Source organism: Salminus brasiliensis, chromosome 13 (genome assembly GCF_030463535.1).
Source record: "Salminus brasiliensis chromosome 13, fSalBra1.hap2, whole genome shotgun sequence".
Lineage (NCBI taxonomy): Eukaryota > Metazoa > Chordata > Actinopteri > Characiformes > Bryconidae > Salminus > Salminus brasiliensis.
In genome coordinates this window covers 24,245,667-24,389,845 of record NC_132890.1, presented here as the reverse complement: position 1 = coordinate 24,389,845, position 144,179 = coordinate 24,245,667, and the positions used below count along the sequence as shown (strand labels likewise).

The following is a 144,179-nucleotide window of genomic DNA, read 5'->3' as shown; positions in this document are numbered from 1 at the left end:
TCATTTTTAAGTTTTATGATGTATTCCCCGTTCTTCAGGTACGGCAGAGTTCAAACCAGGTTACTGGGTTGGTGTGAAATATGATGAGCCACTTGGGAAAAATGATGGCAGGTCAGTAACACTTTTTATTATTATTATTATTATTTTTATTATTATAATTTTTTCCAGCCTGCTTCAGGAAACAGAATAGTTAATACCAACATTGGTGTCTTGCAACAACATTTAGTTTTAGTTTTAGAAGTACTTATAACACCATTAACTGTCTGTTTTCCATTGTATGTCATGTAAATTTTTCAAGCCCCATTTCAAATTAGGTTTGTTGGCAAAATGTACAAACGTTCAGCTGTTTGCAATAAACCAAACAAACAAGACCAGTTTAAGCTCTATACATCTAATATAACAAGTGCTTTCTCCACATTAAACACACAGTGCCACTTGTAATAATGACTGCAGTCTCAGAATCATTTTACCCTTTCATGACGAGCGTCTTTAGTTCTCAGTAGAGCCCCTTTTACTGTTATGACCGGCTACAAATGTGATGCGTGATTGCAGCGTTTCTGAGAAATCTTAGCCCGTTCCTCATGGACAGTGGCCTCCAGTTTACTAATCTTCATGGCTTTGTGTGCTGTGACCTTCTATAATAAATCCCACCAAAGATTTTCAATGTGGATAATTATGCTTGGGATAATTGTCCTGCTGAAAGGTTTAATGATGCCCAGAACACTTTACTTATTATTTCCATGGTTTTGAGCAAATTGGACACACTGACTTGTCTTGTCCTTTTGGGTCAGTAGAAGTTTAATATGCTTAATATTAATATGCCTAATATTCGCCTTACTGTGCAAATTAAAACTTCAGTGCTGCCACCAAATCTTTATCCAGGTCTTTTGCAGCAACTCAAGGGTGTTTCACCACCTGCTTCCTCAGGAATCTCATGGCAGCTGGTGATGACTTCCTTTTTTTTTTTTTTTTTTTTGACCTGTCCAGGTAGCGCAGGGTAGTGTTCCTTTAACCTTGAACTTGTGAACTATGCTTCCAGCTGTATCTCTTCAGTCATCATTCAGTGCTTTTCTAAGATTTTCCTTGTTTGTTCTAGGCAGTGATCTTCTCTGAACCTTTTGGACAATTTTCTTGACTTAGCCATAATGCGATTGAACATAAGTCAATAACCTCCTATCCAGTCGCCACCTGATTTGGAAAGATGTGATCTTTTATGATGGACTCCTTTTAATGAGTGCAGTTGTCATTAAAAGTAAAAGTTGGATTTTGTGTTGAATGTGGAGAAATCGCTTGTTATAAGAAGTTGTGTTAAGCTGTTTACATTATTCTTGTTTGATCGGTTTATTGCAAACAGCCAACATCCTTTTACACTGTGTGACATTTCTTCATGAATGTTCAGAAAAGACTTGGAATAAAATCTTATTCCGTTAAAATGAAGAACTTCTTACCTGCTCGTCTCACCATGCATACATCTTTGTTGTTTCAGTGTGAATGGGAAACGGTACTTTGAGTGCGAGGCAAAGTACGGCGCGTTTGTGAAGCCGCTCACCGTGACCGTAGGAGACTTTCCGGAGGAGGACTACGGTCTGGATGAGATATAGACTGGATTTTTGAAGAAATATCAGGCTGATCTAGAAACCAGCCACCGAAAAGGATGAACTTTGATTGTGGGCAGTTCAGTGCCGTAGCCTGGCGACAGAAAGGTTTTCATCCCCCCCCCCCCCCCCCCCCTCTGTTGTCACAACTAATCATAGTTTCGTTTTTGGCTGGTCTGGAACAGGCCAAAAATGTGGCCTTCACATCACAGCATAACAAGAAATGTTCAGTTACTTCACTGCAGTCAAACGGAAACAGTGATGTTCAGTGACATCTCTGTTGTGGCCACTGGCAGCGTTCAGTTTATGAAGTCAGGACGGAAGTAGGAGCCAATTTAGCCGACAGGCAGATCAGCAGAGCCTGAATTAGCAGGTCGGTTGTGTTCTTTGTGAAGTGTTTTGGTCTTTGCCACATGTTGATTTTCCTTGGTTCATTTTTCTGGAGTTGCACAGGACAAGTTTTTGTGATGTTACCTTCTCAGCTCCTCTAATTAAAGGGGAATTCATTTCATTCACAATTTCTTCATAAATTTCTATGTGATGAGGTGCTTGGAGGTTGATCGGAATTAGGGGTCGTGATGTCGAACACAAATAAAGTTCTTTTTTTTCTTCTTTCTAAAACCACCAGTGAACCTACCACACCACCATGGAAGGATTTTAGAAATATGCTTTAGGCCAAAATCTAACAATACCACTATCTTAACAATTTTACTTATCCCTGAGAACTGGGCTAAAAACTCATACTCCCCGTTTACACATGATCACTTCATGTAATTAGTATCTGCATTGTATCCTGATCAGATTTTACCCTCATGGCAATCAGATGCGTCTCCGGTTAGTCCGACTGAAGTCTGATTGCTGGGTGGGACACAATATGCAAATTCGCTCATTGCGCAGCAATTTTTACTGGTGTTTCACTAGAACTTGGAGTTTTGGTTGTCGAATGCATCCTGGATCCCGTTACCATCTGGTCACTTCATGCGTCTCGAGTATCTGCATTATATCCGGATATGCAAGTGTGAACACACCCAAGATCCATTTAAACCAGATACAAATCCCATCACTCAAACCACTTCAGGAGGTGGTCTGTGACGCTACTTAGCCACGTTATAGCAGCGTAAACACATCTGTCTGTCCAAGAAGCATCCAGATATAATCCTAATGCTCAGGACGCATAAAGTGACCCGGTATAAACGTGGTCCTAGAGAGGAAGCCTTTACAGACCTCTCTTTACAGAACTCTTCAGACCTCTTGTTTCCTTTTACCGCCACTCTATGGCTTTGTTTACATCTTAATTATGCAGAAATTCTCAAATTGCCATTAGAATTTCAACCACATTTAAACATTATTTTTCATATGTATATATGTAAAATATGTATAATCATTTTGGACATGTTAGGACAAACTGTTTAGACAAAGCGTAGTTGGAGTCCTCACTGATTTGCTTTCCATCTAGAAGAGTGTGTTGTGTTGTGGCTCCTCATATAAATATGATAACTACTGTCTCTGCCTTACAGTGAATACAGACACAGAACAGCAGTTCTGTCCCCATTCAGAATAAAGAGGTTTTGATGCACACCAGGTTCTGAACGGAGATGTTAAGAGGTTTGATGGATCTGTGCTGCTGTATCCGTTTACTAATTGCACTCTCGCATGAACCTGCCTTAACTTCAGCATGGAATAAGAGGTAATATGTTTTCAGCAGGACAGCAGACTGTCCACCATGCGATATTGAACTGTATATTATAGCTATGTTAGGTCCTAAAGCTCAAGCTCAATATCAGAAGTTCATGATTGTTAGCACTTTTAGTTTATCTATTTATTTTTATATACACACCTCCTCAAATGTATCATCATTCACCACATAGACTATAGATGAGCCCACACAGAACCAGTCTGTGGGCCTTAGTGGTTTGCGCTTTTTTTTTTTTTATTATTACACGAAATTTCAGCATCAAGTTTTCAGTGGTTAGTCACGGCATGAACATAAACAAACGACCACACACTAGCAGTGCTGTAATTAACCTGAATGTCTTCTACATGTTGGCACTTGAACGTTTGTGTTGAAAACTCCAGCTCATGACTAGTACTTAACCATAACTATGATCTTTGCTGTACGATTCTCTCTCCTGTAAATCTGTCCTCGATCACTCCACAGTTGAATGAATCTTTACTAAATGTGATTCTTAACATGAATTTAAAGCTTCCTTTTTCTCTTTGTTCAATTTGCTGTCACACAACTGACTGTAACTGTTAAATGCACTCACCGTGGTTCCAGTAGATTACATGCGTTTAAAAACTGTAAATAAAAAAAGCTGCTGTGTTTGGTATGGCAGAACGGGATCACGTCTTCTGCGCGAATAAATGGTTAACTTGTGAAGCTTGCAAGATGTTTGTGACCGTGATGCCCTTCTTCTGCAGGCAGTAGGTTGGAGACAGGACTGGGCATGCAACTATCAGAATTAATCAATTAAAAAAATCATTTTAAATGAAGTTCAGTGTTGATTTTTATACACCACCTCATTCATGCAGTTATCTGATTTGATAATTGTGTAGAAGCAGTGCAGTGCACAGTCAGGCCTGCAGCTTCAGGTAATGTTCACATTAAACTGCACAAAGGAAAATGTCACTGGTGGTTTGAGAATTTCTAGAACTGGTTTAAGTCTCTACAATTTCTTTGATGTAATAAAGAGAAAACATCCAATGTGTGGCTGATGGCAACGCCTCGATGAGACGACAGCAGCCAAGAACAGAAAGCTGAGGCTGCAGTGGGCACAAGCTCTACGACACTGGACAAGCTCACCCTGGTCTTATGAGTCTTGATTTCTGCTATTTCTGCTGAGGCACACAGGTGCTAGGGTCAGAATCTGGCAACAGCCTGAATCCATGGACCATCCTGCCCTATGTCAACAGGCCAGCCTTGTAGGGGTGGTGTGATGGTGTGGGGAAGGTTCTGAATCTTCTAATGGCTACGTCCAGCATAATGGTGCACCATGTCACAAAGCAAAAGTCAGGTTCTTCTGGGTATTTCTACCCCCATCTATCAGGGTTCTTCTGGGTTTTTCTACCAGTATCTATCGGGGTTCCTCTGGGTTCTTCTACCCCCATCTATCAGGGTTCTTCTGTTTTTTTCTATCAGGTCAGCTAAGCAAAAGTCGCCTCAAACTGGCTCCATGAACATGTTTATGAGTTCAGTGTTCTTCAGTGGCTTTCCCAGTCAGCAGAGAGTCCAGCAGACCACTATAGTAGTCTTCAGAACCTAACAGAAGCTGGTTCTTGCTGGTTCTTCTCAGCAGGGAGTATCAAACCTGGTCATTCTTCTGCCCTAAACAGTTAAGGAGGCGATTCTGTTCTGTCAGGTTTGACTTCTGAAGCAGGCTCTTCCTTCTCTTCTTTTTTCTTACTTCTCTACTCGCTTCCTCCCACTTCTGCAAACGTCATCAGACCGTGGTGAGAATGGAGGTCAGCGCTCATTTTATCTTCAGCTGCTGCTTCGTTTTCGTGCAGATGTGGGGTAGGTCTGTCTGTTACTCTCTGGGGTCGCTGGGATCACTTTAATGAACCCGTTCTTTTAACAACAGTGTTTAGCTGCTTTCTGTACGAGCCACGTTGCTCTTGTTTGTGTGGGGAAGTGTGTGTGTGTGTGTGTGTGTGTGGGTGGGTGGGTTGGAGAGCTAACGGAGTCTAAAACTACACCAGGAAATGTATTATTATTTACGAAGTAAACACAGCTACCAAAAACTAACCTGAGTGAAAAGAACCGCTGTAGAACTTCATCCACTCTTCTACCAGGATCTATCTGGGTTCCTCTGGGTTCTACTACCAGGATCTATCAGGGTTCTTCTGGGTTCTTCTACCAGGATCTGTCAGGGTTCTTCTTGGTTCTTCTACCAGGATATATCGGGATTCTTCTGGGTAGTTCTACCAGGATCTATCAGGGTTCTTCTGGGTTCTACTACCAGGATCTATCAGGGTTCTTCTGGGTTCTTCTACTAGGATATATCAGAGTTCTACTGGGTTCTTCTACCTGGATCTATCGAGGGTCTTCTGGGTTCTTCTACCAGGATCTGTCAGGGTTCTTCTGGGTTCTTCTACCAGGATCTATTGGGATTTTTCTGGGTAGTTCTACCAGGATCTATCAGGGTTCTTCTGGGTTCTTCTACCAGGATCTGTCAGGGTTCTTCTGGGTTCTTCTACCAGGATCTATCGGGATTTTTCTGGGTAGTTCTACCAGGATCTATCAGGGTTCTTCTGGGTTCTACTACCAGGATCTATCAGGGTTCTTCTGGGTTCTTCTACCAGGATCTGTCAGGGTTCTTCTGGGTAGTTCTACCAGGATCTATCTGGGTTCTTCTACCAGGATATATCAGAGTTCTACTGGGTTCTTCTACCTGGATCTATCGGGGGTCTTCTGGGTTCTTCTACCAGGATCTATCAGGGTTCTTATGGGTTCTTCTACCAGGATCTATTGGGATTTTTCTGGGTAGTTCTACCAGGATCTATCAGGGTTCTTATGGGTTCGTCTACCAGGACCTGTCAGGGTTCTTCTGGGTTCTACTACCAGGATCTATCAGGGTTCTTCTGGGTTCTTCTACCAGGATCTGTCAGGGTTCTTCTGGGTTCTACTACCAGGATCTATCAGGGTTCTTCTGGGTTCTACTACCAGGATCTATCGGGGGTCTTCTGGGTTCTTCTACCAGGATCTATCAGGGTTCTTCTGGGTTCTTCTACCTGGATCTATCGGGGGTCTTCTGGGTTCTTCTACCAGGATCTGTCAGGGTTCTTCTTGGTTCTTCTACCAGGATCTATCGGGATTCTTCTGGGTAGTTCTACCAGGATCTATCAGGGTTCTTCTGGGTTCTACTACCAGGATCTATCAGGGTTCTTCTGGGTTCTTCTACCAGGATCTGTCAGGGTTCTTCTGGGTTCTACTACCAGGATCTATCAGGGTTCTTCTGGGTAGTTCTACCAGTAACTGTCAGGGTTCTTCTGGGTTCCTCTGGGTTCTTGTACCACTATCTAGCAGGGTTCTTCTGAGTTTTCTACCAGTATCCATCAGGGTTCTTCTGGGTTCTTCTATCAGTATCCATCTGGGTTCTTTAGTGTTTTTCTACCAGGATCTGTCAGGGTTCTTCTTGGTTCTTCTACCAGGATCTATCGGGATTCTTCTGGGTAGTTCTACCAGGATCTATCAGGGTTCTTCTGGGTTCTACTACCAGGATCTATCAGGGTTCTTCTGGGTTCTTCTACCAGGATCTGTCAGGGTTCTTCTGGGTAGTTCTACCAGGATCTATCTGGGTTATTCTGGGTTCTACTACCAGGATCTATCAGGGTTCTTCTGGGTAGTTCTACCAGTAACTGTCAGGGTTCTTCTGGGTTCCTCTGGGTTCTTGTACCACTATCTAGCAGGGTTCTTCTGAGTTTTCTACCAGTATCCATCAGGGTTCTTCTGGGTTCTTCTATCAGTATCCATCTGGGTTCTTTAGGGTTTTTCTACCAGGATCTGTCAGGGTTCTTCTTGGTTCTTTTACCAGGATCTATCGGGATTCTTCTGGGTAGTTCTACCAGGATCTATCAGGGTTCTTCTGGGTTCTACTACCAGGATCTATCAGGGTTCTTCTGGGTTCTTCTACCAGGATCTATCAAGGTTCTTCTGGGTTCTTCTACCAGGATCTATCAAGGTTCTTCTGGGTTCTACCACCAGTATCTATCAAGGTTCTTCTGGGTTCTACCACCAGTATCTATCTGGGTTCTTCTGGGCTCTACTACCAGGATCTATCAGGGTTCTTCTGGGAAGTTCTACCAGTAACTGTCAGGGTCCTTCTGGGTTCCTCTGGGTTCTTGTACCACCATCCATCAGGGTTCTTCTTGGTTCTTCTACCTCCATCTATCAGGGTTCTTCAGGGTTCTTCTTGGTTCTTCTACCTCCATCTATTATTCTGTGTTATTTTATCAGTATGGCGATTTTTCTGGACGTATCTAATGGAAGATAGTGTAATAGTTTAAAAATACACAAATATCAAAAGTAATATCTGCATGGAAAAAAAACAACAAAAATGAATAATTTCATGAATAAACAAATAAGTAAGCAAAAAAATGAAATGAGAAAAACAGTAACTAAACTGGCAGTTCTTACTACTACTAGGCTCTTGCTGAGCCGTCACTAGGGGTGTTTCTTTACTAGGCGGCAGCTGTAGTATACAAGGTGGTTGCTGTGGGGTTGCTAGATAGTTCCTCTATGGTTACTATAGTGGTGTTAGGTGATGCTTAGGCTGTCGTAGGTGGTCACTGGGCAGTTGCTATTGTATCCAATGTGGTTGCTAGGGTACCAAGTCAAGTCAAGTGGGTTTTATTGTCATTTCAACTACATACAGAGTACACAGTGAAATGAAACAATGTTCCTCCAGGACCATGGTGCAACATAGACAGTGCATACAAAACACAAGTGCAACACAATACAAGTGCGGACAGACAACACAGTACAGACAGAGGATAATAAATAATGACGGTAGTGTGCAAATTGTGCAATGTGTAATAAATAGAGTCCAGTGAGGTAGTAAAGTTATTAGTGCAATGCTTTGTGCAAAAATGTTTCCCTTTTTTTCCTGGGGTAAATGGTTGGAGAGAGAGAGAGAGAGAGAGAGAGAGAGAGAGAGAGAGAGAGAGAGGGAGAGTGTACATGTACCAGAAAGATATCAGTTCAGAAGTTGAGTTGTGTTGAGGAGTCTGATGGCTTGGGGGAAGAAGCTGTTGCAGAGTCTGGTCGTGTTGGACCGGATGCTGCGGTACCTTCTTCCTGATGGCAGGAGGGAAAACAGTCTGTTTGAAGGGTGGGTGGAGTCATCCACAATGCTGGTTGCTTTGTGGATGCAGCGGGTGGTGTAAATGTCCATGACGGAGGGGAGAGAGACTCCGATGATCCTCTCAGCTGTCCTCACAATGCGTTGGAGGGACTTGCGGTCAGAGGCTGTGCAGGTCCCAAACCAGGCAGTGATGCAGCTGCTTAGGATGCTCTCTATGGTTCCCCTATAGAAGAGGGTGAGGATGGGTGGAGGGAGACGGGCCTTTCTCAGCTTCCGGAGGAAGTAGAGACCAAATGTGGTTGTTTGGGGGGTTACATTGTGTTTTGAACTAGCACATCCATACAGACGTCATTCATATTAATGGGTAACAGTATTGAGGCTGATATAAGATCAAAACTTCTGGAAGGGTTGTCCGAGGACAAAGTGTGATAGCCTACATTAAGATGTTTATCTCTAATGAATTTGTAAAGAATCATCAGATAAGTGTCAAGATTAATATTTATTCTTATGCATATATTAAAAATGATCAGTTAGCCTTTGATTAATTAGACTTTAATGGATCATTGATGGAAAATAAACTGGTCTTATGCCATTTTGTGATCTTCCAGATTCATCAACCTCTTTGCAGTCAAGTAACAGGACAGATTCAAATAGTACAGCATCAGCGGTCAGTCATTCGCTTCCAACAGGGCCTGAATTCACAACTAGCACTGTAGTCCTGAAGAGCGCTGGACCAAAAACAACCCAGGCTCCAGTTCACACATCAGGTATGAATGACTAAAAGTATTAAAAATGATCACCAACATTTACTGAACTCATTTCACCACAGATATTATACTGGTAGATGTTTACTAGAACCTCTGTCTTTATAGCACAAAATTACTACACTGTTAAATGATATGATCTGAACATGAAATAACACTGAGATTAATACCTGATCAGCACAGTGATTTATCAGTCTACTCAGGCTTTAGTAGAGTTCAGTAACACTGAGATAAATAACTGATCAGCACAGTGATTTATCAGTCTACTCAGGCTTTAGTAGAGCTCAGTATCACTGAGATAAATAACTGATCAGCACAGTGATTTATCAGTCTACTCAGGCTTTAGTAGAGTTCAGTAACACTGAGATAAATAACTGATCAGCACAGTGATTTATCAGTATACTCAGGCTTTAGTAGAGCTCAGTATCACTGAGATAAATAACTGATCAGCACAGTGATTTATCAGTCTACTCAGGCTTTAGTAGAGCTCAGTAACACTGAGATAAATAACTGATCAGCACAGTGATTTATCAGTCTACTCAGGCTTTAACAGAGCTCAGTAACACAGATAAATAACTGATCAGCACAGTGGTTTATCAGTCTACTCAGGCTTTAGTAGAGCTCAGTAACACTGAGATAAATAACTGATCAGCACAGTGATTTATCAGTCTACTCAGGCTTTAGTAGAGCTCAGTAACACTGAGATAAATAACTGATCAGCACAGTGATTTATCAGTCTACTCAGGCTTTAGTAGAGCTCAGTAACACTGAGATAAATAACTGATCAGCACAGTGATTTATCAGTCTACTCAGGCTTTAGTAGAGCTCAGTAACACTGAGATAAATAACTGATCAGCACAGTGATTTATCAGTATACTCAGGCTTTAGTAGAGCTCAGTAACACAGATAAATAACTGATCAGCACAGTGATTTATCAGTATACTCAGGCTTTAGTAGAGCTCAGTAACACTGAGATAAATAACTGATCAGCACAGTGATTTATCAGTCTACTCAGGCTTTAACAGAGCTCAGTAACACTGAGATAAATAACTGATCGGCACAGTGATTTATCAGTCTACTCAGGCTTTAGTAGAGCTCAGTAACACTGAGATAAATAACTGATCAGCACAGTGATTTATCAGTCTACTCAGGCTTTAGTAGAGCTCAGTAACACTGAGATAAATAACTGATCAGCACAGTGATTTATCAGTCTACTCAGGCTTTAGAACTTTTATCGTAACCCTGATACATCACTGACTGTGCTATAAAGAAAAACTTTTTTTTTATTAATTGCAGGTGTTACCCCTACCTGCCCAGCCCACTTTCCCACTGGGCCCCATTTCCATGCAGGCAGTTTTCTGGGTGGTATGATGTTGGCTTTTGTTATAACACTGGCCGCCTCCCTGGGCTACAGATTGGTCTGCTCTCGTCAGACGGTGCGCTACCGAGCAATGTAAGTAACTGTAAGTTCATCTTTGGGTAGCGTTGCTGTAGATGTTTTGGAGATGTTCTCACTCAGTCGTCTAGACATCGCCGTTTGGTTCTTGTCAAAGTGGCTCAGATTCTTACTTTTAACCATTTTTTCCTCATGAATACTCATGAGGATGAGATAATGAATAAATAATAAAACTCATGAATAAATAATTCTAATATACCCACCCCTTGAGAAGCACTATTGGAGCCAGATGATAAATGTTATTGGTATTTGAAAGCTTGCTCTGCCTCAGGCCTCAGTGGCCTAGCCTGCTAAAACGCTAAAAAGACTGTTGATGTATTTGTGTGAATGTTTGTGTGTTTTTGAACGTTAACTATTCCTCATATTTTCTGTGTTTCAGTGAAGAACACGATGCTGTGATATAGTAGTGAAACTGCTGGAGAAAACACTGGTTACAATAGTAAAGGACATGATGAACTGCTGTACTACTGCAGGCAATGTTCAGGTGGTTGATGCTAACTAATAGCATTTACAGAAAGGATATATTGTCTGTTTCTGGATTTTGTGTTGGTCTTTTTGTGTTATTTTAAGATAATTTGTGCAGTAGTGGAGGGAATGATGAGGGGGTCACACAGTTCATGACAGGAAATGTACTTTTATATGTTTAGCAGCCTGGCCTAAAGTAGTCTGTTTTATTTCAAATAAATGTTCACTTTTTAAATTGTATTTATTTATTTATTTTTTATTGTACTGGTTATTACATTTTTATTGTACTGGTTTTATTGCTGACTAAAGGGGATCAACCTGCTGTTAGGGTCAGCAGACCTGACGCACACCTGACCATTTAACTTATCAGCATCAGCACTTTACTGTAAGGGGATTTGGACACAAGTAAGAAAAGCACGAGACCTCCTTCTGCTCTGACAGACTGCTGACAGATTTCTGAGATGTAGTAGAGAGCTTACACCTGTTTTATATCATTCTTTTTCAGCTGAGACTGAAGTGAGATCTGGACAAAAAAGAGATTAGGCCACCTGTGAGACATTATTTCGATCAAAGTGAGAAAATCGGAGGGTTGTGTTTTTTTAGGAGCTGAATTTCAGTCTCTGAGAAATAATGATAGTGATAATCATGATCAGTTCACCCATATTATACAGTTAACTGAAGAGTTGTGATGTAACTGAAGGTTTTAGTCCAAGTTAGTTCGGGAGGTTTGCTCTGGCTTAAGTCAGTTAAGCTTGTTAACGGAGCGTTTTCTCTTTCGTTTTGGTGGGACGGGGGGAATTAGCGTGAGAACGTTCTCTTCTCTTATTGCTCAGACCTGTCTGGGGCAGGAGCAAGAAAGTAGCTAAATACAAGAAGAAGGCCCTGCGGTCTAGACTAGTGCATAATTCTGTGAAGTTTACCATGAAGCAGAGGCAAAGATGGCATTTGTTCACAGCTGCAGTAATTGCCCGGGCCACGTCCCAGGTTAGGCCACAGGGTCCGCACACGAGTGAGATTACTATATTAATGGCTGCCCAAACTAAACCAGGGTTTGATTTAACCAGACTAAAAGCTAGCTCGCTGTAGATCCTGTGATGACATTTTTGGATTGCATCTACAGCCTTCTATCTGAAGGCCTCAGAGAGCTCTTTGGATCCGGCCATGGTGCTCTTCACCACTCACTTCAACAATCAAGAGCAACCCGAAATAAACGACAGAGGTTTAAATAAGACCAGAAGTAGTAATAAACATGTTTTTATTCATTATATGTTACAAATGATTCAGTTTCATGTGTTTAGTTATTCTGTTTTATATTGTTCAAGTGAAGATCAAAGCTCCATACGGTAACTACATGAAAAGACTAAAGGTTCTAATGAGATGTCCTAACTTTTCACATGCTTGTATTCAATACTATGTTTACCGTTGTAGGAAAGTAAGCACTTAAGGTTGCGTGTTATTGTGAAATAACAGCACAGCTGTGCTTTATCTGCTTCATCCCAGCTGTGCTGTAATTTCACAATAACACACTCTCGTGTTCTGTTGCTTTATAATACACTCAAGGTTCGAGGCAAGACATTGGCACTGGTGTACCAGATCCCAGCCGCTACGCCCGCAGTACACCACCTACCCTCTGGTGTGTCACTGCCTTATTGTAAAAAGACTGTAACGGACACAAGCAGAACATGCAAGCAAGCAGGAGCAATAAGCCAGAACCAGTACAACAAAGTATATACTTTATTACAGGACCATTTGTTTTAAAGTATTATGCAATAAGAGATAGAATGTAACAGAACTTAAGGTTCTAGGATACATGCACATATATCTATTAAAACAAAACAAAAGAACAGATCATAATAAATGGATATAAATTCATTGTGTGTGCATTTAGCCATATCTAAATACCAATCCTTTAACTTGAGTGATTAGTACTAGCACTACGAAACAGTACAGTTATTATATATTCGGAGAGTCGCACACTAACTACGCATAAGATCACCTTTGAGTGACATACACATTTTCTGCAACGTGCAATACCAGCACTGTACCAACAATTTTAGCAAAATGCTGTTTCCTTTCTAGTCCTTTCATTTCATTGCTCTCTCCAACACTGTTTCATCCCGCTAGTGTCTGCCGTCAATACTATACGTTTGTATAAAACCAAAAACAAAAAACAGATACTACTCTAAAAGATAGCAATCCTCTCTCTTTTCAGAAGCTCTATTGCTTTGATCACCTGGTTTGCTCACTGTTCACATGCGTGGAGTGGTGTATAAAATCACATAAACCATAACATCCCCAACACCGTTTAAAGTGCTGGGTTACCACCGAGAGAACATTGTGTAGTGTGTGTTTGTGTGTGTGTGTGTGTGTGTGTGTGTGTGTGTGTGTGTGTATATATGGGTGTGTGGGGGGGAGGGGGGTACAATAACCTTGTAAACATCTGAAAATACACAATATTGTGTTACTGTATAAAGCAATCGCAACACCACCGTCGCTTCCAAATCCCTGTAGTGTTCTCTTGCTCTTCAATGTAAACGACGATCTGGCGAACAGGCCGTTCTAGATGACATGCTCGACAGGTGTCTGATGCTGACCTGCACGGACATTGGGACGAACTAATCTTCCATCTAAACGTCCGCCGACAAATCATAAGCTGGACTTCTTTATTTTTTGTTCTCATTAGCTTATGTCATAAGTGTAACTAAAAATAAGATATAAATTATTTTTTTGTTGACATTTTTTGATTTTTTTTTTTTAGCTTTTTTGTGTTTTTAAAGAAAAAGAAAAAGTAGCACAAAACACTCTTTGGAAGCCATGTGGAAAGAAAAACAAAAACAAACAAACAAACAAAAAACAAAACAATATCCTGACAGAAATCACAACTGATTGTTTCCATTAAAAGCCTACAGCGTCCATCTCTCATATTCAGTTCATAATTACCACATCAGGCACCAGCTAACCACTACTCTACACCGCTAACCCTCGGGACATGCTTATTTATCCAGCTGAAACATAGCAGAACCTTCGCGTCACAGCAGAACCCAATACTTTTCCACAGCGCTTTTAACCACCCCGTAACAGAGGCGTCTGTACCCCCCTGTAACAGAAGCTAAACTCTTCCTCAGCGCTTTTTAATAAAAAAACTAAAAGAAAACTGACTGGCACCACTTTTTATATTCAACACCGTAACGGCAGAGGAGGCATCCACTTTCCGCTTCACGCTTTAATTAAACAGTAGTTGATCCGAGCTCCTTATCTTTCTTGTTCATTTGCTTTTGGCTGAGAATTAGGAGGATACTGTCACTACATATGCACACACGCATAAAAAAAAAAGATATCAATAACAATAAAAACTAACAAAAACAGTTGATAGATGGTATACCAAAACGTTTCAATCTACAGAGACCATTTCTGCTGATTACTGTGTAAAATAGCAATGATCAGTTCCATCTATTCAATGATGCCATTATTACAATAGACATTAGAAATGTGCTGGAAGGCAAACCATGTTAGAACCAACAGAAATCAGCTATACGAGACCAAAGAGTCTCAGTTTGATCGGACATGAATGCCATAACCAAGCAAACAAAAAGGAGTGAAATCAGGCTTAAATAAGACTGTCATACAAAGAGGCTAGGGTTTATAAAAACAAAGAAAGAAAAAAAATCCTAATTCCCAACATAATACATTTTTATATAACCTTTGTTGGATTAATGAACATCGTAAAATAGAAAAGAGTGCGGTCGATTTTTGTTCTAAAATACAAAGTGTACTGCTTTAGGACATGAAAAAAAAAAAAAAAAAAAAAAAAAAAAAAAAAGACACAAACGTAGTGTTTTCACTTACTCCACTAAGAGATAAAACTGAAGGCACTTGATTAGACAAGGTTTCGTAACTTAGATACGCTGGCACAGCCAAGCAGGGTGATTGCCTTGCCAAAGCCAGGGCTTCATCTCGATCTTCAACTCCAGCTCGTACTCGCCCTGCCCTCCTGCTGCGTTTTTGGTTTTTGCCAGACTTGGTAGCACAGGAAGGAGGGAGAAGGCTGCAGGAGAGAAGATGCTGTAGCTCAGGCTGCGGTTAAGAAAAATGCAGTCATGGAGGAGCAGACGTAGGTTCAGTGCATTCCCCTGAACGTCTACGCCCTCAAAGCAACGCTCTGGGACGAGCTAAAGAAGAAGCGTACAGCACAGCTATGAGAGATATGTGGGTACTGGTGAATAATTGTCTGTTCATGGGCCAGCCTTGAGGATGCAGACATGATAAAAGACGAAGAAGGTAATGTAAAAGAAAAATCAAACAAACAAACAAAATAAAAACGTTGCTTTTAAAACCAATTCGGCCAAGGATGGTGAACGTGGAGGAAAAAAAGCAATTAAAAGTCCAGTCGAGTGAAATGTCTTTAAAAAGGAGAAGAAAAAACAAAACTCGAACACATCATCCTTCACAGATAGGCAGCAGTCAGTTCGGTGTGAAGGCGGCAGTGGAGTGGCGCTGGCCGCTGGGGATCTATAGCCAGGTCAGAAAGCTCTCCTTGTCGATCTTGGTAGCTGCCAGCACTGACTCCATGTCGTTCAGGATGTCGGAGCTGAGGGCCTCCTGCAGGCTGGGCATCAGCTCCTCGCCTTCCACGGCCATGCTCTCACTCTCCAGAGTGCCCAGGTCCACGTCGGTGCCCGGGATGGCATCCAGGTAGTCGGGGAAGCCTCTTGGCTGCGTCGCCATGGAAGCGGGGCCGAGGGAGTCGCCTGATGGGGAGAGGATGATGACGTTAATAGAAGAAGTAATAGGAAATAATAAGTAACAGAGGAGCTGGTCTCAAATATGGTGCTGTAATTTTTAGCTCACAAATATTATCTGATCACATATTTTCATCATTTTCCATCTGTAGTTATAATACTCATGACTCCAATGTTTTCCAGATGTTCCCAACAGTATATATGTGAGCCATTAAGGGCAATATTGATGAAAACTAAAAAGCCCTTTGCCCACCAGACGATTACAATGCACCTGTTGTGAAAACACTGCATGAAGCTCTTAGGAAGAGTCTTATTATTTAATTAAGAACATATTTTTAAACATCATACTTGTCTCCATCTCGTCCACACTGTTGAGGAAGTCGTCTGGGGTGCGGGGGACGCTGTAACTGCTCATACTCAGGCCGCTGTCTGTGCTCTCATCTCTGGAGTGATATGTCCCACTGAGAGAGAGCGAAAGAGAGAACCAATAGTTAACACTGCACTAAAACGGGTGAAAAATTAGTGTTCACTTTAAGCATGGCAAGCAAATTTCAGGTTCTGTAACAGCAGTGGAAAAACAACTTTGTTAAGATAATGAGATTTTATTAACCGAGATATTTAGCCTCGGGCCAGTCGGTCATTGCAAGTGCTATAAAAGGTGTTGCTTGGTGGGAACTTGGAGAATAACGCCTCTCCATAAATAGTGCTTTCGGCAGCCGAGTGGGTGCAGTGTGCCGGGATACAGTGAGAGGGGAAATACAGCAGGATTATACGAATGAAGAGAGTGAGAGAGATGCGGTGTATGAGTGTGCCACGATGAATGGGGTCTTTGTAAAAGCCTGAGTGGGAGGAGGGGTTGGAGAGACTGGCCTGTCTAAGGCTGAAACCACATGTTCTCACGGGCCGCTCTGCCTGTTCGCAACCCCCCACCTCACTCACAGGATGAAGGGCCCTAAATCACATGCAGTTCTCCGCTTAATGGCCACTGGATGGCACAATTCTGTTATGTGTGGTACAATGTTGCCAAAGTGGGCTGTATACTGTTAATGTTTGGGAGTGAGAAGTATTGAGTGTACTATTGGCTTCCAGACTGGTAGAACGTTCCAGATGATATAATAAATGCAGATTAATCAGTGGGATTGAATGTATTGCAATCACAGCCAGTAGCATGAATGGCTATACCAAATAACATATTGCTGTTTTATTGTATATAGTAAAAGCATATAGTACTTGTTTGTGCAATGAAGTTAAATGTCTGTCCACCAGGGGTCGGCACTGAGTAGCGCTGTACTAAGAGAGCAGATGTTCTGAAATAATCACACTGTGAAAGTATAACTCAGTTCCTTGGGAGCGTTTTCAACCATGAATTACTGCCATGTGTGTTAAGGTCTCTAAAGCTAAACCAGTCTCCTGTGTCTCCTTTCATAAGCCTCCCAAACACAGACAGAATCTTAAATGGCTCAAATGTAGTGCGCGGCATACGCAGAGAAATAGGGGCTTTCACATCAAAATACTGCCATATATGAAGGGCTATGGATTGCGTTAGTACTTGAGTAATTAGTCAATGCTGACTCATTGTAAAGATAATCAGCAATCATATTGATTAATAATGAGTTTATTTAGAAGCTGCTGTTTCTTGATACTGTATAAGGAATCAACAGGAGCCGTTTGAGATTCAGATGTATGAAATTATCCTGTCGAGTTACCTGTTAAGGAAGGGGTCAGAGCTGTTGGTGGTCATGCTGCGGGCGTCCTGTCCCATGCCCGGAGACGACACTGGGTTCTGGGTGCCTCCATCCTGCTCCATGCTCGTAGGCAGCTGGTTCCTCAAGGCCAGCTCCTACACAACATACAAAGACAAACACATCAAGGTTACTATGATGGGACTAAATGAATGGGAGATAACTTTTAATGTCCACTATATTATTGATAGCCATTCTAACGTACATAACGTTCAGAACAGCAACTTTACAGGAGAAGGAAAGAAAAAAAATGTAACTTTCAATGGAAGTCAAAGTTAAAAAAAAAAAAAAAAAAAAAAAAAATTCTGTTTATCATGAAATTTTGACACAATGCGCATATAAAATGTCAAAGTTAAACCAATAGAATTGACACTTTTTTTTTTTCACAAACATGGATCATAATATTTAAGCCAAAGGCAAATCCCCATCAAGTCACTGGCAAGGTTAGCAAGTTGCATTTGTTACATTTGTTCATGCTGTTGAGGACTGTGAAACCGATTCAAGCTTGTGTCTTAATCCAAACTGTACATTCTGTAAAGCACTGCAATCTGTGCAATCTGCTGTGCTCTTTCAACGAGAAAGAAAAAAAAACCTTTCTGTTTAGTCAAAAAACAAACAATACTGGTTTTACCATAGCAGACGTATAGACACAGAAGAGCTTGAGAAAACAACAGGTTTTTCTTCAGCCGTTTCCTCCATTACAGTGTTGAATGATATTACGATGCCCATCCCAGGCAATGTGTCACAAGCTACAGATCTGGTTCTCATTTGTCAAGAGATTGTGAAACTCATTCTCTGTAAATATCCTCTGTGATTTTATGGCCTTGGCCCAACTGGGTGGTTAACTGCACGCTGCTAAGCTCTGGTTAAGGTGTGGGTTTATTGCGTGTCATTAAAGGGTAGGGTAGGGCATGGGGGTCAGAGGCTTTTTTTGTTTTAATTACACACTTCCTCTGAATACAGAAACGCACGCAGTCCATGCTAACAAATGGACAGCACAAGAAATGTAAACTACAGGGCTCGAGGAGAGGTTTCCCAGAATTACTCATTTCACAAACAATCTGCTTTTGCAATAACGTCACAGGGTGGTTCATTCATCAAAGCTTGGACATCTGTGCTGGTACCTGCATTTGACGGTATTAGGCTGCGTCTGACTGGCCTAACTTCATTAGTCGGGTAAGTGGTCTACTTCCAGCTGAAAACTGTAAGATCATCCCCTAAAGGGCTTTGTTTGTTTAGTTTTGGTGGCAGGGGGCTTCACACGGCCGAGTCAACACACTGTTTACATTCCAAAGCAGAGGAGTGCCCCCCAACCCCCCGGCTCCGAGCCCCCTCCGCCCGTCTGCTTCACCACCCCCATAAACCCTCCTCTTCTTCCGATTCCTGACCTTTTTCAACCACCCTCAGCGATCACTCACTCTCTCTTTTTACACACACACACACACACACACACACACACACACACACTCCCATCAATCTACAAAAGAGAGTGTCATATACTCATATACACAAGACAAAGCATGTGAGTGTGGTTGATTTGACATTTTCAAGACCAACATGTCCTCTGTTTGTAGAAGAAAGTAGAGAAAAACAACCACAAAGCTACCCTGACTTTGTAAAAAGTGCTGTTGACAAAACTTTTACAAGTTTGTGATTGAATGTAAAGTTGATGTTTTGGAGATCAACCTTCAAATTTAAAATGTAAAAAAAAAAAAAAAACAAACAAACAAACAAAAAAACACTTTATTCCATGTCAGTAGTTTTGAGAATTTTTATCTGTCTGTTTGTGCGTTTGCGGCGGTGTCCTGTGAAAAATCTCCATTTTTGCCGCTTTTCAACTTTTTTGACAATGTGAATCTGGCAGTCCTTAACATTGTGTCAAATGATCATTCTGAATGTACCAATTAATTAATTCAAAGTAAAGTTAAGTTGACATTTTGGAGACCGGACAAGAGAGCGAGAGAGCCACGATATGTAGATAATCATATATACTGTTTATAACACCTATAGGACACACTCTATATATAGTCAGGTCCATATGTATTTGCACAGCTACAATTATCCTAATTTTGGGAGTGTACATGACTACAATGGATTTGAAATGACGCAATCAAGATGTGGTTGAGGATATGCTTTAATAGGTTAATGGAAACTCTCAATATGTGGTCCAAAGAGGCATCAATGCGAGTTAATGAGTCCAACACTAGGTTGAAAGAAAGAAAACAAACCCATCAGAGAGTGACCAAATCAACAGTTTGGCACTTTCTTAAAAAGAACAAATGCACTGGCCATCTCAGCAACACCAAAAGGGCTAGAAGACCCAAGTGAAGTCTAGGTGAAGAAAAACCCTTCCACAACACCTATTCGAGCCAAGAACACTCTCAAGGAGGTAGGTGTGTCAAGTCTACAATCAAGAGACACCTTCCTATATACAAACACAGGGAGTTTACTTCAAGATGCAAACCACTGATAACCCTCAAGAACAGAAAGTTCAGATAAGAAAATAGAAAACTGAAAAACTTCAAAGTCTGCACAGTTCTGGAACAAGATTCTTTGGACAGATGAAACCAGGTATGGTAAGGGAAAGGAAGGGCTTGAGATCCAAAGCATAGTAAATCATCTGTCAAACATGATGGAGGCAGTGTTATGGCATGGCATGAAACTGGGGCACTTGTGTTTACTGATGATGATTAAAAAAAATAATCCTTATATTTTAATTTGTTTGTCTAAATCCTGTGAAAATGGAGAGGCTACATCAGATGACATACAGCTGTTGTTCCTAAACAGTTTATGGAACGTTTTTGTTAAACCCCTTAAGTTGACTGCAATCACATCTTGATTGCTTCATTTCAAATCCATTGCGTCACTGTCCGAATTCTTACAGAACCGACTGTAGTTACATCTATTAGATATCCATCTAATACATATGGGAGATATGACAAAACTCCATGTCCTGACATTGTAGAAAAACAAGCATTTGTGTGTGAGTGTGTGCACCCAACTGAGATGATTAATTCTCATATGACCAGGGTCTTATCCTGAACATGATTCGGCCAACTCGCAAAGCTACAGCAAAGCTGCTTGTGAAATTAGAGCGAGCTGTCTCACCAAGGTTAAGTTGCAACAGGTTTCTAAAACGTGTGCAAGTTAATCAGACACTCTGTTTAAAATATCGATGTGAATAAGCAGCAAGTTACATTGACACATTAGTATTATGTGTATCATGCTGGTGTTGGGTGAAGTGTGTGTCCGACCTGGGGTCTCCGGAGTAGTTCCTGGTGTTTGAGCCTCAGTCTCTCTTTCTCCATCTGCAGCTGCTGCAGCCTCATCTGGCTGTTGCCCCCTATCACCCCTGCGTTCTGGGGGCTGGATGGCAGCTGGGCACCCTGCTTCCCCGGAGCACTCTGGGAAATGCGCTGCTGGTTCAGAGCTGCAAAGCAAAACAGGGTTCAAGTTATTTGCGCGACATATATGCGCAGAACATTCAGACATTTCTGGAGGAAGAGCAGTATATCCAGTTCCCATCCATCCCTATGGTTTCCATGTATCTAACTAGTCCTTCATTAAAGTTAACCCGGTGAACTGCTGGGTGGAACAGAACAAACCCATACAGTCTCTGGGGTTCACAGAGAAGATCAGCACCCAAACCTGTGATCTAATTGTGTTCTTCTAACCAACATAACTAATACTGAGCAACAGCACATTGATTCTAACATTAGAATAAGTACACCTGTAATAAGTAATAAGTACTACCTGTAAAACTCTCTATAACATTAGAATAAACTTAAGTAAACAAAGTCAGTGGTCAGTGAGTGTGTCTACCTTTAAAACTCTATATAACATTAAAATAAACCCAAAATTTTAAATAGTTTTAAAGGTTAAAACACTCAAGGACCAAAGACTAAAGAATAAATCCAAATAAAAATAAAGTGGTTAGTGAGTGCTGTCACCACTGTTCTACACAGGTTTAAACAATTGTCTTGAGTGGAGTTCTTTCCCAGTACTATACTTGCACATATCTATTATTTATCTTACATTACACTTTTTATTATTTCAAAATGCCTATTAAATAGTCATTTATCATAATCTAATTATTACATCTGTGCTGAGGAATAACAATAGCTATTAATGCTTTTGACACTTTGTCAAACGTGGCTTCAGCAAGTTTGATGGCTTCATGATCTACTGATTAGTAGTTATGCAGAAAGGGTCACACTGCTCCACTACGCATACTGGCAGACCACATCCGAGGCCGAATGACAAAAGGTCTCGATGCTTACTGAAAGCGTCTGGAGTCACTGTGGCCACAGTATCAGACAGGTGCTGGACAATGGTTTTAGTTTCTCCAGAACCAAGACGTAAACACTGGCAGACACTTCCATACAAGTGAATGAGGTCATGCATATCGCCAAGAGGGAAAATAAAAGAAACAAATGGGGTCGATCACGGGAGGTGTTACTGTAATCAAACCAGCGAGGAACCCTGTGTGCTTATGCGCCGGAGCCACCAATGAAAACAAAGCAGAGATGGTGCTGGCGTTGTCATGCGCCCCCCACCTCCGCCCTTTCCTCATCACCATTCAATCACTGTGTGTTTACACTCGCTCAGGCCTGAATGAGTCTCCGTCCTCCTCTCACCATGGGAATCAGATCGGAGTCTCATGCCACACACACATACACACACACACACACACACACAGTGACAGCCCTCCCCCACCTTGCCAGAGGCTCTGTATTAGTGTGTGGGAATTATGTGAGTACTAAATGCAGAGTGTGTGTGTGTGTGTGTGTGTGTGTGTGTTTGTGTGTTTACAGGGGTGATAAAGAGTGTGTGTGTGTGTGTGTCTCCTTTCATACTCTTATCTTGCAGAGATATGGGTCTATTGAAGCAGAACTGTGGCACCCTGGCAGTGTTGCACTAGCTATTCCCACAGCAAGAGTGAACACAGCTAATGAGCTGTTACACTCAAACCTGTTCAGTCTGGCCCGTTACCACAAAAAGAGCATGCAGTATTAGAAACTTACGCAAATCCCTGTGTAATGAAACCTCTTTCAAAAACGAGAATATAAACACAAGAAGCCGAAAATACCCGGATAGCTACCTTTGAGGAAACGCTTTAATCCTTTGAACCCTAAAGGTCTGTATGTGGGTCCATACATCAACCTCACCCAAGCAAAATAAGTGACACATTGGTTTCATAATAATTACAGAATAATCCATAGCGTTTTTTGAATAATTCATAGTGGATACCGAATATTTCATAGTAGATACAGACTAATTTGAAGTACATACTGACCGTATGTATCAGTATGTACGGAATAACTCACAGTAGTTACTGAATAATAGTAATTGTAAGATACTGACCAATGTGTAGTGGACAGTCAATAACGCTCAGTAAACAGTTTTTTTTTTTATTGTGGATACTGGATAATCCATTCCAGATGCCTAATAATTCATAGTGGATACTGAGTAATACATATTGAGAACGGAATAATCCATAGTAGATACTGACTAGATTGTACTAGACAGTCAGTAACATGCATAATGAAACATTCATAGTGAATACTGAATAATCTATAGTACACACCTAATAAATTCTACTACATGTGGAATTATTCATGGTGGATAATAAATAATTATATTAGATATTGAGTAATTCATAGCAGACAGTGAAAAAGCCATAGTGGTTACTGAATAATTAATAATGGTTACTGAATATTTCATAGTGGACACTAAATAATTTATTCTAAACCATGAATAATCAATAGTAGATACAGACCAATTCATAGTGGATAGTATAGTAATTTACTAGTAGATATGAAATAAGTTACAGTGGTTCATAAATAAATCGTTTTACCATTCAATCTCAAAAATAAGTCTATGTTTCAAGGGGTTAAGAATGTTAGAAGATTAAGAGAATCCACCAAGCGAAAGCAGACAGGAGGGTTTAGCCTAGGCAGTCTCAGAAAACCCACCTTCGGATAAGCCGGCAGCTTTACGCCGCGTCAATACAAGCAGAGACAGACTAAGCAAAAGAACAGGAAAGAAAGAAAGACGGACAGATAGAGATAAGACGAGGGTTAATGCTATCTGCCCTTTGTCTTCTTCACACTTGTGTGAAACATGATGAGGCAGCCACAGCAGCTCTTATCAGGCCGCCATCCTGCGGGCAGGTTAGCTAACACCAGGATCACCCGCATGGGTGGGTAAGGCCGTGAACACACTGGGAAAGAAATCTCCGGAAACGCTCTAGAGGACTTCTGCAAGGTGTGCGGCTTTTGAAGCCTCTGTAAATATTTGCCTGCCGTCTATTTAACACGCTGGTGCTTTTTAAAGCTTCGGGTCAGATAACCTGTGATGGCGAGCTCTACTAGAGTCTAAACTAGCGAAACCTCTTTAAATTTTAACATCTTGTAAAGCTGTGCTTTCAGGGAGAACTGTGGTCATGCTTTGCCAACCAGAGTATGAAAAATAAGAAAACCTAAAGACTGTTTCAAAAATGCATCATATTATGATGCCTCAACAACAGTTTGTCGTGTTTTATGAGATTGATGTCCCTACATCATTCCCAGCCCCTGTTTTAACCTGAGGTAAGTCAGTTGCGCTGGAGAGCCATTCTCTTTGCAATAGAGGGCAAAGCGGTTGAAAACAAGATGGCTTCCATATGCCCTATAAACATCCTCAAGTTAACCTAGTCCTGAAAGATTTACTGAAAACTGAATTTAGTGGAACACCGGAGGCCCAAAACGTTAGTAATTTACAAAAGATCATCATCATAAGAAAATCTTGCATCTTCAAAACTGTAACTGCATAAGAGAAGCCAAAAACAGTGTTAGATTTAATGCATGTTAATGTATACTGGCACAAAACAAAGTCCTGATCTGCCCACAATACAATGCAAGACCGCTAATCCAGAGGAAGTGGTATTGTGGAGCAAGGAAGTTCAGGTCATGTCATAGACACAATTGATAGATTTCATCCCCACTGAAAGCTTGAGGGTTTCTTGTGTGATTGTGCGGTTCATCAAGGTCAGAAGAGAACCTACACAATACTGATACACACTCTTACTTGTCTTTTTTGTGGTCCATATCCATAATCACTAAGTAATTGCAAGTGGTTCTGGACAATTTCTGCTGCTCTATCCATAATGAACAGTTCACCACGATCCCCAAACCCCTTCATCTTGTGTAACTCATAATTCATAATCAAAAGTTCTTACAATGCGAAGACCAGCTAGCTTTTCAAATGGTGTAATATGCATGTTTATCTCTCTCTGTTACCCAATAAGGTTAGGGCTCAGCTCTGTGTGTGTGTGTGTGTGTGTGTGTGTGTGACTCAGAGCTCACAGCAGAGCACTGGAAAAGATGAGAGCTCTATAAGTGAGTGACATCACCCAGCACCAGCCAACAAGGTGCCAACTCCTGCACTGAAGTGTGCAGATAGCCAAGCCGGAAAAACCACAGCACAGCGCCTGACCGATAACAAAAGTTAACGGTGGGCCATGTTGGAGGGGCAGAGAAACAGAGCAGGCGTGGCGGCCTGTGTCAGGAGTGTGTCCATGTGGTGTTTTCTTAGGGCTGCACGATTTAAGAGGAATTTCATATTGCGGTTTAATCGATGCATATCACAATTGGATAATCTACAGCAACAAAATGTCTTGTAACCCAGTTGAAAACTATATCGATTTAGACACACTTCATGTGTCTTCATTATCAGGTTTATATCAAGATAAGGCCAAGCCATGTAGTATGTCGCTGGCGCTGGATCAGTATCTGTGAGGAAGATAATCATGGAGGACTAAGGTGAGTCAAATCATGTGCGACAGCATATAAAACTGAGGATTTGGAGACAGCACCAACCTTTGGCACTGCACAAGAAGGGGACAAATGGATAAACAACTGGTTGCCGCGTCACAAGTGGATTTTCCGTTCCACACAACAATCGGATTTTAGTCTGACTAACTGGAGACGCATTTGAGTACTTTTTGCATGAGCGCTGGGTTACTGATCACAAGGTTGTGGGTTCGATAACTAATCTGCCACTGTTGGGCCCTGTGGGGCATGACCTTTTACCTTCCCTCCTCCAGGGGTGCTGTAGCATGGCTGACTCTGTGCTCCGATCCATACTTTCTAAGCTAGGATATGCAAAGAGAATTACTTCACTGCACTGCACAAGTGTTTTAGTATAATAACAATAATTAGACCTAAAGGCCTTAAACTTGGGCCTGCTATAAGCCCTACTGGAACCCCTGGAGAAACCCATCTATAGTTGGTCAGTAAAACGACACTGTGGCATCCAATGTCACGACATACTGCACGCTCCAAGTCTGCAGCTTTTCAGGCTTCATCTGTGCCACCTCTGCATTTGTGCTCTTTTGCAGACAGACTGTGAAAAACAACATGAAGGCTCCAGTCTGAAACAGCAGTCCACGCCTACTTTCCAAAGTCTCCGCCCCCCCCTCACCAACTCTCAGGAGCTTTCGGCTTGTCGGCCTTCTTCCTTTTTTCTTCTGTTCCTCCTTCTGTTTCTTTCTTTCTTTTCCCTCCCTTCCCCCTCTCTCCCTGTCAGTCCCTGCCTTAGCCTACCCCCCTACTACTCCTCCCTTTCCCTCTCTCTCTCTCTCTCTCTCTCTCTCTCTCTCTCTCTCCCTCCCTCTCTCTGACTGAAAAGGTCTGGAACAGATTAGGTGCAGGGCTGCAGTATAAAGAGGTCTGGCTCTGGCTCAAGTCTGTCTGCATGTGCAGCAGAAAAGCACTCTGCCTGCTCTGGGCCTCATGCAGGGAAGGAGGGAGAACGGGAGAGAGGGAGGGAGGGAGGAGGGAAGGCGAGAAAGAGTAAGAGTAAGAGTAATAGAGAGTGGGGGGGGGGGGGCTCTTAGCTGGGGGGGGTTGCATTTGTACTCAAAGTCCAAATTAGCTTTGCTTCAGACTGTGTGTGAGAATGGAGAATGTGTTCCACAGGTCAGATGGTGTAAAAAGGCCCTCAATTCCAGAGTATGACGATTACGCTAACCACCATTTTAACGTTTCTCTTTCCTGTCTGTGGTTTCTTCTCAGACTGGACAAAGTGGAAAAGCTGCTCTACAGTCGACCGGAAAGTCAACAACGATCAGCAACACTCAGCACAAGTCAGCAGACAGCACACACACTCCTTCATTTCGGGGGGGGGGGGATACAGTTCTCAACACGAGCAGTGCTACATAAAACCACAAGGGAACGCCCGGACAGCTGGGAGCTTGTGGTAAAGAACGAGTTAACCAGCAGCCCCCCCCCTTTCTCTTTCTCCCCAACTTGCTTTTCGCTCGTTCTTTGAGCTCTTCCATTCCTCTCCTCCTCTTTCCCTCTCTCTTTCTTCCTTCTTCCTTACTCTGCTCTCCCCTATTTCTCTCTCTGCTCTCTCATTCTCTTTTTCTTCTTGGCTCTTCCCACCCCACCCCCTCTCTCTCCCCTCTTCCTCTCTGCAGTTCCCACTCTCTCATTCTCTTGCCCTCTCTTCCACTCCGTCTCTCCGCTCTCCCCACTGTTCCCCTCTCCCCAGCTCTCTCTCTCTCTACCCCACCCCCTCTTTCTCCTTTCTCCCTGCTGTTCCCACTCTCTGTCTCTCTGCTCTCCCCACTATTTCTCTTTCGTCCTCTCCTTCACTCTCTACTCTGCTCTGCTCTCCTTACCCAACCCCCTTCCCTCTTCCTCTCTGCTTTTCTCTACCTCTCTCACTACTTTTCTTTGCTACTTATCATTTTCCCTCTACCCACTCTTTCTCCTCTCCCTTACTCTTTACTTTCTCTCCTTTACTTTCTCTCTTGTGCTCTTCTTACTCTCTTTCTCCCCTCTTTGTCTCTCCCTAGCTGTGTCTGAAATGGCATTTTCACTATATAGTGCACTACTTTGGGGTTTCACCACTTTGCAGTGCTGTCCGAAAACAGCGCACTACAACAATCCCAAAATGCACTGCAATAAGTAGTGTATGAACCCTAGCAAACACAGCTCCCGTCTCTCCTTCTCCCTCAGTCTCCTCTACGTTTTCTGTCTTTCCTCTCCCCCACTCACTCTCTCGGTGTTCTCCCCCTCACATTACGTCTGGGGCCCACCAGGCTTGGATGTTCGAGACTTATAAATCTTCAAAGAGCTCAAGGCATCTGAGCAGCGTTTTTGCCTCTCGAAGGACGCGGCCCGGCACACACCGTTTTCCACTTTTCTCCCAGACCACCTCGGAGTGCAGGAACTGCTGTGGAAAACTGCTCTGAAATGTTACCACTAAGGCCGCCGCTATCAATCAGATGTGTAATCGAGTCACTTACTGATTATTTTGATCACCCTGACGAGGACTTAGATGAACAACAACAAACCGTGCAGAGCCGGTAAAGATCCAATGTACTTTAAACTAGGAACAGTAGTAAGTGTTGGCTCTGGTTCTTGCTTTAAGAATTGGGAGAATTTCAGGAATGGACCATCATGCAAACCTCCAACTAATCAGAACAAATGTATTGAGAAAGTTGCATTAATAGGTAGCGAGCACTGTGTTGGAGATGCTCGCCTAGCCACCACAATTTGGACCATGTGAAACTATCTCAAAGCCTTAAAAGACTTCAAGTGCAGGGCTGTTACTTTAACCTAGGAAAAGTACTCGGCTAAGTTTCCTATTGTAAGAGGAGGAGGAGAACTTCATCCATCTAATGGAACCCATGTAATCACTGCCAACTGAGAAAGCCAAAATTTTAATCAATGTATTTTCAAGTGACTAATAAGGTTTAATTAGCAGTTAGCACTGAGAAAAAACAAGCAAATGAGAGCCTGTTTAAACATGTAGACAGAGAGAGAGAGAGAGAGAGAGAGAGAGAAAAAGCGAGAGAAAGCGAGAGGATGAAGGGAGGGCACTTTAAGCATGAGTAACTCGAAGTGACATAAGCAGAAACCTTCATCTCTTTGTGAGTCTTACTGACAGAGGGGATTAGAAAAGGGGGCAGGAAAAAGAGGGGACAGTTCTCAGTAAGACCACCAGTGCTTGTCGCCATGCCAACAGTTTACAACTCAGAACTCCCCCTCGGTTTATCGGTTTAATTGGCCTTTGGGGAAACTAAGGTCTGACTGTTGTGACTGGAAAAATCCAAGTTCATATTTGCAGGGTGCAGAAACAGAGTGAGTGAGTGAGTGCTATGTGTGTACTGAGATGAGTGTGTGCGCGCGAGAGAGAGCGCGAGTACAGAGAGATCACATAGCTGAGTCTTGAGTTAGGATAGAGTTTGGCTAACCTCAATATGAGTCACGGGAAGTGGGAATAATTTCAGAGCACTCTCTCACTCTCTCTCTCTCTCTCTCTTCCTCCCTCCCTCCCGCTCTCCTTCATACACTACTGGCTACTACTGCCGGCTGGGCAAGGTCCTACTAAGCCTCCAGACATCTAAAGACCCCTAAACACAGCAATGTTGTTCTCAATCAGTTGGTGACTCCTGCACACTCTTAAAAATAAAGGTGCTTCCAGTGGTTCTTTGAGTGAAGCTGTAAAAGAACCACTTTTGTATTGCAGATCCTTTCCATCAATTGAAGGTTCTTTAGACTTTTAAAAGGTTCTTCACACTCACACATCTCTTTGACAAACATGGTTCTTTACGAAACCAAAAATGGTCCTTCTATGGCAGTGCTCAAAAAGACTTTTGAAGCACCTTCATTTTTATGAATGTAAGTGCTCTATTGGGTGTTTTATTGCTTTGGAAGGAGGTGGGGGTGCTATAGGGGTGGGGTCTCTAGTGTTTTTCGCTCTTGTTCTCTGATCTGTCTGTGAATAAAATCATTATACTATGAATTAGGGCTGAATCAAATACCTCAAACCCTAAATAAATAAACAATTTGTTAAAAATAAAAACATTTATATCCATTTCCTTATTTCCTTATTTAGTATTTAGTATTCTGAGACACTTTAACATTGGCGAACAGTCAGTTCTTGAAGTGTTGGAAGCAGGAAAAATGTTTTTCACTTCACCTGTCTGTATCACTGCTGCTGTCAAACTCAAATGCTTCCTTATTTGTCCTGTAAAGGACAGCTCAGGCCAACGAATATAGAAAGTGGTATAAAGTATAAAGAAGGGGTATAACTGTGCAAACGGGTGTGGTCTTTATCTGTAAAGCTCACCAAAGCGCGGGTCCAGCCTCGGGTCCAGCCAGGACGTGGTTTTGTTCTTGTGGTTGATGTAGTAGATCTCTCCCTCCGAGGTAATGGCCTGTTCCCAACCATCAGGAAGAGGACCTAAGAGAAAACAACCAGTATACAGCATGATCTCTGACATTCAGTTACTGAACTGTACATATCAGATGTTTTACAATGTTCCCCAGTTCTGCTCCTTTAGCCCCTGTAGCTTCTGCAGATCCCCTCAACTGTCCACCCAAATATTAAGTGTTAACCTTCACCAACATGAACCTGCCAGACCAATCCTTATTCTCATAACATAAAACAACAACTCAGTCCTGAATCTTGAATTACTCTATAATAAGTCATAAGAAAGTTACCATCTGGTTAAAAGACTAAAATGTAGAGTGCAGGGAAACAATAGGAGAAGTACAGGCTGGTGCCTAGACATGTCATCTCCATCTAGAAGAGACAACCCTGTTAAAAATATAAATGGAACTGTGAATGCTTTTAAAAACATAGGCAAGATACTATATAGCCCATGGCCTTCTCAATACCAGGGGATGAAAGGGGGTGGGCTGGGTGTGGAGGAGGTACTGTGGAGATGTTGGACAGGACTAGTCATGTTTTACGTCTCCTGAAGATCCTTCAGGCTGCTCCCCCTCTTCAGATAAGCATCACCTTTTCATGAGGATTGCTGCAGAGACACTCCTACACCTCCGTTTCTATTCATACATATGCAGCCCCTGGCATGTGCATGGAGGGTTCTGTGTTTGGTTAAAGTTGTGTTTGCTTTGGCTGGGAGATATATCGTCTAAACCAGTGTAACAGTATTTGTGTCACACAAAATCGATAATCAATACTGATTCATTTCTGTCCGGGTATTGTTTACAATATTATCTAGTTTTGTGTCAATCCAATCAAAACAGAATTATATACTTATAAGTACTGTTATATTAACTTTTATCAGCATCACCCATCACTAGGGTTGAAGTAGGGCTGAGTGGGAAAAGTGGGTTGATCTGTCTTATGGTGTGTGTGTGTGTGAGTATCAGCAGGCTTCTGACCTGAGGCTGGGCTTAGCAGGTTTTGTTGCTGAACAGGCACAGGACTGCCTGGGGCTGGCTGGTTCATCTGCAACATGGCCTTCCTAGGGTCCTGCCAAGTGGTTGACTGGTCAATGTGGCTGTAGAATGAGAAAAGCAGATATAAGCGAGAGGAACACAATATAAATACAAAATCACCAGTAGCATTTACATAAGACCCAAAATATCATCAATAGAATTTAATGTGAAGTGACGTATAGCTTTTTTTGGCATTATCCACATACATCACTGCTCCTCAATTCACTCCAGGATGAGCACATATATTCAGTGACATAGGGGTAAAGACAAAGAAGGTGACAAAAGTCAAGACAAGGAAAAGGTGAGGAAGAAAGATGATAGGAAAATGAGAAGATGAAGGAGAAGAACGTGAAGATAAAAAGTGGAAAACAAAATTCAGGCTTCAACATGGCTGCTACTACAGTTTGAGCTACACTGATTTTAGTCCATGTTTACAGATAACAGTGTGTCTAAACACCTTCACACACTCTGAGGAGAGTGGTGACTTAGGCATGCGGTTTACACCAAGCTTTACGGAGGGCGAGCCATTACTTATTAGCTACATCAGCCTGGTAGCTGTTTTGTAAGTGCTACCAAACTAATCACAGCACTTCAGCTGCCTCCTATGAGCCGAGTGCAGCTAACTCCTCATCTCCTCGTCCTGTGCCCCAGCAGCTCAAGTCCGTTTTGTCTGCTGAGACTAAAAATAGGTGTGTTTTGGGAGTTCATTTCATAAACTAGAGCTTGCAGAGTGCTGGAGCTGCTCTGAGAGGAAGACAGGAGGCACAGTGAGCTGTGGAGTCAACTTTGGCCCAGATTACATGTGATCTGCTCATGAGCAGAAGACTGAAGGATCGCTGGTGTGCAACACAAAGAACTGAGCGCCTTTCAAGGAAAACCATCCCACACACACACGCACACACACACACGCTCTTACTTACTTACTTGTGTTTATTCAGTCGCTAAACACAGGCAGTAAGGATGAGGACAGGGTAGGGGCACTGGTTCCTCTGGGGTTTTGCAGGGTGACTTTGTTTCATGGCAGTTTGCACCACTCTTAAAGCTTTAGCAATCTGTCATATGTTGAGCTTTGACAATCGCTGCTGATGAAACTAAGCTAAGCCATATCTCTCTCATACATACACACACACACACACACACACACACACACACACACACACACACGTATATATATATGTCTTCAGGACGTAGGGTCATGCATGCATCTAAAGTCAATGTAAAAAGATTTCATTCCAAATCATTTTGGAGCTTTTTTACTGGTCCATTAAGCATGAAATTTGGACACAAGGGAAAGAACGAGTGCACGTCAAATAGTGAAAAAACGACAGATTTTACACTGAGGGATGCCACAGAAATACCACTTTAGTTCCATGAAGAAGTGGGTTTATAATAGAGAGGAGTGGGAGTGTGAAGAATCTTTGACCGATCTAAAGAATCCTCACTTGAGATAAATGGTTCTTCAACAATTTAAAGGTCCTTCAAACTCACATCTCCATCCTGTTTACACCTGGCATTAATAAGCGTTTTTGGAGAAGCTGAAGATGCAGTTTAATGACGAGTGTAAACAGAATCCAGACACTATCTGGATACAAAACACTTTCATTTCTTCTCCACTCGTATCACTCAAGGAACCATTTGACTGTACTAGGCCTACTATTTTTTAAATGACCCTACTCGTAAACGTCACGTTACGAAACATATGAATCATGGAGCTTCTGTAAATGTACTTCATAAAGCCAAGATCATTTCATTTGTCCTGCAAGTCATCCCTGGGTTCTTAAAATATAATCTAAACTAAAATTTATTTGGCCTTTCAAATGCTCCTCTTAAATAAATCTGATTGAACAACGCCTCTAATCACTTTTTCTTCCAACATTTCAAGGTAATTAAAGACAAAATAATCAAGTCTGAGACTTTTCTCCACACTCTTTCTTTCTTCCTCAGTGAGAACTCCAGCCAGTGTGGCGGGGAAGCATTTCTAATTATTGCTTTGTTGGGACTTGTTGCTTGATTAAGATGGAAGGCTAATAGAGGAAAAGGCCTCGCTGGCAGGCCGGGCCTGGGCCATTCAGGCAGGGTCATGCCTCGGGCTCCTCCCAGCCAGCTCTTTCTCCTGCTGCCTGCTCCGACACACTGAAGTGTCAGCCTATTGAACAATCTGGCGCCACTTTTCCAAACGCTTTCACCTGCTGGACAAAGCCTCAGACAGAGCTACGACCCCCGAAAGGACGGCCGCTATTCACCGCGTTCCCCACTTTCGCCTCCGCTCGCAGCGCTGGCCTCTCGGCTCTATTTAAAGGGGTTTTGTCATTGAAAAATATGGAAGGTTGTGGTGTGACTCACACAGAGCTCTAACTCTGATATCTTTTCGAGCATCGCCTTTAAAGACGGATTATGATCGTTAACCAGAGTTTAGAGGCACCACAAACCCGCGGCCAGGTGTTACAGGGAAGTTGAAGGAAAGGGGAGAACGACTGTCATTATGCCTCAAAGGCAAAGCCTTAGCTACCTACTGTACAGTGAAAAGAGAGGGAGAGAGAGAACAAGAGAGAAAGAGAGAGATAAAAGATAAAACAAAAGAAGAGGATGAGAAAAAAAGGGAGAGAGAGAGAGAGAGAGAGAGAAAGAGAGCGAGAGAGAGACAGACTGACTCAGCACTTCTCCCCCTTTGCTAAGCCACCCATTTTCAAGCCCCCTCTTGTTTATGCTTTGCTGATCAAAGGACCTGCCAAACACTAACCCCCTCCACCCCCCTGCTTCCCTCCCACCCACCAGCAAACCACCCTCACCCTGCCCCCAACACACACACACACACACAGCCAGGAAAACAACCCAGTCTGCCTCAGATGAGGTAGACTGGGAGGCCTCTTGAGGAGGGTCAGGAGGGAGGGAAGGGAGGGATGACCATGAGGGGGAGAAGGGAAAAAAAAAGGACACAGAAGAGGAAAAAGAAAAGAGGAAAACAACAAGCACGGAAGCAATCCCTCACAACTCCACTGGCTGAATGGATTTCTGTGGCGCTGTTACACTCTCGCTCACCCCAAACCCCCCCCTCATCCACCACCCCCACCAGGACTGCTGCTGGAAACTCTGACAGAGGAAAGGGGACAGGGAGTGTGTGTGTGTGTGTGTGTGTGTGTGTTAGTTTTAATTGGAGCACAGGATGTGTGTGTGTAGATCTCCTCTCTTGGGTTTCAGGGTAAGGTTAGAAGCAGGCAAGCGCACACAGGTGGGCTTTATTAGTCCTAGGAGGAGTGCACACACACACACACCATTACAATCACAACCAAATCACCTTACTCAATTTGTACCTCTTTGTTTTATTGGGGGTATGTTTTAAAATATACATTTAAAGTCGACCAAACAGAACTGCCAGACACTGCCAAAAATACAACAGCATCAGCATAAACAAAAGCAGCCTTCGCCAATTCAACAAAAGCATAATAATGGCATTACATCATGTGAGTGCACTCATCAAGACCAATTTAACATGTGTGTAAGCACACTAGCCAGTCAGAACATTAAAACCACCTGCCTAATGTTGTGTAGCCCCACCTTGAGGCGCCAAAACAGCTCTAACTGGTCAAGGCCTGGACTCTGAGACCGCTGAGGTGTCCTGTAGTACCTGGGCCTAAGACGTTAGTAAGAGAACCTTGGGCGTTCATAACCCTGCCACCGGTTCACTGGTTGTCCTTTCTTTGGGGCACTTTAGATAAGAACTGACCACTGCATACTGGGAACACAGACAGTCAGTATATGAAAATAACACTACAGTTAAGAATGATTTTGCTTCTTCTATGAAGTTACCATAACTATAAGGCTCGATTACATCAGTGACAACATGCTCACATGGTGCACACAGACATTTGTAACGCACTGTCTGTCCTCCTTACTTCCTTCTCAACAGCCCAGACTGAGGCCCTCGAAGGGGCAGACCCAGACCTCAGCCAAACTGCTAATTCTGGTTTCTCCAAAATGACATAATAGTAACCCCCCCCCCCCCCCCCCCCCCCTTCTTTTCTTCTGGAGTCGCAAATAAGAGATATTCCAGGCCAAAAACTGAATCAGACTAATAACAGGCTGAAAAACAAAACGTTCCTTACACACACACACACACACACACACACACAATGTGTTATTGTACTCAAAAACACACGGCCAGGGACCAGGCCAAAAAAGCCTTATTGTTGCCTCACTCTCTCCGTCTGCTCATGCAATGTTCTTTTTGGGCTTCGAGCAGACGCTAGCCCACTTTGAACCTTCGGCACTCTGCCCCTGCTTCTGAGATGAGGCTGAGGAGTCCGGGAAAGTACCGGGAAACCGGAGGAAACGGGAGGAACCCCCCCGCCCCCCCGGTGAACCCCATCCAACAAAAACAATAGAAGAGACGAGTGGACATATAGGACCATTTACCATGTTCTCTATGCTCACATGAAAGGCATTACTTGAATTACTACAGTCCCTTTTAATTCACTATATAAAATAGCTACGCCTCAGCTGAACACGTGGACTTTGCTTAATAGCTACACAGCCAATTTCACAACATTAGGTTTTTATAGAGTGAATTTATAAATATCTGTGTAATAGAGAAGAATCTTGGTGTTGTTTTTCTGCAGTGCCAGGAAGTCATGCAGGCATCCCATAGGTATTTATGTATGTACGTATGCATTTATCAGTGCATAGATGTAATAGCGATTTGTCCCCAATGTATATGTAAAATGATATGTCCCATATGTATTACACATACTTAAGCACCTGCATGTAACGTATACCACGTATCACATGTATAAATATACATGTACACACTCACACAGACACGTTTGATATATGCATGTCACTGCTTATGTGTAACAGTGATTTGTACCATATGTATCATTAATGTAAAATAATGTCCCATTTATATTACATACTTATTTAAGTACCTGTATGCTATATATCCCCCATGTATTATGTGAGTAATATTTAAATACCTCTATGTAATAAGAACGTCTTCAGTCCATCATCATCTTCAGTCAATCAAAAGTTAAAGTTTTTGGTTGTATAAGGTACAAAAACAATACACACACACACACACACACACACACACACACACACACACACACACACACACACACACACACACATTTCAGTCAGCTTTAAATAGGCTATGAGCACCACACCCCCCACCCACACTTATAAATAACAGCAGCACAATAAACAGGGTCCTGATAATTGGGCCATCAATCAAAGCTGTTTCTGTGCCTGGGTGGGTGCAGGCCCAACACTGTGAGCTCACCCTCCACACTTACAGCCCCCCAACCCCCCAACCCAGAGAGTTACCTCTGTTCACTCTGACTTCCTCAGTAAAGACCACAGTGATGACAGCTGGGAAGAGAACCTGAAAGAGACCCTTGGGCCATCTTCCTCTCCATGTCCCTCTCTCCCTCTCTCACTTTTTCAGGGTCATATGTGCCTCTCTCTCTTTCTCTCTCCGCCCGCTTTTCTCAAGGCCTGCACTACAAACTGGCCGTGCAGTTCCCTCAGTAGTCCTCCCCACTGCCTGTGTGAAAATACAGTGAGTGTTCGAGGGGTCCTCTGAACGGAACTTTGTCTGCATAACTGAGGCCACAATCTCATCTAATGCCTCCCAGCTGGTGGCCCTCTGCGACCGGTCACGGCTGGGAGCGGTAGCCATGACATGCGTGGTGTTTTTCCAAGGGATGTGCTGGATACTGTTGCCATAGTTGTTGGTTTGCAGTGTCTGGCTGCTTTTACAGACGGCCTGGTAGCTTTAACACCGCTGATGAATGACTGGGACTGGTCACTTATTGACTAGTTGTCCAAATGAGACTTGTCTGTTTCTCACTGCTAGATAACATTAGAGGACTTTGAGCTCTGCTATGACTTATTCACTTCCAAAAGCCTAAATTCACCCAACAAGCATATTTATCTAATGGATTAAAAATGACCCCATTGATTGTGCCATACATACCCCACTACAACCTGTGCAAGGAGAAAACCCATGCTGTGCTTTGGGCAGGTGAATCTTAAATCTTGCTCTGGAGGTTTCCTCCTTGCATACCCCCCATTAAACTCAAACTTGTGCAGTCTCTTTCTGACGGTAAATGCAGTCTGTTCTTAAACAGCTACCTGAAGGTCCTGTGATGACATTACGCATCTAGTGGTCTGCTCTTAGGCTGAACTTGCTAGGACGGCCTGACCTGTCCATGTTGGCAGTTGTGATGGTCTCTACTTCTAAATGACTTAGCGGACAGTGGGGCACCTTCTTTCTGAAGGCCCCAGAGAGCCCTTTGGATCCTGCCATGGTGATCTTCACCACTCACTCCAAAAAAGAGTCAGTATAGTTAGCTAAAGTGGTAACATTTTAGTGAAGGACAGTGTTCATAAGGCTACATAAACCTGCATTTAGATTAATATAAGCTAATAAAAAAGTGTGCTCGTCAATGTCGAGGTTATTTGACCTCAGAAGGTATTGTCATGGCGCTGGTTGGAATAAGCCCATATAAATGTTCATTTAGGCTTCTTTAAGTTATCATGGCAGGCTTATGTAGGTGCTGTGTACTTTTATGAGCACTGCCTTTTCTGCACTAACCCGCAGGGTCTTAACAAGAGAGCTGTGCACTGTGCTGACTCGCCTGTTCTCACAGCAGTCACAAACCACGCTGTTCCTCCCTCTTTCTGACCCCTTTTCCAGTCCAGGACTGGGTGGATCCCTCACTTTTAACAAGGAACTACACTCATCCAATACTGACTCAAAATGGACTAAGAGAGTCCTCCCCTGTGATGACCCCTGAATCTATTTTTTTCCATTCATTATCTGTTCTGCCGTGCGTGTCAGCAGAATATAACAAACAGGCCCGGTCATTGAGAACGAGCGGGTGCCTCTGGTTTGTCCAGCATGGTGACCAGGCCACGCTGCACAGAGGAGCTATAACTACAAAGGCTCTCTTTGAGGAAGAGGCCACAGCCTTCCTCTCCCTCACGCTCCAGCGAGTGAAGCAGCAAGATGGTGGCTGCGCGAGCGGGCGGCGGTTTGGGCCTCCATCAGCAGGACATCATCAACAGAGATTACTGGCTGACCTCCTGACCCCTGGCCGGATCTAGGTTCCACTTTGAAGGACAGCTCATATCACAATGGGAGCTAACAGCTAGAGGTGCACAATATACTGTTTGTTAATCATTGTCGCGATATTGGTCTTTTGATTGATAAGGCTGTGATTTGCATAACTGGGTATACTCTTTCAAATAAAGGTGCTTGAAATGATTCTTTGAGCGACACCACTTTTTGTTCCATGAAGAACTGTGTTTGGACTAGAGATGTGTACAGTGTGGAGAACCTTCCAAAGGTCTAAAGAGCCTTCAGTTGATGTAAAGGTTCTTTAGCAATTTAAACGTTCTACACACCCCTACATCTCTATTAAAACCATGGTTCTTTAAAAAGTGGTTCTTCTTTGCCATTGGTCAAAGCACCTTATGAAGCAGGTACGAGTAAGAATCTGAGACACTTTGACAAGGACCAAACTGTACTGTGTCAGAACATCTTCAAAACATCAGGGTGTTCCAAGTATGCAGTGGTCAGTATCTACCAAAAGTGCTCCAAGGAACGACAACCGGTGAACAGGCAACAGGGTCATGGGCGCTCAATGCATGATCCATGGAGGCCCCACCTCATAACTTAAAGCATTTTCTGCTAACATGGTGGTGCCAGATATCGCAGGACTAAGGCATGCTGTGTTTACACCCAATCAGCTATTTGTTATTATGTAGGCTAGTTAATGCAGTTACTATACTTATACAGTTGTTGTTTACATCTGTCTTTAACACATTTAGTTATCCAGCGTTCTAACAATAACATATCACACTACTGACCACCAGACTGAAGATGTTAGAAATGTCACAGCCCTGCAGAACCGTAGACCAGCTATGTGTGCAAACCGATAAGGAAAAAAGCTGCAATGTGCCTCCGAAAAGGTGAACGGAACAGAGGGGAGGGTGAAAGTGAAGCTGTGTGTGAAGTGAGTGGTCTGTGGGAACTGTAAACAGTAAGCAGTCGGAGCTGAAAACGCTGCTGTTCAGAATGACCCCTCCTACTCAGACGGACACGCAGTGACACAGGGTGTATTGATGTCTGGGGTAAAGGTGTCTTACACATACACACAGGAACATGCCTGTGTGTGTGGTCAACAAACCAGAGGTCTGACAAACACAACTGTAGGCCAAATGAATGGCTTTAGAGCAGTTCAGCAGAGTGAAGTTAAACCCTGGAAGACCAAACAACTGAGAGCTTTCAGAAAACAGAACAATAATCTAAACAGACACCTACCACAGATCCTGCTACCGTTTATAACTCCAGTGCATAAAAACAAACAGCTTAGAACTGAATACAGCTTTATTTATTGTACTGTTTATACTTAAACTGTAGTTAAACACACAGGGCTGCCTTTTTTTTTTAATAGATTACTCTAACAATTATTTTTTTGATTAGTCGGTTAATTTTTTGACAAAACCTGTTACCTGAAATTAATATCGGAGTATTTATATGTGTTTACTTAAACTTACAATGTTTATATTTCATCACTGGGGTAATAGGTAGTTAGATAATTGTCATCAATGTAGTGCAAGTTAAATAATTAAAAATGATTTACAGACTGTAGCATAAGCTATTCTCTCACTCGTACACTCGCTAATAAAGTAAACAGACTAATAGAAAAACAGACAAATATCAACGCTAGACAACGCATGGTGCAACATTAAGTAACCATATGGCACATGGGGCGATGAAGACACAGCAAATAAGGTCCTGTTAGGCTGCCTCCCACCTTAAAACTGTCCAAAATACTCCTACACTTTAGAAGTCCTTGGGAGAGTGCTAAAGCCGTAGCTTGCTTTCCTGGAGAAATCGATACCTGTGTCCTTATATACATTAATCTATGTACTTCTAGTGACGGTGCGCTATTTAGTGTGGTAGTGTGTGATTTGCGGTATAGCCACTGTTTTTTTTTAGTGGGTGCAGCCATCTTTGTGATACAACACACGTTATTAAAAATCTACATATTTTTATAATCAATTACGTCAACGATTCTCTTGAGCAGTTTTTCAAACCACAAGAATACCAAATTTAAAACCATTGATATTTTTTACTTACATTCAGTTTAATACATTGTATGCTGCCAATTTTAGAAATGTACAGGCCTAGCAAGAACATGCAGTGTCAGTGATGCAAAGCACCAGAAGTTAGCAAGCACGGAGCCCCTTTTTGAAGAACCTTAGCCTGCTACATGTGAGTGGGTGAATGTGTGAGCTACAAGCCAGGTCCATGAGGTGCTTAGTATCTAAAATAAGTTTAAATTAGTGAACTACTTTTCCTTACTGCCCTTAAAAACACATGAAAATGCAGAAATAATCCAAAAACCTTTTCTCACTTGAGTAAATAACTCCTCAAAGCCAACTGAAAGCTCTTTGGCTGTGCAGACCCACTGCTTGCAGTCGGAAATGCCTCTAGGAGCACAGCAAACTCCCCTTCAGCGCTGAGCAAACTGAGGACAAACGTTTGTGTGTTTATCTGTGCTTCTCGATTAAACAGCTCAATGCAGACCATTTGTGGAGAAGGCCCTGAAGACACATGGATGACATGATGTTGCAAACGGAGGCTCCAGATGTACCACGCGTCATGCTCTCGTGTTTTTCCAATTTGTAGCTTTAGGAGTTCATCCATTTCCTGAACGAGCGCGAGTGCAAATGTTAACAGCTACGTAAGGAAATAAGGGGGCCGCTCTGGGTTTATGGAGCTGGTGGCCACACAGCCGCTGGTGGAGGAGCGAGGTGGAGATCACCCAGTCGTGCTAATTAAAACACTTATGCCTCAGTTTCCCCTCTCCAGCAGGGTCTTCCTCACCTACGTGACAAAAAACTCGACCTAATGGACAAATGCATGAGGAACCTCCCAAGATGGCAACTCCTCACACACATGGACTTTTATAAGGCTTTATTTACTTTCTTGGATCTTGGCCCACTGAGCTCTTTAAAAATCTGCCTAAAGAGTTTATCTCCATCATATGGTTACACTCACCATGTTTTGCCTTAAGGAAAGAAACCCTAGTTGTGTATAAACGTGGCCAATAAGGGGACTCAAATTTGCTTCCTTTTAGCGATCCTATGAATCGTTTTCTCTGTAGGTTTTCATGGTCCTCCAGACCTCAACTTGACCTACACTGTTCCTGGTAAATGCCATGTCTTTATTACCTTACGAACTGAGAAACCAGCTACCTGAAAACACTTTACTATTTTCTTACAGTCTTTTCCTGCTTTGTGAGCATTAATTATTTAAATTATCAGAGAGCTAGACAGCTGCCTAGAGGAGCGCCTGCTCTTGATTGTTAGGACAATGTTTGAGGAACCAGAAGCTGTGTCAGAAACTGTGCCCTATTCATTACATACTGAACTACATTGGGGTTCTGCAAGTTCAGTAGTAGCAAATTTTCAGTGCACTGTAACAATCCCACATTGCACTATAATAAAGTTTATATATACAAAGTTTGCATACTAAACAGATATGGAATTCCTATAAGCCATTGCTGTTATTCAGTTATTCAGTCTTAGTACTAACAAGGTAATTAAGGTCTGGGAGCTCAAATCTCTTGCATTATAAAACTTTTTGCATGGTGATCCTTTCCTTTTCCCATTCTAAAGTTGTATAAAAACTAGACTGCATTAGACAAGACTAATGCACTATTCTTTCTTTAAATGTTAAAAACATGTGTTTCACCAAGACTACACTTACAAAAGTTCACATAATGAGCATCACACAGGGGTGCAGAGGACTGGTTCCCATCGTCCCCCTGCCTCTGGGCCCTTTGGCCTGAGGGCACTGCTCTGGCTTTAATAAGCCAGCGGAAACCCTGATTAGTCCCTCTATTTGGCTTCAGTCTCTAAATTAGAACCCTTCATTAGTTTATGACCCTGGTCTGAGCACTTCTGCCCCGCAAAGCCCTTTCCCCTCCATAGTTGGGGGGTGGGCTGCTTTGGCCCCGAAACGATCTCTAAACAGGCAGGCGAGAACTAAACAAGGTGACCCCCCTCTGTCCCCCATTATAAATCAAAGCTCACAGCAAACTGCTGGGGGAGAAGAGGGGGAGAAAAAAAGAATAGGTCAACACACCATGTTGACCTTTTCCCACTCTTCTCTTCAATGGGTTTTATAATGGAAGCTGGCAGACAAGGGGGTGGGGGGAGAGAGAGAGTGAGAGAGAGAGAGAGAGAGAGAGAGAGAGAGAGAGAGAGAGAAAATGAATAAATAGAAATCGATAATCAACTTCCCCTTGTCCCCTTCAAAAAGTAATTACTGTAAACATAGAGTTAAAGAAGGTGTCGATAATACACAATGTTACGTATTTCATCTAGTAAATCAATGTATTATCTATTACTAATGTATTATTAATACTGGCATCTAGATTTCAGATGAGGTTTTAGGCCCAGTTTCTATATTTGTCAGATATGTGCATTGAGAATATTGGATACTGGACCTGTATCAGGCCAAAATACCTATTAATGATTAATATTCATAACCATAAATATTAACAGCAGTAGTAGGTGTTGGGTTTCAGTGGGCTATGATTGTCAACATAAGTATCAACCAACTTTTTTTTAACTAAAGCGGAATTCCTGATATTACAAATTCAGTGCTTGAGACGTGTAGTTAATTCTAGAAAAGCTTATCAGCTGATTTCTTTACAGTGGTGGTGAATAGAGCCAGAACGCCAAATATAGCCATTTTACCACCACCACCACGTCCGGGGTTCAAATGGGAGGCTGGTGATGGCGAAACCTAAACCTGTAAATCTGTTAGAACTGGATTGACTGAATTTTTGTTGGAGTTCCAAGCAGGACATTTCAACTGGAAGTTGAATTTCCTACTCAGAAAGTTGGAACAGCCTCACCAATCCAGTGTTGGGTTGTAAAATCCAAAAAAGATGGCCGCACCATACATCAACAGTAATAACAGCAGTAGTATTACACAGTTTATCTGTTTGTTTCTTATTTGATCTTATTAGTCATACAAACAGTACTGTTCAGCTTCTACATGTGGACGTGGTTACATGATGTTTGGATGCGCAAAATATGGCATAATGTGTTTACAACTAGTAAATTCTCTAATAATGCTACTAATGCTAACCTAGGACATAAAAAGTGGGACAGATTTAGGAGAGATTCACCATAAAACACTGGTAAAGGATTGTCAAACCAGTTGTGATAAACTCCAAAATCTTTAGCCAATTGTTTTTTTTATAGCTAATTTATAATTATCTTATTATAATATTATTATAATCTTATAACCCCAGCTTCAAGCTTCTTTAGGGACTATTTGGCCTCACAATGCCCTGAATGTACCTCTCTTTATAAATGGTTTTTAAAAAAAGTAATGTTTTCGGCCAAAGGCTGAGAGATCAGACATCTCATTATTTATAAGAATTATAATAATCCAAACCACTGTGAATCATTCTGACTGGATATGTCTCTCTACAATGGCTTAAAGAGGAATTCCACTGACATTCATACAACATTTAGCTAATGTGTGGTCATACCTGCACACATTCAATTCTTTACAACTTTTTTGAATGTCAGCCAACCAGAGTTCAGAACAGAACGTATCCGATAGGTTTCTACAACCTTCTCTTCAGGCACCGACACAATTAACACCAGTCCTGACATTAAAGAGAGAAAACTGTGACCTTTCAGTTCCTTTGTAAACTTTTTATCTAGTGTGAGAGCGAGCGAGAGTCTATTTTTGTCTGGCTCACATGAGGGTCCGCTGGCGTCTGGGCTGAATAATGTCCACTGTTTCAGCAGGAAAACAAAGGCAGAGACACAGTGACACCCTCTCTCTCTGACTCTTTCAGTTTCTGTCTTTTCCTCCTCCTCTCTGAAGTGCTCAGCTTGGACTGTGTTGATGCAGTGTCATGGCTGCGTCACTGACTGAACTCCCATTCATGCCAAAGCGGAAAAGCTCGCAGTCCCAGTAAGAGTCACTACGGCTCGGTGACTCACCCCCGGCCACAAGTACAGCTCCTGCTGATCACACTGACACATCAAAGAGTGGCGCGCGAGTCATAAACACACACACACACGCATGCTCAGCTTCTCTACTGCAGTCTCTGACCTTGGATGAGAGGTGTGTGTGTGTGTGTGCGTGTGTGCCTGTGTGTATGTGTGTGTGTGTGTGTATGAAAAAAAAATACAGAGAAATACAGAGAAAGACAGAGAAAGAAACGAGAGAGTGACCAAGACAGAAAGAAAAGGGAAGGCGAGAGAGTGAGGGTGAGTAAAAGAAAGACAAAGGAGAGGGAATAAGAAAATATGATGGAAAAAGGAAGGAGTCAGACAGACAGAGAGAGAGAGAGAGAGAGAGAAAGAGAGAGAGAGAGAGACACACACACAGAGATTGGTTAGCGCTCTCTTTAAATCACCCCCTCTGTCCACGCAGACCCTGTTTATAAATAGGAGAGAGTGTGGTTATGTATTTTGGTGGAGGCTTACAGAGGCTGCCTGCTAGTCTGCAGATCCTGTGTCTACACTTTGATCTGCAGCGCCTTGGAAATACTACAAGCAGGCTATGAATAACAAACCATATCATAATGCAGCGCTTAGCACTTACTACAGCCCTGGTTGGGGTGAGCGATCCGGCAAAAACACCACACACACCAGCAAAACACAAGCACCGCTGCCTTCAACAACACACTGCTGCCCACCTGTCTGGCCCGGCGCTGACAGAAGACTCAGGCGTTGGGGTCTCCTGCTACCTGACCAAGCCTCCTATGCGACTTAATGTCTGAGGTTTAAATAAGACAGGCTGACTGTCCAAATAAATATGGCTTAAATATCTGAGAAGTTACAGGACCAGTGGAACAACCGGTAACATTAAAGATATACAGTAAGATAATGGCGTAATGAACTGTCAGCCAATCAGATCCTTGTTACTATGCATACTGGTTGTTGCTTTCTATAGGCTCTCTATAAATGATTATATATATATTTTACATTTTTCTATGGCAACGATGATATCGCCAAATCACCCGCTCCAGCCTTTGACTCTTTACATCCTTCCCCCCGTCTGTACCCCTGTGGAGGTCACATGGGCGTTCACAGTGAGAAAACCAAGCGGTTGTTGACAAACTAAATCGGTATCCTGTGGGAAAGTGGACCACAAACAGGGCCGAGGTCAACAACAAACAGCGAGATGAAGAAAATACGGTTCCCATCTCGCTTCGACCCGCAAACAAAAAGAGGGGAAAAGAGGGGGGTGTGGGGGGTGGTCTACATGCAGGGAGAAAGGGCTCAACTCTGACACTCCTCATTTGTGCATTCAAGCGCCCAAAGAGACAGTGTATAGAGATCAAACAATGCCCACACACAGACAGGGGGACTCCCCAAGTGAATGTGTGTGTGTGTGTCTCTGTGTGTGTGTGTGTTCTTGAGGGAGCCTTTTAAAAATGTCTGACAGGGACCTTGCTTTCTTCCTCTTCCTCCTCCTCTACCCCATTTTCAGCAGTTGATTGTCAGTGTCTGTGTCTTCAGGATTAGTCCTCATTGTCTGATGCATTAGCAGTTGGGAGACTTCCAGAAACACTGGCTTTGCTTTGCTCTGCTGAGCCGACCGACCGAACGGCAGCTTTCCTTCCCTCTTTTCCTTCTTCCCGTCCCGAAGCCCTTGTGCTTTTTTCTTTTCCTTGCGTTTTCTTTCTCTCTCTCTCTCTCTCTCTCTCTCTCTTTTTTTAAAATCTGCGCCACTTTCGGCAGAACTGCTCCACAACGAAGCAGATGTTCTCCAGATGTTTCTCCTCCAAAACATCTGGCTTCAAAAGCTCTCCCTTTTTATCCCAGTAAATCTGAGGGTAATCATGTTTGTCCAGAACCGATTGGTCAGACGGGTCGTCAATTTTAAAACCCCAGGAAAGGAGAGGCGTTTTTACGCAGAGAAGGAGAAGATGTAATTAAAGGGGAACGTCACGTGGAATGAGTCAATCTCTTGTTTGTCTTATATAAAACAATCTCCTCCATGACGATGCAGCTTAAAGGAACAGTTCGGTGAAGAGTCAAATGAACGTGATTTATCTGTGGCCCAATGCAATACATGTTTGATACCTGATGCATGCTTCTTTTGTGCGCAACACGAGATGCTAGGCTAGCGTTGCTAACATCACAGGACTCACAGACTGTCTGCAAGCTCATTTCTGTAAATATATCACCAGATTGTCAGTTATTTAGATCAGAAACCGACCCAAAGGCCACATAAATGAGGATATTAAAGGAGATTTAGTGAAACAGTGTGAATAGACCTTATTTAAAAGTTGGTTAAGTTAATAGTGGACACCTTTCAGCTTTGTGGAGAAGTTTAATTTAATAGTTTTTAGACAAAAATAAATCAAGTTGTGTTCTAGACCACACTGACTGCGCTAACTAAAAAATATCTGACAATTTTGAGCAAGTATTCACAGAGAAGAGCTGGTGAAAGGCTAACATTGCAAACAAACGCTTGGTCAATGTCTTGGATTGGTTGCATCTGGGGACATTGCTAAATCTTGTTCATTAAGTTTTTCATTGAACTAAAACACAACTATAAGTCTTTAGTACTTAAAGGATATTCACTGCTGCTTACACCAGCACAAACTACCAATGATTAAGATGTAGGTTTTAGTCTTTAGCTAGAACCTAATACCTTTAACTGCAGGCGTATTGCTACATCATTAATCTTGGCACTTACTGTTCAGTAATTACTTCAAATCACTTGGTAATTACTATGAAACTGCTCCACCCTTAAAATGGGTTCCTCAAGTGTTCTGCAAGCGTATGCAATGGTTCTACATACTTAATGGTTCCACATTAATTACAAAGGTCAAAGACTCCAGTAGTACATATATAGAACCCTTTTTGCTTAGAGTATATGACGGGAAACCTTGTTTGTGGTTCTTCAAATTGCCGCCGTCCCCCAACACTTCCATATAGCACCAAAATTGTCAAAGAAGCTGTACTTGATAGTGGCCTCTTTGCCAAGAGTTCAGGTTTACTAATTTTAGTTGAAAGATTATGCCTACTCATTATTCAGCACAATAAATGATCTCGTAACTGACATGACATTCAAATTCTGTTTGATATTTTTCTGTTTGATAAAAAAAGGCTCCAAGAGGTGCCAAGTTTTCAACCTCTTAAACTTCTTGGAACTACCGTGGTTCCCCCCACTGTTATAACTTTTGCACGTTTGCACTGCTTTTAGTGGAGTTACCAATTAGTAATCCTTAGGTTGTATTAAAAGTCATGGAACAGCACTAAAACACTAAAGATCTGTCAGCACGGTGGATTTGCTCAATATTTCACATACTATACTGCAAAGAATCCAATTAAACAGGTCTAATCGCTCTCTTTCTTTAATGAAACAAGCAGTTAAAAGTCAAAAGAACTCTTTCTCTCTTGTGTCCGAGGCCCTGAAATCAGGCAGATGAGTTTAGCAGGCCTCCCTGTCCTCTACTCACTCCCCCCTGCTACACTGGCCCTTTGTTCCTGTCTGAAACATGATCCATACAGGCACTGAGTGCACACACTCTCTCACTCACTCACATACACACACACACAGGCTGAGCATGGAGGCTAACAGCACAGCTCGGACCCATCGGAGAGAGGCTCTGTGTTTATAGAGATTAGAGGAGACTGTCTAATTTGAAGCAGTGTGTGTATTCCAACCCACACTCACACCATTTAAATGTGTGATTCAGATCAACACGTGTTAAAACACACTCCGTCACCTATATGCTGAGCACAGCCGGCTGGCCGATCTTCAATTTCACAAGTTTCTGTTCTTTATGCTGTAAAGTGCAGGCAGGTGTGCCATTCTGATGTCATTTATACATATAGATGATATCTCCAAAACATTAATCTATAAGTCTTTTTACATAGTCAATTCAATGTAAAAAGACTTTATTCCAAGTCATTCTGGAGTATTTCTATTGGTCCATTCATCATGACATTTGGACACAATGTAAAGAGCAACTGTCCAATTCACATCACATTTCATGATGAAGTGTGTTTTTATTAACATCACAGCTCTGATATTAGCTAGCGCACTACATTCCAGAGTAAGGACATTTCTTTGTCTGTATAGCTTTGTATGCTTTTAAATATAGAGGTCCACTGATCAGAATCTTATGGATGTCATATTTTTTGTATATGTCTATATGTTTTTATTATTTTATGTATTTATTATTATTTTTTAACATCATTTCAAACTGCCAACTATCCTTTGAACAATGTCAAACTTTAATGACGAACAGACCAACAGACATTACCCAGTATTACTTAAAGTTACAGTAACCTACACCGAAATCCAAGAATGACAAATGTTTGAGTCTGTATATTTAAAGACATTTTCACAAAACATGACACTTATCACAAAATTTGACAGTTTCAGTTGATCCTTAGACACAGCTATTTATAAATAGTATCCAAAACTTAGGACAGTGGCTTTTATTCAGAATGTGCTGCACTTCCTCCAATTAAACAGGACTAATTATGCTCTTTGTAATTAAACAGGCAGTTGGTCAGTGATTTTTAGGCACTGACGAGATCTATATGCTCAGAAAAGTATACTGTGCATCACAGCATCCTTTACTGCAATACAATAAAGTACTGTCATACTGCCCAGTCCTATTGTAAATCCCTATTTTTCAACCAGTTCAGAACAGAAGTGCTGTATAATATTAAAGAACTATAACTACACATACTTCACAGCGGAGGGAAAGCAAGGTCAAAAAAGAGAGTAGTAGAATTTTGATGTTTTTGCAAAACCTCTCCCAAATGTCAGACAGAGGTCAGCTCTAAAAACGCTGATGACTTGCAGTTTTACACTCCTTTGCTTCCATCCCTAAACAAATCTGAATGTCTACATTGTGTTTTACAACTTGTGCTCTTCAGCTGAAATCCACAGGGAACATGTACATATATGATGGCCTACTCAGATTCACCTCAGATAGTCAGATAGTGATGGTGGAAGAGACAAAACCTTTAAAAACACAAAAAGGTGCCGACACCTAAAATGAAGAGTATGGCGCGAAGGCTGTTAGTAGGAAGAGCTTTAAATGACTTACTTAAGAAAGTATCGCTGGCCCGACGCAGTCTTGGCCATCTCCCAGCCTGGAGGCAGGGGTACGTCGTCGGGAATCTCGTACGAGGGCTGGCGGAGGTGCTGAGGGGAGGTTCCCGCCGGGGTCAGGCCGCTCAGTGTGCCGGGGGAAACGGCGCCCAACTGCAGGGAGGCTGGCGAGGAGTGTGCTCGGACATGCTGCGGAGTGAGAGTGCCGGCCGTGCCTGCGTCCGTGCTGGCCTGGAGGGAGGCAAAATATCAACAGCGAGCGATTACTAGACCTGGAATGTATGGGAATTAACCATGATATCCTGTGGGCTATATATCTGCGTTATTTGTGACTCTTTAATTGTGTTTATTTGCAGTTTTATGAACTGCCTGCCAGCAACTATCCTAAATATGAATCAAATTTAGTCAATTGATGCATTATAACTGCAGAAACATAAAAAAATCTAATCGCAGCGGAAAGTCTTTCCATACACTGTCTGTGCTAACTTATATATAGATATATACAGCAGTTAGCAAAGTTACCCCCCCCCCCCAAGTATTATAATGAATATTTATAGCATTGGTTGATAACCTGGTGAAGTGATTTATCACTGATATAAGATTATGACCTCTTATAACTTAAAGATAATTAAATTTTAATTCAATTTGAACTGAAAAGTTACTTTAAAAAGGTAAAAAGTTACCACCCCCCTGCCCAAGTTCAGCCAGTCTACCACCTTTCTATAAACAGTGGCAGTGGGCAGTGGTGGCTCAGCGGTTAGAGCGCCGGGATATCGATAACAGGGTTGTGGGTTCGATTCCCGGGCTCGGCAAGCTGCCACTGTTGGGCCCTTGAGCAAGGCCCTTTACCCTCTCTGCTCCCCGGGCGCTGGAGTTGGCTGCCCACCGCTCTGGGTGTGTGTGTGTACTCACTGCCCCTAACACATGTGTGTGTGTGAGTGTGTGTTCACTACCAGATGGGTTAAATGCGGAGGACACATTTCGCTGTACAGTGCACACTTACAGTGACGAATACGTGCACCTTTATCCTTTATCCTTTATCCTTTAAACTGGCTATGCTAACATATATCTGTAGTGTTTGTTTGTGGACCGGAAGGGGTGAATTACTAATATAATGACTAATAACATACTAAACTAATTAATATAACTCTTGTAACTACAATGTAGTCAAATGGTAACATCCAGTCAGTCTACTGTCTAGACTAATTTAACAGCATCTTATAGTGTCTGTTTGCTGACCTGAAGGTGATGAATTATCAATAATGTGTGATTAAGACCCCTACTAACTACAAGAGCAACTAAAAAAAAACTAAAAAAGCTAAAGAAAATTGCAGTGTTTCTCAACCCTGGTCCTCAAAGCCAAATGCCTAGTGCTTTTCCTGCTTTAACACAGCCACTTTCACGCAATAATGGGCTGTTAATCAATTAATTAACTGATCAGGTGCATCAGGAGCAGGAAAGACACTAAAAGTGCAGGGCAGTGGACCACCGATCCAGGGCTGAGAAATACTGGTCTATCGTCTCGCTACAGAGTGTCTATACTAACATATCAATAGTGTTGGATTCGCTGACCTGAAGGGGTAAATAATCAATAATGACAGTGTGACAATGTATATCTACAAGAACATGAAGAGCATGGTACTTTTAAGTATGCACTGGACCAAGTTCAGGCAGTCTACTGCCTCTCTATAGTGTTTGTATACGGACCTGAAAGGGTGAATTATTAATAACATGAGCAAAACTACACTAAAAGGCTACTTTAAAAAGTAAAAATAAAGCAACCCCACCAAGTTCAGACGGTCTGCCATCTCTCTATAAACTGTCTGTGCGCCACTATATCTACAATGTGTTTTTGCTGATCTGAAGGGGTGAATTGTCAAGAATATGAAAACATTAATGGTATATTAGTGGTATAACAGCAAAACTAGCTGGGCTACATATAACCTGCTATCCTGTATTACAGAACTGGTGTTCACTGATACCAGTTCAGTAATACACTTTTGGTATACCAATACTACCGCACAGCTAACACCATCACATTATGCACAGTGAGTGAGTGTATGCTGTTAAGGCTAAATTCCTTATATTAATTTTTTAAAGAGAATTCTTCATTTGTACTGTACATTTCCTGCCTTTCAGTGGAAAAGCTGACCTGAATAATAATAATAATAAAAAACAAAAAACCAGACTCCCACAGCGTTCAAGTACAGAGGCGGATAACGGACTCAATATTTGGGAATTATATTAAAAGGAGCTTCTGAGAAGGACAAAAAAGGGAGTGTATGGTTGGTTAAGTTAGTGACTCACACAACAGCCTGAGTCACACTGCTATTCCAGTAGATCAGGATGAGGAATAGAAAAGATACATGAGAACTGTGTCATTACATCATCACTAGCAGGTACTCGCAAAGCCAAACTGTGATGCACGCCAAATGTGCCCCGAAACTATACGAGCATGTCAGATTTGTTAAACAGCTTTAACGTGTAAAGCCTGTGCACTACATTTGTGATTATCTGCAAGCTTTAGAGATGAATAAATAACCATATTAATAATTAATTAATAAAAAAACACCATACTTGGCTTTTTAGAGATCCACAGAAGTAAAACAAGTGCAACTGAAAAAACGTGATGCACAAAACTATTTTTTAAATATTTAAACAAATAATATTGAGAATATGAAGAATCACAATCATCATATGTGCAGAACTTTTCACGGATGCTTACAAAAGCAGCAAAAATGTGCAAAAAAAATAAAAAATAAAAATAAGTGGAACTAATAGAGTGCTAAAGGTAACGGTCAACAACTGCATGACAGCTAGGAAGTACTTCAAAAAGTCAGCAGAAAAGGCCAGGTGGGTATGAGCGGTTAAAGGTCCGAATGTTTGGAGCAAAAAAACAGAAAGCTGCCTCACTGATCCTCTCATGTGTTACTGTAGAAAATCACACCTTATTTATTCACCCTAGATTCTTAGCTTTCATCCTGTTCTTGTCTTTTCACTTAGGCTTTTTATATTTGCACAATTTTTGCTGCTTTTTGGTGCATCAATGAAAGTGTTAAAAGTGCATATGTAAGCATATGTATGTCTACACATGATGATGGTGCCATTTATTTATTTAGTTCTCTAAGGAGGACTGCACTTAACCACACATTTCTAAGACTTCTGAGCTTTACAACCAAGCTGAAGCTCTCTAAGCCCACTTCTACAGCAAACGAGCTATGAGATATGAAAGCAAGGCTCTCCTAATGTGGGCCAGCCTGGTGTATGCTAAGCTAAGGAGGAGGGAGAGAGAGAGAGAGAGAGAGAGAGAGAGAGAGAGAGAGGGAGGAAGCAGGAGGCCTGTCCCGGGGCAAATCTCAGCTCAGGGTGAGGAAGGAGGGGAGAGGAGAGGCGCCTCTGCGCATGCGCAGAGTAAACTGGCTAGAAAAAATAGCAACTTTTGGTCTACTGTAGTTTCTTACGCCTCTGTTGTTTGGCTTGACTTTAAATAATAAAAAAAGTCCAAATGAGAGATATTTCCAAGTAATATGCATCTAGTTATGGTTTAAATGTGTTTACAATAGCTATATATTAGTGTAAGACAGGTTATTTAGCTGGCCAGGTGGTTTAAAGTGTGTTAAAGTGTGTTAAACTGTGTTAAGGTATGTTTAGCTGTGTTAAGGTATGTTAAGGTATGTTTAGCTGTGTACAGGTTTGCGCTGAAGTGTATGGACGGCTTAGATCTGTAGTTCTAGCCTTGTCTTACTTGTCTGGAGTGCGACTTTGGCTCTGGAGGCTTGAAGAAGGAGTCTGGCAGTTTTCTCATCCTCATGGGAACGGAGGGGGGCACGGCTGCGTTTTTCGGGTTCATCACGGCGTTAAAAAGAGCCTCCAGATCCGTCTCTGAATCCCCTCGGACGTGGACGATCTGGTGGCCGGCAGGAGGGTTGTGCTGGCTCGGATCCATGACTGCCAAAGATTAGAAACACACACACAAAAAAAAAAACTCCTAGGAGGAAAAATCAGTCACTCTGGAGACTAAATGCTCACAAAGTTTGGAAAGTCACGTCAACTTTGGACCGTAGACTCCAAAAGTGAGCGTGTGTAGACGAGATCAATTTCCTCAGGTTCTTGTCAGCTGTTATTTATCCGAGTTTTGCGGGAACAAACCCAAAATAACACACAAACAGAAACACAGCCAACGGTTTTCTGTTTCTGCTTCGCGAGGACGCGCTCAGTGAAGCGGTCACGCGCATATCTATCCAGCAGCTACTTGGCGAAAATCCGTCCAAAAATGTTTAAAAACCATCAAAGTTTCAGTCCGTAAACGAAAAAAGTTTCCCGAAGCTGGCGGTCTTCAATCCGAGACATTGGAAGCGAGAGCAGTGCGAGTTTGGAAATCACTGCGCACTCACTCAGCTAACTTTTTCCCTTCTGTGTTTTTTTTTCTCTCCCAACTTCGCCTCCAACTTTTTGGGCAGGACTTTAGGGAAGTTCGAATCAGTTTGAAGAGTCGATTCTTTAGACTGGTCCGTTTTAATGAGTCGAACGTCCGATTCGTAGATTCAAAATTCACTAAATTGAGAAAGAAAATCGATCAAGAAAAACGATTCGTCTATATTATTTAATAATATCTGTATATCAGCTACGGAGATCCTAAAGGAAAAAGGTGGAAACACAGTAGTTTAACATGCAGAGACTTAAAATGTTCCCTTAAATGAATAAAACGTCCCCTGAGTTTAATGGGGCCACTTGAATGAAACTGAGGGAAGGATTTATTAGGTCGAGTGTATGAGGTAATGTTTAATTAACCTAAGATAATTATATATTAAATTGAGGTTACGATTGTTAAAATATTGTATTCATTTATCTAAACTAATTATGACATTTAAAATATCTAAAGTCAATATTAGTAAATATTATTTTTTATTTATACCTTCATATTTATTTGGGCGCCATACGATTTATGTATAAAAGACCCTTCTTTATTAATATTTTTATTCATTTTATTATATAGATATATCGTACAATTTCTTTTGCTTGTTTGATTTGGTTTATTTTAGATGTACTTAGATTACACAATGTGAGTACTAGAGATGTTGGTATTGATGTATTAGTTTTTTTGGGTTTTTTTTTTTGTCTGTTTGTTTTCTTTTATATTTTTGTGCTTGTTTTTAAAGGACCCAACCGATGTGTAATGTAAACTATTTTTTCCTTTTATTACTTCACTTTATTCTAAGTAATTAACAATATAAAAAGAAGGTAATTAATTAACTTAAATGTTTTATGCATTTTCTATATTATTATACTATACTGATATACTCTGTGTGAGTATGTGGACATTACTTAGACGCCACTCATCTACAATCACGTCAACTTGTGAATCGGTTCAAATGAACAATTCGGTTCATGGATTGCTGCTCTCACGTGACTATTGATCCAGAAGGGGGCGGGGCCAAGCTGGAGGATTTAAAGACACCACAGCTTTTACTGCTGCGCTGCAGAGAAGTTACAGAGCTTTGTGGTCCAAAAATGGTCGTATTTTAAGTAAATTCGCCACTTTTCTTGCACCTAATTATCGAACAACCTGTTCTTTTGTTGTTTTTACTCGCATTTATTCTTACAAAATTACTATTACTTACTATTTATTCTTTCCTAAAGGAGTAATTCAGCATTATTCCACTTAAAGGGAACTTGCTCTGCTGGTGGTTTGTTGGTGCAGTGTGTGCTTCTAAAGCCACATATGGTGCAAAAATGACCTCCAGTAGGGTTCTATGACCCACATAGGTCTACAGTTGGGTCTGCAGCTTATGCAAAAGTCTGGGCACCCCAGGTCATATTACATGTGGGTTTTTTTCTCAGTGAAAATCTCAGAGGATCCTCTACATCTGCATATTCTTAAGCATAATTACTGTTAAGTAGCTCAATTTAACATATTGCAAAAAAAACAAAAAACAACAACATTAAATGTAGCATGTCGCTGCTGTCCAATGAAAAACGTGTCTCCATTTTTGTCTGTTTTTAGTTGACCCCTGTAGCTTCTCTGTACACTTTGTAAATAATTCTGGATGAACAGACCAACAGAAATGCTCGAAATGATTGGGAATAAGCTGTTATTTTACATTATAAATTTTGTTATTTTAAGGACATTTATGCCTTCTCCTGTAAAGTCACGAATAATAACAGAACACAAAATAACAGCACATTAAATATGTTATGTTATATATTTTTTTAACATGTTGAAATTCAGAAAATAAATGGGACCTGTGCTCTAAAATATGCAGAAAATGTTAACATTATTTTTATATTTAATGTAGATGATTTATTAATGCATTTTCCCTTAGAAAATCAAAGAAATGTGAGATTTAACAAATGTTTGCACACAGATCTTTGCACACGACTGTATGTTGTCTGTATGCCACAAATGAGTTACAACAATGTTCTAAAGTGCTAAAGTTTAATAAAGAGTGTCTAAAACTCTACACAGAACATTGGAAGTACATTATGCATCCATCAGCACTGAAACTTAAGTCTAAAACTGAAGTTTCAGACAGTTTTCTTCATTTTGTTGGATCTTTAAGACCAAAAAAAGGCCAAAGCCCCAAATTCAGAGGCGTGAGTCACAGTAAAGCAGGATAGGTGGTGCCACCAACAAAAACAGGGATGAGTAAGCCTCACTAATTGTAATGGATTAAAGTGGAGCTGACTAAAAAGGTACATATCACTAATACACTTGAGCAGAAGTAAAAGCATGATGTTTATGTGACTGTGGGTCACATGGGTTTACATTTCACCAACAATGATTCTTCTTAAACCAGAAAATCGCAGTTTTATTTGAAATTCATGCTGCATACAGGCTAGTCTTTGCTCTTGACATGCTCTCATTCAACCAAAATAAACACAGCTCTGCACTTCAAAGGCGCCGCTCTTTAAAAATAAAGAAATAAATGGTTTTTCTCTCTCCACTGTGCTCCATGCTGTTCCCATAATTGTAATGCTAATCCCCCTTCCCCTCTGCTTTGAGAAATCATTTTGTAAAGGCTCGGCCTGGGTGTCTTTTCCCAAACCCTGAACCGGGGAGTGATTATGAACCCTTATAACTGTAGAAGCATGAAGAATCGAATTGAAAAGTTACTTTTGTACTTTCCCTCTTTTGTTCAGTCAGCCCCCAGCCTCTCTATAAACTCTCCGGGCTGAAACAGCGATTAGGCTACAACTACGGGCCTATCTTCTATCAGGCCCTGTCTCTACATAGCATTTAGCTGCGACTGTTTCTCAAAGTATCTTCAGGCAAATCAATCAAATAACAGACATAAGTGAAATGCAAGCTCGGGATGAAGCTTGTGAACTTGTGGACATGCAGTACTGTGCGAAAGTTGTAGGCGCCTGTTGTAATTAGAAGGAAAAAGAACCTTGTCTGGGCAGTAAGTGTTTGTTTATAGTTATCTTCCATAACCTGCTTTGGTAAATCAGAGCATAATGGTGTTAAATCAGGTGATGGCATTCAACACAGTCACTGGGGGGCTGGCTGGGGGCGTCCAGGAGAACCCTGAGAACCGAGCTTTGTTCTTCAGACTAACTCAAAAGATCTTAACTACTGTCTTCAAAATGAGAAGTTCTTGTTCCTTTTACTGTATTTATGTTTACCAGCATCTGTTCTAATGAGATCTGGAGGTTTTACAGTGAAAAAACTCTCTTATCACTGAGATAAATGCCATACATAATCTGCATAGGCCAATCTCAAGTATGGAACTTTTTTGCAGTTTTTCACTTTTTGACATATTATGAATCTGGAAGTTGTTCTTTACATTGTGCCCAAATTTCCTGATGAACGGACCAATAGAATTGCTCCAAAATGACTTGGGATAAAAGCGTTTTACATTGACGTCCATTGAAAGTTATGACGTTTTTTCCTTCTCCTGTAAAGTTGCCATTTTGAAGATATGAGATAGGGGTTGGGGGGATTGAGGGGAGATACAGCATCAACATGTGATCAGTTCAGATTCAGTAGTGAGAAACAATCTCTCTCATTGGTCTCTCTTATTCAAACACTGTGTTCTTTTATGTGGGTGTTAGTTTTAGAATATGTTTTTGGGATCATTAATGAGCTTGAAAGACCCCGCCGTGCCCCAAGGACGAGTCCGCCCTGGGGAAAAGAGACCACCCACCCTGCTGCCCCGGGGAGGGGCGCCGTCATTTGGTCAGCATGTCACTGAAGTTAAAGTCTCAGCTTCTTCTCCACAGCGTCCACTCCTGGTGATAAGGGGTCAGCCCCCCGCTGTGCGCCTGCTGGGGATATTTGATGGGTTTGTGTTGCAGCGCTGAAGTTTGACAGAACTGTTATTTGAGGATATAGTAATGCAGTGCACTAATTAATAACTAATTCAATTTTACTGAAATTGGATCTGATTGAGTTGAGATTCTTGAGGCTTGTAAACAGCTTCAGATGCACAGTTTCCAAGTAGCAACAGATGTTTTATGGATTTTTCCCCATATAGGAATGATGTTTATGTCACTATGATATGAATACACAAGTAACACCCAACCAACCACATGGGGTGCCAGGACAACCACTTGGCACCACCATGGCAACCACTCGAAGTACCATAACAACTGTCACAGCAACCACCTGGAACACTTGGCAACCCCCAGCATTATTAAAATATTACATTATGTTATATTATATTATCCCTTGTTTTTATTCACTGTCCAAATATAACCCCCTAATCCATCAGTTAACATATAGTGAGATTTTCTGGGGCCATTTCTGAGCCAATGAGTCTCATCTCTCTCAAAAATGCCTTAACAAATCTCTCAAATCTTTACTGTGTGTATAGTAATATGAACTGAGTGGCAGCCACGTCACAGTGTGATCAGAGGGGGCACCTAAGCCCCTGTACACCCTCTACAGGCCCTCTGTATGCCCACTAGGGGCCTTATGAACACCTTGGGTCTCTATTGTATCTAGATTTTGAATGTATTGAATTGTGCAGCAGCAGATGAGCGGCAGTCAGTAACTGTGGGTGTTTCTGAGAAAATGGACAAGAAGTTATTGGGTGAATTCCCGATTTTATGAGAAATGATGTTCCTCACCTCCAGGGCCTCTTCACTGGGACCATGTCTGGGTGATAGGAACCTGCTCCCCTCTGGCAGTAGATGCTGGGGAGATTTAACACACTGACGGCTCTGAAGGGTTTTCCTTGCTTAAACACATGTGACTCACACACGTCCTCAGGCCCTTCCTGAGCTGAGCAGGGTGTGTGAAAGCAGGAAAACTAGAAACTCCACTGCAGCCCTGCAGGACCTGATTGACATCAATTAGACTGTACTCGGCTCTTCAGCGTGTCTTTTTTCTTCCTGCAGTCTTCATATCTGGACGTATCGCCCACTATGGCACTCTGACAGATAAAGAAGCTACAAAGGCAAACCCATAAACATCCATTTTTGTAAAAAGAAATTGGTGAAGAACCTTCACACCTTTACATTCACATACACATCTCTTTTTACAATGGTTCTTTAAAGAACCACAAATGGTTTTTCTATGCAGTGTGTATGTGTGGTACCTTGCAATGGACTAGAGCCCTATGCAGGGAGTAAGTTTGGTGATTCCGAGACTCCCTCCACCATGTTTGACAGATGATGTGGTGCATTTCGGATCATGGACCTTAGACACTCTTCTCTTCCCACCCCTTCCCATGTTTACTAGCCAAGTCAAATCTGGCCTTTCTGTTCTTGAGTGTTACAAGTGCATCTTTGCACCTGTTGAGGTGCGTAGCTTCGTGCTATTCAGCCACACAATCATACTGGTTGTTATTTTGCTAATTCATAAATCATATTTATTGACCTATTTATTTATGTACTTATTTATTCATAAGCCCATCACATGACTTATAAAAGTAAATATCTTATATATGAAAAATCAGTCTCTAAAATCACGATCAGCCAGTAGGTTTTGCACTGTCGTATGAATATAATGTGAATTTGAGGATTTTTAGAAGCCAGAAAAGACAGTTTCCTTCAAAAACCGCTGGAAGACGAACAAAAAAGGGAGATTAGAAGACCAAGTGAACCTGCTGGAACACGCAGCCGCTGAAGTCCTCCATCTCTTTACATCACAAGAGGAAATCTCCAGAAAAGCCTTCCTGTCAAAACACACAAGACAGTGTGTGTGTGTGTGTGTATGGGTGAGAGCCAACCCCCGCCACACACTGAAGACGCACGCACGCACGCACACACTCCCAATGTGCTGAAACCTGTTCAGCAGGTGTGTTTCAAACAGCCAAGTTTCATCACTTCTAAAAGAAGACAAGTCTCTTCCAGACTCTGTGCCTCTGTGCACGGCCTTCCTCCTCCTGCAGCAAGTCTGCACACGCAGCTGAGACACACACACGCACACAAGCACACACACACTGAGACTGAGAGCTGAGAGCACATGCAGGACAAGCCACAACTCTTCAAACTCTAAGGACCTGGTGGTGTCTCCAGACCTACGTTTCTCCCTCTAGTAAATTCTCATAACGCTTAAAAGTAAAGGTGCTTCGAATGGTTCTTTGAGGGATGCATATAGATGAGTGTGGGTGTGAAGAACCTTTAAAATGGGGAAGATTCTTTCCATTGAGTGAAGGCTCTTGAGCCCTTTGAAAGGTCACACTCATCTTTTTGATAAACATGCATACCGAAAGTCGTTCCTCCATGGCATCCCTCAAAGAACCTTTTGAAGCACCTGTGGAACACTTCCTTATGGAACAAATACAAATGGTACAAATGTAGGTTCTTAATTGGTTCTTGGCCTGGGTGTATGATTCTAGGGCAAATTCATATTCTATGCATGTTATAAAAGATAAAAGTGTACATGGTTTCCCGCACATCTCATTTGTAGAGATCGCTCATTAAACAATCACCCATTGAAAGGTCTTATGGTCCTATGGCATCGCTACAAAGAACCCATATTGGAACCTTCATTGTAGTTAATGGCTAATACATTTCCACATGAATAATAACTGAATAATAACTCTAGAGTTTAAAGGGTTAACCAAAGCCATGGTGTTCTTGTTCTTGTTCTTGGCCTGATCACTCCAGTAAACCCAGGTTATTATCTGGGTTAATTATTGAAAACGAATAGCCTCTCTCTTTAACAGAAAGCAACAGGGCATGTAAATGTGACTAACTGCCCCCTCCATGACTGTAGGGAGGCGCAAGATAGCAAAGACACTTGCACATAATGCTTTGTTTTATCCAGCTCCGAAATGGAGCTCCAAACAGTTCCACTGCTCAACACTTGACACTTGACATCGGGAATGATTACCTTAAGCTACCTTAAGAGTGCCCCACTCTATTTATTAGTGCTTTTCTATAGAGAGTATAGCAGCTGTATACGGACACCTGTGTTAGCAGTGGATACATCTTAATGCTTAATGCACTGATAAGAAAGGGCGTCCACAGACATTTGACATAGAGTGTATAAGTAATGTAAGTGAAATATATTTGAATTGAATTCAGTTTAATCACACTTAAATTTATACACTTATTTTTAATGGTTCTTCAGCCATTCTTCTGTAAAGTTACCATGTTCGACATTACTGCGAGTTGTAATTAATTAATGCAAAGCAGCATGATATGAGAACTGGTATTTTTCACTCCTGGGCTCCCCCTACAGTTTACAGGAGTGTAATTTACTGTTACCTCACTGCAGTTCATACAAAACACACTTTGAGTGCCCCCTTATGGACAGCTGTGCACAGGTTAACAACCCGAGAGATAAAGAAGCAACATCTGAAGGTTGATAAGCGTGTGGACTGAGGCGGTAGAGCAATAGCCCAGGATTTTACACAAGTATAACAGTTACGCAGCGTTACGCAGTTCTGGAGAGAGTTCTTGTGCAGCTTCACCAAAGTTCCATAGTGCAGAAGGAGTCAGTGGAGCAGTCAGTGGAGTACTGACATGATTCTGAAGCTGATATTTAAGGTAAATATGGTAAAAAAAAAAAAACAAAACCAAAATTTCAGTTGAACACACCTAACAAGTCATTAGTTTAGTTTTTCTGTTTTAACAGTGTACGTTGTTGCTAACGGTAAGTGTGTCGATGTTTGATACGGCCTCTTTAACTTGTCGTATTTATTTTAATGCAGATCTTTTTATGTATTCAGGTTGGAAAGCTTGTTTGGTTGAAACAACTTAGAGCTATGACTCAGTTAACTGCACTTCGGCGTCGGCTGTTACAACCAGCCTTGTGTGTTTGCTACATTTAACCCTGCCTATGGGGTAGGTTTGCAGTTTTAGTGCTGGATTGTTCCATTGAGAAATGGAAATGTTAGCGGCTTAAAATTAAGCTTATGCTTTCATTTGCAGAAGAATTGTATGGATTATTTTCTACAAAATAAAATAAGTTAAAGAGGCCAAAGTGTCAAATAAAAACCTTTAAAGCAGCATTATGTAACAATTTTACCTTATTAACTTAAAATATCAGCCTCATAATCATGTCATACTTGTGTATATATCCTATACTGCATTACTCTACCGCCTCAGTCCATGCTTCTCTCACTTCAGAAGTTGCCTGTGGATCTCTCAGGGTGTCAACACATGCACAGCTGTACATTAATCTCTATTAATTTCTAAAATATAAAAAATATTTAGCACAAACCAAAACGTGTGTAGTTGTTCTCTTAGTAGCTTTTTTAGCCTTGTTTATGCTGTAAGTGTCCATTACTTGTTAGCTTCATTGGTTTCGCTGCTCTACAATTGGGCTAAATGGAGAAGTGTGTACTGTTGCACTACCACTTGTAAGGTCAGGATTGGGTTAGCTGTAGCATAACAGCGTTTAGCTACAGTAAAGCATGGCTCATTGGAAAAACCCACCATATTGCTATCTTTATGGATATGTTTTTATTCCAGTGAAAAAGTGTGTGTGGGTGTGTGTATGTGTGTGTGATGAGACAGCGGTTGTGTAAACTGTAAAGGGAGGTTATGGGTGGTGATAGAGGGGTGGGGCCGGTAAGCCTGCAGCGGAGTTTGACTCCCTGACCCTGTAGAGCCAGTGAAGTCAGTCCGCAATACACTGCTGGGATTAATACTCACTCAACAGTCAATTACGCACACACTCAGACACACACACACACACACACATTTTAAATGTATACACTCCCAGCAAACCTGCTGTGATTAGATCAGCATTTAATCAAGAAACACAACCAACCCATTTTTTAAGGTTTAATATGTTTTTTTTTTTAAAGTCTGTATTTCATAGAAATGATTGTTTTAATTCCCATAATAACTGTACACAGCATTAACAGCCAATCAATCCACAACTTCAACATTGTGTTACTGTGTGCACCGTGTGTGTGTATATATATGTATATATACAGTCTTATGCAAAGGTTTAAGCAACCTTGGCCAAATTACACATTTTGCCGTTTGTCAAATAATCAATAAAAATATTAATAAAAAATAAAAGTCATCAGTGTGGTCTGGGCTAGGATTTTGTTCTGACAAGATCAACCACTGATTAGCAAATCAGGCCTGAGGGACGCCCATTGTACCGCTGTAATTAGCAACTGTCCAATGATCTGAAAATCAAAGTAGCTGATGCCCACAAGGAAGGGAAAGCCTATAAAACAGCCATGCATTTTTTAGGTTGTGGTTTCTTCTGTAGAATATGTTAAGAAATGGCTGCTCAATGTAACTGTGGAGGTTAAGATGGGATCTGCAAGACTAAGAAAACTCTCGAAAAGATCTGCTCATATGCTGGAAGGACAGGCAAATTAACCCCCCCCCCCCATATAATTGTTTAGCTGAGTCAAGAGGGGGTGCATCGTTCCACCGTGCAGTGTTGCTTGCACAAAAATAAAAAATATAAATCTTCATGGAAGTCATAAGAAGGAAACCTTGCCTGAATTAATGTTGGTGCATCCAACATCCAATCCAAGGATTGCAAAGACTTGATTAGCAAATCAGACCTGAGGAATGTCTGGAGTTGTAATTAGGAACTGTCCGATGAATCAAATCTCCAAGCATATAAATTCTCAGACTCTTCAAAACACTCATTAAACATGTTCTCCTCTACGCAACTGTTCTGCATTGAAGAGTGGGGAAACAATCCAACTACAAGACCACAAGAACTGAAAGACTTTTAGCATCAACAAAAACTTTTTGCAAGCTATGAGGGTGTTGACAAGTCTGGGCTCTGTAACTTTTGCACAGGCCACACTGATAATTTTTATGATATGAATTACAGAGAAACTGTACCAGAGGCTGTGTTTCTACTTCTCAATAATAAAATAAAAGCATGACAAAATGTGTAATTGGGGCAAAGGCACCCAAACATAAGACTTAATATATATATATATATATATATATATATTAACAGAAAGACATATCATAAAATAAATAGTAGAAAGTAGAAAAATACAATCTGAGCAAACCACATTTCTTTTTCCTAGGCAAGTGTAAATATCGTTCAGGATCTGGCTGGTCTACATGGCCAGTGCTACTCTAATGCAGTCTGATTATGGATTCCAGTCTAAACAAATGTCTAAAAAAGCATTTCAGTGCAGAGCAAATCTCAGAAGTTGTCCACTGTGCAGCAATACTGCATTCTGTACGGTTTAATGACAGTAAAAATGCTAAAGTGCTTATTGGGAAATCTGAAGGGTTTAAAGGGGTACTGCTCAGCCTATTCTCTATACAGTATATCACAGCTTTCATATGGTTGGCAACTATGGACAAACTGTAGAGGGTCTCCTGTAAAGGTTTAAGCCAAGACTCTCTTATAATGGAAGTTTTTTGGGCATGTGCTGATTTTTTTCTGTTTTTTTTTTTTTACAGAGAAATTACTGCGGTAATCATCCATATTTTAGAAGAGCACTCTGGCACAGGCTGGGAGGCTGTGAAATTGGAGAGAAAAGTGCATTCTGAGAGCTGGAGTCAGTAACGCCGGTGCGAGCGGGTGCGGTTTTCAGCAGCTGAGCCGTTGTGGTACCTGCGCTGGGTGGCACCCAAAACCTCACCGGTCTGGGGAGACTGGTTCTGCCAGGAGAGAGAGAGAGAGAAATGTCAGGTTTTACCAGCCAGGTTAGAGGACAGCGAGACATATTAAGAGTCACTCACATTTGCAGAGTCCAGGGCAAAGATTCCCTTCAGTGCTGTGTTTCCGGCAGACATGTCTTGCACAGCTGGAAAGGAAAGAAAAGGAACCAGTAATTCATGTTTCAATAAATGCATTCAATGGCCACTTTATTAGGAACCCCTTTATTGTAGCGCCACCTTCCTGACCCCTCTGTTGGTGATCAGCTTGTGCTAGCCTTTTATCATTGTTCAGTGTCTAAGCAGAGAGCCATCTTTGGTGGTGGAGCTATATTATGCCCCATAAGGATGTAAATGTACTGTTACTGTCCCCCATATTTGAAAGTCTGGAGCCAAGCCCTGATATCTGGCCAACAGACATCCTTTGGTCAGAAATTGACCAGCGATGAATAGTAGGGCAGCTAATAAACTGAGCAGAAACAGATGGGCTACAGTCTGTAACTGTACACCTACGTATATGTACTGGACCTATAAAGTAGGTGGAGCTGATCAAGTGTCCAGCAGCTGGATTAATGCAAAGACATGAGAGGTGAAGCCTACACTGCAGGCGGTGGTTGAGTCTGTCAAGGGACTGCAGTAGTCTCTGCTCCTCCAGGGAGAGGGCACTAAGTCCAAACACCTGTCCACGCTGCACCACACCAGTCCTCTGCAGCTGAGAAATGTCCACAGCAACCTGCAGATCACTTTCCACCACCTCTGGACAGAGTAGAGTGGGGGGATGACGGGGACAAAAAAAGACCATAAAGTTCCATTAATCTCTATTATATAGTGATTTATAATTTCATTTTTTACCTTTTTATGTTTTATTATTTTCACATTATTCTGAGACACATGTCCAAATGTTTGTCCACACCCCTTCTAATGAATGCATTCAGCTGTTTTAAGTTCAGCTCTAACTAGTTCCTATAGAGAAGCACTGTTAACAGAATAGGATTCCCTGGAGCAGAAGAACACCATGCCTAATATCTCTCAAATGCTGGTGCTCCATGGATGACGTGGGGTGGTGATCATTCAACAAATTGATTTCATTAATACTCTTGTCACTAAATGCAATCAAATTCTCACAGAAATGCTCCAAAATCTAGTAGAAAGCCTTTCATGGACAGCAGAGACAGCTAAAAGCAGGATCAACTCTTTTGGAAAAAACAATAAATGAGCAGGTGTCCCAATACTTTTGTCCATATAGTGTACTCTTGCTGCTTCAATGTTAATCTTCATTATACTTCTTTATAATGTGTGAAAGCTGCTGTACAAATGAGGTTTACTGTTATTATGTTAATATTAATTAATTAATTAATGTTAATTGTTTTATTGAGGTTTCTTTGATTTATATTATTATCAATATATTATTTAAATTAGTATTTTAATTGTTTATAAAAATAAATAAATAAATAAATAATAATAAAAAATATATATATATATATATCATTGTTTTGTATCATTTTGAATTATATATATATATATATATATATATATATATATATATATATATATATATATATATATATAAACAATTAAAATACTAATTTATATTAGCCCATGAGACTGATGTTAATTATGAAAGTAATGGAAGTGAAGAAGTGTGGGCAACAGGGTCTAAGGAGTTAAGCAAGCATGCATTTTTTTCCCTATGTATTGTATATTTTTAACGAGGTCTAGTAACATAAAATACCTTCATCGTGTGCTGTCTGGTCAGTTTTGCTTGAGAATCCACTTATTGGCACTGTAGCCTACAGGACCCAAATTATTCATGAAAAATGAAAAACACCAACAAAAGAGGTTTGAACACAGTGAGGAACATACAGTGAAGTACAATCTGTTACTGTGCCTTTTTCTTCTGTCCTAGCACATTAGCAACAGGTAAACATCAGTCTACACACCTTGTTTGCAAGCATTTCTGTCTGTGCTGAGTACAATGTGTGTACCTGATAAATAAAATGATGTTTCTTGTCCCCCTGTGCTGCAGCTTGGACTTTGACGTGATCCACATACGGCCTGTTTTTCACCATATTACTCTCCACAGTGGGTCTTCTCACTGGAGTCCTCGCTGGTTGGCACAGCAGAAAAACAGAAATGCGGGTCTAGAACACATATCTTCTCATCGTTCAGCTTATACACCAGGTCCTGAGAAGACCCTTTCACCTCCAGGAACAACTCAAGGTTGGCAAATAAAGGCCTTCAGAAGGGAGCAATGTTCTGAAAATAGCCTCCGCCACGTCTGGGCTATAAACACAAGCAAGCAACCAATTGTGTAGCAAAGCTGGACGCTAAATAAAAAGGTGCCACTGTCCCAAGTGTCCCAAAACAAGCCAATAACCCACCACCACCAGATTTGAGAACCTTGAGAATAAGAAGGGTCTTAGGGCTTCTAAAAGGAAGCCTTTGACAGAACTAATAACGTCTCACGGTTTGAACCTTTGGCTCCTTACCGTTGGAGGGAGGGAGAAAAAAACGGCCCATTCTTGTGACAGCTTTGACGCCACTGAGCAGGCTATCACCGTTGATGGTAACATGGGACAAATTGGCACGGCCTTGAGGCAAAGCAGACAACGGGCCATTGTGAGTCAGGAAGCTTCGAGGGTCACCTAAGTCGATTTAAAGAGAGAGAGAGAGAGGGAGAGAGAGAGAGAGAGAGAGAGAAGAGGGGGAAACAAACGCAAGATGAGAATTCAATGGAGAAGTCCCAAAAATCCACAGCTCATTTCTCCACTACATGTTTCTATGCTCCAACATCATTCAGAAGGTCCTTAACTCTAATATAACAACATAAAAGAACGCTGCAAGAAACAAGGCTTCCATCATTATATGGATCCATTTCAGCAAAGCAGTAATCCCATAAGTGGTGCAGTGCTGTACAAGGGGCCAAAGCAAACATACCCTACTGATCCAACTCTAAAAAGAACCTTTTTTTTCCCAAAGACTCCAGAAAAATACCACCAGAAGAATCTTGAGCCAAGCTGCTGAACATGCCGACACACAAAGAGCGCTCAGTTCTTTCAAGAGCCTCCCGCCCGACTATATGACAAGGTGCAATGAGAGCTCACGGACAGGCAGCAGATTGGAAGACTGTTAGAGTTGTATTATGCTGCTGGAATGTGCTGTATCTGCAGTGTGGAGAGGATTGTGAGACGGTGGTGTCTGCGTCTGTTACAATAGGAGTCAGGTTCGGACCAAACTGAAGACAAATTTGGGCCCAGACATATATAAACAAACGCAAGCAACTACACATTAGCACCACTGACAGACGAAGTAAAAAACATTGATTATCTTCATCTACGGTGGCATCTGTCAGGGCCTGGATATAGCAGGCAGCAAGTGATGCTGAAGCTTGAAGGTGAGGGGTTAAAAGCAGGAAAAATGGGCAAGCGTAAGAATCTGAGACACTTTGACAAGGGGCAAATTGTGACGTCTAGAGCATCTTTAAAACGTCAGGCAGGTCTTGTGAGGTTTTTCTGGTATGCAGTGGTCAGTACCTACCAAAAGTGCTTCAAGAAAGGACAAGAAAGGTGAACCAGTGACAGGGTCATGGGCACCTAGGGCTCATTGATGCGATCCATGGAAGCTCCACCTCACAACTTACAGGACTTAAAGGTTCTGATGCTAATGTCATGGTGAGAGCTACCAAAGGACACCTTCAGAGGTCTTGCTTTGAACGCTCAGATTTGTTATGGTGACACAAGGGGGGCCTACTCAATATTTATCTGTAAGATAAACTGTACCAAAAACATGTGAATAAATTCATAAATAAAATGGATGCACTGAAGTGGGAGTGGGTTGATGATGATCCAATATATTTGAATGCACAATACCTACAATATCTGTTGATTAAATTAAGATCTACCTGGATTAGCATCTAACCAACCCAGCCTTGCAATAACTGTAATGACTAATGCTATGTTTATTTAGGTTTATTCTAATGTTATATAGAGAATTTTACTGGTAGACACACTCACTGACCACTCATTTTATGTTTTTGTGGGTTTATTCTAATTTAATATATATATATATGTATATATATATATATATATATATATATATATATATATATATATATATATATATTACAGGTATGTAGACTCTCTGACTACTGGCTTTATGTTTATTTGGGTTATTTCTAATATTATATAGAATTGTAGGCAGGTAGGCAGTCTCACTGCCCACTAACGTAGTGATTATATGGGTTTACTCTCATGTTATATTGAATTTCACAGTCACTGACCACTGGCTTTATGTTTATGTGGGTTTACTGAGTACTGAGTAAACTGTGTATCTCTCAAATTACTCTCAAATGTATTTTATCTTGCTTTGATTTACATTAGAATTCACAACAATTCTTGATATTATGGTCACCTTTACAGTCCAGAACCTCATATAATTGTGGACCAATTGAAGCCCTGTAACTATCTACATGTGGTGTGGGCCCATTCTTTCTATGTAATGCCCAATTTTAGAAAGCATACTATCTCAGTTGCAATGAAAACCAAATGAAAACATGATTTAATGAAAATTTGTGCCCATGTACTATGAGACAGTGTGAAAATCTTGGCCTACGTTACCCTCTTTGCTGGCTAAGGCACTGCGAACTCCATGCCATAGCAGTGAGATCTCATCGTCTGTTGGCGTGCGATCCAGGCAGATGCCGTTCTCTCCACACTGAAGCGGGCGCCTGGCGCTGACCGCCTGGGCCTCGGGCTGGCAGAGGGCATAGATGCCTTTAGACACGGTCTCGTAGGCGTAGGCATAGGAGGGTGGCGCTGGGGCCAATAAAGCACCTTCATCTGTTCTGAGAAAGTGATGGTGAGATACAGGCTGGCTGTCTGGGTTGTCTTGTTTGCTATGGGGACAATCATTGTTATAGGCCGTCTTGGTGATGTACATGGTGGGCTCAGCTGAGCTGGCCTCCAAGACTTCTGATCTGGGAGGGGGTCGAGGCACTAGGGTCTTTCCTTGGGTTCTGAGCACCCGTTGTGCCTCAGTAGAAGACTGAGGCCTGATCACAGTGCCTTTCCTGCCCCGAGTCGATACGCCACCTGAAACGGTTCTGGCTGAGCCGACCCTGCGGGGAACGCGTGGGCCAGCAACACGAGGTCCTGCCCTCTGGATCTTGGTTTCCTCTGTCGGTTCCTCTTGGGTTCTCACATCTGCCCAAGCGTGTCGTGTAGAACTGGGCCCAGAAAAAGTGGAAGATACAGTCTTTGCTATTCCTGAGGGTACGTTCATATACCCCAAGTGACATAATTCTTGTTGGTGGTCCACAGAAAAAGGCTGTTGAAGCGGATGGCTTGGTTTGTTTTTAGCTTGTACCTGTTTGCTTACATCTTTCTCCGTTCTCTCCTCATCATTTTCCTCACAGCAGTTCACCTCATCAAACCAGCGAAGTTTCTTTTTTACGCTCTTGTCACTCTCTGGCTCTCGGGCTTTCGCCCTAGTAAGCTCCATACTGTCCCTAATAGACATGGCCACATGTCTGGTGAAGACAAACTGGCCTGAGGTGTAAGTGAATTTGGCATCTTCCACCACATACTTGGAGTTCTTTTTAAGTATTCCCTTCAGAAATCGCACATCACTGCATCTAGTGGCAGGGCCGCAAGTTGCAGGATCTGCTGACGTTCTGTCCAGTTCTTCTTGGGTTCTGGAAGACTTGGGCACAGTGACCACTCTTCTATTGTTACATTCATCTGGTAGCTTGGAAGGGTCTTTTTTCTTGCACTTCTCCTCATAGTTCAAAGGCTTAGTTTCCCTCTGGAGGACTTTAGCACCATCTTGTTTCTTCTTACAGGACTGAGAAGAACTATCTGGCTGTAAGGCCGACCCACCAAAATGCAAAGAAGCAGTGTTGACATCAGTAGTGGTGCTGGATGAAGCCTGGCATAAATCCTCTCTGTGTCTGCATCTGCTGGCTGGCTGAGCAGCCAGTGTCTCTGACAGATGCTTAGAACTTTTCTCCTCCAGTGTTCTTCCCAGCAACTTGGACTCCTTGCAAATCAAACTTGCAAATTCCAGAGGTGTGGTATCTGGCTCAGTGTGTGTTTTGCAGTGGGCAACTACGATGCTTTTGTCTCTCGAAATGCTCCCCAAAGCAGTGCTGTCATAACAGTAAGCCATATGTCCCGAATTAGCTGCTAGGTCCTGCTGAGTGTGCACATTTTGGCAGCAGGGAGTAGACTGGGTGTAGGAGCTTTCTGATTGGTCGTTCAGGTTGCACTGCACCACCGCTTGCGTGAGATCCTGGAGACTTTGGTTGTCATCTGCCGAATCATCATCCTGCCTTGGTGAAAGTGATGGGGAGCTGCAACTGGGGCTGCAACCCTGCTGACTTAATACCTCCTCCAGAAAGCTCTTTGATGGACATGACAGGTTCAGTTGCTGTGACGATGGGGGTCTTTTGACATCCTGGACCTCCGGAGGATCCAGAGAAGAGCTGGAGCAGGCAGGGCTGTTGTCGTGACCCTGCTGAGAGATCTCGTTCTCCAGGCTGTCCAGGCTCGACAGGCTTTCTGAACGGCTGGGTGGAGTGTCTTGGCGTTCCTGTAATTAATAAGGCAAGATATGAGGCAACCTTGACCTCAGAACAGCCTCCATAAATATCTGAGTGTGATAATCATCATGCAAATATACATTATTCACAGCATTTAGTAGAACACTGAGAGATCTGTATGAGACAGTAGGTATTTTTCTATAGTTCTCTTGCTGTCAAGCCGATTGACAAACATGCTCTATGCTCACGACTACCTGTCTGTCCACAATTTTCTAAAACTACCGATGATAAAGAGATCCTCTCTCTAAAAGACTACGAGATCTGAGCCACCAGAGAAAGGAGGAATGACAAGTTTGGGAATAAATCTAGATTCGTAATGAAACTCTAAACCACACATTAGTAGGGTGACCAAAACAGCCTTCTTCTGCCTTAGAAATATTGCCAAGGCACATCCACAAGATGATGAGAAGCTGATTCATGCTTATATACCCAGATAAACTGGACTACTGTAATGCTGTTTACTCGATTGAGAAACTACAGCTAATTCACTTAACCAAAACTAGGAATAGAGAGCACATCACTCCAGTTCTAGCCACTCTGCCCTGGCTTCCTCTATCTTTCAGAAAAGTCCTTCTACTTGTACATAAAGCTCTACAGCTCTACATAGTTAAGCACCTTGTCTCTGTTCCTCAATATTAATAGAGTTGTTGAATTAATATCGCCCAATGATTCCAGAGGTTCCGGACATACTGTGACCCTGACCAGAAAAAGTGGACAAAAAGTGGTTGAATCACTTTAATGCTTATCTTATTTTAACTCCTAAAAAGTATACCAAAACAATCTAAAGTGGCACAAGTAAAATAAAATCTTGACTGTCAGTGTGTTGAATAAAATGTAATATATACTAGTAATAATATAATAATAATAATATAGAATTGAACATATAGTTTGTGATATATTACTTTAATAATTAGCTTTCATAGTAAATAAATTTGAAGCATTAGACAGTAAAGTTGGGATAAATATTTTGTAATATATACATTTAAATGTAAATTTTCTTTAATAGTATATATATATATATATATGAATAAAACTGGAAGCATTGGGTGCTAAATAAAATCGCTATATATATATATATATATATATATATATATATATATATATGCCCTTTAATAGTAAATAATTTTTTTCTTATTTTTTTATATTTATTTTATTAACATTTATATTATTTATTGATATATTACTTAAATAATAAGCTTCATGGCAAAAAATAAGTCATCTATATATATTATTTCAAAGTGAATACAGTTAGAATACATATTTATGAATAATATACATTAAATTGTAAAAAATGTAACATGACCCACTAATAAACACTCTAGAGTACTAAAATTCATTCTGATATTCACTTAAGGTCATCTTAAGGTCACTGAAATTCCTTAATAAAAAAAAATAAATGTACCATCTCAATTATTTACATGATGTATATCTAAAATTCTTCTATTGCTGTTTTATAGCAAGATACTGAGACTAAAGGACACACATCCATTTTAATATTTTATTTAATATTATATATTTTAACGACGACTTCCTAATGCATGGTTTGTAATTGGTCTGTTCAGTTCATTCGTCAAAGTAATAAGTAATTCAGAAATAGAAATACAATATATACACATTTGGTACAGGCAGTAATTAAACATAATAACAGACAGAGGTTACTGTATCACCTTCCAGGAATCACACAGGGTTGGTTTTCAAAGGAAAAATATGTATAAATGGCTGATTCCATACAGTTTCTCAGCAACAGTTTCTCAGAATTTCTTGGCTGAAAAAAAAACAAAACAGAACAGAAACTCCCCCTCATTTCTAAATAGGATTACAGCTGCTCTGTTCTTGTCTGTTTAGAATTAAAGGATTATGTCCTGGCTCCCACCCAGCACAGGTAGAATTCCAGTGTGTGTGTGTTGGAAGGTCCTTAAGGGGGGGCTTGTGCTTGTTCAGACGATGCTCCAGCGAGCTGTTGCAGGTGGAGCTCAAGGCTAGAATGGTGGTGTCTGTTTTTTATAAAGTGGGCAAACTCCCTCTGATATGCTGTTGATATTAACCCACACACCCTTAATACACACCTACACACTTTCATCAAAGTTATCAAACACACCTTTCAACAGGCACACACACACAGACACCAGGCTTTTATTATGTTTGATTTAAATGTTCCAGATTAAAGATTTAATATTACTGGTAAAGTAACGTGTTGTCTTAGTTCATGTTTGTGATTTTATACAAATTATACAAATATAATGAATAGCTATTATTAGTAACAGGAAAAGTAAAGCCTGAAAAACAGCCCTTCATCCAAAAGCTGTTCTGCATTGGTTTAAATGCTGTGGGTTATTGGTAACAGGCTGACCTGTGGGCCGGCCTGCTGTTGGTCCTCTGTCTCCTGCAGCTGGTTGAGGAAGAACAGCTGGGTGTTCTTAAAGTCACTCAGGCTTCTCTCCTGCATGAGCTTGGTGTAGGCCTCAGCTGCAGAAACGCACGCTTGCAAGCTGCGAGGGCCACTAGAGCCCCCTGGAGGTTTAGGGGAGGGAGTGCAGCTCCTAGACACAACGACACAGCAACATAAAGAGCTCAATATCTCTCTGAAGCCCAAAAACAACAGAATAGAGCTTTGAATTAGAATTAGAATAAATATCATTAAGGTAAAAGCAAATGTACAAGAGGAGGATCATCTTGTTCTCTATCTACAAGGTATCTAAAAACCCCCGCATTTGTGTATGAACCCCCGCATACGCAGGACATTCTACACCTGCACTGTGGAGAGTATTCTGATAGACTGTATCACCACCTGGTACGGGAACTGCACCGCTCTTGAGCGGAAAGCTCTGCAGAGGGTGGTACGCTCATCTGGGTTCAGCTTCCAAACTCAAGGAGGATTATTAAGGACTCCACCCACCCAAGCCACTGCCTGTTCTCACAGCTGCCCAGCGGCAGGAGGTACAGAAGCTTGAAGACCAGAAGCAGTCTTGTTCAGAGACAGCTTTTACCCTCAAGTAATTAGGCTGCAGAACGAACAGTAGCACAGTGTACCAGTCCACAGTCCACAATCTCATTTGGATCATCACACCTCCACCCCATACAAACACACTCTGCACCCTGCACTTACTACTGGAACTCCTATCCACAGTCACACGGTACCCAAAAACACTTTTCCCTAAAACCTAAATTCACACCATCCAGTGTTTTTCTTGTAAATAATGTAAACATTTCACAGTATATCAAACCTGTACATTTAAACCAGTGTAATATTGTAAATAGAGAGTATGTATAGTAAGTTTTTTTTTAACTTTTTTAAACTTTTTTTAATACCGTGAGGGACGATGCACCTACATTTTTCACTCACCTTTACACCTGAGTAATGTTACGTGACAATAAACTTGATTTGATTTTTGATTTGATACTGATAACAAGGACAAGTCATTTCTGTAAATGGTAACGTGTCCTACCTGCTGATGGGAGAGGCACTGGATAAAAATGAAGAGTGCTGAGCAAGGGCCCCATGAATTTGACTGAGTGCTTCATCCAAGTTAGGTACCCTTTTACCAGAACCTAAAGAATAAAAAACCTTATAGCATCAAAATGGCATCTTTACAGAAGAAGGAAAGGAAGGAAAAACCTTCTTAACTTAACTTAAAGGATTCCAAGTCATATATAGCAGAAGACCCTGTAAGTCCTGTAAGTTGTGCAGTGGGGCCTCCATAAATGGGGCCTCCATAAAGGAGCCTTAGGTGCCCATTACCATGTCGAGAGTTCACCAGTTGTCCTTTCTTGGACCACTTTTGGTAGGTACTGACCACTGCATACTGGGAACACCCCACAGGACCTGCCTGCTGTTTCTGAGATGCTCTGACCAGTTGTCTAGTCATCACAATTTGGCTCTTGTCGGAGTGGTTCAGATTCAAATCACAACTGAGAACTGACTGTTCACTTGCTCCCTGATATATCCTACCTCTTGACAGATGCCACTGTAGATAAAGAAAATTAATGTTTTTCACATCACATGTCATGTTATGGCTGAACAGGCTATATTTAAACTGTGTTTAAAATGTCTTTAGAGTTTTGAAAAAATTACAAATTAGAAATCAAAGGAAGACTCGAGGCTGTAATTGCTGCCAAAAGAGCTTCAACGAAATACACTCTCAGCAAAAAGGTTTTTATATTGTACTTTTAAAGGGTTCTTCAATTCATAACAAGAATGGATTTACATTATACTACAAAGGTAAAAATCTAAATTTCAGTGGTATTGAGAACAACTACCAAACACTGACATTGTGACACCCTTAAAGAACCACCAGAGCACATGCGAATCTCAGAGCGACAGCTCATCTTCAACCTGACAATGACCCGAAGCATACAGCCAAAACAACACTGGAGTGCCTTTGGGGCAGGTCTTTGAATGTCCCAGCCAAAATCCGGACTTAAACCCCATCAAACGTCTCATAGATGTTTAAACATCCAATTTGACTGATCTTGACAAGATCTGCAATGAAGAGTGGGATAAACTGCCCAAATCCAGGCGTGCAAAACACTCAAAAAGGGTCCTATAGTATACATAACAAAAAGGGGTTTTAGCATACAATGGAACCATGGTGCACTATACAGTACCTCTTCTACCACCTACACCATCAACGTCAAGACCAGGCAGAGAACCATTTAGGAATCAAAATGGCTAATTTTGAGTTGTCATGATACTAAAGAACCCTCAAAGAAAGAGTACAGCTCCATAAAGATCTGTATAGCATTCCAACCAACCAACCGAATCAGAAAAAGCATGGTGATTGTGGCAAGAGGGGTCATTGAGGGTCAGTGCTGATGCTTGATGAGCTGACCTGGTCTCCTCCTTTGGGATGGAGGGAGGTGTGCTCTCTGAAAGCGCTCGGTGGCATCCTGCACCCTCTGCTTACGCTGCTGCAGGATCTTCTCCCTCAGCCTCTGCTCCTGAACATCCCACTGCTTTCTTCTCTCCTCCAGAGCCCTGAATGAGAGACACAGAGAGAAAGACAAAGGGTGAGAGACAGGGAGATCCCCAGATAAGGAGTATTGAACTAAAAGCATCTAAATATCAAATGGAGGAGCTCCAACGTTTCCATTGGCAGTATTGCCTCATTATGCAAGCTGTCATTGTCTCAGCGGCGCTGGGAGAAACCGGAGCTCTTTCCCTAAGCTGACATTTCAACAAAATTCATTTGTTAATGGCATATCAGCTTCAAATGGGAGCGATCATGTGATCTCAACAACAAAACAAACAAACAAAAAAACAGAGCATAGCTATAGGAGTCCAGCAAAACCTTGTGTTTACATGTTATGTAATCAGTAATGCAAATAAGTTGAATAGTCATGACTATAATGTTAAACCTGGGATTTCTCCAGGGATTAGGTATAGCAACACAGAAATGCAAAGGCTCCTTTATGGTCATCTCTAAAGAACCCTGGTCTTGCACCAGAAATAGCCGGTCATAAACATAGCACGATTTGTGCCTCTGTCTGGTTTGTCCTTTGTAAGGTGGGTGCATGTGTGCTGCTGGTCCGGTCACTCATGTCTATTATCAGTAACTGTACCCGTGCTGATTAGGGGATCTATTTCAAGAGGCCAAATCCTGGCTGACAAATAAAGCATTGAATAACAGTATCTGTAGACTGGATGTGCTAGCTGCGCTTTCATTGGGCACGAAGCAGAGCCTGGGTCAGATACCTAAGCTGCTGGTGAGGAAACGAGGTAAGCTGCAGGTCACACACACGCACACACACACACACCGTGACAGCACGGAAGCATTTACTTGTCTACAAATACACACTCAAACAGTGTGTCCTGAGGCTACTGCACTTTTTATAGTCCACAAACTCTTCCTATACGTATACGTATGCTGTTCCGAAGCAATTGTGATAAGCTCACAAGTAAGATTTGCTTTTTATGACGATTATGTTTGTTCAAGCAACACTGCACAGTAGAACAGTGCACCACCCTGTTGACTAGAGATGTACAGATCTTATCCAGGGGGTCAGGATCAGGGTCGATCCATGCACATCTGGTGTCCTTGAGGCGCCATTAACGGATTTTTGGACTGCCAAGCAGTGCAAACATTTTCAGAAGGTAAATAAAAGAATTTAGAGTCTGCAGTGTGGAGCTGTTTTACAGTGGAACATGAAAACAGACCATAATATCTGAACCTTTATAAAACTAGCATGGAAATGCTCTGTTTTGCCAGCGGGAGAACTGCATGCTTTTCTTTGTTTTTAAACCAGCACTGAAGATCGCATTCAGAACTGAGTGGAGGATAATGCTAATGCTAACACACAGGTTTCTAGCTATAGAAACCCAAGGAATAGCACATTAACCTACTATAAACCAGTTATTTCACATCAGTAGTCGACCAAACACCAACAGATATAAGTCCACAGTGTGTACCAGCACACACACACACACACACACACACACAAAGTGACTGGACTGCAGTGTTTTAAAGAAGCTGGGAGCTGAATGGTCAGGGAGGAGAGTCAGACTGGATTATAAGACACCGATTATATGATACTCAGCATTAGGAGACTTCATATTTGACTGTGGAGCAAAATAACTGGGTAGGGACATCCCTATTCTTGACTCAGCTCAATTTTAAAAAGGGTTCTTGGCAGTCAAATGAGGGTTTTAATTCCCAGTCTCTCTGATTTTTCCACAGTTCCCCAGAACTAACACCCCTTAATAACAGTCTGCACACCCTGTACTGTTATTCAGCAGACTGAGCAAGCTTGGCCCTCTTCAGCAGCCCAATCGATAAAATACAAGAAACTGTTTAGCCTTAATAGATCAGCATGACCAATCAGACAGAACGCTCAGGAGCAGTCACACATGAACCTAAGGTTAGGTCCCCATGTCCAGTGGCTTTTTTTTTTTTGACTGGACTGATGGAGCTTGTTCTGATACCTTTGAGATGACAGACTAATAACTAATAATGACTAATGATGGTGATTAACAGTAAAACGTATGTGTATAAATTCTTACTTTCTGCGGCGGTTTGTTTCCAAGGAGTATTTTCGGGCGCGAGCTCGACAACACTTCTGTTCCTGGACCAGCAACTCCCGGTCATCATCAGCCTCTACATCCAAACCTGGCCTAAAGTTTCTGGTGTAGTGCCAGGTTAAGAGAGCACAGTTACAGGCAGTGCGGAAGTAGCTTGTGGCCCACCCTGTACAGGAGCTTTTGTGTTTCAGTATAAAAAGGAGGAATAAAAAACGAGATATGTCCATTGCTCTTACATTTTCTGTCTTTCACCACTCATATCCCATAATAGAGCAAAAATTGCCACCTTAATGTGTTAGGATCAGCCTTTTTTTTAGTGGTCGTATCATTTATTAGAATTAAGAAACTCAGGCACGGCCAAAAACTGCAAGTAATATGATCTAAAATCTCTCCTCTATAAACAATTACAATTATAACCAAAAGCTGCTGCATTATCAAACATGACATCACTGTCAGGCACTGTCAAACCTTGTATCTCCATTTTTGCTGTTTTCCCTTTTTTATATGTATAATGTGAATCTGGCAGCTTTACATTGCGTAAAATTTTTCTTACATTGACTTTCATTGAAAATTGTCATTTTGGAGATTTTTGGTGATAATAATCTAGCTAATAAAAAAAATTATATAATATAATTCTGACATCAACGATTTGAACCATGTACTGGTTTGTTTGACAGAATTTGTAACAATAAAACTAATCTAAATTTTATTTTAATTACTTACAATCTTTGGAGTAACATAAATCTACACATTAATATCTATCTATTTATGTATCTGCTATTAATCTTGCCATATATCTTATCTGTGTCTCTGTATCTACACATCTATCTCTGTCTATCTATCTACCTCCATCTCTCCACCCACTCTCTCCACTCATCCTAATTGACTTATTCCTTTCATTCTCCATTTTTTAAATAATATTCCCCAGTACTCATAAAGTGACAAAAACAGACACTGTCACACACAGACAGACAAAGCAACTACATAGGATACGAGTAGTAGAGAGGTTCCTTCAGGGTTTGCATCCCCAAGAGAAGATGGGAGAGCTTCCTCAGCTGTCCAGTTTCACCACCCAGCCTTCATCCGAGCAGGAAAGCTCTCCTCCTGCTGATGGTGTCGGAGGAGCATGACTGGAAACAGAGATCTGGAAAAATAATAATTGTAGCTTTGCTGCTGTTCAACAAGCAGCTCTGAGAGTCAGAGAGGAAAATCCTACGGGCTGCCAACACTAAGCTGTTATGTCATGCTAGCCGTCCTGCCCCAGCAGAGCACTGTTCTAGCCAGCTCTTTATTTATAAATACCTCCCGCGGCTTCGGTTTGCGCCTTTTGAGCGTGAACAGGTCTATTTCAACAGAAACGGCCCTTCGCTGCAGAGCTAAGCAAACGCAGACTGTATTAAAAGCGGCTCGGTCTGTTAGCTTAGCGCGTAGCTTCTCTCTCTAACCGCACAGCAACAGTTGCTCCATGTTGGTATTCGCAGACGCGTCTCCTTGGCAACCGTAGCTGCTCTCAAGGGCGCCGAGAGGTGGCGCTACAGAGGCGAGAGGAAGAATGACATGAACAGAAAATTACTGACGATTTAATAATAATAATAATAATAATAATAATAATAATAATTTTGTAACTATAGTATTTTGTAATGTATATTTGGCATGTCTTGGATAATGGAACGTATCCATTTCAGGGTTTATTTGTTTATACTTTTTTTTTACTTAATTAAAAAACTTAAAAAACTAAAAAATAGGATTTAGTAAATTTAGAAGGTGGACAGGAATATAAAGCATTTCATTAATTAAATGCGTACAACAAATTAAGTACATTGCCCCTAAAACTAAACTGAAACAATAATATGAACATTTCGTCAGTGATTTCCTGTTTGTCATTTCTGTTCCCATGTGACCAAAAGACCAAATTTAACATGATAAAATGATCAGACTCATGCTTAGACATAAACATTAAAGTCTTATTTTTGTTTTCTCTCTTTTGTGTAGCTCTCTTTTGTAACAATTATGATCGATTATTACAAATTACTATTATTATTATTATTATTATTATTATTATTATTACATAAACAAATACACTAACACGAACAAATACAGGCACAATACTTTGAACAGATGTAACGTTTTATATTACAGTATAATGTTTCCAACATGATTAGCATTAATTAAACATACTATTCCTCACTTATATAGAGAGTATTTACTGACTGTCTCATTATTCTTGTGTCCCGGGAGCTTTTATTTTGTAGCGGACTCTTCCTGCTGTGTGTGTGTGTGTGGTTGCCGCTGGAGCAGTAATGATGGAGCCGAATAAAACTGAAATTCTCACGATTTTCAAAAGACTGCGGTCGATTCCCACAAATAAGGTAAAGAAACACACACATCCTAGTAAAGGAGAGGTTGTGTCAGCGTGCGTCGTGTTTTTTGTGTTGTTTGAGGGTTTGTCTCGGTGTTTTATGTGTGATTACGTGTCATTTCTCGGCGGATTGTTAAGCCGGTGCTGTTTGGGGCCTAAAGCTAACGGTGTCTTCTGACCGCGGCCAACACCGCACGAACAACACGTCTGATGATTAAGATGTCCCATCTATGGTTTAGCAGTATGTAGTAATATCAACATGTAAGTCGCTACGGGGGATTAGCTAGCTAGCTAGATCTCTCGCTGTTTAAGCCTGAGGGGGTGTTTTAATGGGGGTTCCGGTAAGTGGAGCTAGCTAGCTAGCTAACGTTACTGGCGTCCGCTACCAGCCGGTCTGTGAGTGTTTCCTCAGATCTAGCGGAATTTCCCAGTTTTGCTCCTGGGTTAAAGCCATGTGTTTCATATTTTAGTGGTTTTCTGTTAAAACGTATCAGTTTTAGCTTGTAAAAGCCTTGTCGGTGAGCTTATGAGTCACGGCTTGCTTGTTGGAACATGTAGGTAAACGGTAAAAGATTGGGATTCATGTTGGAACAGAAAGGATCGAGAAAGATGTGCTAGATAATTTCACGGTAATAATGGAAAACAAACTCCTAATAAAGCTTAGATTGTGTGTTTGGGCAAGTACAATGTGTAAGATTGGGGGAAATAATGCCTGGTTGAATGTATTAGCCAGTTTTCGAGGATTGCAAGCCACGTAGACATCTAAACACCACCACTACTTGAGGTACGATGGAGACACCTTTACATTTGGGGCATTTAGCAGATGCTCTTATCCAGAGAGACTTACAGAAGTTCTTCACAGAAGTTTACTCAGAAAAAACCCTTAGCTAGATTGTTCAGACTAGGATCCAAAAGTTACCTTTAAGCTTAGACACTACTAAATATGAAAGTCAGTATGGAGACCATAATACTCTGCCCTACACTTCACCCCAGTGCTCTTGGAGCAGGTGGGTCTTCAGTCTGCGTTCGGTGCAGGACAGAAAAAAAAGCCTGGATTCACGTCTTCTGTGGATCTTAAGGATTGGTGGGTCAAGCCGAGCTGTACTTGAAGCTTGAAGGGCTCTTGGTACTGATCGGCTTTTGACCATTGCCATCAAACACACTTCATACCAAGTTCAGAAACGAACGCTGCAGCTGATCTCTTAGGACATGAAGGGCAAGATCTCCATATTGGCTTTAAAGACTGAAGATCAATCAAGATCTTCAACATGCTAGTGTTGGGATTCTCTCTCACTTAAATGTACAGGTTAGTTGTGGATTCACATGATGAATAGTTCGTTGAGCAGTGTAGTGCAGTATATTGTAATGATGTAATGACTTATTGTTTATGATGGTTCCAGTATGCAAGGCTCTGGTTGGACACATTCACACATGTTACACCCATAAACCACACACTGCTGAACTCTGTGTCAATAAAGGGTAGTAGTTGTGTGTTTATAGGGCCTGACCAGTATGTAGCACGCTAAAGTCCAGTTCCCCAGCTGGGAGACGCTCACCACTCTACACCAGTATGAGTCCTTGGGCAAGACACCAATCGGTTCGTTGTCCTACCTGTGGTACATGATTCAGATGCAAGTCATATATATATATATATATATATATATATATATATATATATATATATATATATATATATATATATATACCGCTACCAGATTTTCAAGTATCTGAGTACTGATACCAGCTCTGACTTAAATACTGGATTGATGACTATAAATCTCTGATATTTAAAGTTTTAAGTGTTTCTGCAGACGTTTCATGTTCAAGTACACGTCTCTATTTAAAAAGGTACTCAATTTCAATGAACCAATAAAACTCAGAACCAAAAAACAAACAAAAAAAAAAAACACAACCTGGAAACAGAAAATGCTGAAAATGTTTAAGTTTAGTGATCATAACTCTTTTACTGGCTTTTACTGGTTGTTTAAACATTTAGTATGCAGGAAAACTGCTCTATGTAATGTTCTTGGAAAAAAAAGTAAGGCATCTGTAAGCTTAATGGTATCGATGCTCTCTATTGCTGATACCAACACTGTGTGTAAGGGCCGGTATCGGTGCCGATAGCAATACGATGTCAGTATTTTTTGTCTATGCTGCACTGATACAGAGTTGTGGACCTTTGATTTGTTAAATACCAGGTTTTTTTATATTTAAAATGTATAAATACGTTTCTTTTTTTTTTTTTAGAAATTCGCATCACAGGACAAAATTGTTTGTGTGTTGTCACTTATTAAAATTTACGTTGTGCATTCAGGTTCAACAGTTCAACCTATGCTGCTGGTCATAGTTAAATTGGGGTAGGGAGGCATACATACAAATAAGCTCACGTCCCTGAAAGGCCGCTGCATTACCTGAGCCACAGAACTGCATTTTCAGAATTCTAGGTATCATTCTAGGTAGGATTTGAAAGGTGTGTCTGGTAATATCATTAACATTATCATTCTTAGCAATCATTCAGTTTGTAGAAGGTACTGATGTCTGTGGACTGTTGTAAACAGTAGGACAACCTCAGACATGGCTTACAAATTGCATTCCAAGTGGCAATTACCAGGGGTCCAAGCACCACATGTCTTTATGGAGCCAATGGAATGCAAATAATGGGGTGTTTAAGAATATCCTCTGGCACAGAGAAAGTCTGTAGTTATCTGCACATAATCTGATATTTATCTATTTAAAACCAATACCAGTAAAATCATAGGTTTTATAATCTGATAATTAGGCAAGAGCTCAGAGGCAGTAAGAGTGTGGTGCATGATGTAAGCATGCTGAAGTGTGTTTGTGTGGCTTGCAAACTTGGTGTTTGTACAGTGCAGTTTTAAGTCAGATGTAGATGTAACTAATAGGTTCAGTAATCCCCACAATGCAGAATGTTTTGCATTTATATATCACATCTTTTTTAAAGAACCACCCCAACCCTTGTGAGGTCATTCCCACATCTCCAATTAACACATTACTTTAATCCCAGTTAATATATTATGTTTATTTTTGCAACTGCACTGTAGAAACCACCTTTTACATGCTCAACAAGAGAACCATTAAATCAACAATATTTAGCATTCTCACAATTTGTCCATAGTGTTTCTTTAATGTTTTAAATTCCCTTTCCCCCCCCACCGACAGGCTTGCTTTGACTGTGCTGCTAAGAACCCAAGCTGGGCTAGTATTCCCTATGGAGTTTTCCTGTGCATTGACTGCTCAGGGATCCATCGTTCACTGGGTGTGCACCTGAGCTTTATCAGGTTTGTATTCAAAGTTCTACATTTGATGTATTTTTGCCCTCTCTTTGTTCAGAGACCATAGTGTTGTAAAGAACATTGTTCAGGAGAACCACCTATCACTGTTATAGGGACTTTATAATGCTCTTTATAAAGGGAATTGTACTGAAGGCAGTTATTGTAATACATGGGCTTTCGCTGAATGACCGGTTTGTGTTTTTAGATCCACAGAGCTGGACTCCAACTGGAACTGGTTTCAGCTGAGATGTATGCAGGTTGGAGGAAATGCCAATGCGGTATGTTGTCCTACTGACCCGTCACTAACTCACACAAACCGATTTATTTGTGTTATTGAGTAAAATGCTGAATCTTGTTTTCCTCATTCTCTGGGAATCCTCTCTGGGTGCAGACGGCCTTCTTCCGCCAGCATGGCTGCACTACCAACGACACCAACGCGAAGTACAACAGCCGTGCGGCACAGATGTACCGGGAGAAGATACGACAGCTAGCAAATGCTGCGCTCTCCAAATATGGCACCGATGTAAGCTGCAGGACCTATGTGATTATATCCAAATGTCTAGTCTGTCTAGAGAAGAGTATTGCCAATGAAATGGGATTCTCTGGAGCAGATAAACTTGAACCTATTGGCACCATACCTAATGTCAGGTGTAGGCTAAACCACAAATCCCCCCCCCCCAGCATTGAGCAGTGGTCTCTGGAATGATGGTGCTCCATCCTGGACTTGGAATGAGCTGAGGTGGTCTACTATTTAACGTCCTGGCCTCGCGAACACTTGTTGCCTAATGCACCGAATGGACCAATAGAAATGCTTCAAAATGACTTGGAGGGCAACATTGTCTTCCATTGACGGTTAAAGGTTATGTCTTCTCCTGTGAAGTTGACGTTTCGTGTGGTATTTACACAATGTTAAAATCAGTACAGATATGCACTTTATGTAATATACAGATATTGTCACATACCCATAACAATCAATTTAGACATTGATTCTCTTAGCAATCCCATACCTGAATTTTCTCCTTTACAACATCCAGGGATTTCTGCCTTTCCACTCTAGAGACCACCAAGGTGCTTGTTTAGTCTCTTGTCATTTCAAGACTTGACTACTGCAACTCTCTTCTGGCTGGTCTTTCTATGCGTACCACCAGTACCCATGCAATTGATACAGAATGTGGTGGCATGACTTGTCTTCAATGTTTGGCTGGCCTACAAAGCCAAGAATGGCCCTGCCCCTCCGTACTTGATGGCAATGGTCAAAAGCTGATCTGTATCAAGAGCCCTTCGAGTATGACTTGGCTTGACCCGCCATCCTTTAAGATAAGTGGAAGACAAGTATCCAGACGTTTTTCTGTTCTGGCACCGATGTGGTGGAACGAACTTGCCATGGGTGTCTGAACAGCAGAGTTTCTCGCCGTCTTCAAACGCTGACTGACGGCTCGTCTTTTAATAGTACTTAAATCAGCACTTATCTTGCACTTAAGGCTTACGATCGTACGCATGTCTTACTTGATTTGTTTGGTATTTGGGCATAGTGTCTTTATGCCTGTAATGTAAATACAGCATATAACTCTGGCGGACCAGAGATATTGCTGGGTATTTTCTGGACCGTATACAGCAGTATGTAAACAGTGGCACGCAGTAATCTGCTCTCCCACTCATATCATTTACACGTTCACAACCTCAGCTAAACTTTGGCCCCCTGTGAGACATTGGATCGCTGGTTCAAACTCCACTTCACATCAGCATTGTTTAGTTCTGCATACCTGATAGATTGCGTCTTATGTAATCATAAACTCTAGCTATCAGTTTTGGCTTAGAATGGTTTGCTGAAGCTGCGGGAGCTGATATGTTCTGACTGTAGTTGTGCTGTTTTCTTCCTTAGCTGTGGATCGATAATTCAGGAAGCGTCCAGACTCCGACTGCAGAGAAAAAAGAGGCGGATTTCTTTGACGAGCACACTCAGGTATGGTGCACCCAGTCGTATTTTGGGTTATGCGTATGAGACTGAGCACGTCGCATGTCTTTGTGATTGAATAACTTTAGAATATCTGCGTTATTCCAGCAGATTCCAGGTTAACTTCAGAGGAGATGATTGTTATTGTGAAATTCCATGCTAAGTGTTAACTACATCTGCAATTATTTATTTATTTATGTGCTGTGTTTATCCCTTCAGTTCAGTTCTGCGTTTAATACTAGCTTGTTTGGGCCAAATTATTACCTATAGCAAAACATTTGTCAAAAATATGACCGACACCCACTTTTTGGCCTAGGCCTTCAAGTTGTTTTCCGAGGATACAAGTACTCATGTAATTTTTTTATTTATATATATTTTTAAATATATAAATAATGTTCTCTCATGTTCACTAGCCTGCCAACAGCTGGGACATGGCCTCCCCTTCCCTTTCCGAGCAGAATGGAGCCGTCATGGTCGCTTCACAACTGGAACAGGACGGCCCCAAAGGACCCGAGACTGCTGCTCGTGAGTTAGCTCCCATACATGTCTTTCTTGTACAGTGACCTAGACATAGACAAGTACATAGTATACGATCCTGAAAAGGTTCATAACATTGCGATCATGCAAAACCCCTTATATCTCAAAATGCAATTTTACTTGAGAAGGAAACTGTTATGATATTACGTCATGACATTTGAAGTATAACTTATTGGTTTGTCATTGGTTATGCCATGTTCAGAATGTACAGCTTGAACATCACATTGAATCTAACTAATTCAGTGTAAAGTGTCCCAAGAGTAGTTGACTAAAAATACAGACAGATATGAAGGAAGCTCACAATTTTTTTTTTTTTTTTTTGACAAATAATCAGTTTTATCTTTACACTAAAAGTGGAGGCCAACCAGTCATTTGATAGTATTCACGGTGATGAGTTGAGTGTCTGGCGCTCAGTGCTGAATGTAGAAAATTAATATAACCACCATTAAAGCGGTTTTATTTATGGTACCACAACTGACCGGCAGATTTCAGGTATGGACTCCACAAGACCCCTAAAGGCGTACTGTGGTATCTGGCACCAAGATGTTAGCAACAGATCCTTTAAGCCTGTGACGTCTTTGCTGGTGCAATGGGAGATGTTGTGACGTTTAGCCACCACAATCTGGCCCTTGTTAAATTATTTCTGACCCTTTTCCTTGCCCTTTTGTCCTGCTTTCACATCACCTTCACCTTCAAGAACTGATTGTTCACTTGCTGCCTAATATGTTCACCCCTTGACCGATGCAATTGTAAGGACTGGAATGAGGACCATCTGTACTTTCCATTTCCCCTGTCAGAGGTGTTAGTGTTCTGGCTGATTAGTGAAGTAAACAACCTTGGTCCCAAAATTGAACCTGTACTTTGGTGTTCATATTTCTGCTTGTGTAGGCTTGTAATACTTTGTGTGATTACCTTGTGAAGATGTACGTTTGCTCTCTTGCTGAGGCACAGAAGAGCCTTTTTAAAGTCTTTATGTTCCCATCTCTCTCAGAGCTGGATGAAGGCCCCAGCATTGAAGGGTTGAGCTTGGATGCAAAAGCCCCTATAGGTAAGTGTTTCTGGGCACCCTTTTTGTATATTTGTGTGTGTTTGTATATATAATCGACTTGGATCCCGGATTATTGCTTCTTTTTAGCTGGGCACTGGATGATGTGCTACGTAATAAACATAACACCACGTTTGCACTTCCCATCACACTTGTTCCGAACAACCTTCATCAGCATGAATTGTGTTAAATAGTATTGTTTTCTGGTATCTTCATAACTTCCATATCAAATAAATCCAGTCAGCAGCTCAAACTTTCAAAATTGACTGTTAACCTGGCATACAACACCGTTATCTCAGAATGACCAGAATGAAGTTGGAACAGAAAAAGGGGCCCTTGGTAAAACCCAATGCATTTATCTGTGAAGCTGTCTAATAGCCAGAATGCTTAACATGTCTTTACATTATTAGGATGTGCGTTTGCATAAATTTATAATAGTCTCAATAGCAGGTTTGTCATTTGATTCAGATCATAGATTCCTCTGTAACTGTAATCTCTGCTCTGTTAATGTAGATGACTCAATGAAATTGGCGCCTGACGAGCCAGAGCCTCTTAAAGGTGACTTGAGTGATTTTGAATGGCCTGGCTGCCTCCTGGCTGGCTGGATTATCAGGAGCATGTTTATGTGCTTAACTGATGCTTGGTTGGAGTGTCACACGCCTGCTTTTAGCCCACCTCCCTCCCGGCACAAAATTACCACACTTTGTTTCAATAACGGCTCCATTGCAAGCTTGAAAGTCTGTTCTTAATATTTTAACCAGAGATGCACCGACTCTGTACTGGTATCTGCCGATTGTCAGTGTGATCGGCCGTAACCGGTGACCAGCAAATCAGTCTTGTATAACTGACTCTGCACCGGTCACGTTTACACTTGTGCACCACACAAGAGCGCCAGCGGCACAGATACGGGCGCACACGTGCTGCTGTAACTGAAATGGCTCCCTAAAGACAATTCAAAATAGTAGTGTTATTGAACTTCCGCCTGCACCGTTAAATGGAGAGCTCACCCGTCTTCAACCTCTCCCAACAATTTTCATTGGACCAACAGGAGCACAGGTAACCTGTCTGAAACGGACCAAAGGCTAGTTTGCCTTTCCAATGCGCAGAAGAAATTTTTTTTAACTTTGTATGGCCCTGCCATCTGCCGCACTTATGAGTTAAATCTGTCTCACTGCTTTGCTCTCACGGAGTGTGTTCACTGTCGTTTTATTGGTCGCCTGGTTAAAATGACACATGATGAGCAGCACTTTTCAGCTGGAGTTTTTAAACATGATGAAGTGGAAGTGGAAGCTGTGCTAAGTGTGTTTGGTTAAATTATTGGGGTATTTAGGAAAGGGCAGTGACCTCAGCCTTTGTTTACAACACGACCCGATGCCGTTTAACACTACTGTTCACAATTCAACATTAATATTTTTTGCATGCTTTAGATGATGATGCTAATTGAGAAATATAGAATTTGACAGTCATACCTGTTTGAACAAAAATGTTTCTGTATTCTGTCCTTTATAATTCTTAGAAAAAAGGAAAATCTGAATCGGCTAATCATTTATTAAAGAAAATCTTAATCGGCCAAGAAAATTGCAATCGGTGCATCTCTAGTTATAATCAGTTCATTGTTAGTCCTTTGTGATCTTTTTGCAAGGTGTCAAGCTCACTAAAATTCCTGCTTTCAGACTAATATGATATGCTGTCTTAATTTGAAGAAAAAAACAAACAAACAAAAAAAAAAAAACACTGGCTGTCAAAAAGATTGGTCAGCTGTTATTTTTCTGTAGTGATGGTTTATGATTCACACAGAAAAGTTGAATGTAAAACAAAAAAACAGACAGAGTATGTCAATATGGTGTAGGTCCTCCTCTGGCCCTAGTGGCCGCCTCACTTCTTGGGTACCTATACCCCCTTTTTCATTGATGAGGTAGTTGTACTACTCATGTTCATGCTACAGCTGGTATTGTTTCTGATAGACGATCCACATTTCTTCTTGCTTACTTTAGCATTACTGGATTTCGGGCCTTGTTGCTTTTGAATCTGGCTGAAGTATCTAATTATTATTATTTATTATTATTATTATAATAATAATTTCTTTTTGCACCACCAGCATCACTTTTAGGCCATTGTTTTCAGCTGATTCTGTGGTTTCTGCTGGTTATATTTATGTAGATAAAGGTATAGTGTTTTGAACAACCCTGCTTTGGGCTCCACTTCGATCAGCTCCACTGACCATATAGGAGAACTCTGTCATTCAATAATACTAGACTGTAGTCCATCTGTTTCTCTGCATACTCTGTTAGCCTCCTTTCACCCAGAGCAGGTATTATTTGGGTGGTGGGTCATTTTCAGCACTGCTGTGACACTGACTTGGTGGTGGTGTGTTAGTGTGTGTCGCTCACTGTCCACTCACTATTAGACACTCCTTCCAAATTGATCCACCTTGTAGATGTAAAGTCAGAGACAGAAGCTCATCTGTTGCTGCACAGTTTGTGATGGTCATCCTCTAGTTCTTCATTAGTGGTCACAAGACGTTTCCCACAGGATGCTGTTGGCTAGATATTTCTGGTTGGTGGACTGTTCTCAGTCTCAGTTAAAGAACTACAAAGTGCTCCTATAGGGTAAGTGGAGCTGATGTAATGGACACTGAGTGTAGAAGCAAGGAGGTGGTGTTAATGTTAAGGCTGATCGGTGTATATTACCAACCTAGAAATTATAGATGACAGCAATACACTAATACACTCTCAGATATTATGATGATTATTTATTTATTTATTTATTTATTTATTTTAAACCTTATCCATTATACTACTGTGAGGCAAAAGAGGTCTTACCTGTTGGGTACTGTGTTCCTGCTGGTGAAAACCACCTTCTTTGTCAGTTCAAACCAGAATAAACCATTAAAACCTAGATATAAGATGCAGATTATTTTATTGATTGATTTTATTTAAACTGTGGAAAAAGCATGGAGAGGGTTTTTTTTGATTAGGCACTGGTTCATTGTCTGTGGACAAGAGCCAAGGAAAAAACAGGTGCAGGCATTCAGCCAAGGCATTGACAGGTAAACAACCCTGCTCCTCTTGATCGACTTGTCCTGCAGTGTTTATCTCCAGCGCTTGTGGCGATCTGGCTTGTTAAAAAGGAAGCATCATGAACAGGGGACATCGTGTCCCAATTGAAATTGAGCCAATTTGTTTTTGAATAGATTAAGAAACTGAAAGGCATTGTCCAAAAATGAGATTTAAGTATTTAAGCTTTAGGGACTTCAGGAGAAGCCTGGATGTCTGGTGAAGATGTTGGGCAAAGCTATGCAGGAGGTTGGATCTCCAGGAGTAGGGGTGGGCAATGCTGCTTTAACTGGAATTTCCCCCTCTCCGTAATCTGCCCAATCCGATCAGTTCTCAACGCCTATATAATGAGGAGTAGTAGACAATGCTAAAGCGTGCCCCTCCAGTGCATTAGTTTCACCACTAGGTCTAATGGTCACTGATCTCATCAGAAGCACTTTAGCGGCACGCCAGCTCTTCGCTGGCCTCTGAGCTTGTTATCTTAAAGTCTTTCCGTACAGAGCCCATGCACACACAGGTCCAGTGAGGATTAATGTACTGGAATAATGAGATTAGCCATGCTTTCTTTCTCGTTCGATAGATGGAGTGCATATTTGCTTGTGTGCTTAATCAGGCCTTACGTCTCCATTTGCTCCCAGGAGTGCGTCTCAGATGGCCCAGGTTCTTGTAAAGGCTTTGTGTAAAGTTGGTCGTGCCTGAGCGTGGACGTCACGTCATTGCTGCTATTAGACGTGGTGTTATGTCAAGAGAACTGCAGCTTTGGCGAATTGGTTGTTGACTATATGTATGAGTTTCCACCTCATACTTCTAAGATCTCGCTATCAGTTATTGATTATGGTAATAATTTAAAGTTGGAATTTGTCTTTATCTTGATCTGGACCCTTCTGAAAATGAGCAAGCCTTTGAAGTGAGCCTGAAAAGCCCTATTGTAGCTTGCTGGAGGTACAGTAAAGGCTAAAATGACCAGTTAACCCATCCATTAGTGGCTCCCACTTGCACTAGCAGTGCTTTCATCACTAGGAGGGTAAGGACCTTAACTCGTGTCCTCCAATACATGCCAACTCACACCATTATGGAGGAAAGCACAGGGTTCCCAGCTCCACGGTTTCACCATACCAGCTAACGGACACCTGGCCAACGTTGCTTAAAAATGCGCTATCTACCCACCTGGAGAGAGCACGGACAATTTTGCTCTTTTGGGCTCTGGGTAATTGGTGATCCAAATTAGGAAATTAGGAAAATGAGTAAAAAAACTAAATACATTTAAATGTTGAAGTTCTGAAATGCAGCATAAAACTCTAAAGCATAGACTTGAGAGTCTGGTTGAGAAGTGGACGTTGTCTTAAAAAAGCTCTTTTTGCTTTACAGAAGCACGACCCTCCATCATAGGCAAGAAGAAACCAACTGCTGCAAAGAAAGGGGTAGGTGTAATGAATCTATTTTTTTTTCCACCCAGGTCTCGTCTTCACCACATTTATGCTACAGCAGTACTTTCATTTAACCAGCAGATGGCAGGCTAACCTTGTCCTTTACTTCCTGCATTAAAGTCCAAGTTTACAAAGCGGCTGTGAAATTCCCAACAGTCTAAAGAAACACATCAATACCACTGTCAGAAGCAGGTTGTTGCCTACATCATGGCCGCATCAACAGATTTCAGTTATTTAAAAACAGTGAAGATACTCCAGCGTTTTTTCAGCCTAATCTCTGTCGGCTGCATTCGTACCATATGGTCACTTGCCACAGAGCGTAATTTTGATGCATCTCTCCGCGCTTAGTAAAAGAACAGAAAACCTGTTCGCTTCTATTTTAACTGTGTATTTGACTCAGCAAGTTTTCTGCTTATTTTTTTAATCGACCATATGCTTCAGTGCAACAGATTAACATTAGTTGAGAAAAACAAATGCTGGACTGGATTCAGACACCGTGGGTCAGGTCCTGAATTTAAAGAGAATCCTGAGGAGAATTTGAAGACAATCTCCTTATGGGCACTACAGATTGTTGAAAACTTAAATAATTGAAGTTTGAACTTCGTGCCCTTGGGTCTTTGTGTAATGAGTGTGTGATTGCTGGTCTTTTTTCAGCTGGGGGCTAAGAAGGGCCTGGGGGCGCAGAAGGTGAGCAGTAAGAGCTTCAGCGAGGTGGAGAAACAGGCTCAGGTGGCCGAGAAGCTGAGAGAGGAGCAGGCTGCCGAGGCTAAGAAGCAAGCTGAGGAGTCCATGTAAGTCTACTTGATTACCTGTCCTGTAATGTGTCAGTCTTTCTCCATATATAGAACAACCATGGCAAGTTTGGTCTTGGGTTTTAAAACTAGGCAAAAGTGTATTAAGCAGTTTAAAAATGCAATGTGTGTTTGAGTATTTGTAATCAATACCAGCTTCCATACAATGTCAGACCACATAAGCAAGTCTGTTTGATGTTGAACATGTCTTGGGGAAACAAGTCACTGTAATATATAATATTTGGAGTATTCTTATATATATATATATATATATATAGGATACTCCAAATATTATATTACAATGACTTGTACTCCAAATATTAGCACTGTGCAAACTGCAAGCCTACAATCAACATCAAACAGACTTGCTTATGTGGTCTGACATTGTATGGAAGCTATATATATATATATATATATATATATATATATATATATATATGTGTGTATATATATGTGTGTATATATGTGTGTATATGTACACACACACAGTACTCTGGTGTTATGTAAGGCGTTTAGCAAAGTTTACATAGAAAGCACAAAGCAAAAAAAAAAGTCTTGCGTGGTCTTAATATTCTAATGAATGTGCGCATGACTGACATTCCTGTATCACTGGCAGACATGATTTTGTTTGTTACCATGGCAACGCACACCGCCTTGGGACAGAAAAGTAGCCACCAGTTCTTACAGTTTAATGAGGTTTTGACATCTGTAAGTGAGTAACCAGCCCAAATATAGATCCTAAACAACAATAGATCTCACTTCGAGTTTTAATCTTGGACTTGACCTCACAGAGCTGTGACCTATCCGGGGTACAGTAGCCACGTCGGTTATCATCATCTAGCTCTGAGTGGATGTCTACCACTGGGAGGTACAGCACGGTTACACAACCCGGTTCCCTCTCGCAGCACCATGCAGACCTGGCTCTTCCTTTTTGCAGAGGAGAAGCCGGGCTATGCAGACTTGCACCACACTAGGACAGTTTTTATGTGGTGATTCATTTAAAGAAGGTTCGGCATTTATTTACTTTCTTGTTGGATGGTCATCCAGGCAATGCACATATACAGAATGCTGGCATAACTGGACTTCAGAGGTACCAAACTCGCAGAAAGCTGCATAGCTAGCATGCTAGCTAACGAAGGCGCTTACTAAGTTAACCAGATTGCTCAGGCTCAAAGAGTGGGCAGAGTCATGTTAGCCGTAAGGTGGTATGGTGTCTTAAAAGGGGCGAGGCTTATATACTTATATACGCATAACTCTGACCCCTTTTCGGACTGCCCATTTCACACGGCGAGAGGAGCAGTGTTGGGGAACTACAGCAGACTGTTAATAGAATTTGGGATCTTCATAAATAGCAATGTCTTCATAACGCATACTTGTATACATTTACGCTGGGGGCCCTGAGGAGCCTGATTAACTTGATTGGAAGAGGGGTTGGCGTTTAGGTTCCCAGGGGCTTTGAAATTGGATGGTTTTCCTGAAATGGTCAGATCTAGGCTGCTAATTGATGGTCTGAATGAATGTATTTGAGTAAATTCTCCAAATTTGACTTTGTAGATGGTTGTGAATTGTTAATTGTCTGAGCAGTGGGATCTTCTGGCTCACTTCTAGCTGTAAATGCTGTGCTGCTTTATTTACCTTTTTTTGTTCTGTTCCATTCAGTGTGGCGTCTATGCGCCTGGCCTACAAAGAGCTGGAGATTGATAGGAAAATAGAAGAGAAGAAGCTGCAGAACCTGGAAGGGAAGAAGAGGGAGCAGGCTGAGAGACTGGGCATGGGCTTTGGGAACAGAAGGTAACTCTGCCAACCTCTCCGCCAGTAACAGCACTGCGTAAACGTCACTGTATGCCTAATCCAGCTTGTGGAACTCCTGGAACATCCTTGAACTCTGCATTTTTAGTTCAGCTCCTTCTTTGTGCCCTCAGAACTGAACTCTGATGGAAAGGACACAGTTCAGTCCAGGATAAGGGGGGCTGTGATGATTTCTGTAGGCTGGTCAAAAGGACACAGTTCAGTCCAGGATAAGGGGGGCTGTGATGATTTCTGTAGGCTGGTCAAAAGGACACAGTTCAGTCCAGGATAAGGGGGGCTGTGATGATTTCTGTAGGCTGGTCAGAAGGACACAGTTCAGTCCAGGATAAGGGGGGCTGTGATGATTTCTGTAGGCTGGTCAGAAGGACACAGTTCAGTCCAGGATAAGGGGGGCTGTGATGATTTCTGTAGGCTGGTCAGAAGGACTGCAGTTTATCTGTTTGTTTGTTTTTTTTCCCTCTCTTCAGTGTCGTGTCTCATTCTGTGATGTCGGAGATGCAGGTGATCGAGCAGGAAACCCCAGTAGGGACAAAGTCTTCCTCTCGCTCCAAACTGGACATGTTTGATGAGCCTGGGTTTACCTCCGGACCACCAAAGTAAGTTTCTAACCGGGCTAATCAGTGACGTGGGTTCGTGTTGGAGCTTTACACAGACTTTTGAGGAATCTGTGACCTTTCTAAGTTCACGTTGTATTTCAGAGCTTTCTAATCACAGCCTTAGCACAGTCCTGTTACATTGGAGACTTTGCACATCTGCGGTGAGAGCTATGTCCATGTAATCGGTGCCCGCTCCCCTGTTTCATGGCAGATACAAGGACAACCCTTTTACTGCAGGAGACAGCTTTGGCTCACGGTGGGATACAGATTCAGGCTCTGCCTCTTTCTCTTCCTCCTGGGTTCTGGAGAAGGAGGAGCCTAAAGAGACTGAAGTCACCATCTCGAGCATCCAGCCTATTGGAGAAAGGTTAGTTATTCTCTTCCTGGATGTAGTAATCAATCAATGAGTAGTCTTCTAGTATTAAAATGAGCTTTTGAAACATTGACCTCTGTATGAATGACGACTGGCAGGTTGATAAGGGATTTAAAATTATGTAAAATTTCTCAGGTTGCCCAGCAGACGGAAGCCAGAAGCCTCTGTGCCTGTTGCAGAGTCAAGCGAGGCACGACAGAAGTTTGCTAATGCTAAGGCGATCTCCTCTGATATGTTCTTCGGCCGAGAGACCAATGCTGAGGTACGGGGAACAGTGGAAATAAGAATCTCATGATTCATTTAATTGCTTCCAGTCTTAACTTCTCCCATTGTTCGATACTAAATGTGTGTAAAACAGCTGATTTGAGTTTTTGTTTGTGTGTGTTTCAGTATGAGGCAAAGACCCGTCTGGAGGGCATGTCCAGTAGCACCTCCATTAGCTCTGCTGACCTATTTGGGGATGGCAGCAGTCGTTCTCCAGGTGAGCTTTACACACATGCTTGAGCCTATCCTTGCCTACCTTTCTGTGGATTTATGTTTATGCCTGAGAGAAAGACCAAAGCTTATGTGTGTGGTTGTGTTTCGGTAGGGGCGTCAGGATTCGAGAGTGTGCTTCCCTCTGGGCCCGACATTGCCCAGTTTAAGCAAGGGGTGAAGACTGTGGCTGGAAAAATGGCTGTGCTGGCTAATGGAGTTATGAACACCATTCAGGTGAGTTGTTGGCCCACAGACAGCTATCTTACAAAACTCCTGTGTTGGTACTTGGCACAAACCAAAAAATTAATAAAGCACTTCCGTCTAAAATCCCTCTTAGAAACTGTGAAATTGTTTGTGCTGTTTATCTACTGGTGCTTTGTGTGGGGAATGAACGACATATTTATTACTGTCTTATCCTTTTTAGTATTACTGAAATTTAGTGGTCTTTTTTTTTTTTTTTTTTTTTTTCCAAATGTTTTTAAAAATTAATTTTAATTAAATATTTGAATTAAACAGGTTTGCCAGTCTTATGTTTTTGTTTTTTTTTTTCACCCCCACCTCCAGCTTTATAGTTTTGATTACCTACAGCAGGTTCATTTTATTAATAGATAAAGACGCTGTTAATGGTTATGTATAACAACGTCTCATGTGGAAGTACACTATGTCTAAATATGTCTGCTGCCGTCGCTAAGAACAAAAAAAAACCTAGAGGAAACACTGTGTAAACTTCCTTTTCCACCATTTTAGGATCGCTATGGCTCCTACTGAGAGGACTGCATGAACTCCACAGGAAAGGAAATGACATCAAACAGGACGCAACACTGCTGACTGGATCTGGCTTTGTTTTTCTCTCCTACATTTACACAAACATAGAGAGAGAAAGTAGAGAAACTAAAAGAAAGGAAGTGAGAGAGAAAGACACAGGACCTCCAAGCCTCTGTCCCCAGAGCTTTATAGATTGTCACAGACCCATCCGACTGACAGTATTTTAATTTCCTGTCTCTTTTGGAAACGTGTGGTTTTTATGTTCAGATAACAAAAGCACTGAGAGGTGTAGAAAGTATTTTTTTTTCTTTCTTTTTTTTTCAGAACCACGGTGCTTTCTGTTGAAACTAACAAGTCCTGTTTTCTATGCCATTTACTGGTCTGCAATTTCAACTAGCTGTTGATTTTAAAAGATGAAAAAGTATTCTCTATCAAATGAAATGTATAACCAAACGTCTTCTTAGCTCTACCATGTTCTCATGGCTTTCTTTTTTTTTTTTTTTGTATTTAAATGGTATCATATTCTAATATTCTACCTGAACAGTGCAGTTAAGACTGTAGTGTGGCGTTCACCTCAGAAAGAAAGGGAACTTAGCTGGCTGGTATTTTCAGATTCGCATGACCGTTCGGATGTCATCTGATACGCATTGCGGCGCCAGTTTAATGGAGTATTTCAGCCAGCTGTGTGATAAAGACTGTTGGGGAGGTTGGGAGTTAGATTGACCAGGAAAGGATTTTGCCCTTTTCTTACTGAGGTAGCTTTAGATTTTCCAGGTCCAGCAATTTGAGATTTTTACGTTTTGAGAGGTGATTCGGACAAAGAACAACCTAAAGTGTAATAAGTCCCTCGAGATCGGACGCAGCAGCGGGTGACTGGACCCTCTAGAGCTACTAGTGGAGTTTTTCTACAGAGCTGTAAACAGAAACCACTTTGAAAAACCATGTATTTGTGCTCTTTCTCCAAGCATGCCCGTACAGGCCCGTGCGTGTGAAACTCCTCTCACAATCTCGAGTTGCTCTTCTAGTGTTCCTTCACACGTTTAAAACGGTAAAAAAGGAAACCTGTCTGATACAGATTGAAAGCTACGACTACATGTCTGTAGTCAGTTTGTTTTTAAATATAGAATATGCAACAATTCTTAGAGGTTAAAGCTGAATTTTAAGACGTTGGATGGGATTAAACTGACCATGGTCTGCTCATGAATGTGTTATTTCACAGCAAGTGTTGCAAGATTGGACAGATTTTTATGGAATGGTGACACAACTCCCATTGACGCTAATGACCGTTTGTAGCAGTCTTGTTTAGTGTCGTAACGTAACTTGAGGTTTGAGCTTATTATGCTGCTCTATCAACTTGGGCTATGTTTTTGTAGCCAATTGGAGCCTTGCAGATTGGAAAATGTTTTGCCACCTGTATCCAGTCTGCCCAAAGAGTGTGTCCTTGTGCACACATAAAATAAATTTAAGCTGAAATTAATAATAATAATAATGGGGAAGAAATATACTCTGGGGCTCTGAGGGGCTCAGCGGTCTACTGCGCTACTGCCCCCGCTTTGCCACCAGCAGCTGGTGTCCAAGAGAGCATTTGGCTGTGCTCTTTCCCCGTCACTCTTAAGCGATGTTGGCTAGCTCATGCGTTGGTTAGCTGGTGCAGTAGAGCTGTGGACCCAACGCTTTCCTCAGAGCGTGTCGGCCTAGTGCCTAGTGGTTCGAAAAGAGGCGGTGGCTGTCCTTACCCTCCTAGCTAGGGGAAATTACGAATGGGTTGGTTTATTGATAGTACCAAATTGGGAGAAAAAAGTCTAAAACACTAAATTGAGATTAATCTGAATGGGACTTCCGTCCAATCTCGCAACAGTAGCTAGGAAAAAAACGCATCTTTGGGCAGGTGGATTTCAGTTGGTCTGTTTGAAACAAGACCAGTTTACCTTTTGACATTCAGACGTCATCAGTGATACAGTGATACAGTTCTCTCCTATCTGCTTATAGTGTGCATGTAAGATTCTACTTCCACGTACATGCATTACAAAGATGTTTTTTTTTTTTTTTGTTTTTTTTTCCTCTCCCTTATTTTTTGGATTGATACCTGATTGTGTTAAACGGGAGGCGTGCACAAAACTTCACCCCCCCTAGACTCATCTGCCTGTCTCTTTGTACCCCAGTACAAAATTTGTGAAATAAAATAAAATTTCAGTTGAAAAAACAGTTATTTATTGTTGGCTGTTGAACAGAAAAAAAAACAGTTTTATGTAAATAAAGGTTGAAACGCCCCTCCCTCCCAAAAATGTTTGACTCAGTGTCATTCCTCAGTGATATAAAACCGTGCATAAAGTGATTTCCATATAAAAGTGCAAAACAATAGTGATTGTGAAGCTCAAGTACACGCACACACGCACCAGAGTAACTCACAAAGGAAATAAGAACGTGTCACATATGCTGCCGAACCCGTGACCCCACACCGCAGAAGAAAAGATTCTGCACTTTGACAGTGAGCTCTTTCATGTGCTGTTTTCCAGTGGAGGCCTTTCATCCACTATTCGCACAGCCTGAGTGAGTCCACCAATCTTCATTTAACCTGGAAGACGCAGTGAGGGTTAGTGGATAATCAGTGCAGGCCGGGCCTATAGCCTGTGATTAGACCCCATTCCCTAATCATAGCCTCCACTCTGCAGTGGCCAACGACCCTTTGATCACCGATAACATGAAAGCAAGTCCCCCCCCCCCCCCCAAGCGATGGGGGTATAAGGGTAAGTACAACTACAACACTAGAATATAAACAATAGACTTGTGTAGCTGCGAGAAGGCCTATCTAAACGTTAGCTGTCAGCACATGATCAATAAAATAATCACGGGTGATTAAAATTATTTTCAGACCATTTCTATTGGTTCATTCATCATGAAATATTTACAAAGTGGCCTTTTTTAACCAACAAAGTTTTAACGAAGCCACAAAAAACTAAAAGCCATTTTCCTTATTAAAGACACCATAATTGAACTCCCTTTTCAATTCTGAACTATTATTAAACATCAGTCCGAATGTACTTGAGTCTCAGTGCAACACGTTTCCTCCCTGCAGGTATGGCTATTTAAAATAGCATTAAATGTTAAAATATCTTAAAATGCAAACTAGGTTGTCTTTGGCATTCAGGCCTGGCTGGTGCACACTGCTTTAGTGAAGTGTGACAACTGTGGGGGAATTGATTACAACAGTTAGTTGATCCAGGCATATTTGTAAAAGTCGTTTTCCTCCCATAGCTTGCATCTCTCTGCAAATGGGTTCTGTGCCACTTGGAGTGTGTTGTTCAGCAGGGCAGTCTGGGTGGGAAACTCCGGCCACTCAGGTGGCATCTTGCCTGCAACACCGAAAAATCAGATCTATTATTTATTTATTTATTTTTTAATTAGAAAAGTATACAATCGCATAAAATACACCTACATAAGTCTTTCATAAGAAACTGCATAAACATGTATATAGGCTTATTACAACAAGCCTCAATGTCATAAATGCTGCTTGGTCAATTTAGATGCCATTTCACCTCAGAAAATGTTGAGCCATTAATTGTCTTAAAATTTCCTTTGTATTTTGGCTTGATTTCAATATATATATATAATTTCTTATGCCAAACTTTGGGCACCCCTGGTCGAATTGCATGTGTCATTTATTTTAAATGTGAAATTAAGTTCCCATCCTTTACAGAGGGGTATATATAGCATTGATGGTGCAGTGGAGCAAGAGAACTGTTCTCTGGAACATTCTCTGGAATGCTTTTTGGTGCTCCATCCAATACTTTCAGGATGTTGGGAATGAGGTGGAGAGGTGATCATCCAACATCTTGACCACACTACTGCTCTTGTCACTGAATACAATCAAATTATCACAGCAATGCTCCATAATCTAGTAGCAGGCCTTTCTAGAAGTAGTCCAACAAAATCAGGATAGATATATATATATATATATATATATATATATATATATTTTATTAGGATGCTTTAAAACAGCTTGGACTATTTGGAATGGTATAGAACTTTGGATTTTCCCATATACTGTGACAGTTTTCAAAGGGTATGAATAATTTTGGACATGACACTTTTTGTTCAAATGTGTATAAAAGCTGAGAAATATTTTTTCCCACAATGATGCCTCTTGTACATCATCGTGTTATCTCCTGGGAGATGCCTGTGTCATTTCCAGGCAAAAATATAATTTCTGGTTAAATAAAAGTAAATTTAAGTCAAACTTTGCCAGGGGTATGAATACTTTCGGGCATGACTGTATATATATATATATTTTTTTTAAATACCCTTGATTTAGTAAGAAAAGATGAATGAGCAGGTGTCCCAATACTTTTGTCCATATAGTGTATTACTGAAACGTAAATATGTGGCATGTACAAAGGTTATGGCACATTTAATATGCTTTATGTTTTTCCCAATGTTCAATTCAAGACTGAATTAAGAATTAAATCCTGAGTAACACCAGTGCTGGGGAAGCACACCACACTACCCCAGTGAGTCCTTGAACAAAACTACTCTCTAGTAAAAACATGTAACATGACTCAAACACAAGTTGCCAAATGCTATAAATGTTCACTTGAAAATGCAATAAAACAACCAGGGGTGTCCAAACTTCTGCATAAGACAATGAGCCCTTTGCTTTCTTTAAAGCGCTTGAAGAAATGTTCTATATTTAAAGAATGAAGCTCACCTTCTTTTGCAAAGTGAATGAAGCGATTGGTGAGCAGTTCCTGGAAAGCCTTGTCTTCAGGGCTCACTGTCCCCAGCACCATCTCCAGTCCGCCAAAGAACGCCAGGCTGTCCAGCATATGGAAGGAAAATCGGCTATGGTAAGGCATCCAGAGGGAGGAGTCGGCAGCTTTGGACGGAGTGTGCGTCACCACGTAGCGGTACACAGGGCTGTTTAAGGCATCTGTAAATCAAAATACAGTTGTGAAAGAACAAGTCTAGTCATTCACAGATGATCAGTAAAATTTCACATTTATTCCAATTTTTAATTTAAATTCAATATTAACAAAAAAACTATTTTCATCATCCTAAATATAGTCAACCAGCCACTGTGAAGTGTCTGATGTTTGCTTCTTTAACTCTAGGAGCTACAAGGCTAACGTAGCAAACCAGCAATGGAACCTTGCCTGTCCATTAGCGTTTCTGACTGATTCTAATTGCACGCCTAAATCATAACACACTTAGCTCAATAATGTCCAATACATTTGCTGATGTGGTTTCGAACACTTTATGACTCAATGTTCTGCATACATGTGGATAAAACTATCGATAAAAATGCCATCTTTACTGTTTTTGACATCTTTATCTGGTTAAATCTATTTTTATAGAGAGCTGTTCTCCGTGCAGTTTCATAACCTAAGACTATGACTTGGCTGATCGACCAGACCTGGGCTAGGACCATCGCTTTGAGATTTGAACACAAACCACAGACTACAATGAGAGTCATTTGAAGGTTGTGAGGGAATGGAGTTTGGGTGAACCTGCAGCTCGCTTGGCCAGGTCGTTGTTGGGGCAGCTAACCCTCATATCAGACACCAGGGTGGTGTAGAGCCTTTCTGGACAGCGATCCTTGGTTGGGCAGGGAGCCAAGCTGTTATAGAGCCTCAGAGCTTCGGACACAACATCCTGTCCATAAGGGTCGAGTTTTTCTTCATGTGGAATCAGAGAAAGAGAGCAGTAATACTTTGTTATAGTAGCAGTAACAATGCTGAAGTGGTAGTAGTAAAATGCCATGGGTAAATACACACATACTAACACTACAATGAAATTATGGAGGTAATTATAGTATACAGTGAGGAAAATAAGTATTTGAACACCCTGCGACTTTGCAAGTTCTCCCACTTAGAAATCATGGAGGGGCCAGAAATTTTCATTTTAGGTGCATATCCACGGTGAGAGACATAATCTAAAAAAAACAATTCCGGAAATTACAATGTATGATTTTTTAATCATTTATTTGTGTGTTACTGCTGCAAATAAGTATTTGAACACCTGCCAATCAGCAAAAATTCTGGCCCTCAAAGACCTGTTAGTCCGCCTCTAAAAAGTCCACCTCCAGTCCACTTATTATTCTAAATTAGAAGCACCTGTTTGAGGTCGTTAGCTGCATACAAACACCTGTCCACCCCACACAATCAGTAAGACTCCAACTACTAACATGGCTAAGACCAAAGAGCTGTCCAAAAACTTGTAGACCTCCACAAGGCTGGAAAGGGCTATGGGGCAATTGCCAAGCAGCTTGGTGAAAAAAGATCAACTGTTGGAGAATTTATTAGAAAATGGAAGAAGATGACTGTCATGACTGTCAATCTCCCTCGGACTGGGGCTCCATGCAAGATCTCACCTCGTGGCGTATCAATGATCCTAAGAAAGGTGAGGAATCAGCCCAGAACTACACGGGAGGAGCTGGTCAATGACCTGAAGAAAGCTGGCACCACTGTTTCCAAGGTTACTGAGGGTAATACACTAAGACGTCATAGTTTAAAGTCATGCATGGCACGGAAGGTTCCCCTGCTTAAATCAGCACACGTCCAGGCCCGTCTTAAGTTTGCCCATGACCATTTGGATGATCCAGAGGAGTCATGGGAGAAAGTTCTGTGGTCAGATGAGACCAAAATAGAACTTTTTGGTCTTAATTCCACTCGCAGTGTTTGGAGAACAAAGAATGATGAGTACCATCCCAAAAACACCATCCCTACTGTGAAGCATGGGGGTGGAAGCATCATGCTTTGGGGGTGTTTTTCTGCACATGGGACAGGACAACTGCACTGTATTAAGGAGAGGATGACCGGGGCCATGTATTGCGAGATTTTGGGGAACAACCTCCTTCCCTCAGTTAGAGCACTGAAGATGGGTCATGGCTGGGTCTTTCAACATGACAATGACCTAAAGCACACAGCCAGGATAACCATGGAGTGGCTCCGTAAGAAGCATATCAAGGTTCTGGAGTGGCCTAGCCAGTCTCCAGACCTAAACCCTATAGAAAATCTTTGGAGGGAGCTTAAACTCCGTGTTTCTCAGCGACAGCCCAGAAACCTGGCTGATCTGGAGAAGATCTGTTTGGAGGAATGGGCCAAAATCCCTGCTGCAGTGTGTGCAAACCTGGTGAAAAACTACAGGAAACGTTTGACCTCTGTAATTGCAAACAAAGGCTACTGTACTAAATATTAACATTGATTTTCACAGGTGTTCAAATACTTATTTGCAGCAGTAACACACAAATAAATTATTAAGAAAATCATACATTGTGATTTCCGGATTCTTTTTTTTAGATTATGTCTCTCACAGTGGACATGCACCTAAGATGAAAATTTCAGACCCCTCCATGATTTCTAAGTGGAAGAACTTGCAAAGTTGCAGGGTGTTCAAATATTTATTTTTCTCACTGTAAGTAAGGCTACTATGGAATATCTTAGTTTAAAGCAGTAATGTTTACTGGGTCATTACAGTATTGGTACAACTTCTATTAAATAGCTTTGGTTAATAGTATGAGGTGGTGTACTACTATAATAAAGCCTTGCCTAGGCTATTGTCAAAAAGCCTAAGCCTAACCTAGGCTACTATAAAATATAAGTTTTTGTTGTAGTAGTAATACACATCACCTTCAAGACTGTTCACTTGCTGCTTAATATATAGAAGCAGTCTAGTAATAACACTAGTATACCATGGCCTATGTTATTATAGTAGTAGTAGTATAGTAATAGTATACCATGGCCTAGCTTAATATAGTAGTAGTAGTATAGTAATAGTACTAGTATACAATGGGCTACATTATTATGGAAGTAGTAATATAGTAATATTACAAGTTTACCATGGCCTAGGTTAACATAGTAGAAGTAGTAGTACAGTAATACTACAAGTATACCATGACCTAGGCTGTTCTAGAAGTAGCTGTATAGTAATAATACTAGTATACAATGACCCAAGTTATTAAAGTAGTAGTATAGTAATAGTACTAGTATACCATGACCTAGGTTATTATACCAGTACAAACACTACTAATGCCCATTCTTGCCCTGTTATAGTAGTAGTGCAGCAGTAACACTAGTACCGAACGGCCTAGGTTATTATAGCAGTAGTAAAACTACTATAGCAATACTACTCGTAAAAAGAACACACCTTTAACAAACCAGTTGTAATCTCCCAAAGTCCATGTAGAAATGTTCTTCATGGTGGGACTGGAGACAAGAAAATACAAACACATTTGCACAGTTAGAAGAAGAACTTCATAAGGACCTGACAGGCTGCAGATTGTGTAGACTAGAACCCTAACCTGAAGTCAGTCTCTTGCTCTGTCGTGCCAACCACGAATGGAACATCATTGTACAATCCAGGTTTCTTCCAGGCTTCAAATGGGGGAACAGAGAGGACATGACCATCCACAACAGCTACTGGACCATAGAATTGATCTTTAACTGGAATGTCAGTCAGGTTATCTGCTGCCCATGATGGATACTCGTCCCATGGAATGGCCTGAATAGTCAGAAGGAGAAAAAGGGACATTTTGTGAATCAGTGATAAAAGCTTGGTGTCATTTTAGATTCATTATTTCTCAATATCTAGATCAATTACAATCAACTTACAATCCATTCCACATTTGTGTTTGTAAGTAGCAGATGAGATGTTTCGTTATCAGTTAAATGTAATAGATGCTTACTGTTTTGTGTACATTCTTGTTTTTCATAGGAAAATGCATCTTTTACATGTTTTGTCATGGTTTGACTCTGAATCAAACCTAAAATCAGACTCAGATACAGAATGTAAATCAAATGCAAATGTAATTAGTTACTTAGAAATGTAGGTCATTGCCCCTATGTAGTAAAATACCCTAACAAGGCAGTGCTTTAACTCTGGTCCAGCTGTGCTTATGGTGAACAAGTTAGTCAAGTGTTGTGCAACTTTGCCTTCTTTTGTCAGGTATTTTGAAAGCCGGAAAATGAGACTAATGTGGACTTGATCCTGTGGACTTTTTTTATTTTTTTAGAATTTATTAGTGCTAGTGTTAAGCTAATGGTTCCAACTATGAATGGGATGATATGAAAATGTCCCTTTGTAGTTATAGTAGTGGCCAAAAACAGTCACCTTTTACTACTGTAGTTCTACCAAGTGCATTTTATTAGGGTTATATTGTGAAGAGCAGTGCACCACCATTCCAGAGCCCCCTAAATCTTCCTAAAAATGTTTTGCAGTCAAACTGCAACTGCAATCCTACAAGCAGCTTTTTCTTGGAAAGTTTTCTTGGGCTTCCACTGACAAACTGACAAACTGACAGTAAATATACTTGCTATATCCTTATAGACTTCTCCTTCTTTGTGAGGGTTAATTATTTTATAGGCAGCTGCTTAATTTAGGACACCTTTTGTTGGGACAAAGTTTGAGGAGTTAAAATTGCATCACCTGGCCTTTCATAATGATGCTTGTTTACTGTAAACAAGTCATAGCCCCAACAAGCTAATAAACCCTTTTTCACATAGCAATTAAAAGGAAATGGCAACAAAGCAGGAAAAACCACATCCAGTTAGTCTGACGGGCAATTTAAACATGGAAGTAAGGCGCTTTACATGTTGTTGTCATGCAGTGAATATTGCTGTCTGCAAAACAACGGCTGCGGGCACGAACGCCAGTTGTGCTATCTTATCAAACGTGCGATAGTGAACCCTTTGGGTCACCTGGGTCTATTTAGATCTTAGCATTTCTAAATTTAGATTTGTACATTTATAAAAAACCATGTATGGCTGTTTGTGTTTTGAGTTGTGGCACTGAGGACCAGCAAAACGCCTTAAAGCTGGACTGTGCCATATGTTTTTAAACTAAATTACCTGCTAAACCGATGGAAGTGAGAATATGGTAATATTATGGTCTGAGACTTTGGTAAACGTTATCTGAGAGCCCAAACTTTTCCATAATACACCAAAATTGCATAAGAAATATATTAATCTACAAAATATAGGATATTAGCCCTTTAATATCTTAAATGGATTAGCATCAAGTTTTAATGCATTATTAAAACAACTAACCAATACATACCAACACATTAAATGTCATTTTGAGTCAGATTTGCTCAGATGAAAGTCTGTAGACTGGACACTGGCCTCTGCTGTACTACTGCCTTGTCTTTTGAAGATTACCTGGGCTATGGATCTCACCTGCAGGACCTGAGTTATGCTGAGGTTTCGGAGGCAAGCAGCATCCTTGCAGCCTGTTTTTCTCAGGAACACAAGGTTGTCTTTCTCAGCTGTCTCTAGAGTGGCATTGTACACGTACGAGCCACTCATGTCAATCGCACGATGGAACAGGCCCTTGGCAAGCGGGGACATCATCAAAGTCCATACTGATGTTCCTCCTTAAAAGAGTGCAAGAATGTTAAAATGCAGTAATCAAATGAATCCAAAAAATAGGGCCTTGTATTATAATGGTTCAGTATCACAATATTGACTGCATATTGACAATATTAATGCATATAAGCCCCAACTATAGTGGAATTCACATTTTATTATTGTGCATTTTAAGCATTCTACCCAACCAAAGGCCTTCTGTGTTAGTTTGTCTCAATGTATTTTAAACCAGTAAAGGCCAGTCTACTGCAATAATGGCTCTTTCACATTTCAACCTATTTGAAAACTTCAAACCATCAGTAGTTCTAGTATGAACTACAGGAGCTAATCACATACTGTATGTTACTCTAACAGTATCCATAGCTAAATCTGAAACAGCTTCTAAATCCCTACGTAGTGCATTATGTGGTAGGGGTGTAAGAAACTTGTGATATTATGTTTAGCGATATTTCAATATATGGCAATATATCGTCTTGCTTATGGTATCACAATATATAGTATTATAATCCCTGTATCATGATACATATATAGTATTAACAGTTTCTTGCCATTATGTTTTTTGCACACTATGTAAGTCATGTTTTATGTGTATATTAAACAGCTATTCAAATTCAGTCAGTCATAGGTTGCACATAGGGGACTCCCTAATTAAGATTTAGTTGAAATATTATAATATTATCTATTAATTTGTTTTGAGTTTAGAGCAGAATTTTTTTGCTTTTTAAAACTTTTTTTTACCTGAACTCTGGCCAAAAATGGTGACTTTCCCTGGGTCTCCACCGAACACATGGATGTTCCTTTGAACCCACTGAAGAGCTTGAATCTGGTCCATGAAGCCATAGTTCCCTGTATTTAAGATTGAAGTAAACAATATGTGTCACTGTTACTGTGCTGAAACAGTGGACAGTAATTGCACAGTAACTGTAAGTAAGTAGATGACTGAATGTCTATGAGTGTCTATAACACATTATCTTTTTAACCGGTGTCAGATTTTTACTCCATTCATAAATTCATAATAAAGTTTACTTGAAGAAACTGGTCATAGCAACGGTCATAGAAACCAGACGTCTGAAGGCGTTATGAATAAACTCCTTGATTGTTTTGTTGAATTTTTCCCATTTTTTTCCCAATTTGGTACTGCCAATTAACCCACCTAATCATAGCTCCCCCTAGCATCAGCAATGCTCCTGATACAAAAAGGGTAAAGACTTTGCATGTATCGGGCATGTCCTTTGATACATGCGAAGCCAGCTATCGCTGGGCAGCTCAGAGAAAAGCGATGGGTCCCCATCTGCGCCGCACCAGCTAATAGACTCCTGTGGCGGCCAATACTGCTATAGAAGTTTCTGCTACTGCTATAGTATTTTCTGTCTTTTGGGAGACAGAGCCATCTGCCCACCAGGAGAGAGCACGGCCAGTTGTCAAAGAAGTTGTCAATGGCAAAGCAGCATGGCTTGGGATTCAAACTCACAACCCCCGAGCCAAAGTGGCATAGCATGTAGATTGTCGATTTCTGGGTTCACTGCAGCTGAAAGGTCAAGTATTTACTATTGGTTTACTCCTAATTTTATTAAACAGAGATTTTGGATCCTCTGTTTTTTTGTGACTCATGACAGCATAGTTAAATAAATCCCAGCCCAAAGCATCAGAAGCTTGTATATATATATTTTTTTTTTTTTAATGAAAGGGTACCCCCCCTTTTTTGTCCTCTCTTACACTGTCATTATTATTATTTGGATGTTTTTGATATGTATTTGTACATAAAACCCAATAAATATTTGATCAAAAAAATAAAATAAAATAAGGTTTTGGCCTAAAATACATTTTAATCCAAAAAAAAGATTTTTCCAGATATATCACTATTTTGCCATCATACACATTACATTTAAATCCAGAAAACACACTGGGGTAGTAAGTTCACTAGTGGGTTTGGATAGTAAATTCAATTCTATATTCAAAGAGTTGTTTCTCTAAAACAAACCATTTCACACCACACCTCACTCTAATGACTTTGCTTACATCCCTGTGACCAAATTATGCAGACAAAAAAAAAAGTATTGCAACATTATATTTATGCCAAATCACCCACCTAAACGATCCTCATCAATCATCTTGTACTGAATTTTTACTCACCCTTGAAATTTGCAAAAACCCTATTGCTGATTATGTTTCTGGAAACTACTACTGTGGTTTGGAACCTAATGACTCATCCAGCGTGGACATATGACAAGTGGGGAGCGCTAATGCGGGTGGACAGTGGTTTATTCCAGGACGGACAGTTTCCCTGAGCAGTTTAGACATTATATGCAGACCTAATCAGACAGCTATGCTGAAGGGACTGACCTGAGGTATTGGTGGATGAACCCTCCCTCAGTACCTCTAGGGCCATAAAGCCAAAGGCATTTAGCCTGTAGTTCAGACTGACAAAGACGGTTTGCGTTTGGACCGCTAGCTCTTCTGTGGGCGAGCAGCCTTTCTCCTGTCCACTCAGCATGTGTAAATACCCTCCATGGATCCACACCATGACGGGCAGGGGTTTTGCGGGTTTCAGACTGGGCGAAAACACGCTTAGGTGAAGGCAATCCTCTTTTCCAGTCACATCTCCAGCACTACTCAGGGGCTGCACTTGGGCACAGACGCTACGGACATAAGTAGCGTCATAAACGCCATGCCAACACTTCCCAGCAGCCTTCAGATCTTCTGGAGGCCTCCATCGCCGTTCGCCAACTGGTGGGACAGCATACGGGATGCCTTTGAAGGAATAAGCTCTGCCCCCCCAGCGCCCACGCAGCCAACCACAGTCTGTGGACACCTCAGCGAAGCCCGGGGGCGGAGTCTGGGCCACGTAAGCCAAATATCCAGCAAGGGCAAGTAATCCAAGGACCCCGCAAGCTATTAAAAACATGCACCTCCTCGACAGCACCAGGAATGGGCTGACGTAGTGACGTCGCACATACTGGATCTCCTCCTCCCCCTCGTCCTGCACTAGGTAGCGGTACTCATTCCTCGCAGGGACCTCAAACGCGTCCTCATTCATCTCCACTCTAGGGACAAACACGGAAGGGGAGAGAGAAAGAAAGGAAAAGAGAGAGAGGATGTGAAGGCATGTGAATTATTTTCTGACTCATGTTCCTAGGTAGATGAAGTGGATAGCCACAGTACTGGTAAACAGAACCAGGTGTTACCACGTCCAGAACACAAATATGGCCATTTTATTTACTAGCCTAACCCACCAGTGAGCCTACATGTTTCTTCTGAAGTTTATATTTAATGTTGATGATGGTAAAACAGTGCTAAAGCTGGAAAAAAAAAAATCTTTGTGGACCTCGCAACCTCCTGCTTGAACCCTTCCACCATTAACTCTTCTCAAAAGAGCAGTTGTCAGACACCTGGCTCCATTCACCACCTCTGATTCGGCCTTTCACACCACCCACCCTAAACGATTGTTCACCTGTTGTTAAATGAATTATGCAGAAAATTTGGGGGCAAACACACACAAACAGACAGGCTTTACTAACTGGGCTTCATGTCAGTTATCTCATACACATTTTTGTGAGCAGAATTCCTACACACGTCAGTTTATGATGTTGGCCTGTTTTGATGATCTACATTCAAGCATTACAGGAAATGCACTGGAGGAAGAAAAAAAAATATGTTTCAAAAGAAACTGGAGAGGTTTCTGAAAAAGCAGAACTTCTCAAACCACTTCAAGTGGAGTCTCACTGGCCCTGGAAAAGGGTGAAGAGCAAGCAGGCTGCCATTGATAACCACTAATATTAATAGTGTACATACTGTATAGGAAATCAGGTCAGGGTCAAGCAAATCACAGGAAAGCAAACACAAAAAATCCTCACGTCTTCAAACGCGGAACCTTTCAAGACACACAACCACAGACTAGTCAGATAAATACTTCCTATGGATTTGTACTTTTCATATCATGTATATTAGTGAGGAAGGTAATCCTAAAGCTAATAGATGCTGGACACACTAATCAGTTCCAGTGTAACTCCAATGCAGTCCTGTGAGCTGTGAGGTGGGGCCTCCATGAGCATCAGTAAGAGTTGTGGCACCCATGACCATACTGGAAACACCCCACAAGACCTGCCTGATGTTTTGGTGATGTTCTGACCCAGTCGTCTAGACTTCACAGTTTGGTTCTTGTCAAAGTGGCTCAGATCCTCAAGTTTGTCTGTGTTTTTTTTCCTTGCTTCCAACACATCGCCTTCAAGAACTGGTGTTCACTTGTGGCCTAATAGATCCACTCCTTGACAAGTCTCAGTGCCACCAGATCACCAGTGCTATTCACTTCACCTGTGAGTGGTTTTAATGTTATGGCTGATCAGTTGTTTTTGATTATTCAACCAGGTAGGTTACCTCAAGTGTTTTCAGGGGGTCGCCATGCAGGTGGGGTTAGGCTCCTCTACACACCTTCATACCAAGCCACACATCTTTTAACTTAGGAAGTAAATGAGTGCTTGTGCAGGACACGAATGACAAGCAGTGTTTTTGTTATTCCCGTGTGTGTGTGTGTGTGTGTGTGTGTGTGTGTGTGTGTGTTAAAGACTTACGACACAGCACTCGCTTGTCTATTAAAAGATTTGTTTTCAAGTATAAAACGAGCAGAATAACCACCTATGACCAACATATCCACAATACAAAACGCACTGAGTTTAAATAACGAGAGTGGTAATAGCGCCTTTGCGAATTTTCCGTTCCACCTTAAATGCAGCAGCGGTCGCCTACTGGCCCCTCACAGGGTTCAGAACGCAACTGCGGCAAATTTAAGGTGGACCGGAGAAACTCCAACAACACGCTGTCGAACGAGAAGCCAAACAGCTTCGACACTTGCGCGTTCAATTCTCACTAGTATATCTTTAATAAAAATCACACATATGTTCCTAAAATGCCACAAAACACACTTTCAAACCTAAACCCAAACCCATACACTCGAAAACTCGAAAAATGTTGTCATGCTTGCAGAGCAAAGTACTTTGGCGTCCACCCTGACCGTTTATGGACGCTGCGTTATTACACAAGTGTCCAAAGACGTAATGGATACCTTTAATCCCACTTTGATAAGAGAAATATACGAGCTAGACTTACCCTGTTAGTGTTTCTGCATGTGTAAACAACTTCCGTTAGCAACTTTCTCTTCTCCTAACTCTGTGTGATCTCCTCCTCCTGTCTGAACGATGGCTGCTTTTTTAACAAACCCAGCTGAACTACCGACAGCGGGAGGAGAAGGAGGACGGGCCTTCACCGCTGCCCCACATTACACTGGATACATGGGTTAAACACAGCCAACCTAAAAACATTAAAGAAATATTTATTATTATTTATAATTTATGTATTATTTATATGATTTATTATATTATTTATATTATTAAGTATTTTGGGGGTGTTACTCAGCTGTAATAGGATTATACTGACCCTTTTTATATCAGGATGTACAAAAAGGTAGAATTAGACCTCTAGACAAGGGGCAACTTTTTTGTGGCATATTTTTGGCACATTATCGCCTCCCAGTCATATTTTGTTCCAATATCATCACAGACACTCTCATTTGAGCTTCACTGGCTATAGAGCTACCGTTACATGCTAGTTATTGGTTATTGACATGGCTAGCCATTATTAGAATCTTGTTGGTAGAAAATACAACGAAATGTTATGATTTGAGTCATTATATTATAGTATTAATTATTTATTAGAATTATATTATATTATATATAATAATTATATTAGAATTATATATATAACTGTCAGTCTGCTGGAGAAAAAATAAAATCTGGCCCATTCAAAGTTAGTCAAGCTGGTTAAACTGATGGACCGTCTTAGCTCTTGACCAGCATAGGGCTTTCATGTTAGTTTGATGGTCTAAACTTGACCAAGCTTGTTGACCAGCATAACTAGCATGACCAAGCTGGTCATGTCCACACTGGTCTACGAGTAGGACCAGTTTACTTGCCCAACCAGCTTAACCTGGCCTGTCCACCAAGTTGAGCAGCATGACTGAATTGGTTTGACCATCTTGACCAACCAGCTAGTCCATCAACTCAAATAAAACATGCTGATCAGGAGCTTCTAATCTTCTGTCATTCAGCACTAAATATTTGCAGGTTCTATACAGTACTAAAAACGGTTCTTTGACTGTATGATAATGTCGTTTTCTTTTTTGGTGCAGTTCAGAACCATCTACTGAAGGCTTCCCACCAATCTTAAGCCAGGCACAAAACCATTTAAGCATCCGAATGGTTCTTTGAGTAGCCACGGTTCTCTATAGAACCACTGTATTTACTAAAGAACCTTCGAGGAACCTTGTTTTTTGTTGGCTTACCAATACAGGAACTTGCTCAGAAACACTTAACCATTGAATCCATTACAGCAAAGTCATTATCTTGACAATTATTCACTTCTAATTAGAAATGCAGGCTTATTGTCAGTAAGTGATGAATGAGCCATCAGATCCTCAGTAAAGCAAGCCCAATACATTCTGATTAAATCTTTAAGTCTCGTAATCTTTGCCATTATTCCAAACCAAACAACTCTTATTGACTTTACAGCTGATTTGTAGAGGAGACTTCCCAAAGCCATATCCGTTTGCAGGTACGCAGAAGCACAGGCCTGCATTTTCCTTTCTGTTTGTTGTCCATGCAAATGAGAAGGCTTAAGAACAGCAGTATGCAAACAGTGTTTGCAGTTCTACACACAGCACCTGAATAGGACGGCGCATCTCTTCTATGCAAAAACTCTTTTCTAGTCTATTTTTGGTCCCCAGCGTACCATTCATTTAGCATCACTTATGTCATTTCAGCACAGAAGGGAAGAAGCGACTTTTCAGGACTGTGCTTTAAAAGAACAGACAGAGGAAGAGGTGTTTAGGGTTGATGTTTCTAAGTGTGCATCAATGAACAATGCCTCTTCATTTGCGTGCGGTGCGGAGGTGCTAATCTTAAATTAGACAGTGGTTGAGTGTGCACTGCTTATTTTCGTGTTTTCATTTGCTGCTTTGATAAAGTGCACCATCTGATCTCCATCTGCCTCGACAGGGGACAAAAAAAAAGCTGCAGAAGTAAATCACTTTCCCCATCGCTTGCTGATTTATTAAATGCATAAAGGCATGTACAAAAATCCATCATTCATTTCTCAAATTGGAGTTCAATAGAGTCTTCGTTTGCACCCCACCCTTTCAGTCACACCTTAATTAAAACCACCAGGGTTGCATCCTTGAATTATCAGCCATCCCACCCATCAGCCATCAGTTTTACATAATTATCAAAAAAAAACAAAAAACACAAGCTTTCATTTCACACAGTGAACAATAGACAAGTCATCGATTCATTGCTTATAATGCTGGTTTGCTTGCATTAGTCATATGTGGGTTCTCTAGAAAGACACTCTAGTACACTCTTCAAAATAGAAGCCGATTCAAATGATTCTTTGAGCGATGCCATAGAAGAACCACTTTCGGTTTCATATAGAAATCAGTCATTTATGAAATAGAGATGTGGGAGAATGAGGAACCTTTCATTTCATAATTTTTTAAAACCTTGTGTTACTCTCTATTCTAATCTCTACCAACATAGTTCATAGCTCTCTATGGAACCAAAATTGGTTCTTCTATGGAATCATTCTAGGAACCATTTGAAGCACCTTGATTTATTAAACAGCGTATACCTGGAAAAAAAAAAAGGCTAAAAGAGAGTTGAACCTGTGCTACACACACACACACTAGACATGAGCCTGAAAAAAAGGTAACTGGACAATAACAGGCTTCGTTTCAGCCAATCTTAAGGCATCATTCGCCTGAAGAATGTGTCTATTGTCGTTTAAAGGGCCACATCACTGAACACCAAATGTTCCTCACAGTGTTTCACATACAAAACATTCCATTCACTTCTCACTCCATTTACACCAATTAGCCATAGCATTAAAAACACGGACAGAGGCTCTGAATGGTTCAGCAGTTTGGGATCGCTAGTTCAAATCCTGAGCCCTGCTGCTTTGCCATCAGTGGTCGGAGTCAGAGTGAGCACAATTGGCCATGCTTTCTCCTGCCCTTATCTTCCACTCGTTGGTCGAAGAAAGGCTTTGTATGTTTCAGAGGAGACATGTTAAGTCATTACCCTCCTAGTGTCGGGAGAACTGCTAGTGCTAGAGGGAGCTATGGACGAGTCGATTAACTGGCAGAACTAAGTTGGTAGAAAAAGGAACAACCAGTGATATGTGTCAAACAGCTGGGATATGTTAGGTAGAAGTAAACAGTCTGAGATGTTGGAAGCAGGCAAGCCACTATAACAATTGTGATGGCTAGACGACTGGATCAGACAATCCCCAAAACCTCAGGTCCCAGTATGCAGTGGTCAGTACCTTCCAGAAGTGCTCAGAGGAAGGACAACCGGTAACCCAACAACAAGGTCATAGGTGCCCAAGGCTCATTGATGCAATCAGTGAAGGCTCCACCTCCAAACTTAAAGGACTTAAATGATCTTCTACCAACGTCTTGGTGCCAGATAGCACAGGACACCTTTAGAGGTCTTGTGGAGTCCATGCTTCAACGGCTCAGAGCTGTTTTGTGACCTACATAATAAGCAGGGTTTTAATGTTATGACTGATCGGTGTATGGAAACTATGCTACAAGAAATCATTGCTTTTGGGACGTCACAAAAACTCAAAGTTTAGCCACACCCATTCACACTGAAGTTGCTTTTTGAATGGGCCACAATATACACAGAGTGGCCAATCAGAATCAGAGGTCACTTATATATTTCAGTCTTAAAGGCACAGTAACAAAAACTGCATGCTTTTTTATAAGGCAGTGGTTCTCCAGCCCTGGTCCTGGAGGACACCCTGTCCTACACATTTGAGTGGTTTCCTGCTCCAATACTATCTCCAACTCAGGAAGGTCTGGGGGTCCTCTGGGACCTCCCTCAGGAACCTCCCTCAGGGTTGGGAAACACTGTTGTGAGGGATTAAGAGAGGTCATGTAAAGTAAAATCTGACTGTTTTTGGTTCATAAAACCACACAATTGCCATAAAGTTGATCTCCAAACACAATGACGAGAAAATGAATGATATGTGCCCTTTAAAGGACCGACACTAAAAGGAAAGAAAGGAATTATTCCTGGAATAAAAGCAGAGGACAGAGTGTAGACATGTGGCACGACAAGATGATGACGGGTACTTCTGAACAACAGAGGAAAATAATGGCTCAGATGCATCGTCAACGAAGGCTGAAGCAAAACGAAACTCATGATAAAAAGTAGAGCAATTATTTACTGAATCAGTATCTGCGCATTAGCATTCAATCATACTAGCTAAACAAACCCAAGCAGTGCCCAGTCACAGAAGCAGAGTGGAGCGCAATCTGCCCTCCACAGCGACTGCACCTCATCTTCAACTCGCAGATTATCAGCAGTGATGTTCTGGCACAGGTGTGTGTGTGTGTGTGTCTGAGTCCCTGCATGGCTTTCCAGCAGAGGTAAGGGCTCCTGCATGCGGGTCGTCATGACCTTCAGCTTTTCTGCTCCAGTATCAGCCCCAGTTATAAAAGTAGATCTTCTGCCAGATGGGTAGGTATTCCATCAGTGGACCTGAACACAGCGGAAATGGACATAATTACTCCATCACAGAGCATCACACGAGTGTCCTCTCAGAGTGGAAATATGCTTATTTTGACTCTGTATGCACCCAGGAGGAAATGGAATGGATGGAACAGATCTTACTTACGTGCAACCAAGCCAACTCCAGGAACGTAGTCGGCCAAGAACCGGAGAAGGAAGAGGATCTTTGTTCTACAGTTGCAAAGAAGCAAAATCAAATAATTAATTGGTTTAAAAGAAAAAAATTGGCTTCATATAATATTGACTTCATATTGCTGCCATCATGCATATTTTGATATTAAATGGACATGGCCCGTTATATGCTGGGGTACCCCCTGTCCAGCATGTAAGTGTTTTAAAGGAAAACACGAAAATGTTGGACCATATATACCAATGTATATAAGTTGCAATTTAAATGAACCAAGTCTGACAATCTAGGAGAAACCTTAGGAGGATATTGATGATGTTACAGTCATCACTAAGGGGTTCATGAGATTAAACCCGCTCACCCGAACAACATACAAACAGTATTGGTGGTCCACAGCCCAGCAGAGATTACAGCTTTCCCAGTTTTTCCTTTTCTTACTCTCATAAAACTCTCATAGCCTCATAAAAATAGTTTACCAACAGTGTGTTTTTATTTTGAATTAGAGTCCAACACATAACCTAGACAGGCTTTCAGGCAGGCAGAGCGTCAAGCTTACTCAGAGTATCTGTCGTAGAAAGGCGAGCGGAGCAGGTAGTACAGCAGGAGGAAGGCTCTTCTCCTCATCTCTGCCCTCTCTCTGCGGTTCAACGCCTTTGTAGTGTCACTCAACAAACTGAAACTGGTTGAAAATGTAACACACATTTCAACATTATGCTGGGATATCTGAGAACATGTGAACGAGGCAGAAAGAGACAGAGAGAGCTTTGTCTACAACTCACTCTTAAAAAAACAACAACAAACATTCAAACATGCAGAAACCTCTTTTCTACCTGGTTATCTCCAGCACACCGGACACGAGCCACGGCTTCCAGGAGCGTCTGCCGCACAACCCCAGACAGGCCACTGAGAGTGAAGTTCAGTGTCAAGGAGCACATGAATCGGGTGGAACACAACACAACTCTGTACCACCACTCGTCCAAGTTTTTTTCTTAGCAATCAAATGAATCCTCTGACAATTCTCTAAGGATGGGTTAAGGAACATGGATTTATTACTAGGTATATAGATAGTGGTAGTGCAGTGGTTAGAGTGCTGGGTTAGTGATCATAGTGTTGTGGGTTCAATACCCAGGTTCGATAAAACTGCCACTGTTGAACCCTTGAGAAAGGTCCTTAACCCTAACTGATCCAGGGGTACTGAAGCATGGCTGACCATGTGCTTTGACCCCAGCTTTTTAAGCAGGGATAATTAGACTGTACACGTATACATGTTGTATGGATCATTCCGCTCCCCCCCTCATGGACAGCTCTACACGTGCATTTGTTAACAAGCGGAGATACAGAACCAGCATTAGAAGGGAGAGAAGCATGTGGACTAATGCGGTAGAGTAATATTACAGGATTTTACACAAATATGACAAATATGGTTATGCAGTTCTTGTGCAGCTCCACCAAAGTCCAGTAGCGGTACTTCCAATAAGGTAACAACAGAGATGCCACTCTCCCCATTCCAGTCAGTGTACCATCAACAGGATTCTGTCCAGATCATACCTAGATGAACTTTGCCTTGGTCCCATTTACACTTTGCATTAAAATGCACATCAACAGATACCCTGTTTTTATTTTTATACCTGTAATTACTACTGTATTTTATATGCTGTTAGATACTAGAAGAGTCTCCAGATTGTGCTTCCTTGTTTATTCTCTCACCTCAGCACTTGACAGGTGAACACACTTTACAGCTATTGCACAGCAGTGTGTAAAATTAACCACCCTTAAGGCAGTGAATACACACACTCCGCACACACAACTGGAGCTGCGGGCGGCCACCTTAGCGCCTAGGGAGCAAGGTTCCTTGTTCAAGGTCACCTCAGCCAACCAGGGGATTAAACTGGTGACCTTCTGGTCCCAACCCTGCTTCTATAACTTTTAGGTCAGCCCCCTTTGTAGAATTTAATGGGGCCAACTATATAATACATATTATATAGATTATATATTTGTAAATACATAGAAAATATGTTTAGGCATTGTATAATATGTATAGGCATTAACACTTGTACTTCAACACATTACCTGCCCACCCTGTGCATAAACTGCCAGATCGTACCGCAAATGAGTACCCTGAGGTATTATACATACTACATAATGACCGACATGGCTATGCGCAGCCGTCCGAAGCCGCTTTAGGATACGGTGCACTAGGGGCCGTGAGATGTAGAGGGATTCTGCAATAGTCTCCTGCAGACCCAGGGGGGTGGGGCTTGAATGTAGCTCCTCCTCCTGATGCTTCCTGTTCCTCTCTCTGTGAGGAATGCCCCACAGGCGAGCATGCAATGAAGGCACTGAATGCAGAATATATGGATTAGTCCATCAGTTCAATATAGGCAGGGTACACAGACAAACACACAGATAGACTGTAGTCAGGGTAGGAGATACTGCAGTTTCTTACTGCTTCCTAAGGGACGCATTACTCTTCCCGACCGCTGTCCTACGAAACTGAGGTCTTCTTCCACTTCCTGTCCATCCTGGTCTGATTGGGGAGAAACACACGTAAGCAATTATTTCCCATGTAAAAAAAAAAACACACAATGACACAAAACATGAATGTTCGTCAGAGGTTTTGCCAAAGACAAAATACACCAACTTCAGTCAAGACCTGTTTGTTCTTATTTGGTTTTACAGAAAAGCTATGAGGCTAACATATTTAAAACATGGGGGGGAAGCTCCCACACTTACACCTAGGGGCAATCTAGCATGGACAATTCACCCATGTGTGGTTTTTGGAGGCAGGAGGAAACCGCAGCACTCTGAGAATGTCGTGCAGACATGGGGAGAACACACCAAACTCCACACCCGGGAGCACGACCGGAGCAAGGATCGAACCCACAACCCCAGGCCCCTGGAGCTGGAAATCTGTACTCTGCAGGCTTGATTCTGCAAAGGGCTGGAACCCAGTTATGCATAAAATTATTTTCCCCAAACATGGTTGATGGAGCAGCATAGTGATGCAGCAGTTAGTGTGTGTGCTGGTTCAATCCCTGCTTTGGTCATATGGTCTGTTATGGTGTGTGAATGGCCCTAGGTGTGGGTGTGTAAGTGAAGGGGTGGGTGTGTGGTAGCCTGCAAAGGACTGGCGCCCTGTCCAGGGGGTATTCCTGCCTTGCGCAGAAATGATCCCAGCTAGGCTGCAGACCCACCACAACCCGGACCAGGAAAAAGCAAAGTAAAGTAAAGTGGGTTTTCCAGTGAAGTACTATAATAATTAGGGTCCTTTATCCATATTCTTACCTGGATTACACAGCTGAGACTCTCTGTCCAAGGGAGTTATGGGAGGTGAAGTCTGGATGCCTGATTTATACCAGAAGAGCAGCAAGATGCGGAGGATGGCTCTGTGGATGTACAGGAGGTGGGAAATTTAAGAACTACAAGCAACAGCGATTTCCAAACGTGCAAAACTGGAATCAGTCAGCGCTAGAACTGGCAGATATTCCTAAGATCTTTATATTTGATGATCATTTGCATTTGCCACATGGCGAATGCTATTGCTACACATTAGCCTGTGTGTATCATCTCAGTGTGTTCATATTTTTTTGTTGTCTTTTGGAAACTGGCTAATAACAGTCAGCCAAATCTAATCGGCCACTGGCTGTTTAAACTGTAAATAAATGAGAACTGGACAGAAATTCATGACCGTTTCACACCTAACTCTATCAGTGATATGACCCGAACTGCTCCTGCTTCAGAGATAAAAGTTCTTACTTTGCAATCTGAATTAGTACGATGACCAGCCAGCGTCCCGTCTCCCCCCACAACTTGGTGGCCCCCATCTCCAGGAAAACTTCCACATACTCCAGTACAGACAACCAGGTCAAAAGCCTCTGCTGGGAGAGAGACTAAGACACACACACACACACACACAGTGAGGTACTTTTTTTGTAGGTCAAACAGTGCCGATACAGGACGATTTCCACCGCCATAAACTCAATATAAACTCAAGCATTCTCTGCGGAGCTCCATTAAGACCCATGTGAAAGGAGCCCAGGGTCATGAAACCCGGCTCGTTCTCTCAGCACCTCGGGCTGAGTGCCGCTTTTATTGCACCACTGAAAGCTCCTTGGTCTCTAAATACGTTTTTTCACGAAACATTGGGACGGGAAACTCCAAGATAAATTCCTCTCTCTGGCACACAAATAAAGAAATAAATGTCTTGGCATATCGCAATTCAGCGCACATTCTTCCAGTCACTAAAATGTTACCTTTGGTGATAATGTCTGATACAGAGCGGTACAGAAGACACTGTGGTTACATTTTTAGATACACTCGGCATCATCTCAGGACTAGGTAATACTGCATAAAACACACATGCATGAAAAGCCGGCGTAGTCAGTGGTATTAATAATTTACTAGATACAAGATATAAAAAACATATTAATAATTTTGTAATATATGTTATTCCAAATGTGAGCATGGGTGGTTTGTGTGGAAATTACTCAGAGAAAGTACTCAGAGTATAGTCCTTTATTTATTTTTACCCAATTGTCCCCCCTAATTTCAGCCAATTACCCAACCCACTTGTTAGTCCTCCCCCCATCACACGGAACACACACACACATCCACACACACAGAGATCTGACTGCAGTGTTTTAAAAGATCTGGGAGCTGATTGGTCAGGGAGGAGAGGATTATGAGATATTAAACTATAAAACAGTAATTTTAAGAAAAGTCTCTACTAAACTAAATCAATCAGTCCAGAATGTCTCATTATAGAAACGGATACCATAAATACAGTGATTCCACTTATTAGCAGCGCATCTTCTCTGAACTGTGTGGCTGTATTACTTATACAAATACAAAGATTGGATTGGATTCATTCATACTCTGCATTAACAGTATTATTAAACCGTACTCAACACAAGCCTAGCAACAGGAAGTGTGGCATCAGTGGCACCCTTGTTTTTCCCCACCGTTTTGTCTCTCGAGCCAGAGACAGACGGTTCCTTTCAAACTCTCCCAACACACTCCGTTCTCAACAACTTTATATCTGTTACCATGCCAACAACACACAGAGCCACTGCTTTCGATCAGTGGCTTATATAAGTGGACTGACTGCCAGTGATGTATGGGGGGGGGGGGGGTGGTGAGTGGAAGAGGAAGAAAGAGAGAGACCGAACACTGGAAAGTGAAGGTTAGGCAGCTGAGATGTGCAGAGTATAGAGGTGCAGAGATAGAGATCAAGGGATTGAGTCAGCCCTGCAGCAAGCATGGCTGTACATGTGAGAGTGGGATGAGGATGGAGCGAGAAATGTCAAACAAGTATATTTACCACCGGCAGCTTCTTGGAAAGCCCCTTTCGTAGAATGCCATCGTTTAGCAACACCAACAGGTTGGACGCTGAATACACTGTGGAGGAAAACGGATGAAGGGAAGGGAACACAGAAGTTGCCATTATAGAAAATTATGAATGATTTTTTTTTAGCATCATCTGGTCATACTTATGGTTATGCAATGCAAAATTAGTATAACAATACAAATTACAGGGGGCACTGATATCAGGCTGATATCAGCAGAGAATGCTGAATGGGATATTGAATGGAAAAACGTATATATATAGGTTTCCCATAAACTGATAATGGTCAATTTCTTACATGTAGAAAACAAGCAGATTATGAAGTATTGAGTTTTGTTCAAAGAACTGTATAGTGGAGAAAGTAAATTCTTCATGTCTAAGTGAGATGCCTAAATTGATCATCAGGAGACCATGCATAAAAGCTCCAGTGCTGTAGAGTCCAAACTCTTGCACGGATTAGGTTTCTCTGCCTTTAGACATTTTAATAAACTCAAAAACACACAAATAAAAGACCAGATTTTACTGTTAGCTGGTTTCAGACGGTTTAAAAAAAAAAAAACAAAAAAAAAAACACCCCCCCTATAACCAGCCTGGTTCTTGACCAGAGTTTGATAGACAAGCTGGACCAACTTTACCAAGCTAATCATACTGGTCAACCAGCTACACCATCAAACTCAAATGTAAACATATGTTATGCTAGTCGGCAGCTAAGCTGGTCAGGCAGCTTTAGCAGCAGGACCAGCTTAAGAAAGTCTAAAACTGTGCAGTACTGGAACTACTCCCCCTCTGCATTGCTGGCCACATGCAGCAGCAGTTCAAATAACACTAAATAATGAATAATGCTCATTTTCTAACAGGCAAGACAATCTTACCCAACTCTGAAAGTTCATGGGAGTCCGAAAAGCGACCTGCAAAAACAAAATAAACAATCATTTTTTTCTGATACATTAAACTGTTAGATTTGAAAAATATGAGTTTGTTGTAGTTTGCAAAAGTCAAAAACTTCAATGCAGTTGGGGCAAAAACACTACAATTCCCATGATGCACTACAGACAGGCAGCAGGTGTAACTGTATGAAGGCACTCAGACTGGACTGTGAACTGCTGTTCTATAATTGTAGTGATCTTCCAATGGTATAGTAGTTAACAGCACATGTTAACTAAACTGGTATCTTCGGTCAAGCCTCATCCTCAGTATTCTCTCACTACAACACCTGAAGCCATATTCAGTTTCCAAGTAGTAATTTTAGCCATCTGGTTTTATCTCTGCATCCAGCAGCTGACCTAGAAACTTACAATTATTCAAGATACCTGGAGATACTTCATCAGAAGACAATGGAACAATAGATCTTCAATTTAAAAAGACAGTAATTATTTTAGGAGATTAAGTCATTATTTTTATAGGAATTGGAAGACCTTAAAGTGACTGACAAACCTTTGAGAAAAGAAGCCAATTTCGAGGGAAAGTCTTTATTTTCAGATATAATACATCAAATTTTAAGATAGCACATCTAAAAGTTGACATACCACCAAGACAAAGTGGAAGAAAAAGAACAAACAAACAAACAAACAAACAAACACCTGGGGTAATGGACTTTCATTCATTTGAAGTCTGCATGCCGGGCTAACTGTGTCTCAAATGGCTCCCACTTCCCTATATAGCGCACTACATAAGTTATGAAATTGTGTGTTCTTTTTATCCAAACTGCGATAAAAAATAAGCAGCAAAACGTTGAACCAAATATTAATCATACACGGCTTTAAACTACACTGTTTGGCTGTAGAAGCCGTGGTTTCTTGACCTACGCAATGCCCTACCTAGGGAGCACGGAGCCATTTGAGACACAGCCTACAGAATAGCTACACGTCTTTCTCCCTACAGAGTTTTCTGATTTCCACACTTTTCCAGGTCTGGAAACGAGTGTCTTCAAAAATGCGACACTGAGCTGGATCTCATACTAACCCCTCAGCACTCGGTTCAGTGAACTAAACTCGTATCTGCGGTGTTGTGGACATTTTGTTGCTGTATTTCCTCCTTGTCGCTCCTACCTGCTATCAGGTAGGACAGTGTCCGCACGGCGCTCTCCAGCTGCGCCGCTGCGCCGGGATGCCTCGTCACATAGTCCCGGTACCGTCCGTACAGACTCGCTAGTTTATCCACGCAGATTTTGGACATTTTTATCTGCTGTAAAACATCTAAAAACACGAACACGAACACACACCGAGCATGGCACCGCCACTAGAGCCGCGCACTTCCTGTAAACAGCTCAAAAGCGTCCGGGTTGAGTCGTTTAAAGGGGCCGATTAACTATAGCTAGCTAATGTAGGCAGAGAATTTGGAGTTTAAAAGTTTGGGATTAAATTGGAAATTAATTCATTTTAAGAGAGAATTAGGAAGCTAATACTGGCAAGTCTTTAAAATCATGTCAAAATGTCCTACTATCGCGTTTATTTGACAGCTTTAGCTGCACGGATAAATCACTTTATGAGAGGGTAAAGATATAGCCAGTAATTAAGATGATGATTATTTTGGTCGAATTGGTCGAAGCAAATAATAAACAAAGAAAATAAAGTTATTATACTGCACCTCTAAATATAGTAAAAAAAAAAAAAAATTAAACGTCCCCCTTAATTTAATAAATAATTTCCTTAGAAAGTTTCCCGCCCCAAATCAGAATTTTCTTTCTAATTAAATTCATCTGGCTCCTCACCCCCCCAGTATGTCTTATGCCTGTATTCCCAAAGTCTAATAAATGCCTGATGTATTTTTTTTTTACATTTCTACCCTTTTTACATTTCTCACTCCGGTTGGTTTCGGTCAGCAGGTGACTTCGTTTCCGGTCAAAGCAAAACAAATGGGGCAGCATCCAGCTTTTGCTCCTCAGTGTCACATCTCACATACCTGAGTGTTCATTAATGTCTGACCAAGCACATGCTAAGATCTAGATGGAGCCAGGCTTTCTGAAGGGTAGAGGTTCCCAGCTTTCAAGTACATGTCAGTGCTCTGTTGGGTTACCCATCAATATCGCACAATTTAGCGGCCCTGTGAATGCAAAGACCCACCGTTTTTGTTTTTATGTGTTTTTCATAATAATTCAATTTTCTCTGTTAGGACTAGCTTAAGTGTTACAAAAGTGACCCTCTGTGACCTTCTCTTATACAGTGATTTAGGCCATAAGAATATTCTGCTGATACATCTGCTGGGAGCCTTTTCTGATATTGTGCTTTTAGGCTATAACAATATCCCACCTGCTGTTTTATTTAGGCAGATATACCTAGAAATATACACTGTGGTAACACAACTCCACAATCATGTCTGCAGGCCTCACTTTACCAGGAGCAACATCCTGTTGATTCATGCTCGGAGGTGGTGCTGTACCCTGCCGTTTCTCTTGGAATACCTTTAAAAAGCCGAAGATTAGAGAGCATGTTTATTCAAGAGCATCCGCACGGCTTGGAACAAATATTAACAGCCAGGATGAGGAGAACATCAATGAGGATGCGAACGTATCTTCAGCATCTGAGCATGACTACGCATCTCTGGCACCCCCTGGTACAATAATCGGTTCATTAGTATTAGAACGTAGGATTGACTAATGTGTTTTTTTTGTCAATAGCAGAATTTTATGGTCAATACGGGATTTAACTGGAAGCCAATGCAGTGCTAATAGAACTGGACTGATATGGTCAGATGTTCTAGTTTTAGTAAGGACCCTTACTAGGTTTACTGAGGTCCCTGCCGGAGCCCCCTTTGCAGTTGCAGTAATCCAGCCTTGAGGTAATTAAAGCGTGGACTAGTTTTTCTGCATCATGCAGGGCATAAGACATTTCTTAGCTTGGCAATGTTCCAAAGATGCAGAAAAGCTGTCCTAGTAATATTAGCTATATGTTGGTCAAATGATAGATCTGAATCAGTTATGACGCCAATACTTTCTTGCTATTTCCTCTTAAGAGCATCAGGGTGTGACAAGGGTCCATTGCTCTCCTCTCGATGTAGAAGAGGTGGTGCTAAAAGTGGGTCCACAGATCATTCACAAGGCTAACATGGCTCCACCTCCTCTTCAAGTCTAAGCAATGTGACGAGCCAAGGCTAACTTAGAGAGCATCTAGGAGCGCTTGCTGGCTGGCTAAAACCCTGGCTTTGAGGTGCTGTGATGCTGTGATGCTGTGATGTGAGCTGGGGGTTTAGACTGGCTGGTTCTCACCATGTGGGCAGAGTGCGAGTCTGCGTAGTGATGCGAGAGAGCCAGGGCTTAGCCGAGGGACATGCCTCTTGCACAGGCAAAGCACAAGTCTTGTAGCCCTGCAAAGGGGGCAGAGCTAGTCTGCGTTGTGTATCCATATATGGGCTGGTAACTCGATTACAGATATCAGAAACTCAGTAAACTTTTCGTTGCCATGGTAACTTAAACAAAGAACCACGCCCAGACATTTTTGGGACCACAAGTTCTTCTTATATGACATTTATTGAATGAGTCTCAGCCAATCACATTGAAAGGTTTGGGCAGTAATGGAAGACCAGTGCATTTGTGAGCTGTCCAGAATGTCCAAAAAAAAGCCCAGAATGTGATGAATTTGCTGTCACTCACACACTGCAGCACACGCTGTGGTGTGTGTTGAGCATTGTGTTGGGGGTATTTTTGGTCCGTAAGTGAATGTGTAGGCTGAAGCTGCACACAGGAGCCTCTCTAGGTAACTGCACTGTCGAGTGTGATAGAGAACCTTTGCACTGCCGGAGAGGCCAGTGGATTTTTCCTTTAATCTGATGCCTTTTATCAGTGCTCTTGGTGACCCTCTGAATCTGATTTAGCGACCGATGTTTGGCGACCCCATTACCCTGCTGTGAACCTTTCAGATGTAATCCGAAGGCCAATCCAGTTTAAGAACATGATCATTCAATCTAAGAGCAGTGGCTGCAGAGAGACTAAGAGATTAGATCCAAACTGGCAAACACAGACATCGTCAGACTACTAGAGATGATGATAAAGAAGGGACATGGCGAGTGTATTGACCAGCTGGTGAAAGACGTCTCCTGATATGTTTTTGTAGTCTGACCTCTTCTAGTTTGGCAAGCCTTAGAAAAGCAAGGAATTCTTCATTCTTTTAATAAAAATGAGTTTTTTAATCGTCCCATTATACTGCAGAAGATTACGGGCTAAGAAATGCTCCACCGTGCAAAATGACTCCACTTCTTCCTGAGAATATTTCCACCGTGCCGTTGCCAGCTGATGCTTGAGGATGGATTGTAAGTGTAGGCTAAGCACTATCCCTGAAGAAGACTAAAGTGGTCAAGAATCTAATTTTGTCACTTAAACACTTTGCGCTGTAAGGCCGGGGGCTTTTCCCCTCGGAGCTGCAGCTAGTCTGGAGTCTGCAGATTTTACAGTGACGGATGGCGCCGGTGATCTAACACAGCAGTTTGATGACAACTGTGTCCCAACAGCACTGCCTTTATGGTCATCCATCAGACAGGAGTGATCATTATGATGGGGGTGAAGTTTTAGTCACTCTGCTTCTCTCTTCCCTTCTTTTTTCCTCTGGTTGGTTCTCTTTTTGCCCTCTTCTTATCTTCTCTTGATTCTTCTCTTCTCTGTTCTTCTCATCTCATCTAGTCTTGTCTGGTCTTTTCTTCTCTCTCCTTCTTTCCTCACCTTGTCTCTTCTCTTCTTATCCTGTCTGTTCACTTGTCTTCTCTTCTCAGTTTTTCCTCTATTCTTCTCTTCTCTACTCTTCTCTTCTCTTCTCTTTTCTTCTCCTTTTCTTTTCTTTTCTTTTCTTCTTCTCTTCTCTTCTCTTCTCTTTTCTTCTCTTCTCTTCTCTACTCTTTTATTTTCTTCTCTTTTCTTTTCTTTTTTTTTTTCTTTTCTTTTCTTTTCTTTTCTTCTCTTCTCTTCTCTACTCTACTCTTCTCTTCTCTTCTCTACTCTTCTCTTCTCTACTCTTCTCTTCTCTTCTCTTCTCTACTCTTCTCTTCTCTTCTCTTCTCTTCTCTTCTCTTATCTTATCTTCTCTTCTCTTCTCTACTCTCATCCTCTCTTCTCATCTTGTCTCCGCCTCTCTCCACTTCTCTTCTCTTCTCACTTTCTATCTTATATATTCTTCATCTTTCTATCTTTTATATTCTTTTCTCTCCTCCTCTCTTCTCTTCTTTCTACTTCTATTCTCATCTTGTGTTTTCTCTTTCTTCTTTTCTTGTCTCTTCTCATCTGTTCTCTCTATTCTCAGTCTATTCTCTCGTCTTCTCCTCTTCTCTCCACTTCACTTATCTTGTTTCTTCTCTGCTCACCTTGTTTCTTATCTTGTCATTCATCCAGCCTCTTCTCTTCCATTTTCTCTTCTGGTCTTTTCTCTTCTCTTATCTTGTTTCTTCTATGCTAAGCTCTTCTCCTCATATCTCCTCATGTCTCTTCTCTTCTTATCTTGTCTCTCTTCTCCTCTGTCATGTTCTCTGTTCTTTCCTTCTGTTCTCTTCTACGCTTTTTGTCTCCTCTTATGATCAGACCTTTTGCAGGTTTCATGAAAATCTGTAGGCAAGCTTTCCTGTGTTCTTGTCTCTCGTTTGGATGGATCCAACCCTGCTGGGAGTTTGCTGGTGTCACTGCCTTTAATCCGTATCCTACAGAGTCCACACTGAGATCTGGAGCTCTCCTTATTAAAACCCGTCCAATTCATTCAGCTTCTACTGATGAAAGTGCATTCTGTAAACCAACCAGACAGAAATTTAGTCAGATATTTACGTCTGAAGTTATTGTTCTTCTAAATATGGAAAGTAAAGTTTCCTGTTACTGTGGATTCAATGACGTTCCCTTGAGAACTCATGCAGCTGAATAGTTTGAATATGCTTGAAGTGAATATATATAAAATAGGGCCTGGAGACCCTAAAAAAGTTCCCCAAGACACTTCTCATTTTGGAATCTGTGAGGAGCACCATCTAGCACCATGGCAGTTCTCCTCACTACAACCTTTCTGATATGACCACACCTAGACCTTAAGACCTAGAGATGAATCAGGGCATACGGACCCTTTAAAGTCTAATCTAGCCTACAGTGATGCTTCTCTTCAATGACACTGCCTGCCCTTGATTTATACAGGAACTCATTTCTAATAGAACCATTCAGGAGTGCGAGAACCATCTACTGTTAGACGTTATTGTAGAACCACCACCATTCCGGTTCACAGTCTTCCAGAGCAGGACAAATGAAAAATGGAAAATGATGTAGGTATTGTGTGCTTTCTATGCAGGGAGGTAAAACCGGATCTCACCTGGTCACTCTGGGGACGCAGTTTTATGACAAGTGTTAACAGAATTCGGTCAAAGTAGCGATGAGTGATGCTTCCTCTCAAAGACACTGACTGCCTTGATTTATACAGAGAAAGACTCCAGGTATCAAAGCCTTTCACAAAGGACACGGTATTTCTCTGCATATAAAAAGCATTAAAAAATCCCTTGACAGCAAAAAAATGAAACCAAAACAGACACACACTCCAAAGAAACACAAGCCTCGATGCCCTGTCCTTTCTTTATCAGTCTTTTTCAGGGGAACGAGTGCCTCTGACATTCTTCATCCCTCCATCTCGTCCTCTCCTCACCTGCAGACTGATGCCTTATGCAGATAAGCCACCGTGCTGCTTTTCCCTGCTCCTCTTTCGCAGTGGAAATGGAGATGGAAAAGCGTGTCGGCCCGCCAGCTGTGTGCTCCCCTTCTCCCCCTGTGTGTGTGTGTGTGAGTGTGTGTGACGTGCGTCTGAGAAAGCAATCTCACGGTAATGAAATCTCCCGTGTGCACACACACCTGGCCAATCTCGATGTAATGAAAGTTAGCATGCACACACACCTGGGCTGGAGGCTACTGGGATAGAGATCCTGCAAAGACACACACACATACACACACACTCAGGTTTGTTTTTATACAATGTGAGAAAGCGTGGTCATTGTCCACTGTCCAAAAGTTTGCAGACACCTGCTATTTCAACGCTTCTTTATCGCTTAAACCAAAGGTATGAATGGGGAGTTTGTCCTGCCTTGGCCGCGAAAACAGCTTCTACTGTTCTGGGAAGGTTTTACGCTGGATATTAGAGCATTGCTGTATGGATTTGATTGCGTTCAGCCATGAGCGCTTCAGTCAGGTCTGAGCTCTGGATCCCAATTGCCACTCCAGCTCATCCCAAAGATATTGTATGCAGCTCCATCACCTGCTGCACAGCCGAAAGCTGGGGGATTCCATGAAGGTCATATTTATGCAGATGTTGCTGCACAGTAGAATAGTGCACCACCACTCCAGAGTTGGCTTAATCTTCTTGATTTATCTGTCTTTTGTAGTCAAACAGCCAACAAGTAGGTCTTCTGAAAGTCAGACCTCAGCTTGGCCTCTACCATTCCTGTTCTTCCATTTCCTAATTACATTACGAACTAAGGAAACCCTGAAAACACCTTGCTATCTTCTTCTAGTCTTCTCCTGCTCTGTGGGCATCAGTTATCTTAGTGTTTAAAGTGCTAGGCAGCTGCTTAGAGTAGCCCATTGCTGCCGATTGTTGGGTTTGAGGAGTATTCCGAGTATCCTCTGGAGCCAAAAATAAATGGTCCTGCTCTTTTAGTTTTGCATGAAAACATGGAACTTTTGACTTTACTGAGCCATTGCAAATCCTTTCGTTGACCCAGTTCCGTTGTACTTGTGCAATCAATTCCAATACCGATTCCATGAGTTAGGTTACTCCAGCTCTCTAGTTGTACTGAAAATGTATGAAAACACACACCCACACACGCACTGCTCCATTCATTCCCTCGCTTCAGGTGCCCCCTCTTATTCAGACAGAGACAGAGGGGTCCGGTGAGTAGATTAGTCATTACTGCACTGTGGCAGGTAGGACAGATTGCGGCAGGCGGTGGAGGAGGGCCATGTAATATAGAGAAGTTTTTAATAAAGATGTGAGGGTATAATTGAAGTCATCAACCACACCGGCAATTAATTTGATAATGCCTTTGCTCTGCAGGGCAATTCAGTTTAAGAATAATGATCAATTAGTGAGATAAGGGGGAGGAAAGAGATGAGGAGTCTAATGCATAAAGAATCCACGCAGTTCAATTCCAAGGACATTATTGGCATGACGGCTGCTGTAGCTTACTTTCTGACATTAATAATCCCTTTCACTTACATTTACAGCATTTAGCAGATACTCCCATCTAGAGCCACTTACAACAGTGCGTCACCTTGATGAATACGAGGACAGTTTCTGGATGTAAACAACATGTTTGAGGATTTGTCTGCTCTGTCTTTCATCTCCTCTCTTTTCTTGTTCCACCTCTGGGCCCCGTTACACAGTGCATTCAGAGACAAGTGCAGCACAAAATAGACAAGAACTTCAACCGCAGACAAACTCTGACCTCTGTTATTGTTTCTCCTCTTCTTTTCTCAGCTTCAATCTTTTCTTATTCTATTTTCTTGTCTTGTTGTTGCTTTTTTCCTCATCTTGTCTGCTCTCTTCTTGTCTCGTTAAGTTCTGTGTTCTTGTTTTCTTCTCTCAATGTCCTCTCTTTTTGTCTTCTCACTTGGTCTTTGTCCTTCTCGTACCAACTCTCTTTTCTGCTTGTCTCTCTACTTCTTTTCTTGTATGTTTTATTATCTCTTCTCCTCTCGTCTCTTCTAATATCTTCTTTTCTCATATTGTCTTCTCTCGTGTCATTCTGGCTAATATCTTCTTCCTCTTGTCCCCCTTCTGTCTCTTCTCCTCGTGTCACTTCTACTATTGTCTCTTTCCATCTATCTTCACCTCCTTTCTTCTCCTCTTGTCCCCCTTCTGTCTCGTCTCCTCGTGTCACTTCTACTATTGTCTCTTTCCATCTATCTTCACCTCCTTTCTTCTCCTCTTGTCCCCCTTCTGTCTCGTCTCCTCGTGTCACTTCTACTATTGTCTCTTTCCATCTATCTTCACCTCCTTTCTTCTCCTCTTGTCCCCCTTCTGTCTCGTCTCCTCGTGTCACTTCTACTATTGTCTCTTTCCATCTATCTTCACCTCCTTTCTTCTCCTCTTGTCCCCCTTCTGTCTCGTCTCCTCGTGTCACTTCTACTATTGTCTCTTTCCATCTATCTTCACCTTCTTTCTTCTCCTCTTGTCCCCCTTCTGTCTCGTCTCCTCTTGTCACTTCTACTATTGTCTCTTTCCATCTATCTTCACCTCCTTTCTTCTCCTCTTGTCCCCCTTCTGTCTCTTCTCCTCTTGTCACTTCTACTATTGTCTCTTGCCATCTATCTTCACCTCCTTTCCTCTTGTCTTTTCTCTTCTCGTCTTGTCTCTTCCTGTCTGTCTTCTCCTTTGGTTGCTTCTTCTTTTGTTTGTTCTCATCTGATCTCTTCTCATCTTGTCTCTTCTCTTCTTGTGTCTTCCTGGCTTAAATCTTCTCTTCTCCTCTTGTTTGTCCCATCTATCATCACCTTCTTTCTTCTCCTCTTGTCCCCCTTCTGTCTCTTCTCCTCGTGTCACTTCTACTATTTTCTCTTGCCATCTATTTTCACCTCCTTTCTTCTCCTTTTGTCCCCTTCTGTCTCTTCTCCTCATGTCACTTCTACTATTGTCTCTTGCCATCTATCTTCACCTCCTTTCTTCTCCTCTTGTTCCCCTTCTGTCTCTTTTCCTCTTGTCACTTCTACTATTGTCTATTGCCATCTATCTTCACCTCATTTCCTCTCGTCTTTTCTATTCTCATCTTGTCTCTTCTTTGGTTTCTTCTTCGTTTGTTTGTTCTCATCTGGTCTCTTCTCCTCTTGTGTCTTCCTGGCTAATATCTTCTCTTCTCCCCTTTTCTCGTCCCATCTATCGTCACCTCCTTTCTTCTCCACTTGTCCTCCTTCTGTCTCTTCTCCTCTTGTCACTTCTACTATTTTCTCTTGCCATCTATCATCACCTCCTTTCTTCTCCTCTTGTCCCCCTTCTGTCTCGTCTCCTCTTGTCACTTCTACTATTGTCTCTTTCCATCTATCTTCTTCTCATTTTCTCTCGTCTCTCCTAGTCTCATCTTGTCTCTTCCTGTCTGTTGTCTGCTTTGGTTTCTTCTCCTTTTGTTTCTTCTCATCTGGTCTCTTCTCCTCTTGTCTCTTCCTGTCTGTCTTCTCTTCTCTTTGTTTCTTCTCCTCTTGTCTCTTCCTGTCTGTCTTCTCTTCTCTTTGTTTCTTCTCCTCTTGTCTCTTCCTGTCTGTCTTCTCTTCTCTTTGTTTCTTCTTCTCTTGTCTCTTCCTGTCTGTCTTCTCTTCTCTTTGTTTCTTCTCCTCTTGTCTCTTTCAGTCTGTCTTCTCTTCTCTTTGTTTCTTCTCCTCTTGTCTCTTCCTGTCCTTTTTTCCCTTTTGCCTCTTTTGATCTATTTTCTTCTCTTTTTGTCTCTTCTCCTCTTTTGTCCTCACTTCTTGTATCTTCTCTTCACTCAGTTTTCACTCTAATTTTAGTCATTTTCAATGCATGAAGTTTCAAACATCTTATCAAACTGCTCCTAAAGCAACATCATTGGAGAACTCAACATGCTTGGAGGAGAACACATACTGCCAGTACTGCCAGTACTTCTCTCTCTCTTCCTGTCTGATAAGACCCTATTTTTAAGATGTTTAGACAGGCTGTCAAAACACCCCCACACCCAGTGTGTATGTGATCTTTACTTTGAAGTCTACGTCTGGAATCAACATGGACCATATTTATATGCATTAGCTGATATGATTGCAAGATAGGAGCTTGTTGGAAACCAAAAAATTGATCAGGCAAAAATAAACTCTGCAATCCATGTTTCTCATCTCTCATGTGATGTTTTCTGCTCGTCTCCTTTGTCTTGGTTAAAAGACATACGTTTCCCACAGGAGGCTGGCAGAGGTGAACAGCTAAGTAGTAAAATGTATTGCTTTTATTTAGCTTTCTGCTTTTAGCTTACCTTTCTGAGCTAATATTTGTAATAAATATTTCTAATTCCTTTTGTATTCAATTTGTGAGCTAGATCGTAGACATCCATGTTGAGAAGAACTGACTTCAGTTCCTGTAAGGGGTAGGGAGGATGGGGGGGCGGGGGGGGATTTGATTCCTAGATGCTTCTTGATGTGGACAGAGACGATTCTGAATTGATTCACAAATGTTCAATTTGTTCAAAAATCAATTTTCGGCATGTTAACAAATGATGTAATGTAGATAGAACGAAAGAAGGTGGAAGTTGGAAGTGCAAAGCTGGACAGCCTGTGGCGTGGACATAACAGAGACACAAGCTGGATGAGCACGAAAGCAGACCAGCCCCCTCTGCATTGAAATCTAGTGTATGGAAGCACTTTCGCTCTGGTTGGCAACCACTGAGCAAGCAATGTCAAAGCTCCAACTTGGAATCACAACCTTTATTGCCAATTTGCGGTCATATTCAGTGCTTGAGAACCAGGGTTTTTCGCTGGTTGTGTCTCAAAGATATTTTACTGACACAGCAGTCCTCACACTCTACAATGAGACCAAAACCGAAGTCATAGAGACACTGAAGAAAATGGGTAGGAAAGTTGTGACGTTATACGTGAGCATCCATTACCACAGAATCACAGTGGCTGCGCATTTTATCACTGATGACTGGCAACTAGCATCTTATGTGCTCTAAAACAAGAGCAGTGAATGAGAGAGAGAGCCACACGGGTGCAGATATGACTGAGCTGTTAGACAGTGTAGCAGAGGAATGGCAGATCACTAAGAAAGTATTAAAAAAATCTCTTTTCATCCTTCAAAATGTGTTTGTAAAAGTCAGGCAAGTCTTGCATGTTCTACTTATTTATTTACTTAAGACTGAAGCATTCAAGTAAAAATATGAAAAAAACAACAGTGCAAGTGTTACTGACATTACAAACTTGGCCGTATCTTTTTTCACATTAATATGTAATTTAATATGTAAGTACTATATTTATATTACATTGTATTTATATTTCATGTTATTTATTATCATTTTCAAAGGTTTTACATTGTAACATTTTACTTTATGTGTGTTTAAATATTTAAACAATTTCAAGATCTATTTCACTTAACCTGTAAATGAGGTGACTGCACTGTTTCTTATAGAAGTATACAGGTGTCACACTTTCTGCCGGCGGCACATTTTGTCAGCCCTCTACACTTCTAGAAGAAACAGGGCAGTCACATAATCTGATCATGGCTGTCTCTGTCAGATTATGTGACTGCACACAAGTAGAAATCTCAGAAACTACCCACTGAGCTCCCAGAATCAGACAGTCACAGATTGCAGTCCAACAGGTCCTTGGCTGGTTTCGTCCTGTAGTGGGCGGCGGAAGGGAGTTTTTAATAATCGTCATATTCAGCACAGAGGTTCATTTGCAGATGGTGAAAAGTTTGTTATTGAGCAGTCTTCAATTGCAACCGATTTTTGACATGGTCTTTGTGTTTTCAAAGCATAAAACACACCTGCAAGCTAGTGAGGACGAGCCAGGTCTAGCAACTAAATCTAAAGGTGCACGTATTTGTCACTGTACTATGTACAGTGAAATGTGTCCTCCGCATTTAACCCAATTGTGGTAGTGAACACACACACACACACACACACACTAGTGAACTAGGGGTAGTGAGTACACAGACACCCAGAGCGGTGGGTAGCCAACTCCAGTGCCCGGGGAGCAGAGTGGGTGAAGGGCTTTGCTCAAGGGCCCAACAATGGCAGCTTGCCGAGCCCGGGAATCGAACCCACTACTACTGAGCCACCACTGCATCTACCATCTAATGATGCGGACTGGCAGGGTGTTGGTGCTTGTATATCCTAGCGTGGTTTGTTCTCTCATGTTTAACTCCAGTCATTCCCACGCAGAACACTAGCTTGTGTTGCGGTTACATACTCGATTATGTCTGCTCGCACATTGTTAAAACAACAATTAAAATATTATCATAGACGATACATCGCACACCCCTGTAAGAAAGATTTAGTGTTAATTTCTGATAACACTCTAACATGGTTGTTGCTGCTGAACTGGATAAATTCCTACATGAGAAATGCTACACCCACACACTAAACCTGGCCGTTCAGCGAGCGCTCAAGTTGCCCGCTGTGTCAAGGCAGTTTTCCACCGCAGCCCCACTGCAGAACATTCAAGCTGACTTGCCAAATTGTGTCCATTTGTTTTATTAATACAAGATACTGGAATAAATGAATTACGCATCATTACAAATACTTTGCCTTAAAAGTACCAAGCAGAGTCACACACTGAGAACCAAGAAATCCTGTAAAGAAAAGAAGATGCATCAAGATGCATCAATAATCATTTAATCTTTGAATCGCCGCTCTCTGAATCATAATCGAGTCGAATCGTGAGGTGCATCGAAATGATTACCCGCAGTTCCTATGCTGAGAGATGCTGGATGTAACAGCTAAGACGTTGGAGTGAAGTTCTGGAAGTCCCTCTGTACCTCAGGAGTTTTCAGATGATTTCTTGACTTTTGGTAGCTACTTTTACTTCAGCGTGAGTCATCATGCTCTAAATTGAGAATGGTTTTAGTCTCCTCCACACACCTCTGGAGGCCATTACGGTTATATGAATGTGTCAGCCTTCTTTAAATATTCATTAGACATTCAGATGTCTCCATATTCTTAATGCATTGCCATAAGAGGACACGTCTGAGTCAGAGTCTCAGAGCAGACATGCAGAAAGTCAATTAGCAGACATTCTTCCCCCAACCAGATCCGGACATTCGTACAGCTTGAGGAAGCAGAGTTTAGGGAACTCTTGTCAAGTGAGACAAAATACAAGGAAAGCTAATTGTGTGTATAAATGGGTGGATAGTGAAATGGCTTAGTGATAACAAAGGAGGGGTGAAAACACACTATCAGTGATTTTGCAAGCAAATAATATTCATGGGTATGCTCTGATGTCACATTCCCGCTGGAACGCGTCCCCTTTAGTCGGACTGAGTGGCAAAACATTGTGCAAGCTGGCTTTGCCTATTAGGGAAAACAGCGAAACAACTGATTATTTGCTCAAGTAAAAGGCAGTTGGACTCGGCTGTCGACTGTTTTTGGGCACATTTACTAGACTGGTTCATCCAGGTTTGCTTGCTTTCCCTCTTACTTGAACTTAGCATGTTGCTTAACTCGCAGCTACAGTGGGCTTGTTTTTTCCCCCACCTGTTTTCAGGGTCTTACCACTTTCACTCTCATTTTTGCCACTTTGCCTTTTTTGCCACTCAGTGGGCCCGGCCGTAGTGACTGTACCATCATGTGCATATCCTGTGTATTTAAATATGAGGTTGGAGGCAGTAATGCGAGGTCATCTTTCAAACAGGTTGCAGTCAGGTCATTTAGATCAGTGCTGCTAATAGATGATGAATTTTTCCAAATCTGTCCCTGAGATTGTTATGGAATTGTGTCCTCTCACATTGCTTCTGTTTCTCTGTTTTTATTGCTTTCAATGCTACCAAACATGTAACGTGTTGCTTTTTCAGCACAACTCACTGTAAAAGTTCCTACAATCAGGATGATTCTGAATGAAGTAGATATAGCTGCAATCGAAATTATTCAATGTTGATTCATAGAATCATTATAAGCAGCAATACATCAATCAGAATGTAAATATAAAAGTCATTTAGACATCACACTCCTAACATCCAATTTATTTTTACATTTTACTTTTCTCACAAAACCCAGTAAAAGAAACCATTCGAACTAATAAAAAATTCTAAAATCTCAGATTACCCAATTAACTAGTTCAAATCCTCTGTCCTATTAAAAAAGACCTATATAACAAACCTAGACACATTCTGTTTCACTGAACTGACAAAGGTATCACACATCTTCAACACATATTCTACAGTAACACCCTGGTATCACTCTGATTTTATCAACAAATAAATATTTATTGAAAATATACAAAATAATACCGAAACCAGACCCAATAATACCAGTACTGATTTCTGGATACAGACATGCAAAAATAACTTCCACATGATCACGAGCACTAATGTGCAGCTCATAAAATTTAAAGTCATGTACAGAACACGCTCTACTACACAAAATATGTTTAAAATGGGATTCGCCAGCTCTAATATCTGCTCCCATGGCACACAGAACTCCACAGATAATTACATCCATTCCGTGTGGCACTGCACACCCATAAAAAGAAATCATCAACATACTAGCAACATGCTTAAACATCACCACCGCCCTACCCCCAGAACTATGTTTGCTAGGAGCCAGATCAGCTGTTCCACTTACGGCTCTAACCATCGCCAAAAAAAGCATCCTCATAAACTGGAAATCAAAGAAACACCATTAAAAAATCGCTTGTCAGTCATATACCTGTGGAAAAAATATCTGATACCAATGAACCAATTCAACAAGATCATTTTAATACCTTAACACAACTAATATAACAAGTGGTTTCTCCACATTTAACACAAAATATCACTTTTAATGCTTATTGCAGTCTCAGAAATCTTCAACCTCTTCATGACAAGCATCTTTAGTACTAAGTAGAGCCCCCTGTTACTGTTAAGACCTACTGCAAACATGATGCCCAGCCAGACACCAGCTTCTGGCAGCGTTCCTGAGGAATCTTGGCCCATTTCTCATGAGCAGTGGCCTCCAGTTCACTGATATTCTTGGGTTTGTGTGCTGCAACCTTCTTCAAACCCCACCAAAGATTTTCTGTTGGGTTCAAATCAGGAGACTGTGACGGCCACTCCAGAATCTTCCAGGACTTCTTCTGAAACCAAGGACTTCGCCCTTCACATGCTTCATTGTAGGCAAGGTGTTCTTTCCACTGTATACTTCATTCTTCCTCCTCCAGACACATCACTGAATCCAAAGCCCTGAAAGGTTTAGTTGCAGTTTTGTGTTTTTGGTGGTTTGTACTGTGGTTTGCTCAGATCAGCGGTAGATAGATGAATAGATAGACAGATTGTCAGATAGAAAAATTGTAGTCTTACAGTATAAACATTATACCTAAACACTAATACCAGTATATTACAAAAACGGCATGATCCAGAGACCAATACCATGAATTATGGCTCCATTGTTAAAGTAATACACAGAGTTGTGACTTCAAAATATCAAATAGGTTGTAACGATACACTCAGTCCGTAATTTGTATCACAAGAATGGGTTCACAATTCTCATAATTTCCAGAACCAAATTTGAAACTCTTCAAATTCTGAAACTAAAGCTGAGAGGAGGGAGGAGTGTGACCATGCTGGAGTAGGGTGTTGATTGGCTCTGTTTGTTACCAGACTTTGGTGTTCAAACAATGCAGTTGCATTATACCAGTGTTTCCCAACCCTGGTCCTGGAGGCACTTTGCCCTGCCATATAGATAGTTAGTAAAATCAGGTAAGCTAAGAGCAGGGAAAGCACTAAAATGTGCAGGCCAGGGTGCCTCCAGGACCAGGGTTGAGGAAAACACTGCATTAGATTATAGGTTATAATTAATTCAATGTCGCAGTGCATTGCCATATTTTAGTTTGACAAATCAAAAAAATGGCACTGTTTACTAACTGGCAAGTTACACATTGCTTTTATGCGTACATTGTTCTGATATGTGCTTGGAGACTGTAGCAGTAGGTTGTCTGGCATAAACCTACTTAACTGCAACCCAGAATTCCCAGCAAACGTAGTCTGCATAATTCCGCCCCTTCTCTAAGTCCAGTGGGACATTCATGTCCCAACAGCTGCATGCTCACATTTTACACACTTGTGTCTGGAGGACTAGCAGCTCAAACACAGTCAAAGGACTAGAACCACAGATACTGGGCTAGGTATCATGTTCCACTGTGAAAAAGTTCCACACTGAAGACTCCAAACTGCTCCTCTCTTCTGTAGCCAGTGAATATAACATGCATGCATGATGTCTAGAGGGACACCAGAGGGCGCTGTTTTCTTTAAGACAGAGGTGCAGCGGTAAAAACAAAGGATTGGAGCTATTCTGCATGCACAGTTCTGGTATGAGCATGGGGACTGTAGCAGTAGGCTGTTTGCTCTCCTGGGATCGACTTGGACATTCTAGTATTGAGCTCTGAGGAAGCTGAGCTGAGGCAATGCTGTCCTCTGAGATGAACCACAAAAGAAGAGGATGGAGGTTCATAGGATGAAAGTGCAGATAGTAACACAGGCCATAAAAAGCTTATAACCTATAAATGTGTTGTATTCCAAACAGATCCTCTGGTAGATCCTTTAGAAATATGTATTGGACTGATTATGATTATATTATAACTTTTTCAGCCTACCTGCATCAAACTCTCTCAGTCTCTGGACTGACGTGCCGGACATTAGTGTGGAAAATTAAACTCCAACTTGATGCATTGTCTGCCGTCGCATCCTTATACTTCAGAGGAACTGCACTGTTGAGAAGATTAACAGTGTGGCTCTAAAAGAAAAAGGCCCATCTCAGCGATTTGATGAATTTATGTGTCCGGTAGGCCGGAGTGGTCCGCACATGTAGCTTTTGAGGAGGTGGATAAACTGAGTGAATAAGAGAGATAGAGAGAGAGAGAGAAGGTAGCCTGTATAAATCACTGTGACGGCTAACCCTCACACAGTCCTGATAACGTTATTACTCTTTGGACAATTAACTCCTGTAGATGAGCGCCAGCGCGGGACGTGTCTTTTATGGAAGTTTCTCAATTCCGACTTTTATGTACTTTGGTGAGAGGAAAAGTACTTGGCTACTCTATATCACTCTCTATCACTGCAGCCACCTTTAGCTTCTGCACAGCTGGAGGGACCACCCTCCATCAAGGCACCATAAAATCAGTTTTTCAATTTTATGGGGTGTAATAATTCATACCTGAGACCATGTGAGACCTGAGAGGATGGCACTGACAAGACTGGAAAGATGCGAGTGATGAACACACAGCATCTCAACATTCAGCCAGTGTGAGGAAGTATATATAAATATACATATTACAGGCCTGCATAGCCAGCAGAGGACACACTACCGAAGCCACCCTTTCTTTCAACATAGTAATGCTAAGTAATGATGATTTGGAATTCCGGGTTTCCCCACTTCCAGCCCTGAAAACAGCTGACAAGGACATGAAGCATAGAAGACGGGACATATAAAAGGACTCTGACCTTCTCTCTACTCTAATTCCCATTCCAAGGGATTCCACATGTCTCTTATATGAAGCATGAGGTGACCCTCTTTTCACTGAATGACTGAGGTACAGCGGCCTAGTGGCGTCACCTCACTGTAGAGAGAATGACGTCATCAGCTACGACAGATGTCTGCAGTATGTACCAAAGAGCAGAAGAATGTTCCTCCGGTATCAAGCAGGCTAAAAGAAATCTCTGTGTGACATAATTCTCTGTATTCTCTTGCCCTTCCCTTCCTATCCAGAGGCATGACCGCTGAATGATTCCATTCCGAATACCTTATAAGATGGAGGAAAAGCGATTAGCGTCCATTTAAATGCCACTGTCAGTGCTCTGTAAAAAAAAAAAAAAAACTACTCCCAGTCTAGATGTTCTGCTCTGTGAGAGAGATTAAGGTATTAACACTGACAAATTTTCTCAGAGAGAGAGAGAGAGAGAGAAGTAATCATGAGAGTATACGTTCGAGAAGAGCAGATTAAGGTGTGTTTTATCATGAGCACGCTTAGCACAGAAGATTGACAGGGTATGAGCTGTCGGCGTGGCCCACGTATGAAGTCTATTTGTCTCGCTGTCATATAAGAAGCCATCTCCGGCGAGATGGAAGGCATGCGGCAGCTTTTATAGTCTGAGGTTTCTTTTGTCAGGGTCAGAAGTCGGGTTTCCAGGAGGTATTTCGCTAGGTATGAGGACTAGCGCAGTGACAAGAGCTCTAGTGTTGTTTCCATCAAACACAAGACTCCAATTCCGTGGCTTTGACACAATCCAGTAAACAGTGCGCTCCCTTGAGGACTGCACTCCTGCAACTGTCTTCAGGTGCCTCTCTACTTTTCCCTCGTTCCACAGCTGAACCTGATAGGATTGCTGTCTGGCTTTTGGCCTGCTTCAAATTGTTTGACAGCAAATCTCCCTTTGCTTCACCGTGGAAGCAAAGGGAGATTTTCACCTCCTTTTTTTGAGTTGTCTGGGGGGGGGGAGATCCGCCCCAGGTTGGTCAGCTGCTGTCATGTCCTTGTTCTTTGCCTGCTGAACATTGAGGAGCCATTTCAGGTTATTCTCTTCATATCAAAGTTGTGTGCAGCAGCTTTGATTTCTGTAATGGCAGGAGAAATAACTCAAATTACCTGTTCGATGTTCGACGTGCGCACATCCCCTTCTCACTTTCGCTGTGTTTTCTCTGTGTGTATGAATCCATATAGGCCTACTTATGCATCTTCAAGTTGCATATGAGGACCTTGCTATTTACATGCCTCAGAAGATGCTTTTAACAACAAAGCCTGTATATTTCCTCTCTTTCTAACACTTAGCTTTCGTAAGTCCTGTCCTTTTTAAAAGAAATGAACTGCAAAAGCACCAAATGGAACCTCCACAGAAGAGCTGTGTTTATGGTATGGCATATATATATATATATATATATATATATATATATATATATATATATATATATAAGAGCACACTGTATAACAATTTGCTTACTTTCCATTTCAAAATAATTTATATACTAAAATGTATGCAGAATTAAATTTTAGAAATAGGGTATGGTGGAATGGATTTGTGTGGGTTTCTGGTTTATTTTATTTGGCTACCCCACATACTATTCAATAAAATCAAAAAGCTCAACATTTGAAAGAAAGATGAAACTGTCTTTACTGGTGCTAACAAATCGATCTTAACACATAAAGTATTTCCATTGTAGCAAAAAACATTTTCTTAATTGATTAGTAAGAAAATGTGATCGGAATATTATCAAAGTATCAATGATTACCAAACTAATGACCCATAAACAGTCACACTGTTTATAACTTAAGCAGCAGGCTAGAAAAAGTAAGTGAACTTTTGACTTCCACAAAGACATGTTTGGTGTGTGACGCTTTTTTTAGACAGACTAATGTGCTTGCGGTTTCTGACACTGTATGACGCAGGTTTTCATAATTTTAAAATGTGGCACCATTACATTATTATATCACACTGAACTTGCATAATATTGGGGAAGAGAAAGTCCCAAGATGACCAGCAAAGCGGCCTGAACTGTCTTTGAGTTCAGACTAATCCTGGGAGGTGTCAGCCACCTCCGTCATGTGAGAAAAGCAGCATCTCTCTCTCTCTCTCTCTCTCTCTCTCTCTCTCTCTCTCTCTCTCTAATCCCTCGGTCAGAAAAGCAGGGAGATCAATGAGGAGCCGGCTGCTGTAATTGGGTAATACGCCTCTTTCGGGCCGTGTGTTCGTGAATCAATGCAAGTGTATTACAGGGCCTATAAAGCGCAGTGCAAGGGACAGGTTGTAAATACTGGGGAATTGTGCACAGTCCCGCTGGCTTCCTGATGAAATGCTTAACTGAGGGGTTCCTGTACAATATTTTGGTCGAGTCATTGAATTGTCTTTAATTACCGTTTCTTGGCCTTGCATACGGCTTAGCGAGAAATAGGACAGAGATTGAGGAGTGAGGATTGAGGATTGGAGCCGCGCATTTGTATGATGACGTCTGAAAATTTAATACTTGTCCAAATGAACAACATCTTCTGCAGCATCTGGAAGGAGCCCAGAGGACTTCAGTCCAATCCTCTGGCCCGCCTGGAGCCGGCACGGGCAAATCTAGTGCCTTCCATCTGTCAGCTATTCCTCGCCAAGCTCAGGGAATTCCCCTCAGCAGTCAGTCCTGCTCTTGACCCTACTCAGGGAATATAGGGCAGGCGCGTGAAGTGTGTAGCTTTTCAGCTCCAGACAGTGAAAGGAGGACAGTGGGTGTCAGGCAGGAAAAAAGAAAACTGTCTTCGCCAAAAAAAGAGGGAAATCACATAGCTGAGGGTACTTGACAAGTCTTGCTGTGCTGAAAAGTTTAGAAGCATCATCTTCGCCCACAATCCTACAGGAACCTGTCCATGATGAATGAATATGTATGAACCCTGGCTGTAAATTATCATTTCTAGACAACCCACTCTCCACCTTCACAGGAAAAGCAAGAGAAAAGATGTTAAGAATGGGGACTTTTCACCCAGAACCATACATTTGTTCATTTTCATAGATAACTATTTGTCATACACTTGACATGTCCTGCATGGAGTCTTCCAGCGTCACCCCATCAGAAACGTAACCATAACTAAATATGTCTAAATTTCAACTGCAAATTAATTTAAAGGTGTATCAAAACATTTTACAAGGCAAAACATTTTTAAAGGCAGTAGTCCAACAGACCTTGAGCTAAAGAAACATTGGGTTATGCAACAGGACAATGGCCCAAAATACTCAAGTAAATTAAAAGAGTGGTTGAAAAAGAAAAAGCTTTGTTCTTTGGAGTGACCAGGTCATGATCTTAAGCCTAATGAGAGACAGAGACACACATGAGACATGGCCTACTTCACTACTTTAAAAAAGCCACATCCTAAATGTTATGTTATTATGACAGTTAATATCCTATAATAAGTAATACCAGCTAGTTCCTGTCAGCCTTTCTCACTGCCCACATGAAGATATGTCTGATATTTTGGAACATTCATCCTTTTTTTATTCTTGCCTTCTCAGTGCCACCTTTGTTTTTTGTGGGGGTTTTTTTCTTCAGATGATTTAGGTAGGAAATGTTTGCCAGAAAAGTTCAATATTTCACAAACTAATCTTATG

General features: G+C 41.5%; 7 protein-coding genes across 10 annotated transcripts in view; 3 read left to right on the top strand and 4 right to left on the bottom strand.

Moving 5' to 3' along the window:
- Positions 1-4,084, top strand: part of tbcb (tubulin folding cofactor B) — an 8,754-nt gene extending 4,670 nt beyond the window's left edge. For both annotated transcript variants that reach the window (XM_072695709.1, XM_072695708.1), the window contains exons 6-7: positions 39-111; positions 1,487-4,084. In XM_072695709.1, coding sequence (XP_072551810.1) covers positions 39-111; positions 1,487-1,601 — 188 coding nt within the window. In that variant the 3' untranslated portion in view covers positions 1,602-4,084. The remainder of the gene's footprint in view (positions 1-38; positions 112-1,486) is intronic.
- Positions 4,085-5,031: 947 nt separating this feature from the next.
- On the top strand, positions 5,032-11,318 carry tmem123 (transmembrane protein 123). Its single transcript, XM_072695559.1, has 4 exons — positions 5,032-5,109; positions 9,007-9,165; positions 10,459-10,615; positions 10,998-11,318. Exons 1-4 carry the CDS (start codon positions 5,052-5,054, stop codon positions 11,020-11,022), a joined length of 399 nt encoding a protein of 132 aa, XP_072551660.1. The 5' UTR covers positions 5,032-5,051; the 3' UTR covers positions 11,023-11,318.
- Positions 11,319-12,799: 1,481 nt separating this feature from the next.
- yap1 (Yes1 associated transcriptional regulator) lies at positions 12,800-53,346 on the bottom strand. The gene is made up of 8 exons (XM_072695524.1): positions 52,690-53,346; positions 48,940-49,175; positions 30,752-30,870; positions 29,691-29,804; positions 20,819-20,994; positions 17,529-17,662; positions 16,171-16,283; positions 12,800-15,831 (listed from the first exon to the last, which is right to left on the bottom strand). Exons 1-8 carry the CDS (start codon positions 52,888-52,890, stop codon positions 15,593-15,595), a joined length of 1,332 nt encoding a protein of 443 aa, XP_072551625.1. The 5' UTR covers positions 52,891-53,346; the 3' UTR covers positions 12,800-15,592.
- A 9,974-nt stretch (positions 53,347-63,320) lies between these two features.
- cep126 (centrosomal protein 126) lies at positions 63,321-79,011 on the bottom strand. Of its 3 annotated transcripts, XM_072695147.1 has the most exons (12): positions 78,548-79,011; positions 77,537-77,656; positions 75,369-75,514; positions 73,986-74,088; positions 72,890-73,079; positions 68,558-70,529; positions 66,431-66,586; positions 65,927-66,048; positions 65,674-65,731; positions 64,542-64,697; positions 64,026-64,090; positions 63,321-63,944 (listed from the first exon to the last, which is right to left on the bottom strand). In XM_072695147.1, the coding sequence occupies exons 1-12, from the start codon at positions 78,577-78,579 to the stop codon at positions 63,843-63,845; spliced, it is 3,222 nt and encodes a 1,073-aa protein (XP_072551248.1). In that variant the 5' UTR covers positions 78,580-79,011; the 3' UTR covers positions 63,321-63,842. The 3 variants fall into 3 exon arrangements, with proteins under 3 accessions (XP_072551248.1, XP_072551250.1, XP_072551249.1); XM_072695148.1 differs by lacking the exons at positions 63,321-63,944; positions 64,026-64,090 and having other exon boundaries at positions 64,598-64,695; XM_072695149.1 differs by lacking the exons at positions 65,674-65,731; positions 65,927-66,048; positions 66,431-66,586.
- Positions 79,012-79,826: 815 nt separating this feature from the next.
- arfgap2 (ADP-ribosylation factor GTPase activating protein 2) lies at positions 79,827-98,321 on the top strand. The gene is made up of 16 exons (XM_072694682.1): positions 79,827-79,923; positions 83,094-83,212; positions 83,412-83,484; positions 83,598-83,729; positions 85,089-85,169; positions 85,574-85,685; positions 86,689-86,745; positions 91,167-91,219; positions 91,880-92,016; positions 93,676-93,807; positions 94,293-94,421; positions 94,633-94,788; positions 94,930-95,056; positions 95,185-95,275; positions 95,384-95,505; positions 96,019-98,321. The coding sequence occupies exons 1-16, from the start codon at positions 79,855-79,857 to the stop codon at positions 96,037-96,039; spliced, it is 1,611 nt and encodes a 536-aa protein (XP_072550783.1). The 5' UTR covers positions 79,827-79,854; the 3' UTR covers positions 96,040-98,321.
- On the bottom strand, positions 98,225-111,623 carry LOC140574745 (para-nitrobenzyl esterase). Its single transcript, XM_072694681.1, has 9 exons — positions 111,498-111,623; positions 108,738-109,438; positions 107,133-107,240; positions 106,206-106,402; positions 104,333-104,532; positions 104,179-104,237; positions 101,541-101,708; positions 100,742-100,963; positions 98,225-99,389 (listed from the first exon to the last, which is right to left on the bottom strand). Exons 2-9 carry the CDS (start codon positions 109,429-109,431, stop codon positions 99,247-99,249), a joined length of 1,791 nt encoding a protein of 596 aa, XP_072550782.1. The 5' UTR covers positions 109,432-109,438; positions 111,498-111,623; the 3' UTR covers positions 98,225-99,246.
- A 1,844-nt stretch (positions 111,624-113,467) lies between these two features.
- On the bottom strand, positions 113,468-123,706 carry pex16 (peroxisomal biogenesis factor 16). The gene is made up of 11 exons (XM_072695655.1): positions 123,534-123,706; positions 122,358-122,393; positions 121,462-121,538; positions 119,898-120,031; positions 119,427-119,527; positions 118,588-118,668; positions 118,331-118,480; positions 116,972-117,044; positions 116,698-116,820; positions 116,121-116,185; positions 113,468-115,984 (listed from the first exon to the last, which is right to left on the bottom strand). Exons 1-11 carry the CDS (start codon positions 123,658-123,660, stop codon positions 115,926-115,928), a joined length of 1,026 nt encoding a protein of 341 aa, XP_072551756.1. The 5' UTR covers positions 123,661-123,706; the 3' UTR covers positions 113,468-115,925.
- Between the last annotated feature and the right edge of the window lie 20,473 nt (positions 123,707-144,179).

Excerpts from the sequence above, each read along its gene's own strand:
- tmem123 (XM_072695559.1), top strand. The coding sequence starts at position 5,052 with ATGGAGGTCAGCGCTCATTTTATCTTCAGCTGCTGCTTCGTTTTCGTG. Across the intron at positions 9,166-10,458 it reads GGCTCCAGTTCACACATCAG|GTGTTACCCCTACCTGCCCA; the intron begins GTATGAATGACT and ends TATTAATTGCAG. Across the intron at positions 10,616-10,997 it reads ACGGTGCGCTACCGAGCAAT|TGAAGAACACGATGCTGTGA; the intron begins GTAAGTAACTGT and ends TCTGTGTTTCAG.
- yap1 (XM_072695524.1), bottom strand. The coding sequence starts at position 52,890 with ATGGATCCGAGCCAGCACAACCCTCCTGCCGGCCACCAGATCGTCCAC. Across the intron at positions 29,805-30,751 it reads CCTGCTAAGCCCAGCCTCAG|GTCCTCTTCCTGATGGTTGG; the intron begins GTCAGAAGCCTG and ends GTTTTCTCTTAG. Across the intron at positions 20,995-29,690 it reads GAGGCTGGACCCGCGCTTTG|CTCTGAACCAGCAGCGCATT; the intron begins GTGAGCTTTACA and ends TTTGCTTTGCAG.
- cep126 (XM_072695147.1), bottom strand. The coding sequence starts at position 78,579 with ATGCAAACCCTGAAGGAACCTCTCTACTACTC. Across the intron at positions 75,515-77,536 it reads GAAACAAACCGCCGCAGAAA|GGCTCTGGAGGAGAGAAGAA; the intron begins GTAAGAATTTAT and ends TCTCTCATTCAG. Across the intron at positions 70,530-72,889 it reads AACAGCAGGCCGGCCCACAG|GAACGCCAAGACACTCCACC; the intron begins GTCAGCCTGTTA and ends TATTAATTACAG.
- arfgap2 (XM_072694682.1), top strand. The coding sequence starts at position 79,855 with ATGATGGAGCCGAATAAAACTGAAATTCTCACGATTTTCAAAAGACTG. Across the intron at positions 85,170-85,573 it reads TCTTTGACGAGCACACTCAG|CCTGCCAACAGCTGGGACAT; the intron begins GTATGGTGCACC and ends CATGTTCACTAG. Across the intron at positions 95,057-95,184 it reads GCCGAGAGACCAATGCTGAG|TATGAGGCAAAGACCCGTCT; the intron begins GTACGGGGAACA and ends TGTGTGTTTCAG.
- LOC140574745 (XM_072694681.1), bottom strand. The coding sequence starts at position 109,431 with ATGAATGAGGACGCGTTTGAGGTCCCTGCGAGGAATGAGTACCGCTAC. Across the intron at positions 104,238-104,332 it reads GAGCAAGAGACTGACTTCAG|TCCCACCATGAAGAACATTT; the intron begins GTTAGGGTTCTA and ends TCTTGTCTCCAG. Across the intron at positions 101,709-104,178 it reads TTACAACTGGTTTGTTAAAG|AAAAACTCGACCCTTATGGA; the intron begins GTGTGTTCTTTT and ends TTCCACATGAAG.
- pex16 (XM_072695655.1), bottom strand. The coding sequence starts at position 123,660 with ATGTCCAAAATCTGCGTGGATAAACTAGCGAGTCTGTACGGACGGTAC. Across the intron at positions 121,539-122,357 it reads CCATGAACTTTCAGAGTTGG|TGTATTCAGCGTCCAACCTG; the intron begins GTAAGATTGTCT and ends TTTCCTCCACAG. Across the intron at positions 116,186-116,697 it reads TTCTACGACAGATACTCTGA|AACAAAGATCCTCTTCCTTC; the intron begins GTAAGCTTGACG and ends TTGCAACTGTAG.